The 129,623-nt window shown below is 44.0% G+C and overlaps 1 protein-coding gene across 1 annotated transcript; it reads left to right on the forward strand.

Annotated features, from left to right (window-relative positions):
• The first annotated feature begins 9,249 nt into the window (after positions 1 to 9,249).
• LOC139278344 (calcium-transporting ATPase type 2C member 2-like) lies at positions 9,250 to 120,339 on the forward strand. Its single transcript, XM_070897013.1, has 27 exons — positions 9,250 to 9,348; positions 39,089 to 39,202; positions 41,569 to 41,685; positions 46,264 to 46,353; positions 60,523 to 60,558; positions 60,654 to 60,715; positions 64,131 to 64,239; positions 67,210 to 67,359; positions 68,559 to 68,627; positions 72,865 to 72,940; positions 79,420 to 79,486; positions 86,245 to 86,369; positions 88,020 to 88,117; positions 88,868 to 88,969; positions 89,730 to 89,819; positions 92,678 to 92,779; positions 92,878 to 93,034; positions 94,231 to 94,401; positions 96,637 to 96,734; positions 98,694 to 98,744; positions 98,994 to 99,160; positions 100,517 to 100,585; positions 100,733 to 100,849; positions 111,399 to 111,546; positions 113,354 to 113,449; positions 115,614 to 115,755; positions 120,218 to 120,339. The coding sequence occupies exons 1-27, from the start codon at positions 9,250 to 9,252 to the stop codon at positions 120,337 to 120,339; spliced, it is 2,844 nt and encodes a 947-aa protein (XP_070753114.1).
• Positions 120,340 to 129,623: the final 9,284 nt, after the last annotated feature.

Below are 129,623 nucleotides of genomic sequence, written 5' to 3' on the forward strand. Positions count from 1 at the left end.
CAACGATCGTCACTATTCTGCAGTGTATGTTCACAAAGTGGGGCCTCCCAGAGGTCTAATCATTGACAATGGACCACAGTTTGTGTCCGACCAGTTCGTGGATTTCCTCATTTGTCATACTATCGAGCATCGCCTTACTGCTCAGTACAATCCTCAATGCAATGGAGGTGTTGAGTGTTTAACCACATCATCAAAGAAGGTTTGAAAGCCAACCTCGCAACAGGCCAAACATTCGACGAAGCAGTTCAAACCATTCTCCGCACATACCGTTCGATAAAGCACTCGCTAACGGGGAAGATACCCGTTGAGCTCATGATTGGGCGGAATCTTCGCTGGCTACTAGACAGTCTCAAACCCCCAGCCAAACCTAGCACGAAGATCACCACACTCGCATCCCAGATTTCGGAATGCAACGAAAAGCGAAGTCATACACTGACACAAAATGACGCTCTCAAAAGCCCCAACTGAAGAACGGAGATTGGGTCAGAGTTAAGCACCCAAACTATAGTCATAAGTTCGCATCTTCACTTTCGCCTCCAAAACAGATCGGGCGAAAGTTCAGCCCTTACACCTACGAGCTCGATGATGGAACTTGATGGAATGCTCGTAGACTGATCCCAACTCACAAGCCAACAGGCCAGCAGGATGGAACAGAGGCACCATTCTGTTTCCCAACCGAGAACCTCGATCAACACCTCAAGCTCCACGCCAGTCTCAGCGTATCAGAACACGGCCTGGCTATCTCAAGGACTTTGTCTGTTCATAGATTGTGTTTTCAGAAGGGGGGAAATATGTTGTGTTCATACTCTATTTGTTTGTTACAGGACACTAGACAGGCATTAGTACCCTGCGGGAACTATTCACAGTTGCTGTAAACATTCTGGTTCATGCTGGTTTTGGGACAACATTTTGGGAGTTGCTATAAAGGACAGAGTTAAGTTACTTTACTCTGGTTCAGTTAGTCTGTTTATTTACATACACAACATAAATCATACTGGGTTCATCACTATCGGGGTTGTCCACATGTCGAATTTGCTGCGATGAGCGACAGACACTAGCAAAATGGTTAATTTTGCCACATGCAGAGTAATCCTTCTCACATGCAGGGCAGTTAGGACTCTTTGCTGAATGTGATTTGTCCCCACAGTTAAAGCAGTGGAAGTTAGGCCTGCGATCCGTAGTGGGTGGCTTATTACTAGCCCTGGGTCTCTGCTGTGATTTCCGCTTTGGACGAACGGCTTGCACATGGGCTGTAGCTGAAGTCTGCTGCACAGGGGAAGCAGGGGATCTGATCACTTTTGAATCGGAAAGCGCTGATTCAATTTGGATGACCAAATTAGTTGCTTTGTCCAATTTCAATTTCTCATCCTCCATTAGCAAGCATTCCCGAATGCGGGGGATCGTTGTTTTCTCAATAATTTGATCATATCCTCTGTGAGTGCTCCAAAGTTACACGTAGCAGCCAGTTCAGTTAATGAAATGATATACTATTTGATTGGTTCGCCGTTCTCTTGTCCCCTTTGGCCCAAAATATTTCTTGACGGCGCTTACCGCTTTGTCATAGGACTCCGTGTCTTCGATTTGGCCAAAGATGCATTGGCCTTCGGTGCTGAGGCAGTGGATAAGTATTGCACGGTGGCGAGCTGGTGTTACGTTGTCGCTGTCTAACCCACTCGCCATGATGTACATAGAAAGGCTTTTTATCCATCTCCGCCTCGGGATTGGAGGGTCCCCAGGTGTGGAGAGGAAAGATGGGGGGGGAGGGGGGGAGGTTAATTTGATTCATCCTCGTCGCCAAATGATGTTGTGTACTTAAATAAAGACTAACTGAAACAGGAGTAATGTAACTTACTGTGTCCTTTATAGCACCTTCCCAAAATAGTGTTCCAAAACCAGCATGAACCAGCATGTTTACAGCAGTATATGAATAGCTCCCGCAGGATCCTAATGCCTGTCTAGTGTCCTGTAACAAACAAATAGAGTATGAACACAACAAGGGGGACAGAGGCAGTACATTTGCATTCAATCTTTACTCAAACTCTAAAAATACAGTTTCGCTTACAATTACTTTATACTCTTAATCCTTAACAATCAAGTAGTTAATCATTGGATTCAATCAGAATGTGAGTTGGTTACTTTCTCCAGACTCCTGGTGCATTAATATCTTTATGTCTAAGCTTATTTAATATTTCAGCATAACACGGTCTAGTTTCTTCATTTAATAATCGCTAATCAGTAGTTTCATTGTAATGTTTTAAACAACCTTCGACTTGTAGTTCCTTCAACGACCAGGTCCTTTTGTGCAAAAAGCCATTAACCTTTTAGCCTTATCCCAGCAGGACCTGTTTCAGCTTCCCAGCACCTTTTCGTTCTTCTCTTGATGCGTACTTTCTTTTGTTTTTTCCCATCTATTTGTGTCCAAGTTGTTTACGTCTTCGGAAATGTAGTTGTCTTGATCTGTCTATAGACCTCTCCTCAATCTCTGCTTATTCAGGGAGCCCCTTTGTACATCTGCATATTACTTCCTAAAACCACTGTCTTTTAAGATTGCGTCATTCGGTAAAGAAGCATTTACTTTCCCTCATCATATTTCATAAATCAGGAAGAGTAGATTTTGTACTTCTTGAACAATCTACTGTTTGTAGCAAGTATTGTTCATTTACTTGTTCTATGTTAACTAAATTGTTGGTTTTACCTGCTTGCTACTAGTACCCCTCAATATTAGTTATACTGATGCAGAGTTTTAAATATTATGAAAAACCTCTGAGCTCCGTCCAGAGAAATTAGAATTGGAGTTAGGCAGAGGTCAGGCAGTGTAAATGAACCATTGCTTGGCTGGGAAGTATGCAAGCACCCATAAACTCATGAAGCATAGAATAATACATTTATTTTTACATCTGTTTCTTAGCCACCAGCTTGTGCTCATAAAATACTTCCCTGTCCATCCCTCCCTCCCCTTTATATGCCATCTACTACTTTGATGTGAACTCTACACAACCCTTCTCAAACTCTTCCTTAGGAATATTTCCAAGGTCTCCACTGTATTAAAATATTCATCATATTATTGGGTACAACTCATTCATTTTCAAACCATGGAAACTGCCCTCTGTGCCCTTTGCATATCATCACATCCGCAATCGATGCGAAAATCAGTACCTCTATTATGTGAAAGAGGAGAAAGGTCACTCCGTCCCCAGGTTATAAGTGCCTGCCGCAAACAAGATAACATTTTTTAAATGAGTGCATACAATTATTATCTGTTGTGTAGCACATTCCGTCACAATATATGGATTTTTAAGATAGGTTTCTATTTACCTGGGGAGAGGAAGAGTTGGAGCAGAGGCATCACAAAAATAGCAATACCTGGAAAAAAATTGATCTCAGCAGATCAATTGTGCACAATGCATACCTCATTTGTTTTAAGGCATGGTTTGTTTGTTCAGTATAAATGGAGAACCGTGGCAATGGCACTAAAATACGTTACCGCTCCTACCGACAGGTTAGCTCAGCTTTGGCACACGCGTAGGCTTCTTCAGTCCCCACCACAATCTTAATTCCCTAGCCACTGACACCATCCCTCTCTCTTGCCATTGTCTGAGAATGAAACAGAAACAGAAAATGTTGGAGTCCATTATTAAAGAAGCAGTAGCAGGACATTTGGAAAAGCAAAATTCGGTCAGGCAGAGTCAGCATGAATTTATGAAGGGAAAGTCATGTTTGACAAATTTGCTGGAGTTCAGCAAGGATGTAACGAATAGGGTAGATAAAGGGGAACTAGTGGATGTGATGTATTTGGACTTCCAGAAGGCATTTGACAAGGTGCCACATAAAAGGTTACTGCACAAGATAAAAGTTCACAGAGTTGGGGGGTAATATATTAGCATGGATAGAGGATTGGCTAACTAACAGAGAACTGAGAGTCAGGATAAATGGTTCATTCTCTGGTTGACAACCAGTAACTAGTGGGGTGCTGCAGGGATCAGTGCTGGGACCCCAACTATTTATAATCTATATTAACAACTTGGAAGAAGGTACTGAGTGTAATGTAGCCAAGTTTGCTGATGATACAAAGATGGGAGGAAAAGCAATGTGTGAGGAGGGCACAAAAAATCTGCAAAAAGACACAGACAGGCTAAGTGAGTGTGCAAAAATTTGGCAGATGGAATATAATGTTGGAAAGTGGTCATGCACTTTTGCAGAAAAAAATCAAAGAGCAAGTTATTATTTAAATGGAGAAAGATTGCAAAGTGCCGCAGTACAGTGGGACCTGGGGTATTTGTGCATGAAACACAAAAGGATAGTATGCAAATACAGCAGGTGATCATGAAGGCCAATGGTATCTTGGCCTTTATTGCAAAGGGGATGGAGTATAAAAGCAGGGAAGTCTTGCTACAGCTATATAAGGTATTGGTGAGGTCACACCTGGAATACTGCGTGCAGTTTTGGTTTCCATATTTACAAGAGGATATACTTGCTTTGGAGACAGTTCAGAGAAAGTTCACTAGGTTGATTCCGGGGATGAGGGGGTTGACGTATGAGGAAAGGTTGAGTAGTTTGGGCTTCTACTCATTGGAATTCAGAAGAATAAGAGGTGATCGTATCGAAAAGTATAAGATTATGAGGGGGCTTGACAGGGTGGATGCAGAGAGGATGTTTCCACTGATGGGGGAGAGTAGAACTAGAGGGCATGATCTTAGAATAAGGGGCCGCCCATTTAAAACTGAGATGAGGAGAAATTTCTTCTCTCAGAGGGTTGTAAATCTGTGGAATTCGCTGCCTCAGAGAGCTGTGGAAGCTGGGACATTAAATAAATTTAAGACAGAAATAGAGAGTTTCTTAAATGATAAGGGGATAAGGGGTTATGGGGAGCTGGCGGGGAAGTGGAGCTGAGTCCATGATCAGATCAGCCATGATCTTATTGAATGGTGGAGCAGGCTCGAGGGGCTGTATGGCTTACTCCTGTTCCTATTTCTTGTGTTCTTATGTTCTCAACCTTGGCATCCTATTTGATTCTAAGCTAAGCTTCCGAACCACAAATCCACTCCATCACCAAAGGTGCCTCATTTCACCTCCATAACTTCATCCGTCTCCAACTCTGCCTCAGCTTATCTCCTGCTGAAATCCTCATCCAAGCCTTTGTTAACTCTAAGCTTGACTATTCCAATGCTCTCCTGGCCAGCCTCCCATTTTCCACGTCCATGAACTTGAGCTCATCCAAAACTCTGCTGTCTGTATTCTAATTCGCACCAAATCCTGATCACCCATCACCCCTGTGCTCACCTACATTGGCTCCCGGTCCGGCAAAGCCTCGATTTTAAAATTCTCATCCTTATTTTCAAATCCCTCCATGTCCTCGCCCCTCTCTATCTCTGTAACTTCCTCCAGCCCTTCAATGCTCCCAAGATCTCTGCGCTCCTTCAATTATGGCCTCTAGTGCATCCCGATTTTCATTGCTCAACCATTGGTGACTGCGCTTCAGCTGCCTAGGCCCTAAGCTCCAGAATTCACCCCCTCTCGGCCCCCCAAACCTTTCTGCCTCTATAGTTTTCTCTCTTCCTTTAAAACGCTTCTTAAAACTTACCTCTTTGACTAAGTTTCCTGTCCTAATATCTCCAGTGTCAAATTTTGTTTGATAATGCTCCTGTGAAGCACTTTGGGGCATTTTACTATGTTAATGGCACTCAAATGGAAGTTGTTGTGTTTTGCAAAGGATTGGGAAATCCTGAAAAAGTCTTTTATCTGAGCCCAGATGGATGGGCAAAGAATCCAATAAGAAATTCAGGAGAAACTTCTTTACCCAGAAAGTGGAACATGCTACCATGTATAGTAGTTGAGGCAAATAGCATAGATATATTTAAGGGCTAGCTAAGTACATGAGGGAGAAAGGAATAAAAGGATATGCTAATAGAGTGAGATGAAGTAGGGTGGGAGGAGGTTCGCGTGGAGCATAAACCATGGAGTATAGACCAGTTGTGCAAATGGACAGTTTCTGTTTTGTAAACTCTGTGTAACTCTCTCAATTATTTCAAGTCAAAATTTAATCCAAATTCTCCGACAATCCAATTAGTTCCATCTTTTCTGTCATATTCTCCCAGACAAGCCTCCAACAAAAAGTTTGTCAAAACAATTCTGAAGATTGTCACCATGACACAAATTTCCATGCTCTTAGCCCTGGCATTGATTCTTACCGATCCCCATAGGCGGGAGCCCCCAATAGAAGGCTTTCTATGCAGGACATGCTTCCATGCAGCATTGGAGATCTGGGGTAGAGGCTGTTTCACAGAGCAGTGGTGTCACTTGTGGTGCTGAGCCAATTCACGGACAGCCAGGCCATGTGTAAGTTCTGCGGCCTGGAGGAAAGCGTATACCATTGATAGGTTGAATGCAGCCCCTGTTTTACCATCTAAAGAGGCAGCTCCTCAACTTCTGGCTAAACCTCAGCCCCACTGTCTTTATTCCTGGCCGCCCGGTATGGAGGGGGCTGGGAAAGTTGGAGGAGCTTCTCGTGAATCTGGGCCTGGCAAAAACAGCTATTCACAGGTTCAGGATGAGTGCATCCCTCAACGAAGATCACTCAGGCTGTCTGCCTCTCTTCTGTGGCCATGTCCACGCCCACATGGCCCTGGAGGGGAACATAGCGTGTCCAACGTTACACTCAAGGCCTTCTGTGACTAGTGAGCACCGCAGGCCATACACTGTTTAATCGGCAGATAACAATATGATGATTTTGTTTTAATGCAAGCTTCTTTATTTTTGATTGAAATTCAACAAGAAGAATAACAACTTGCAATTATATAGGATGTTTAATGTAATAAAACATCCCATGGTGCTTCATAGGAGCACAATCAGACAATTATTAACACTGAACCAAAGAAGGAAACATTGGGACAGGTGACCAAAAGCTGGGTTAAAGTAGCAAATTTTAAGGAGTAAAAACATAAAATGCTGGAAATCTCAGCAGGTTAGGCAGCATCTGTGGAGAGAGAAACAGAGTTAATGTTTCGGGTCTGTGACCCTTTCAGCAGAACTGGAAAAGTTTGAGATGTAACAGATCCTTAAGGAAATGCAGGGGCAATGAAAGGGGGAGGGGAGGAAAGAACAAAAGGGAAGATCAGTGATCGGGTGAAAGGCAGGAGTGATTTAAGAGACAAAAGGGATGATGGGTAAAAATGAGATGGTAATGGCACGTTGGGAAACAAAAGATGAGTCTAGAAAGGGTGTGAATGGCGGAATCATCACCAGCTGCCATGGGAACGAGAAGTGGGGCGGGGGGGGGGGGGTTTGTCAAAAAAAAACAGGAGAAAAGGGAAAAAAATACAGGCAGAGGTTATGGTCTGAAATTGTTGAACTTGATGAGGCTGTAAAGATTAGGTGCTGTTTCTTGAGCTTGTGTTGAGCTTCATTGGAACAGTTGTAGGAGGCCGAGGATGGAGAGGTCAGAGTGGAGTGGAGCGGAGAATTAAAGTGACAGGCGACCGGAAGCTCAGGGTCACGCTTATGGACTGACCAGAGGTGTTCTGCAAAGTGGTCACCCAATCTGCATTTGATCTCCGCAATGTAGAGGAGACCACATCGTGAGCAGCGAATACAGTATACTAAATTGAAAGAAGTACAAGTAAATCGTTGTTTCACCTGAAAGGAGTGTTTGGGGTGATGCAGAGTGGGAAAAGAGGAGGTAAAAGGGCAGGTGTTGTATCTCCTGCACTTGCATGGGACGGTGCCGTGGAAAGGGGAGAGGGTGCTGGAGATGATTGCAGAGTGGACCAGAGTGTCACGGAGGGAACGGTCCCTTCGGAATGCTGAGAGGGGAGGGAAGGGGAAGATGTGATTGGCGGTGGGATCACGCTGGAGGTGGCAAAAATGATGGAGGATGATCTGTTGAATGTGGAGGCTGGTGGGTTTAAGGTGAGGATTCTGGAAGGAAGGGGAAGGGGTGAGAGCAGAAGTGCGGGAAATAGAACGGATATGGTCGAGGGCCATGATAACCACAATGGAGGGAAATCCTTGATTGAAGAAAAAGGAAGACACATTAGAGGCACTAGTGTGGAAGGTGGCGTGGTCAGTGCAGATGCAACGGAGACGGAGAAACTGGGTGAATGTTTTAAGGAGTATCTTGTGTCTGCAGTTGCTCACTGGGTAGTACTCTCAGGTCTGAGTCAGAAGGTTGTCGGTTCAAGTCCCACTTCAGAGACTTGAGCACAAGCTCTAGGCTGACACTCCAGTGCAGTACTGAGGGAGTGCTGCACTGTCAGAAGTGCTGTCTTTCAGATGAGATGTTAAACCGAGGCCCCTGTCTGCTCTCTCAGGTGGATGTAAAAGATCCCATGGCACTATTTCACAGAAGAGCAGGGGCGTTATCCCCGGTGTTCTGGCCAATATTTATCCCTCAAGCAACGTAACAAAACAAATTATCTGGTCATTATCACATTGCTTTTCGTGGGAGCTTGCTTGTGAGCAAATTGGCAGCTGCATTTCCTACATTACAACAGTGACTACACTTCAAAAATACTTAATTGGCTGTAAAGCGTTTTGGGACGTCCTGAGGTCGTGAAAGGTGCTAAATAAATGGAGAAGGGGGAGGAGAGAGGGGTAGAGGTTTAGGGAGGGAATTCCAGAGCTTGGGGTTTAGACAGCGGAAGACACGGTTGTTGTTGGAGGGGCAAAGAAAATCGGGGGATGGACACGAGACTAGAATTGGAGGACTGCAGAGTTCTTGGAAGGTTGTAGGGCTGGAAGAGGCTCCAGAGATAGGGAGGGGCGAGCTCAGGGTGGGATTTGGACACAAGGATGAGAATTTTAAACGAGCCGGTGTAGGATGGGCAAAGGCAACTTGGTGCCAGTTGAGAAGTTAAGATTAGATCAGTGGCTCTGACTCAGACTTGCGGAGGCTGCTTTACCAGTTGGTGACACTGGGGTGTAACCCCAGCGATATCTGTATTGGTTCAATCAAAAAGAAGCACAATTCCTAGCTGACTTTTTTTTAAATTTAAAAAGGCGCGGCCTGATTTCTAAATACAGATACGTGGCAATAACTCTAAAATACAATGTTAGCACTTCGCCGAATGGACAGGTGTGTTTACCTGAGTCCCGGGAGGGAGGAGTGGCCACGGCAGCGCAACTCGCTCAATCATTTAGAGATACATTTAACCCAAGTCTCCGTCATGTTGCCTCAGACAAATCCCTGACTAAAACCGCCGTCACAAAAAAACAAATTTAGAGAGAGAGTGAGAGAGAGAAAACAGTGTCACCATGACGCAAACGCGAATTCCCAAGTTCTTCCAGAAAGTTTGCCTCATCTTCTCTGGGAAGAAGTACCAACTGCTTCAGGACTGTGACTCGGACGACAAGGTGAGTGCGCGCTTTTTATTTAATGGGACGTTTACCGGGCTCGCTTGGTCAGAAAGGTCACTCGCTCTCTCGGACTGCCGTGTGTGGCTCGTGAGCCCAGCAACGCCGCTCACAGACCTGCGCAGCCCGGTCAGTGCCAGGGACTGCTGACCAACTCAAACACCGCCTTACAACCTTGTTCTTCCATTGTCAATGCCGAACAGCATTTCTTGTCAAATCCCGCGGCAGGTGACTTAGTTACATTCCTACATATTCTCTCCATATCGTGATTTTCTGCTTTAAAAAAAATTTGCATTGAGTTCCTTTTTTTTTTAAACAATTTTTTTGATTGTGCAAGGTTGTGGGGAAAGAACAGGGGATGTGAGACTAATTGGTTCAATTCTTACACATTCTCAATAATTTTCTGCTATTTTATTTGTATTGAATGCCAAAACATTTACAATTTGCAAGGCTGTGGGGAAAGAGCAGGAGATGTGGGACGAATGGGGAACTATTTCAGCGAACAGGTACAATGGGCTGAATGGCCTCCTCCTGTGCCGTGTCATTCTATAAGTAAATATCGAAAATAGTAATTTTCTGCAGAAAGACTTTGGCAGCTATTTGTCCTGCTTACGCGATGTGCTTTTTTTTTTAGTTAATTTTAACCGAAGTATTGAGAGAGTCTGTTGAAAAAAGTTCCTTTTTTTATTCGTTCAGGGATGTGGGTGTCGCTGGCAAGGTCAGCATTTATTGCCCAACCATAATTTCCCTTAGTGATGTCCAACCTTTTTAAATGTTGGTTACTGTTTCATGTTTTTGGTTCTTTATTGGCCTCAGGCTGTATTTCTAAACTGCTTGACTGCGGCTTTGCTGATTTATCACTTTGCAGCTTTCACAATAACTGGTACTATATGTTTAGAAGGAAGTAAAGACTTTCATTTATCATCGTCATCGTCATCATCATAGGCAGTTCCTCGAAATCGAGGAAGACTTGCTTCCACTTTAAAAGTGAGTTCTTAGATGACTGAACAGTCCAATATGGGAATTACTGTCTCTGTCACAGGAGGGACAGACAGTCGTTGAAGGAAAGGATGGGTGGGGAGTTTGGTTTGCCGCATGGTCCTTCCTCTGCCTGTGTTTGTTTTCTGCATGCTCTCGGCGACAAGACTCTAGGTGCTCAGCGCCCTCCCGGATGCTCTTCCTTCACTTAGGGCGGTCTTTGGCCAGGGACTCCCAGGTGTCGGTGGGGATGCTGCATCTCATCAAGGAGGCTTTGAGGGTGCCCTTGTAACGTTTTCTCTACCCACCTGGGGCTCGCTTGCCGTGTAGGAGTTCTGAGTAGAGCGTTTGCTTTGCGAGTCTTGTGAACAATGCTGGTCGAGTGTGGTCAGTGCCTCGATGCTGGGAATGTTGGCCTGATCGAGGACACTAACATTGGTGTGCCTGTCCTCCCAGGGGATTTGCAGGATCTTGCAGAGACAATGTTGGTGATATTTCTCCAGCAATTTGAGATATCCACTGTATATGATCCACATCTCTGAGCCATACAGGAGGGCAGGCACCACTACAGCCCTATAGACCATAAGCTTGGCGCCAGATTTGAGGGCCCGATCCTCAAACACTCTCTTCCTCAGGCAGCCGAAGGCTGCACTGGCGCACTGGAGGCGGTGTTGAACCTCATCATCAATGTCTGCCCTTGCTGATAATAGGCTCCCGAGGTATGGAAAGTGCTCTACGTTGTCCAGGGCCGCGCCGTGGATCTCGATTTATTTATACAATGCCAATCTCATTTATATAGTGCCGTTCACAACCTCAGGTCATCCCAAAGCACTTTAAAGGGACAGGTAATTGTTAGACCTGTACACTAGAGGCTGTGTTCCAATAACTTGTACCTATGCATGCTGTTATCTCCATAAGCATAGCATTTCACCTGATTTTACAATATTGTTACAGAGATTGGGCTCAATTTTCCCCAGTGATTTGTTCTGTTTTTTTGGTGCGCGCTGCTTTTTTTGGCGTATGTTTACAAAAAATGTAAGTTACCCCCAAGGAATATGCACCAGTATAACTCAGTTAGTCACGATTATTTTAGGTTGTTTTTTTTTGCGCCATTTTATTTCAGACCTGATGTCTGCGCCAGTTTTCGTCAATTATGGAAGTTTGCCCCCAGGAAATTTCTCCTAGGTCAGCGTATGTGACCACACCCGAAAAAACAGCGCACTTTGAAAAATTGGCATAGAAAGATGCCATTGTTTTTAGCCAGCGAAGTTTTGGAGGGAGTCAGCAAGACTTAAACATGCATAATAAAGATTACATTTATTTTTACCTTTTTTTCACACAGTAAATGGAAGTTTGATGGAATTGTGCAAAGTTTTCATATTTTTCAACTGACACGCCACCACCGAATGTCTGCAAACGGGGCTGGAGGGTCGGAGTGTCGGCCGGCAGAATCGGTCCCAAGCCCAGACACGGGCTCGGGGCTCAGCTGCAAAAATAGCCCCGGGGGTGGTGTTTTACACACTACTGTAAATCAACACGAGGCACATACTGGAGACAAGGTCACTCTGTGACCTGTACCTTTATTCACAGGACCAAGAAGTGATGATCCTGCGTGGGACCTCCCTTTATATATCCGGATGACCAGGTGAGGAGTGTCTCCCACAAGTTCACCCCCTGTGGTCAAGGTGTGCATTTCTCAGGTGTATACAGTGTACAGTGTTGTTACACAAAGGTTACAGTTATGTGACGTTACAAACATGACAGGCGGGGAGCTGTGGAAGGCAATCGGAAGGCATCAGCAAACTGCACTACGCATCAAATCAAGCCCGGGTGGGTGGGGGGCTGTGGGAGGTGATCTGAAGGCATCACAAATAGCACTATGCATCAAATGTAACCTGTGGGAGTCAGTGGGGAGGTTCCTAGTCACTGCACCTGCCCAGACCTGGGTGTAGTCCATACAGACCTGTGGGGAGAGAAAACAAAGAACCTTGTCATGCCTGCCTCTGCCTGCCGTTTTGAGCTTCTTACAAAGGAAAATAAAGCATGGGGACAATACTGATAATGCCATACCTTGTGCAACTGTTTTGCATGATGGTACTGTGGAGGAGACAATTGATTCGAGGTTATCGCATGAGAAACCTCAGAGCCAGTAGGGTGATGGCAGGAGCCCTTATCCACATCAGGTATATCGAGACCGGCATTTATACCTGCACCTGAGTGGTGCAGACTGTGTCAGAAGGCTGCGTTTTCGCAAAGAAGTTGTAACTGAGATCTGTGAGTTGGTAAAAGCAGACCTGCAACCTAGAAGTGTCAGGAGGACTGCTTTGTCAATTGAAGTGAAAGTTGCAGCTGTACTTTCATTCTATGCATCCGGATCATTCCAAGCTACAACTGGGGATGTGTGCACCATTTCTCAACTTGCAACACATGTCTGCTAAAGGCAGGTGACTGCTGCACTATATGCCCAGAGGAATGACTACATAAAATTCCCCATGATCGCCCAGGCTGTGGGCTTCTCCAGGATTGTTGGCTTCCCAAAGGTACAGGGCTGCATTGATTGTATCCACATCATCTTGTGAGCATCTTTGGAGGATTCCGAGATATACAGGAACAGAAAATCTTCGATTCCATTAATGTGAAGCTCGTGTGTGACGACATGCATCACATCATGTTAGTTGATGCAAGATACCCTGGGAGCACCCATGATGCGTTCATCCTACGTGAAAGCATTATATCTGCCATGTTTCAGCAGCGGGCAGAGCTGGCTACTGGGAGACAAAGGATATGGCCTCGCCACCTGGCTCATGACGCCCCTATGCGTAACCGGATAGAAGCTGACCGGAAATCCAATATGTCGCACATTGTGACGCGCAGCATAATAGAGCGGCCATTGGCATTTTGAAACAGCTTTTCCGGTGCCTGGACCATTCTGGAGGCTATTTGCTATAATCCTCAGATTGTTGGTCAGTTCACTGTTGTGTGTTGCATGCTGCATAAGTTAGCCATCATGAGACAGCAATAGAAACTGCCTGAGGTGAGAGTGGCTGATGATGATGAGGAAGATGCAGATGATGAGGAAGCCATTCTACTACCTGAACCTGGAGCACGATGGTAGAGGAAAACGGGCCAACGGGCCGTCATGCCCCCTTAACGATTGCTCGAGCCTTGCGCCAGCAGCTCATCCCTGAAAGCTTTGCTGCCAGAAGGCTCAGTGGCAACTAATCCACCTGGACCTGTTCTGTAATGTGTTGTGTTCATGGAACAAATAATGAAAATGATTCAGTTATAATTTAAAATATATTTTATTCAAAAGTTTAACAAATATTTGTTTGTACTTAACTTTAAAGTTTGATACAGGAATATGTTTATTAAAGATTTCACTTACAAACTTTAAGATCACTCACAAACTCCAAAATCACTTACTAACTTTTAAACTTGTAAGTTTACATAACCTCAAGTTTTTTTGTAAAACAATTACAACAGTAATAACAATAATGACAGCAACAAAGAAAGGCTGCACCCATCTCTCCTCACCCTTATTCTAAGACCTCCCGCTGTGCTTGATCTTGGTGACTCCGCCACCTGTGCCCGAAGGCGGTGGCGCAGTGTTTCTCAGGTTGGTACCAAGCTTATAGGCTGATCTGGGAATTGGAGTGGGAGTGACAGTTGATTCTGTCAATGGGCGCGGGGTCTGGGCGTGTTCCCTTATTGCAGTAGCTAACTCCAACATTCTCTCCCTCATGTTCGCCGACAGTGTCTCACCTACCTGTGACATGCCCTCCCTCATGTTCACTGACAGCGCATCAGCTACCTGCGATATTCCCTCCCTCGTGCACAGATATGGTTTCAGCTATCTGAGATATTCTCTCCCTCATGTTCCCGGACAGCGTTCCCATTTCTCGTGAGAGTGTTGTTATTTCTGCCGACGGTCCCGATACTTCATCACCCACCCCACTGATGGTGTCCAGGAGTGTTCGCTTAAGGTCAGTGCTCTCTGCACTCATTACCATCATCTGAACCAAATCTGTTAGAGCCTGCACATCAGGAGAGTGCAGTCGAGCTTTCCTTCCCTCCTCACCCTGGGTGTAGATCGCAGCATCCCAGTGGGACCTGTAGCCTCAGATGGTGGGTCCCTGGGTGTGCCTCGCTGCACCCCACCACCGAGAATGCAGCCTTGGACGGTGAGGCCCTGGGTGTGTCTCGGAGCACCCCACTGGAATCCCCAGCCTCAGACGGTGGGAAACTATGGATTGTCACCACTCGGGGATGAGGCTGGCACCTCAATGGGTGGCATCTGCACCACCTCCAAAGTGAGTGAAACAGTGAGGGCTTCATCTATCCCCTCCCCCTCAACCCCATGCTCTTGGTCTGGAAGGTGGGTTTGGAAGATGTTCTCATCTTCAGGCTCGTCCCCATCTGAATCTTCTTCTGTATCGTCAGGGTTGACCTTCAGTTCTGAAAAATATAATATAACAGAACAGACAAATGAGGAGGGGGTAGGGAAGCGACCCTCTCTTTCACTGGCCGCAGATTTGCCGGACCTCTTCCTGTTCGAGTTTTTTCCCTTTTTGTTGTGGGCCACTTTCCTCTGCAAAGACTTTTTAGAGAGGGTGTCTTTCTGCTGGGTGGGACATATATGGCTGGTCACATTTACATTGCAATTCCATTGAAAAATGAAAATATTACTTACATTAAATATTTGACCAAGGCCCTGCCACTTCTTTTTGCTCTGGCCTCCAGACCTCTGGGTGGTCACTATTGCATAGTAATGTTGTGCAAGTTGGTTCCAGCGTTTCTTCATTTCTTTTGGTAGAACTTTTATGTGACCTCTGCTGGTGTCCAGCTCATGCCATCAGCCCTCAGTCACAGTAACTAGTGCCCCCACTTCATCCTGTAAGAAATTCTTGGTCCTTGCCCACGTTGCATCTTGTATTGCAGTTCCGATTTTTCAAATGATAATTATAGTTCTCACACACCACTCAAAGTTCTCTCACGCACAACTGGCTGTTTAAAAATGGCCGATTGCAGACTGGGAGCTGTACTGCGCATGCACGCCAATATGACTCACGTCAAAAACGTCCTTTTTTTTCCGCGCATGTGTAGAAGGGACAGACAGTAGGCTCCACCCTCCGAGACGATTGGACAAGGCTGCGTGGCGCTAATTTTGAAAAATAGAGCGGGGGAACTTGGCACATTTATTTTTGGAATAGTTCTGGCCTAGAAAAGCAGACGTAACTCTGGCAATGTGCCAAAAAATGGCTTTGGGCAAAATTGAGCCCAATGACTTGAAGGAATTATTGAGCCTATTAAGGGCATTTTATTTTTATCTGGTGTGCAATGAAGAATGTAGCCTTGGGTCTGTCTGCAACGTTCAATGGCCAAAGGAGTTTCAAACTACTCCAGCTGTACGAAGAGTTAAGTTTAATGTGTCAGTTGTGGCTCAGTGGGTGGCGCACTCACCTTTTGAGTCAGAAGGTTGTGGGTTCAAGTCCCACTCCAGGGACTTGAGTACAAAAAGATCTCGGCTGACATTCCAGTGCAGTGATGAGGTGCCGTCTTTCGGGTGAGACGTTAAACCGAGGTCCCATCTGCTCTCTCAATTGGACGTCAAAGAATTATCCCCTGGTGTCCTGGCCAATATTTATCCCTCGATCATAACAAAAAAACAGATTATCTGGTCATCATCACATTGCTATTTGTGAGAGCTTGCTGTGCGCAAATTGGCTGTTGTGTTTCCTACATTACAACAGCAACTGCACTCCAAAAAGTACTTCATTGGCTGTAATGTGCTTTGAGACGTCCAGTGGTCATGAAAGGTGCTATATAAATCCAAGTCTTTCTTTAAAATACTAAATGTGTGTTCCTCTGATGCATTGCATAATTTGAAATATGAGCTCTATGCCGATGTTTCCTACTTGTGCTCAAATAAAGATTCAGCTACCACAGGTCAGTCTGCACTCCCTGCTATCAGAAACTTGTACAATGTGCCGAGGATGTAGCTTACCTGGTGTGAATAGTGTATCTTTTTCTGTTATAGTTACCCCCCAAATAACTCCTAATCTCTTTGAAACTGCCAAAAAGAGCATGTTGGCAGATCATGTGGTTCAGTCTGAAAACTACTCAATAGTCTTTAAGAGGCAAAAAAAAGCTCCAGCAAAATAGTTTGATCAGTACAATGAGAATAATAGAAAACTTTCTCATCAGTACTTTAAAACCATTTCAAAATAACAAAGACACCACACTCCACATTAGCTCTCTGCAATAACTTTCAGAACTTAGACTAGATGTCCTCGATTTTTAAAAAGTACTTTAGAGTCCCAGTAACCACCAGCATATATGGTGAGAAACAAACTGAAGAACCTAGTCGGCCAGCCTGGTTTTATGTCTTATGCCTTTTGAAGTTGAGCTAGTACAAAAAGAACATTTAAAACCAAAAGTACCCTTTTACAATTCTTCATAAATGTCATTCAAAATGTGCTATCAAAGTCTCTTGGGAAATGATAATAGCCTATTAATGGTCCAGTAACTATGTATTTATTATCCTGGGCATGACTCCTAGGTTTAAGACTCCTAACTGATTCAAGTACATGAAAAGAAAATGATTCAAAACAAAATCTTCATTTTGGGGGGGGGGGGGGGGGAGGAAACAAATCTAAATACAATAATGTCCTCCACCCCACACCTAATTTGTTTGCTGTGTGGGATCAAGCTGAAGAAAACATTTTTTTCAATAATTTTTTTATTTGAGAATTTTTCTGTGACTATTCTTTTGGTGGTCCCTGTGCAGGAGGACAAGTTCACACGACACTTGACTGGTCGGCCAGCCATAAAGTTGCTTGTGAGAACTCGGTGTCATTTTAAAGCTATTTGAATGGCATGGCTGAAGAAGGAAGTTTGGTGTGTAGCAGTAATGGGAATCTGGCTATGGGGTAGTATGTGCTCTTTAAATAAATAACTACTTTGTTAATGAATATCTACTTTATCAATCACTAATTTACACTTTAAGAGGAAACATTCTGTTGCTAAATTTATGTGCAGTGTTGAACCATAGAATAAAAAAAATGTGTGGAAGGTTGAAACCCAATGGGACGATCTCCATTTAGAAAATTATTCCACAGAAATGCATTTTGTCTGTGACTCTTAAAGACACTTCCAATAAAAGCTACCACCTCCGACATTATGAAGTCATCTATTGAATATAATGTTCCCCTCAAACATATACTTTTTATAATAATTAACGTCTAATTTCTGTTGGAAATGTAAAGAAGTTATTTGTACCTACGATGATCAAACCAAATATAACAGCATTGGGTTTCATGATTGTCTACTTGCTTAATTCCTTAGCCATGTAGTAGTAGTACTTGTTCCAAGAACCCAAACAACATATACAGTTTTAGCTTGTCAGCAGTTCTATTATTTCATTCATAGAAACATAGAAAATAGATGCAGAGTAGGCCATTCGGCCCTTCGAGCCTGCACTACCATTGATCATGCAACTTCAGTACCCGACTTCTGCTTTCTCAACATACCCCTTGATCCCTTTAGCCATAAGGGCCACATCTAACACCCTTTTGAATATATCTAACGAACTGGCCTCAACAACTTTCTGTGGTAGAGAATTCCACAAGTTCACAATTCTCTGAGTGAAGAAGTTTCTCCTCATCTCGGTCCTAAATGGCTTACCCCTTATCCTTAGACTGTGACCCCTGGTTCTGGACATCCCCAACATCGGGCACATTCTTCCTGCATCTAACCTGTTCAATCCCGTCAGAATTTTATATGTTTCTATGAGATCCCCTCTCATTCTTCTAAATTCCAGTGAGTATAAGCCTAGTTGATCCAGTCTTTCTTCATATGTCAGTCCTGCCATCCCGGGAATCAGTCTGGTGAACCTTCGCTGCACACCCTCAATAGCAAGAATGTCCTTCCTCAGATTAGGAAACCAAAACTGTATACAATATTCAAGGTGTGGCCTCACCAAGGCCCTGTACAACTGCAGTAAGAGCTCCCTGTTCCTATACTCAAATCCTCTCTCTATGAAGGCTAACATGTCATTTGCCTTCTTCACCGCCTGCTGTACCTGCATGCCAACTTTCAATGACTGATGTACCATGACACCCAGGTCTCGTTGCACTTCTCCTTTTCCTAATCTGTCACCATTCAGATAATATTCTCCCTTCCTGTTTTTGTCACCAAAGTGGATAACCTCACATTTATCTGCATTATACTGCATCTGCCATGCATATGCCAACTCACCTAACCTATCCAAGTCACCCTGCAGCCTCTTAGAATCCTCTTCATAGCTCACACTGCCACCCGGTGTAGTATCATCTGCAAACTTTGAGATATTACATTCAATTCCTTCGTCTAAATCATTAATGTATATTGTACATAGCAGGGGTCCTAGCACTGAACCTTGCGGTACCCCACTAGTCACTGCCTGCCATTCTGAAAAGGACCCGTTTATTTCTACTCTTTGCTTCCTGTCTGCCAACCAGTTCTCTATCCACGTCAGTACATTACCACCAATACCATGTGCTTTAATGTTGCAGACTAATCTTTTGTGTGGGACCTTATCAAAAGCCTTTTGAAAGTCCAAATACACCACATCCACTGGTTCTCCCATGTCCACTCTACGAGTTACATCCTCAAAAAATTCTAGAAGATTTGTCTAGCATGATTTCCCTTTCATAAATCCATGCTGACGTGGACTGACCGATCCTGTCACTGCTTTCCAAATGCGCTGCTATTTCATCTTCGATAATTGATTCCAACATTTTCCCCACTACTGGTGTCAGGTATATATAATTCCCTGTTTTCTCTCTCCCTCCTTTTTTTTAAAAGTGGGGTTACATTAGCTACTTCCTATCCATAGGAACTGATCCAGAGTCTATAGAATGTTGGAAAATGACTACCAATGCATCCACTATTTCTAGGGCCACTTCCTTAATACTCTGGGATGTAGACTATCAGACCCTGGGGATTTATCGGCCTTCAATCCCATCAATTTCCCTAATACAATTTCCTGACTAATAAGGATTTCCTTCAGTTCCTCCCTCTCATTAGACCCTCAGTCCCCCTAGTTTCCGGAAGGTTATTGGTGTCTTCCTTAGTGAAGACAGAACCAAAGCATTTGTTCAATTGGTCTGTCATTTCTTTATTCCCCATTATAAATTCACCTGATTCTGACTGCAAGGGATCTACATTTGTCTTCACTAATCTTTTTCTCTTCACATATCTATAGAAGCTTTTAAGGTCAGTTTTTATGTTCCCTGCAAGCTTACTCTTATACTCTCTTTTTCCCCTCCTAATTAAACCCTTTGTCCTCCTGTGCTGAATTTTAAATTTCTCCCAGTCCTCGGGTTTGCTGCTTTTTCTGGCCAATTTGTATGCCTCTTTCTTGGATTTAACACTACCCCTAATTTCCCTTGTTAGCCACGGTTGAGCCACTTTACCTGTTTTATTTTTACGCCAGACAGGGATGTACAATTGTTGAAGTTCATCCATGTGATCTTTAAATGTCTGCCATTGTCTATCCACCGTCAACCCTTTAAGTATCATTCGCCAGTCTATCCTAGCCAATTCACATCTCATACCATCAAATTTACCTTTAAATTCAGGACCCTAGTCTCTGAATTAACTGTGTCACTCTCCATCTTAATGAAGAATTCTATCATATTATGGTCACTCTTCCCCAAGGGGCCTCGCACAACAAGATTGCTAATTAATCCTCTCATTACACAACACCCAGTCTAGGATGGCCAGCTCTCCAGTTGGTTCCTTGACATGTTGGTCTAGAAAACCATCCCTTATACACTCTAGGAAATCCTCCTCCACCGTAGTATTACCAGTTTGGTTAGCCCAATCTATATGTAGATTAAAGTCACCCATGATAACTGCTGTACCTTTATTGCACACATCCCTAATTTCCTGTTTGATGCCATCCCCAATCTCACTACTACCGTTTGGTGGTCTGTACACAACTCCCACTAGCGTTTTCTGCTCTTTGGTATTCCGCAGCTCTACTCATACAGATTCCACATCATCCAAGCTAATGTCCTTCCTTACTATTGCGTTAATCTCTTTAACCAGCAACGCTACCCTACCTCCTTTTCCTTTCTGTCTATCATTCCTGAATATTGAATATCCCTGGGTGTTGAGTTCCCAGCCTTGGTCACCCTGGAGCCATGTCTCCATAATCCCAATTACATTGTATTCGTTAACAGCTATCTGCGCAGTTACTTCATCTACCTTATTACGAATACTCCTCACATTGAGACTCAGAGCCTTCAGACTTGTTTTTTTTTAACACTTTGTACTTTTAAAATTATGTTGTAATGTGGCCCTTTTTGATTTTTGCCTTTGATTTCTCTGCCCTCCACTTTTCCTGATCTCCTTCCTACTTTTTGCTTCTGCCCCCATTTTACTTCCCTCTGTCTCACAACATACTAGGACTTTAAAAGCAAACTGCATTCAATCATGTCTCCAACCTAAGTACGAATGGTATGAAGATTGATATTTTTTCTGCTTTCTTGTGCTCTCCAATAACATTGTTAACATCAGAAAATGTTGATTAGAATAATCATAGATGCAGCCCTAGGTCTTCCCACTTTGTGGAACAGTTTACTGCCTTTGGGATAATGCAAATATTCCAACAATTCTGATAAATCAGTATTATCCTGTACTAATTTCAAGATTGTCCAATATGTAGTTCTGCTTTTTAAAAATAAATATACCATCAGTACCAAACAAAAATCTAAGTGTAGTCTGAAAGATGCATGTTCTACAGCAAATGTTTTCTGTTATATTATCCTGCCTATTTACTTGTGCTATATACCTCTTGTCTGAAATGAAATTAAATCCATTTGTTAATTGAATATAAATCTATTGTATAATACAACAAATGGATAGGGATAATACTAGCACGGTGTGTACAGACATTAAAAAACTAGTTCACCTTTTTAGTTAAAGTAGAAAAGTGCAGAGTGGAAAGCAACAACTGTTTCTTGTTGGATAAACTCAAATCAGGCAGTTTCATTATTTAGATTGAAACTTGATTAATATATACGTCTGTGTCCAGCCAATTCATTTCAGTCCACGTGACATTAAGAAATGGGCCCTTACAACCTTTTGGCTGAATGCTGGAACTAGCCACCTCCCTAGCCAAGTTATTCCAGTACAGCTATGACTCTGGCATCTACCTAATAATAATAATGTGGAAAATTGCCCTGGGAGGTCCTAAGCCCAAAAAGCACGACGAATCTAACGTGGTCAATTACCATCCTATCACTGCTTCTCAATCATGAGCAGCGCGAGTCCGGGGTGTGTGGAGAGGCCTATAAAGGTCCAACGTCGGAGGAGGAGTGGCAGTTCGAGCAGCGCGAGTCCGGGGTGTGTGGCGAGGCCAATAAAGGCCCAACGTCGGAGGAGGAGCGGCAGTTCGAGCAGCGCGAGTCCGGGGTGTGTGGGGAGATCTATAAAGGCCCAACGTCGGAGGAGGAGCGGCAGTTCGAGCAGCGCAATTCCGGGGTGTGTGGAGAGGTCTATAAGAGGCCCAACATCGGAGGAGGAGCGGCAGTTCGAGCAGCGCGAGTCCGGGGTGCGTGGAGAGGCCTATAAAGGCCCAATGTCAGAGGAGGAGTGGCAGTTCGAGCAGCGCGAGTCCGGGGTGCGTGGAGAGGTCTATAAGAGGCCCAACATCGGAGGAGGAGCGGCAGTTCGAACAGCGCGAGTCCGGGGTGTGTGGGGAGACCTATAAAGGCGTGGCTTGTACAGCTCCAGCTGGGAGAAAAAACAAAAAAGAAGTAGAAAGGAATCAAAAGGTGACGTCACAGCCAAAGGGGTAAGTGATTGGCTGGTGATTGGTGAGTAGCTTTTCTTTTTCTTTTTTATATCAGTAAGTAACCTTCAGCATTGTTGTCGCCAAATTAAGTGTATCTAAAGGTTTAATCATGGCAGGAGAGCTCAGTCACGTGATATGCTTCTCCTGTACCATGTGGGAACTCAGGGACACTTCTGGTGTCCCTGAAGATTATGTGTGCGGGAAGTGTATCCGCCTCCAGCTCCTGACGGACCGCGTTGCGGATTTGGAGCTGAGGGTGGATTCACTCTGAAGCATCCACGATGCTGAGAATGACGTGAGTAGCACGTGTAGCGAGTTGGTCTTCCCACAGGTGAAGAGTCCACAGCCAGCTAGGGAATGGAAGACCAGCAGGAAGAGCAGTGCAAGGAAGGTAGTGCAGGGGTCCCCTGCAGTCATCCCCCTGCAAAACAGATACACTGCTTTGAGTACTGTTGAGGTGAATGATCATCAGGGAAGGGCAGCAGCAGCCAAGTTCATGGCACCATGGCTGGCTCTGTTGCACAGGAGGGCAGGAAAAAGAGTGGGAGAGCGATAGTGATAGGGGATTCAATTGTACGGGGAATAGATAGGCGTTTCTGCGGCCGCAGCCGAGACTCCAGGATGGTATGTTGCCTCCCTGGTGCAAGGGTCAAGGATGTCTCGGAGCAGGTGCAGGACATTCTGAAAAGGGAGGGAGAACAGCCAGTTGTGGTGGTGCACATTGGTACCAACGACATAGGTAAAAAAAGGGATGAGGTCCTACGAGACGAATTTAAGGAGCTAGGAGCTAAATTTAAAAAGTAGGACCTCAAAAGTAGTAATCTCAGGATTGATATCAGTGCCACATGCTAGTCAGAGTAGGAATCGCAGGATAGCTCAGATGAATACGTGACTTGAGCAGTGGTGCAGCAGGGAGGGATTCAAATTCCTAGGGCATTGGAACTGGTTCTGGGGGAGGTGGGACCAGTACAAACCGGACCTTCTGCACCTGGGCAGGACTGGAACCAATGTCCTAGGGGGAGTGTTTGCTAGTGCTGTCGGGGAGGAGTTAAACTAATATGGCAGGGGGATGGGAACCAATGCATGGAGACAGAGGGAAACAAAATGGAGACAGAAGCAAAAGACAGAAAAGGGATGAGTAAAAGTGGAGGGCAGAGAAACCCAAGGCAAAAAACAAAAAGGGCCAATGGGCAGCAAAACTCTAAAGGGTCAAAGTGTAATAAAAAGGCAAGCCTGAAAGCTCGGTGCCTCAATGCGAGGAGTATTCGGAACCCAGGAGAGGGCTTTGAGCTAGTTAGAGTGGGTGAGAGCTCAGATGAACAGGACCCCAAGAAAGAATGCAAAAGGCAGGAGGCAACGGAGCAGAGTAGCACTGGGGTAAGTGTAAACCACAAGGTGATAGGAAGGGACAATATGTATGAATATAAAGGGGCTGCAGGAGGGGTCAAAACTAAAAATCATGGTTTAAAAACTAGTCTAAAAACACTTTACCTAAACGCACGCAGCATTTGAAATAAAGTAAATGAGTTGACGGCACAAATCATTACAAATGGGTATGATTTCATGGCCATTACAGAAACGTGGTTACAGGGTAGCCAAGACTGGGAATTAAACATACAGGGGTATCTGACAATTCGGAAAGATAGATAAGAAGGGAAAGGAGGTGGGGTAGCTCTGTTAATAAAGGATGATATCAGGGCAGTTGTGAGAGATGATATTGGCTCTAATGAACAAAATGTTGAATCATTGTGGGTGGAGATTAGAGATAGTAAGGGGAAAAAGTCACTGGTGGGCATAGTTTATAGGCCCCCAAATAATAACTTCATGGTGGGGTGGACAATAATCAAGGGAATAATAGAGGCATGTGAAAAAGGAATAGCAGTAATCATGGGGGATTTTAATCTACATATCGATTGGTCAAATCAAATCGCCCGGGGTAGCCTTGAGGAGGAATTCATAGAATGCATACGGGATTGTTTCTTAGAACAGTATGTTACAAAACCTACAAGGGAGCAAGCTATCTTAGATCTGGTCCTGTGTAATGAGACAGGAATAATAAACGATCTCCTAGTAAAAGATCCTCTCGGAATGAGTGATCACAGTATGGTTGAATTTGTAATAGAGATTGAGGGTGAGGAAGTAGTGTCTCAAACGAGCATACTATGCTTAAACAAAGGGGACTACAGTGGGATGAGGGCAGAGTTGGCTAAAGTAGACTGGGAACACAGACTAAACGGTGGCACAATTGAGGAAAAGTGGAGGACTTTTAAGGAGCTCTTTCAAAGTGCTCAACAAAAATATATTCCAGTGAAAAAGAAGGGCGGTAAGAGAAGGGATAACCAGCCGTGGATAACCAAGGAAATAAAGGAGTGAATCAAATTAAAAACTAATGCGTATAAGGTGGCTAAGGTTAGTGGGAAAATAGAAGAGTGGGAAAATTTTAAACGACAGCAAAGAATGACTAAGAAAGCAATAAAGAAAGGAAAGATAGATTACAAAAGTAAACTTGCGCAAAACATAAAAACAGATAGTAAAAGCTTTTACCAATATATAAAATGGAAGAGGGTGACTAAAGTAAATGTTGGTCCCTTAGAAGATGAGAAGGGGGATTTAATAATGGGAAATGTGGAAATGGCTGAGACCTTAAACAATTATTTTGCTTTGGTCTTCACAGTGGAAGACACAAAAACCATGCCAAAAATTGCTGGTCACGGGAATATGGGAAGTGAGGACCTTGAGACAGTCACTAGGGAGGTAGTGCTGGACAGGCTAATGGGACTCAAGGTAGACAAGTCCCCATGTCCTGATGAAATGCATCCCAGGGTATTAAAAGAGATGGCGGAAGTTATAGCAGATGCATTCGTTATAATCTACCAAAATTCTCTGGACTCTGGGGAGGTACCAGTGGATTGGAAAGCAGCTAATGTAACGCCTCTGTTTAAAAAAGGGGGCAGACAAAAGGCAGGTAACTATAGGCCGGTTAGTTTAAAATCTGTAGTGGGGAAAATGCTTGATGCTATCATTAAGGAAGAAATAGCGGGACATCTAGATAGGAATAGTGCAATCAAGCAGACGCAACATGGATTCATGAAGGGGAAATCATGTTTAATTAATTTACTGGAATTCTTTGAGGATATAACGAGCATGGCGGATAGAGGTGTACCGATGGATGTGGTGTATTTAGATTTCCAAAAGGCACTCGATAAGGTGCCACACAAAAGGTTACTGCAGAAGATAAAGGTACGCGGAGTCAGAGGAAATGTATTAGCATGGATCGAGAATTGGCTGGCTAACAGAAAGCAGAGAGTCGGGATAAATGGGTCCTTTCCGGGTTGGAAATCGGTGGTTAGTGGTGTGCCACAGTGATCGGTGCTTGGACCACAACTGTTTACAATATACATAGATGACCTGGAAGAGGGGACAGAGTGCAGTGTAACAAAATTTGCAGATGACACAAAGATTAGTGGGAAAGCGGGTTGTGTAGAGGACACAGAGAAGCTGCAAAGAGATTTAGATAGGTTAAGTGATTGGGCGAAGGTTTGGCAGATGGAATACAATGTCGGAAAATGTGAGGTCATCCACCTTGGGGGAAAAAAAAACAGTAAAAGGGAATATTATTTGAATGGGGAGAAATTACAACATGCTGCGGTGCAGAGGGACCTGGGGGTCCTTGTGCATGAATCCCAAAAAGTTAGTTTGCAGGTGCAGCAGGTAATCAGGAAGGCGAATGGAATGTTGGCCTTCATTGCGAGAGGGATGGAGTACAAAAGCAGGGAGATCCTGCTGCAACTGTACAGGGTATTGGTGAGGCCGCACCTGGAGTACTGCGTGCAGTTTTGGTCACCTTACTTAAGGAAGGATATACTAGCCTTGGAGTGGGTACAGAGACGATTCACTCGGCTGATTCCGGAGATGAGGGGATTACCTTATGATGATAGATTGAGTAGACTGGGCCTTTACTCGTTGGAGTTCAGAAGGATGAGGGGTGATCTTATAGAAACATTTAAAATAATGAAAGGGATTGACAAGATAGAGGCGGAGAGGTTGTTTTCACTGGTCGGGGAGACTAGAACTAGGGGGCACAGCCTCAAAATACGGGGGAGCCAATTTAAAACCGAGTTGAGAAGGAATTTCTTCTCCCAGAGGGTTGTGAATCTGTGGAATTCTCTGCCCAAGGAAGCAGTTGAGACTAGCTCATTGAATGTATTTAAATCACAGATAGATAGATTTTTAACCAATAAGGGAATTAAGGGTTATGGGGAGTTGGCGGGTAAGTGGATCAGCCATGATCTTTTTGAATGGCGGAGCAGGCTCGAGGGGCTAGATGGCCTACTCCTGTTCCTAATTCTTATGTTCTTATGTTCTCATGAACAAAATGACAGGACTCATCAAGCAATACCTATTCACCAATAGCTTGCTTGCTGGCTCTCTGTTTGGGTTCCACTAGAATCACTTGGCTCTGGACCTTATCAGTTTTGATCCAAGCATGGACATGAGCAGAAAGCCAGAGAAGTGAGAGTAACTCCCTCTTACACCAAGGCATTGTCTGACTTTATATGGCACCAAGGAGCCCTAGCAAAACTGAGATCAATGTGGGTCTATCAAAGATGGCTGTGGTTGTTGGAGGCCCAGGGCAATGTCCTTGGCCCAACCATCTTCAGCTGCTTCATCTTAGGCAGTCCCTCGGAGTCGAGGATGACTTGCTTCCACACTAAAAATGAGTTCTCAGGTGACTGAAGAGTCCAATGCGGGACCCACAGTCTCTGTCACAGCTGGGGCAGACGGTGGCTGAAGGAACTGGTGGGTGGGGTGCCTGGGTTGCCTCACGCTCCTTCCGCTGTCTACGCTTGGCTTTAGCCTGTTCTCGGCGATGAGACTTGAGGTGCTCAGCGCCTTCCCGGATGCTCTTCCTCCACTTTGGGCGGTGTTGGGCCAGGGATTTCCAGGTGTCGTTGGGATGTTGCACTTTTTCAAGGAGGCTTGAGGGTGTCCTTGAAGCGTTTTCTCTGCACAACCCCCCCGCCCCCCCCCCAGGGGCTCGCTTGCCGTATCAAAGCTCTGAGTAGAGCACTTGCTTTGCGAGTTTCGTGTCAGGCATATGGACGATGTGACCCACCCAACGGAGCTGATCGAGCATGGTCAATGCTTCGATGCTGGGAATGTTGGCCTGAGTAAGAAGATTGATGTTGGTGCGCTCTATCCTGCCAAGATTTGCAGGATCTTGTGGAGGCAGCGCTGGTGGTACTTCTCCAGCATTTTGAGGTGTCTACTGTACATAGTCCACGTCTCTGAGCCATATAGGAGGGCGGGTATCACTACTGCCCTGTAGACCATAAGCTTGGTGACGGGTTTGAGGTCCTGGTCTTCAAACACTGTTCCTCAGGCGACCGAAGGTTGCACCGGCACACTGAAGGCGATGTTGGACCTCGTCGTTGATGTCTGTCTGCCCTTGTTGACAGTAGGCTCCCGAGGTATGGAAAATGATCCACGTTGTCCAAGGCCTTGTCGTGGATTTTGATAAACGAGGGGCAGTGCTGTGTGGCGGGGTCAGATTGGTAGAGGACCTTTTGTCTTATAGATGTTTAGTGTAAGGCCCATGCTCTTGTATGCTTCAATGAAGGTGTTGACGATGGCTTGGAATTCAGCCTCCCGAGTGTGCGCACACCCAAGCATCGTCTGCATACTGTATTTCAATGACAGAGGATGGGATGACCTTGCATCTGGCCTGGAGGTGGCGGAGGTTGAACAGATTCCTGTTTGTCCTGTAATTTAGCTCCACACCAGCGGGGAGCTTGCTGAGGGTGAGGTGGAGCATTGCAGCAAGGAAATTTGAGAAGAGTGTTGATGCAGCCTTGCTTGACCCTGGTCCAGACATGAATTGGGTCCGTTGGTCAGGATCATGGCTTGCATTGTCATCGTGGAGCAGGCGGCGGATGGTGACAAACCTTTGAGGGTAGCCGAAACTGAGGAGGACGCTCCATAATCCCTCACGGTTGACAGTGTCAACGGCCTTTGTGAGGTCAAAGAAAGCCATGTACAAGGGCTGGTGCTATTCCCTGCAATTCTCTTGTAATTGCCAAGTGGTGAAGATCATGTCTGTTTTGCCCCTTAGTGGGCAGAATCCACATTGCGACTTTGGGAGGAGCTCTTCAGCCATTGGGAGAAGGCGATTGAGGAGCATTTTTGCAATTACTTTCCTTGTGGCTGACAGCAGGGAAGCTCCTCTGTAGTTACCGCAGTCAGACTTGTCACCTTTGTTGAAGATGGTCACGATTACGGCGTCTCTGAGATCTCCTGACATGCTCTCCTCCTTCCAGATAAGAGAAATGAGGTCAAGGATGTTATGTATGTATGTAGACCTTACCCAAATGTAAGACTTGCTACTAGGGGGCACACCTGTGGGAGACCTAAGGGTCACCTGTGCACCCTGGGGCAAGCAGGTATAAAAGGTGATTCACCATGCTGCTTCCTCACTCAAGTCTGAATAAAGAGACTAAGGTCACAACAGTTTGAGCTTGCGATATAATCCTGTGAGTTTATTCTGAATATAACAAAGTACTCGCGCCAATAGTGCTTCTCCACCATGTTTTAGTGCTTCGGCAGGTATTCCATCTGCTCCTGATGCCTTATTGTTGTTCAGCTGACGGATGGCCTTTTCTACCTTGTGCCGGGCTGGGGTTGTGCTGAGATGGTGGCTTCTCTCTGCTTCATCAATTACCTTCCCTCAGTCACAAGATCAGTCGTGGGGCTGGCAATTCTACATTGTTCAGCTCCTTTCACATGCTCTGATAATGAAGCCATTGCCAGGCTAGAGCAGGACCTGGACAACACCCAGGCTGATGCCAAAAAGTGGCAGGTAACATTTGAGCTACACAAGTGCCAGGCAATGAATCATCTCCAATAAGAAACCACCAAACCACCTCCCTCTGACCTTCAGCAATACCACCAACACTGAGTCCAAGACTGTCCATCTCCTTAAAAAGTCACTATTGACCAGAAGCTTAACTGGATCAGCCATAGTAACACTGGCGACAAGAGCAGGATGGAACCAGAATGCTCTGTGAACCCCTCAAAGCTTACTCACCATTTAGGAATGGAGTATAAAAGTAGTGAAGTCTTGCTACAACTGTACAGTTCTGGTCTCCTTATTTAAGATATACTTGTATTGGAGGCAGTTCAGAGAAGGTTCACGAGATTGATTCCTGGGATGAAGGGGTTGTCTTATGAGGAAAGATTGTGCAGGTTGGGCCTGTCCTCATTGGAATTTAGAAGAATGAGAGGTGGTCTTATTGAAACATGCAAGATTCTGAGAGGGCTTGATAGGGTGGATGCAGAGAGGATGTTTCCTCTTGTCGAGGAATCTAGAACTGGGGGCATAGTTTCAGAATAAGGGTTGGCATGAGGAGGAATTTCTTCTCTCAGATGGTCATGAATCTTTGGAATCCTCTACCCCCACAGAGCTAGGTCATTGAATATATTCAAGGCTGAGGTAGACAGATTCTTGAACTATAGGGGCGTAAAGGGTTATGGGGAATGGGCAGGAAATGGAGTTGAAGCAAAGATGAGATCAGCCATGATCTTACTGAATGGTGGAGCAGGCTCGAGGAGCGGTATGGCCTACGCCTGCTCCTACTTCTTATGTTCTTATGAAGCTTGAGTCAGGAGAGGGATGGAATGCTCGCCACTTGCCCAGATGCGATGCAGCTGGAACAATAATGGAGAAACTTGGCACCATTCAGGAGAGAGCAGCTGCTTGATCGTTGGCCATGCCACTGGACTCCATATCCACACCTTCCAGCACAGGCACAATGCAGCCTCTATGTACAGTATGCATCGCAGCAACTCACCAAGCTTATTTTGACAGCAGTCTTCAGCCCCAAGGCTTCTACCAATGAGCTAATTCATTCATGAGACCACAAGTAACAACTTGCATTTATATAGTTCCTTTTAATGTAGTAAAACTTCCCAAGGTGCTTCACAGGAGTGTTATTAAGCAACATTTGACACTGAGCTACATAAGAAAATATTGGGCAGATGAAAAAGAGGTAGATTTTAAGGAGCTTCTCAAAGGAGGAAATGGAGTCGGAGAGGTTAAGGGAGGGAATTCCAGAGCTTGGGGCTTTGACAGCTAAAGGTATAGATGGAAGCCAGGAAATCTGGGGTGCAGAAGAGGCCAGAATTGGAGAAGAGCAGATATCTGAGGGGTGTAGGGCTGGAGGAGGTTAGAGATGGGGAGAGGCGAAGTCATGTAGGGATTTGAAAAAGAGAGTGAACATTTTAAAATTGAGGCTTTCCTTAACCCAGAGCCAAAGTAGGTCAATGAGCACAAGGGCGATAGGTGAACAGTACTTGTTGCGAGGGACGTGGACAGCAAAGTTTTGGGGACATGGACAGCAAAGGTTTGGATGACCTCAAGTTTACCGAGGGTGGAAGGTAGGAGGCCGGCCAGGAGTGCATTGGAATAGTGGAAATAGATGGTCTTAGTGAAGGCGTGGATATGTGGTCAGAAGCTCATCTCTGGATCAGATATGACACCAAGGTTGCGAACAGTCTGGTTTAGCCTCAGACAGTTGCCAGGGAGAGGGATGGAATCGGAGGCTAGGGAAAGGAGCTTGTGGTGCGGACTGAAGACATGGCTCCAGTCTTCCCAATATTTAGTTGGGGGAAATTTCTGGATGTCAGACAAATAGTTAGACAATTTAGAGACAGTGGAGGGTTCGAGAGAAGTCGTGGTGAGGTAGAGCTGGGTGTCATCCGTGTACATGTGGAAACTGACGCTGTGTTTTTGGATGATGTCATCGAGGGGCAGCATATCGATGAGAAATAGGAGGGGGCCAAGGATAGATCCTTGGGGACACCAGAGGTAATGGTGCGGCAACGGGAAGGAAAGCCATTGCTGGTAATTCTCTAGGTGGAACTGGATAGATAAGAATGGAACCAGGCAAGTTCAGTCCCATCCAGCTGGTCGATGATGGAGAGGCATTAGAGGAAGTTCATGTGGTCAACCATGTCAATGGCTGCAGACAGGTTGAGAAGGGTGAGGAGGGATAGTTTACCACTGTTACAGTCACATAGGATCTTTTGTGTGACTTTGATAAGAACTGTTTTCGGTACTGTGGCCGGGGTGGAAACTTAATTGGAGGGATTCAAACAGAGAGTTCTGGGAAAGATGGGTACGGATTTGGGAGGCCACATCACGTTCAAGGACTTTGGAGAGGAAAGGGAGGTTGGAGATAGGACGGGGTTTTTTTTGAGAGGGGTAATGACCGTAGATTTGAAGGAGAGGGGGATAGTACCTGAGCAGAGAGAAACGTTAACGATATCAGATAACATGGGGACCAGGAAGGGAAGTTGGGTAATCAACAGTTTGGTAGGAAAAGGGCAGAGGGAGCAGGAGGTGTGTCTCATGGATATGATGAGCTCAGATAGGGGAGAAACTAGAGAAAGATGTGAGTTCATGGCTAGGGCAGGGGGCTTCCTTAGATGAAGTTAGGCCCGGTGGGGTTGGGGAAGGCAGGGAAGTGGCAGAGGCAGCTGAATGGATGCTCTCAATTGTAGTGACAAAGAAGTCCATGACTCCAAGTCACATGCCATCCTGAGTTGGACGTATACCACCATTCCTGCATTGTTGCTGGATAGAAATCCTGGAATTCCCTACTGAAGACAATTGTTGGAGCATCATCTGCACAGGGACTACAGCGATTCGAGTAGAAGGCCCAGCACCACTACTACCTTCTTGGGGCCACTAGGGATGTTCAATAAATGCAGCTTTGCCAGCATTGACCACATCCTGAGAACAAATATGTTAAAATTTGATTTTAATCTAAGATTTCAGGCCTGAACTGTTTAGCAGGTGGAGAGGAAAATAAGAAAATTAATCGCAAATATAATATACTAAGTGCTTGAGTTGCTGTTAGATGCTAATAAACTAGTGTTTGTTACAGGTCAGTCATGCACCATTTCTCCATCTTTTTAAAAGCAGGATTGCAGAAGTACAAGAATTTTCAGCTTTTACATTTTTTTTCGTGGGGGCGGAGGTGATTGGATGCACTAACTTTTATATATTTTTAAACATAAATAAAATATGTCAGTTGTGGCTCAGTGGGTAGCAGTTTCACCTCTGAGTCAGAAGGTTGTGGGTTCAGGTCCCACTCCAGAGACTTGAGCACAGAAATCTAGGCTGATACTCCAGTGTAGTACTGAGGGAGTGCTGCACTGTCAGACGGGGCCGTCTTTTGGATAAGACGTTAAACCGAGGCACCTTCTGTTCTCTCAAGTGTACGTAAAAGATCGCTTGGCACTTTCAAAGAAGAGCAGCGGAGTTATCCCGGTGTCCTGGCCAATATTTATCCCTCAATCAACATAACAAAAACAGATTATCTGGTCATTATGACATTGCTATTAGTGGGAGCTTGCTGTGTGAAATTTGCTGTGTTTCCTACATTACAATAGTGACTACACTTCAAAAACTACTTTATTGACTGTTAAGCACTTTGGAATGTCTGGTGGTCATGCAAGACACTATATAAATGCAAGTCTTTATTTTCTTTTAAAGAATATATACGTACAGTTCCTTGTGAGCCTTGATCAGAATTATTTTACAACTGTTCCTCTTTAGAAGCATTGAAACCTGTACTAATGGAGATCATAGAGTATTCTGCTAAATGGCACACAATTCTTCCCAACTGATTTTATCGTCTTATGGTCTTCCAGATTGTATTGGTTTGTGCAGAAGAAACACAGTTTTTTTTTCTAGTGAACAAGGTGTGTTTTTTTTTGCCTGCTGCTGACTCTGGTAGAAAGTGATAATGCTATAAGTGGAGTCATTCAGAAGCTGGGGTTGTTGTCTTTAGAGCAGAGAAAGTTAAGAGGAAATTTGCTAGAGGTGTTCAAAATCATGAATGGTTTTGATAGAGTAAATAAAGAGAAACTGCTTCCTGTTTCAGAAGGGTCGGTGACCACAGATTTAAGGTGATTGGCAAAAGAGACAGGCGACATGAGCAAAAAAATAATTGCGCAGCGAGTTGATGTGATCTGGAATGCACTGCCTGAAAGGGTGGTGGAAGCAGATTCAAATAATAACTTTCAAAGGGGAACTGGATAAATACTTGAAGGAAAAAAGTTACAGGCCTATGGGGAAAGAGCAGGGGAGTGGGACTAATTGGATAGCTCTACCAAAGAGCCAGCACAGGCACCATGGGCCGAATGGCCTCCTTCTGTGATGTATCGTTCTATGATTCTATGATTCTAATGTTTATATGTAAGTTTCAATTTAAATTTACAGGCTGATTATTAAACTGCCTAATTTGTGTTCCAGTCTTGAATATAATAAAACCATTAGCCTAAAAATTGTTGGATTGTTTAGATGCTACGCCCAAAGTCCCCAAAATGGCGGGCAGGAGGCGCGTGCACATATTGGTTAAGGACAAACAAGGTGTCCCATACACATGCCTCAAGCAGGCATTAGGCCCTCAGTATACACAAATAAGGGGCCTAAAGCCTGCTTGAGGTCCCTGCTGCCACATTGGTTTGCCCTTCATTGGCTGCACTCAGGGAAGCCAACCCTCCAGATCACCCGCAGTAAAAGGCTAAGTTACCTGTAAACCACTGTCCAGATCCCCGCCAATCCTGGCTCCAACGTCAGATCTCCATGCCCATGGCACATGACTAATGAGGATGATGGCAGGACCACGGCAAATCGACCCTCCGACCTCATTAGTATTACACTGGTGAGCTGCGGGCCCCACTGGCAGTGCCAGTGGCAGAATGCTGGTCGCTAGTGAGACATGGGGAATGAATTCAGCCAGACAGAATGCCTTGGGTGAGTCCGGGATGGAGGTGAAAGGTGGCCGGAATCGGCCCACAGCTTTAATGTGGAGTTGGGAGAAGCACTCCTGCTCATCCCCGCTCCACTTCCAAGTAAGTATTTTTTTATAAACTTCACTATTTGGTGGTGGCCTCCAGTAGTCACTTTAAGCGGTCCACTGAATGGACTGCATGTCGATCGCATAATTCTAAACTCGGCAGGCCCAAAGCCTGCTGCGTTCAGGATAAACCAATTTCTGGTTTGGGTCCTAAAACAGGCATTAGGGCCCATGAACGTGCCAATAATATCTATTTTTGGTGACTGCCAGGGACATCTCTACAGTGCTCGAACCAATATGGTATCGGATATGTTTCAGGTGGGAGAGGTTGGCCCCCTAAATTGGACCTATTTGCATGTATTTTCTGCCTGGAAAATGGATGCAACAAGGACCATTTCACCCCTCTCTGAAATTACGCCTGTGGTTTTACAGAAAATGGGACCACTGATATTTCACGAAATGTGCTCTGCATTCTTCCAAAACTATTCGTGCACCACCAAAGTGTGTTGGTTGTAGGCACACACAGTTGCCACATTTTTAAAAAGACTTACATTTATATAGCGCCTTTCACGACCACTGGACATCCTAAAGTGCTTTACATCCAATGAAGGTGATCAATTAAAGAGATTATTTTATATAAAGTGGCATAAGCAGAGGAGTGGGGGGAGGAAACGTTGTGGCATTTTAACAGCAGATGGACAGATTAAAAACTCTTGACCTTCTCCTAAATATTGTGGTATTCATATAATTGCTATATCTAAAAGAAAACTCTTGATCACAAGCTTGTATAAACAGACATTTAAATTTCTTCAGAATTTAAGTTCCAAAGATCTTGGCTTTACTCAATTTATTGAAGTAATGAGCACTTACTTTATCTTTAACCATTGATGTTCACAGAATCATCAAATTTACAGAACGGAAGGAAGTAATTTAGCCGTCATGCTGGCGCTAGCAGTTTATTTAGAGTTTTCTGCTTCTAATCCCATTTCCCTGCTCTTCTCTGCATTGGTTTATAATGCTTTCTTTTTGAATACTGATCCAATTCCCTTTTTAGCAATATAGTCTAAGCCTTAATAGCCATTTGTGGTAAATCATTCCATGCTCTAATAAAGCCTCCATGTGGAAAACCCCAATTTTCTTCTTCCCTACCTTTCCTGTTCTAGTTAATTCTTCAAGTAAATTAGTCCAGACTGTTTTGCCATTGAAAGAAAACATTTGCAATTCATTAGCACCTTTCAAGTCCCCGGGACATTGTAAATCACCTCACAACCAATTAATTGTTTTTCACTGTAGTTATGTCAGGAATATTTATGTTAAATCATGCCCATGAATTTCATCCTGTATTGTGAACTCTGAAACTCCATAACTGGAGCAAAATACATGACCTATGATTTCCTGGCAATTCCGTTTCACCTTTCTTGAATGTAAGTGTAACAATGATGCTCTTTAGTCCTTTGACACAGTGGTACTTTCGAAGATTTTTGGAAAGTTTGTCGCTCCATCATATCTTTCCCAACAGCCTTCAGTATTCTGAAATGCATATCATCTGGCCTTTCGTTAACTGGGATTGGAGTGTATAGTGGCCATTGATGACAGAATTGCGAGAATATACATATCAGGAAAGGATGAACAGGCTGGGTCTCTCTTCGCTCAAAAAGAAGGCTGAGGGGTGACCTAATAGAGGTCTTTAAAATTATGAAAGGTTTTGATAGAGTGGACACAGAGAATGTTTCAACTTATGAGGAAGAGCATGACTAGATGCCATCAATATAAGATAGTCACCAAGAAATCCAATAGGGAATTCAGAAGAAACTTCTTTATCCATAGGGGCTGAAATTCGTGGACATACCACCCGCGGATCGCCGACATACTGCCCAAAATCGCAAAATTGATCAAAAAGTACCTACATACCGCCCAGCGGGAAATTCATCAGCGACATACCGCCGGGCAGTATGCATACTGTCCGCCCACACAGAACACCCTACAGACCGCCCAAAGTCTGACATTGGTAGCATACCACCGGAGCTGCACACCGTCTGAAAAAAGGTGGTTTTATGGCGATGGTATGTCGGCGTTGTGTAAATAAAATGTTCCTCCCACTCCACCCCCCTCCCCCCCTCCTCCCAGAGAGATCTATTCCCCCGCCCCCAGAAAAATACAAAGATAGATATATTTGTTTGGTTATTTATTTATTTATCTAAGTATTATAAATAAATCAATAACGCTGCACAAAACAATTAAAAATCTAAATGTACCTGGAGACACTTATCTGCGATCCAACGTCGCCAGTCTCTGGCCTCTGGATTGCTCTTTTCGGGCGGGGGGGGAAGGAATGGAGGTCGATGGAAGAGCACGTGTGGGCGCGCAGAACTCTGGTCCTGAAAAGTCCCGAGTCCCAGACAACTTGCCCTGCACCATTGGAGCAGACCATCCGTTGCACTCCGCTGACGCACTGCTCAGGACCGCCCAGACCAATGTTGCCAGCAGTCCACCCCAGCGGTACCGGGCGGTGAAGATTGACCGAACACTGCAAGACCGCCGAGAATTGGGCGGTCCACCAAAGTCGGGCCCAAAGAGTGGTGAAAATGTGGTACTCGCTACCACAAGGAGTGCCTGAAGTGAATAGTATAGATGCATTTAAGGGGAGACTAGACAAGCATATGAGGGAGAAGGGAATAGAGGGTTATGCTGATAGATTTAGATGAGGAAAGATGGGAGGAGGCTCAAGTGGAGCATAAATGCTGGCATGGACTGGTTTGGCCAAATGGTCTGTTTCTGTGCCGTATATCCTATGTAAATATCATTGTTTAATTTGATATGTTTGCTTTGTTTTTTTATGATTTTGGGCTTCGATTAGTTGTGCCCCTCTAAAATGAGGGCACTTTTATTAGATTTCCTTTTGATTTGATGATACTAGGGCAACCCAGTGCCTCCTTATGTGTTTGTATTAAAAGAGGCATACCATTTGGTTCTGGTGACATTTCTATTTTTAGTTTAATTAATTTTATTTTAGTGCAGAGTCCTTTTGAATACTTGTCTCTAGTGATGGTTCTTCCACATCCTCCTTGGCTACTTTCAACTTTCCTCTGTAAAACTAATTGGAAAATACTTATTAAGCGTTTCCACCATTCCTTCACTGCCCAGTACAAGATGTCCTATCATCTTTTTGATTATCCTTTTACTACGGCATACTTATAAAAGCCCTTGCTATTTCCTTTTATGTTGACCATCTGACTTTCATTATCCCCCAACCTTCCTAATTTCTCCTTTCAGTTCATATTTATACATTTTATAATTCATACTATCATAGAATAGTTACAGCACAGAAGGAGATCATTTGGCCCATTGAGCCCGTGCCGACTCTCTGCAAGAGCACTTCAGCTAATCCCACTCCCCCCTCCCCCACCGTTTCCCCATAGCCCTGCAAATTTGAAATAAAAACCGAAAATGTTGGAATTACTCAGCAGTTTAGGCAGCATATGTGGCGAGAGAAACATAGTTGATGTTTTAGATCGATGACCTTTCATCGAAACGAAGGAGTTAGAGATTTAACATTAAGGCCGAAAAAAACTTCCTATCTAATTAGGATTACCAATTTGTGGGTCCTAGCCAACATTCCCTGTAAGCTGCGCAACTGCGCCGTGCTCCAAGGAACCCGCGCAGCCAGCTTTTCAATGCCAAAACCGCGCATGCCATGTGATTTGAATGGCACATGCAGCCCCTTAAAGGGGCCATGCAGCGCCCCCCAAAATTAGAAAGAACATTGTTCCTAGTCTGACAGTTCAAAAGCATTACTCGTATATTTTAATCAGAAGTTATCCTGTTGCGAATGATAAAGAACAGAGCACAAGCATGTGTTCTCGCAGTTGCATTTGTTTTAAAGAAATGCAATTAAGCAAGTACAAAAGGAAACTTCTTTAGATGATGCAAAATATAACATAAAATACAGTTGTATATCACAACAATCCATTATGCACTACCCTTCTACATTCTATGAATCTAAGACTGTAATAACCAAATGTGCAATGAAGGTTCACCAGACTAATTTCTCGGATGGGGGGATTGTCCTATGAGGAGAGTTTGAGTAGACTAGGCCTATATTCTCTCGAGTTGAGAAGAAGGAGAGGTGATCTCATTGAAACATACAAAATTCTTACAGGGCTTAACCGGGTAGCTGCAGGGATGATGTTTCCTCTGGCTGGATAGTCTAGAACCAGTGGTCATAGTCTCAGAATAAGGGGTCGGTCATTTGGGACTGAGATGAGAAGGAATTTCTTCACGCAGAGGGTTGTGAATCTTTGGAATTCTCTACCCAAGAGAGCTGTGGAGGCTCAGTCTTTGAGTATATTCAAGACAGAGATCAATATATTTTTGGATATTAAGGGAATCTAGGGATATTGGGATAGTGCAGGAAAGTGGAGTCGAGGTAGAAGATCAGCCATGATCTTATTGAATGGCGGAGCAGGCTCAAGAGGCCAAGTAACCTATTCCTGCTCCTAATGCTTATGTTCTAACCAATAAAGTGGCAGATGACAGTGTGAACTATTTTGAAATGGGAAATTGATCTGTATATTGTGCAGAATGGAGTGTTTATCAAGCAGCGTGGGAGAAGATCATATGACTCTACATGGTGCAAGTATCTCGAGTGTCCTTGGATGCGTTATCCCTTTCCTCCATGGGATGCAGCAATATCCTGCTTTTTGAACAGATTGAGTGAATGAGGGAGAATTTGCATTTCAATTCAGTGCAGATAGTTGACTTTTAGTTATTGTATTTTTGTGGTACACATATTCACAGTGAAAGTAAAATGAATGTCGTCTTGGCTCAATCAGATTATTTGCATTTTTGAGCAAATACTAGCGCAGTATGGCAGAGCAACTTCATCCCTATTTTATATATCTAATTCTACCTTTTTATAATTAATGGAAAATTATTTTTTTTGACCTGGTATGAATTGTGTAGAGTACACAGAGGATTATAAATTTTACCTCCAACAATATGATAATCATATGCATTCACAGTGCTCGAAGGAATATTTTATTTTCTCTATCAACAGCAGAATGTGGAGCTCCAGGAACTAAAAGTTAACAGCAAAAATGAGCCAATTGTGCCTGTGTCTTCTAAAGAAGCTTGCACACGGTACTTGGATGAGCTAGTAAGCGATCTTCAGGTGAGAATATATTTTGAAGTAAATATTTTTGAATAAGAATTCACCACATTTTTCTATTGGAATAATTTGGGTGAAGTGTCTGGACAATTTGTTTAAGGTGCTGCTTTTATTATGTAAACTCAGTATTTGTGTGTTCAATCCTTACTTAAAATAGGAAACTTCAGGCTTGAAATGGCTCTTTTACAAGTTTGTTTGTAAACTGGAACTTGTTTGGAAATTCTGTGGAAAGATTGTCTAGCAATCTTGGAAGTCTAAATTGCCTGGATCAAAATGGTCCTCGGGCCTCAATAACATTTAATGTGCACGTTGCTAGTGCCTGTCGAGCATCCACAGACAGCTTGTTCAATTTACAAAGATAAATATCAGGCCACTTGCCTCACAGCCAGCAGCCCAAATGTATATCCCGAGAAGAGAGTTGGAGTGGCAGCAGCGGGGGTGGGTGGGAGGGTTGCTTATCATGAGGACTGTGGAGTTAGAGGAGTACACCCGCTCTTTCTGGCTCCACAGGAGCTTCTTTTTGAAAAAATAAAAATTAATGTCATTTAAACGTTGGTGGAAGCTGCTGCTTAGGCTGTAGCAACTGATAAAGAAACCTGAGCGGAGCAGACTTGGCATCTACCCTGCTCAATCAAAACCAATTTCTGCAAGGGAGCCTAAAACAGGAGATGGGCATATGTTAAGGAGTCTTGCACCTGTTTTGGGCATTCCCCCCACCCACCCTGCAAAGCCGCCTTGAGCAATATGGTGGTCCCTTTAGCAATATGGTGGTCCCTTTAGCAATATGGTGGTCCCTTTAGCAATATGGCGGTGCCTTTCTGCAAGCACAGATCAGGTACAGGATGTTGCGGCATGAAATTGGTCCTTTCCCCACCCCACCCCACTCCTCCCCCAATTCCCAGGCAGAATATGGGTAAAACAAAAAACAATTTCTATCTCAGTTACACATACATTTTTTAAAGTTAAATCCTAAAGATAATTCAAGCAAAAAATTAAAATTCAGGTATGCATTAATCAATTGTATGCACCTAATATTCTAACTGAATAGAATGTATGCCATGAGTGATTTTCATTTTCCTGTTGTGAATGATCACTTGCTGCTTCTTTAGCGATTGCTATTGATTCTGTAATTGGTTGCTTTCAGTCTCTACTGTACTCAGGGTAAGTTGGATTTTCATAATACAGCACATGGGTCTTTTTAATAGATTTTAGTCATTCAAGCGCAAACCCAATTTCCCTACAATGATATCCATTACACTGTGGCAATGGAAGTACCTCATCAAAAGGTGGGTAGAAAACATAAAAATTGGCAAAAAGAACATTCCATTTTGAACTAAAAGCAGAAAATGCTGGAAATACTCGCAGGTCAGGCAGCATCTGTGAAGAGAAAGCCGAGTTAACGTTTCAGGTCATTTCAGGAAAGGTCATCGACCTGAATCATTGGGCTGGAAATCCCGGCCTCCCCAGGTCCATACTGAGAGTCTACAGACCCGGGAAGGCATCGCAAAAGCCAGTTTTTAGCGCACAGTGCACATGCCCTGAAAATCGGCTTTTCCGATCTATCAAGCTGGAGCATATCGAGTGCGAGGACATTTGCAAGGTCAAGATTGCGGTATTTACCCATATCTTGCCCAGCAAATGTCCTCAAAATTCTTGCGCCTGATAAAAGCAGGCACATAGCCTACTTTTACAGGCTTAAGAGTTTAAAAACATACAAAAATATAATAATTTAAAAAACACTTTTAAAAACCCTACGTTACATTTATTTTTAACCATAATTTTAAAAAAATGTTTAAACTCAAAGAAAATTTTTCTGTAAGATATTAATTTTAATTTCAATTAATTTTAGTTATGTGAGGTATGTTTTTTATTTTTTATTATGTGTTCAGTGTGTTTGGGTTTTTCTTATTAATAGCAATGAGAACTCGTAGATACGGAGTTCTCATTGCTATGAATAAGAATGCTGTGGAATACTGTACCTGATTGGCTGAGCAGTCACACGTGACTGCATGGGAACCAGTAGGACGGGAGCATGCTTCGCAACGCGGGAAGAGAAGGCCTCCCCACCGGAATCGCAGGGTCCTCCCAGACCACCAGGTAAATTCGTAGAAAATGTTTCAGCTCGGAGGCAATTACCTCCGACCTCAATTTCAGCCCCATTAACTCTGTTTCTCTCACCACAGATGCTGCCTGACCTGCTGAGTGTTTCCAGCATTCTCTGTTTTTAGTTCAAATTTCCAGCACCTGCAGTATTTAGATATTAATGTGAATTTAGAAAGATGTACTGGTTGCTACATTTTTTTTTAAATCTTGCATTTTTGGAGTTGCTATCAGTGATTTATTAAATGAATCTTTGTTTATGGTGCTAGGCTGACTTACAGAATGGTCTCTCAGAGGTTCATGTGCTTGAACGTCGGCTGCTGTACGGATGGAATGATTTTGAAGTGGATAAGCATGAACCAATTTGGAAGAAATACCTTGGCCAGGTAATGCTTACTGTGTAAATTCTGAAATTATGATGCAGATTTGACAGAAACAAACTTTTATTTTTTTAAACAACTGACGATGATGTGGCCTGCGTTTGCCGTACCCTTGGGGTAATTGTGATTCAACCTCAATGTTGCATGTTACAAGAGGCAGTTTGACATTTGGCAGGAACTTGGGGTTTATTTCAAGTAATTCATGGTTTTATTCATATCCTGTTTTGAAATTTAAAATCTGGATGCTTCTTCATGATGTACTCATTGCACATTTTCTGCTTAATTCCACTCGGAAGGGTGTCTGCACCATTATGGTGATAATCAAAAGGATGAAGTGATGGCATCAGTTGTATGAAATTTAATGTGGCAAAAATATGTAAATTAGGGGCCTAATGTCTGTATTGGGGACACCTTTTTAAAAAAAAAATGGGCCCCACTAATTTGGCAGTGGGACCAAACATTTGTGCAGATTAGGCTCAGGCCGTCCGTCTGCTAACTTGGTGTGTGCTACCACTACAACAAAAACATTTGCATTTATATAGCAGTTTTCAATGTAAAAAAAAAAGTCCCAAGGCACCTCACAGAAGTGTAATCGAGCAAAAATGGACACCAAAGCTAAAGAAACGCAATATTAAGAAGGGTGACTAAAAGCATATCCAAAGAGGTGGGTTTTAAGGAGGATATTAAAAGAAATAGAGAGGCAGAGATGTTCAGACAATTAGAGAGCATAGACAGCTGAAGGGTGGCTGCTAATGTGGGTCAAAGGGACAAGAGGCCAAAGTTGAAGGACTGCAGAGTTTGGGGAAGGTTGCTGTACAGCTGGATAAGGTTACAGACAAAGAGAGTGGTGAGGTCTTGAAGGGACTTGTATGGGAGTCTGGTCAGGAAAGCATTGGAATGGTCAAGCCGAGAGGAAACAAAGGTATGGGTCAGAGTTTCAGCAACTGGTGGGCTGAGGCAGGGGCAGAAGCAGAAGATGTTACAAAGGTCTTTGTTATTGGAGAGGATTTAGGCTCAGGCAAATAGGATACCATAGAAACATAGAATATTGGTGCAGGAGTGAGCCATTCAACATTTTGAGCCTGCACCACCATTCAATAAGATCATGGCTGATCATTCACCTCAGTACCCCTTTCCTGCTTTCTCTCCATACCCCTTGATCCCTTTAGCTGTAAGGGCCACATCTAACTCCCTTTTGAATATATCTAACGAACTGGCATCAACAACTTTCTGTGGTGGAGAATTCCACAGATTAACAACTCTGAGTGAAGAAGTTTCTCTTCATCTCAGTCCTAAATGGCTTACCTCTTATCCTTAGACTGTGACCCCTGGTTTTGGACTTCCCCAACATCGGGAACATTCTTCCTGCATCTAACCTGTCTAGTCCCGTCAGAATTTTACACGTTTCTATGAGATCTACTCTCATTCTTCTAAACTCCAGTGAATACATGCCCAGTCGATCCAGTCTCTCCTCATATGTCAGTCCTGCCATCCCAGGAATCAGTCTGGTGAACCTTCGTTGCACTCCCTCAATAGCAAGAACGTCCTTCCTCAGATTAGGAGACCAAAACTGAACACAATATTCCAAGTGAGGCCTGTACAACTGCAGAAAGGCCTCCCTGCTCCTATACTCAAATCCGTTAGCTATGAAGGCCAACATGCCATTTGCCGCCTTCACTGCCTGCTGTACCTGCATGCCAACTTTCAATGACTGATGTACCATGACACCCAAAGTTGAAACAGTCTGATTCAACCGGAGGTGGTGGTCTATGAAGGGGACGCAATCAATGGTGAGAGTACAGAGTTTGTGGCGGGCCAAAGACAATGGGCCAAAATTCATGCCAGAAAGCTGCCGCACATTCCATTTTTAAAAAGTTTTTACCGTCTGGTCCGATGAGGCGGGCTCTCGATCGATTTTCATCTGTTTATTGTTTTTTTCGGAGCGGACCGGAAGCCGGTCATAATTGGGGCGTAAGTGCGGTGGTAAGTGCTGGTGAGGGGCAGAATTGGGGGTGGGACGGATTCTCCGCCACTGTCACTCAGCGGTCCATTGGTGGTGACATCATTGCGCATCTACGTCACCACGTATCTCCCCTGCTTTAAAAGGGAGATAGTCGACGAATATTTAGGATCGGTCACTAGGCCACCGGGGGAGAGTTTCGGCCAGGCCAATGGCCTGGCACCTAAGAGGGGGTGCCAGGCCGCCAATAGGCGAACCTGGGGGCGTAATAGTCCGGCCGACATGGAAGTCGGCCAGCAAAAAAATAAAATGGCGGCCGCGGCAGCAGGCCCATGTCTTTAATGGCCGCTGCACAGCCAGGACTCGCAGTCAGAATAGAAGGTGCACTGACAGAGAAAGCTGTGGAGGGCATCGCTCGGCGGGTATTCAATTTTTCGGGCTGAATATGGACGGAGGTAGGAGGTCCTGGCAGTGCGCGCACTGATCACGCACTTATGGCCGCTTGGCAGCAGCGGGGCGGAACTGGGGACAGCCAAAAAAAAACGCCTGCGTAATTAGGCTAGCGATGGCCATTCGACCAGAAATCGGCAGCCATTGGATTCCGCCGCATGGCCGCCACAAAACAGCATTAATGGGCCTTATTCGGACCCTTAATTTCAGCCCCATTGGCTTCAGTTTTCAATGTCTAACTGGAGGAAGTTGCAGCTCATTCTGAATGTCGGGCAATTGGTCTAACAATGTAGGCTGTGGAGAGGTTGACAAATGGTGATTGGAGCGTGGGAAGGTACAGCAGGAATGGTGAGGTCGGGGCGCAGGAGCGGCGAGAGATTGCAGTGGGATGTGATCGGGACCCTGGAGAGGTGGAAGTTCGGTGTCCAGCAGAGGTTTGGGCCCAGGGACAGCATGGGCCAGCCCACACTGCGATGTCTGTGCAGCAGAGCTGGTCTCCAGTCGTCTTGGTTAACCCTTGCCACTGGACCAAGACCAAGCTCTGTCAAGCCCGTGTGGTGGCTGATGTGCAACAGCCACCACACGTTAAAAAAAATCCACGCACTGCCATCTTCCACCCTTTAATATGCATTTCGGGACCTGGAATATTAGGTCCTTCATTGAAACACCTGTGAACTCATTGAACACAGCCCTTTTTGGTGTGACAGCAAGTCATCCTCGATTCGAGGAGGAGGAGGATTCCTCTGTCCTCTTTCCTCTGTCCTCTTTCCTCTGTCCTCTTTCCTCTTTCCTCTGTCCTCTTTCCTCTTTCCTCTTTCCTCTTCCTCCTTGTGGAATTCCAGAGGTAACCGTACCATGGCAGAAGCAAAACAAAAGCAATTGCTGATGATGTTCTGGCTACAATCATAAGAACATAAGAAATAGGAGCAGGAGTAGGCCATTGGGCCTTTCGAGCATGCTCTGCAATTCATTAAGATCATGACTGAACTTCTCCCTCAACTCCACTTTCCTGCACTATCCCCATATCCCTTGATTCACTTAATATCCAAAAATCTATCTTTCTCTGTCTTGACTATACTCTTGACTGAGCCTCCACAGCCTCTGGGGTAGAAAAATCTAAAGATTCACCACCCTCTGAGAGAAGAAGTTTCTCCTCATCTCAATCCTAAATGCCAACCCCTTAATCTGGTTCTAGACTCCCCAGCCAGGGGAAACATCCTCCCTGCATCTACTCTGTCAAGCCTTGTGAGAATTTTGGATGTTTCAATGCGATCACCTCTCATGGTGTCAATCCGAGCGAAATCAAATGAGAATTTTAATAGGACTGCAAGGAGTTTGGCAATATTGGCCCCCAGCAGGTTTGCTAGGTGGGAATGCTGACGATAGAGGAGTTTTGGACAGTTGGGGTCGCTGCTCATAAGGAGGCTTTTAACTTATTTAGAAGCTATGCATATTTTAAGTATGTGTCACAAGATAAGGTGAATAGTCTTTTTTTCCTTATTATTAGGCTAATGATATTTACATATATTTAACAATGTTTTACCGTTTTTTAGGAGCAGCCTGGTTTCAAATATTTGCATTTCCATCAGAAATTCAGTAGATTAGCAAATGACCTTCATGGATGAATCAAAATGTTAGGATTGTGTAAGTTTGTTGCTACAAAACTTTAGGAGTTTTATGTTGAGATGAAGATTGATAAGCTATTTGTGAGTTAAAATAATCTCTTAACTGATGGGTTTGTGTACTTGGGCAAGCACAGCCATAAAGATATTGGAAAATATCAGTTATTCATGTTTATTCCAATTTGTACTGTTAGTGTTTGACTGTTTAAGATTTCAATCCTTGGTCCCTTGAGTCAATATTGCACTATGCATTTCCCTTTGCCATTTAAGTTTTGTTTTTCTAGCAACGTAATTGATGCATTGTTCATTAAAGTATGTGTCACAAGATAAGGTGAATAGTCTTTTTTTCCTTATTATTAGGCTAATGATATTTACATATAAGCTTTTACAATCGCATTGATTCCATCCAGATACATGAAATCTTAATTATTTTACTGGAACCTAATGCATACAAAAGGATGGCAGATATAATAAAAACTGAGATTAATATTTTTGGATATAATATAGTCAGTGCTATTTTGTGCACTTACTAATTTTTGGTTTCAATCCCAGTTCAAGGATCCCCTTATTCTGTTGCTTTTGGCTTCAGCTGTTATTAGTCTCATCACTAAAGAGATTGAAGATGCTGTGAGCATAACAGTGGTATGTATAAATGTTCACCCAGTCAACCCTGTCACTAAGTGTAATCTGGTATGTTACTGTGACATTGGGGGGCAGTGTAGGGAGATGGCTGATCATTTTTCCATAGGAAAAAAAAATAGTTAAAAAATGTTGCATTAAAATGTTGGGTTGTGACACGTTTTCGCCCGAGAGCGCAAATTCGGTAGCACCCCCTGAAGCTCCGCTGGTCGATGCCAACGACAACTTCAGGGCGTGTACCGGGATGTAGGCTGATACCATGGCAACCCACTCCCCGGTGGTCCAGTTAGGGACCCATTTCTCCTCCGCAGAATTGGCAGCTTGGCCCTCCCCTTTAATGAAGAGGAGGGTCCTATCAACGTGGCAGCGCTACGGGTCCCGCTGCATAGCGCTGAGCCCCTCACTAATCCCTTCCGGGCCGCCCACGCCCCACAGAGCAAGTGGAGTGTGTTATTTTGCATTCCACTTGCTCTCAGGGCGGTAAACAGAATTTAGGTCGCGGGGCGGGCATCCCGTGCCAGGCGCATGAAATCCCGCCTCGAGGCTGTTACCAAGCAGGGCACTACGCAACCGTAAAAAAAATTAGCTTATACAGTCTTCAGCTCCAGAAGAGGCCAATTGGGCAAGAAAAATCCAAGGAAGAGGCATATAAATTGACCAGAAAAAGCAGCAAACCTGAGGACTGAGAGAAGTTTAGAGTTCAGCAGAGGAGGACAAAGGATTTAATTAGAACATAAGAACATAAGAACATAAGAACATAAGAATTAGGAACAGGAGTAGGCCATCTAGCCTCTCGAGCCTGCTCCGTCATTCAATAAGATCATGGCTGATCTGGCCGTGGACTCAGCTCCACTTACCCGCCCGCTCCCCGTAACCCTTAATTCCCTTATTGGTTAAAAATCTATCGATCTGTGACTTGACTACATTCAATGAGCTAGCCTCAACTGCTTCCTTGGGCAGAGAATTCCACAGATTCACAACCCTCTGGGAGAAGAAATTCCTTCTCAACTCGGTTTTAAATTGGCTCCCCCGTATTTTGAGGCTGTGCCCCCTAGTTCTAGTCTCCCCGCCTCAATCTTGTCTATCCATTTTATTATTTTAAATGTTTCTATAAGATCACCCCTCATCCTTCTGAACTCCAAGTAAAGACCCAGTCTACTCAATCTATCATCATAAGGTAACCCCCTCATCTCCGGAATCAGCCTAGTGAATCGTCTCTGTACCCCCCTCCAAAGCCAGTATATACTTCCTTAAGTAAGGTAACCAAAACTGCACGCAGTATTCCAGGTGCGGCCTTGCCAATACCCTATACGGTTGCAGCAGGACCTCCCTGCTTTTGTACTCCATCCCTCTCGCAATGAAGGCCAACATTCCATTCGCCTTCCTGATTACCTGCTGCACCTGCAAACTAACTTTTTGGGATTCATGCACAAGGACCCCCAGGTCCCTCTGCACCTCAGCATGTTGTAATTTCTCCCCATTCAAATAATATTCCCTTTTACTGTTTTTTTTCCCAAGGTGGATGACCTCACACTTTCCGACATTGTATTCCATCTGCCAAACCTTCGCCCATTCGCTTAACCTATCTAAATCTCTTTGCAGCCTCTCTGTGTCCTCTACACAACCTGCTTTCCCACTAATCTTTGTGTCATCTGCAAATTTTGTTACACTACACTCTGTCCCCTCTTCCAGGTCATCTATGTATATTGTAAACAGTTGTGGTCCCAGCACCGATCCCTGTGGCACACCACTAATCACCGATTTCCAACCCGAAAAGGACCCATTTATCCTGACTCTCTGCTTTCTGTTAGCCAGCCAATTCTCTATCCATGCTAATACATTTCCTCTGACTCCACGTACCTTTATCTTCTGCAGTAACCTTTTGTGTGGCACCTTATCGAATGCCTTTTGGAAAAATACACCACATCCATCGGTACACCTCGATCCACCATGGTCGTTATATCCTCAAAGAAATCCAGTAAATTAGTTAAACATGATTTCCCCTTCATGAATCCATGCTGCATCTGCTTGATTGCACTATTCCTATCTAGATGTCCCGCTATTTCTTTCTTAATAGTTTTAAGCATTTCCCCCACTACAGATGTTAAACTAACCGGCCTATAGTTTCCTGCCTTTTGTCTGCCCCCTTTTTTAAACAGAGGCGTTACATTAGCTGCTTTCCAATCCACTGGTACCTCCCCAGGGTCCAGAGAATTTTGGTAGATTATAACGAATGCATCTGCTATAACTTCCGCCATCTCTTTTAATAGCCTGGGATGCATTTCATCAGGACATGGGGACTTGTCTACCTTGAGTCCCATTAGCCTGTCTAGCACTACCCCCCCTAGTGATAGTGATTGTCTCAAGGTCCTCCCTTCCCACATTCCTGTGACCAGCAATTTTTGGCATGGTTATTGTGTCTTCCACTGTGAAGACCGAAGAAAATAATTGTTTAAGTTCTCAGCCATTTCCACATTTCCCATTATTAAATCCCCCTTCTCATCATCTAAGGGACCAACATTTACTTTCGTCACTCTTTTCCGTTTTATATATCTGTAAAAGCTTTTACTATCTGTTTTTATGTTTTACGCAAGTTTACCTTCGTAATCTATCTTTCCTTTCTTTATTGCTTTTTTAGTCATTCTTTGCTGTTGTTTAAAGTTTTCCCAATCTTCTAGTTTCCCACTAACCTTGGCCACCTTATACACATTGGTCTTTGATTTGATACTCTCCTTTATTTCCTTGGTTATCCACCCTTCTTTTTCACTGGAATATATTTTTGTTGCACACTATGAAAGAGCTCCTTAAAAGTCCTCCACTGTTCCTTAATTGTGCCACCGTTTAGTCTGTGTTTCCAGTCTACTTTAGCCAACTCTTCCCTCATCCCACTGTAGTCCCCTTTGTTTAAGCATAGTACGCTCGTTTCTGATACAACTTCCTCACCCTCAATCTGTAATACAAATTCAACCATACTGTGATCACTCATTCCGAGAGGATCTTTTACTAGGAGATCATTTATTTTTCCTGTCTCATTATACAGGACCAGATCTAAGATCGCTTGCTCCCTTGTAGGTTCTGTTCTAAGAAACAATCCCGTTTGCATTCTATGAATTCCTGCTCCAGGCTACCCCGTGCGATTTGAGTTGACCAATCGATATGAAGGTTAAAATGCCCCATGACTACTGCCGTTCCTTTTTCACATGCCTCCATTATTCCCTAGATTATTGCCCGCCCCACCGTGAAGTTATTATTTGGGGGCCTATAAACTACGCCCACCAGTGACTTTTTCCCCTTACTATCTCTAATCTCCACCCACAAAGATTCAACATTTTGTTCATGAGAGCCAATATCGTCTCTCACAACTGCCCTGATATCATCCTTTATTAACAGAGCTACCCCACCTCCTTTCCCTTCTTGTCTATCTTTCCAAATCGTCAGATACCCCTGTATGTTTAATTCCCAGTCTTGGCCACCCTGCAACCATGTTTCTGTAATGGCCACCAAATCATACTCATTTGTAATGATTTGTGCCGTCAACTCATTTACTTTATTTCGAATGCTGCGTGCGTTTAGGTAGAGTGTTTTAATCCTAGTTTTTAAACCATGATTTCTAGTTTTGACCCCTCCTGCAGCCCCTTTATATTCAGTGGCCCTTTTAGTTTTTTGCCTTGGGTTTCTCTGCCCTCCACTTTTTCTCATCTCCTTTCTGTCTTTTGCTTTTGTCTCCATTTTGTTTCCCTCTGTCTCCCTGCATTGGTTCCCATCCCCCTGCCATATTAGTTTAACTCCTCCCCAACAGCACTAGCAAACACTCCCCCTAGGACATTGGTTCCGGTCCTGCCCAGGTGCAGACCTTCCGGTTTGTACTGGTCCCACCTCCCCCAGAACCTGTTCCAATGCCCCAGGAATTTGAATCCCTCCCTGCTGCACCACTGCTCAAGCCACGTATTCATCTGCTCTATCCTGCAATTCCTACTCTGACTAGCACGTGGCACTGGTAGCAATCCCGAGATTACTACATTTGAGGTCCTACTTTTTAATTTAGCTCCTAGCTCCTTAAATTCATCTCGTAGGACCTCATCCCTTTTTTTACCTATGTCGTTGGTACCAATGTGCACCACCACAATTGGCTGTTCTCCCTCCCTTTTTAGAATGTCCTGCACCCGCTCCGAGACATCCTTGACCCTTGCACCAGGGAGGGGGGGAAATGGAGTATGAGAGGAAGCTTGCTGGCAACATAAAAACTGACTGCAAAAGCTTCTATAGATATATGAAGAGAAAAAGATTAGTGAAGACAAATGTCGGTTCCTTGCAGTCAGAAGCAGGTGAATTTATAATGGGGAACAAAGAAATGGCAGACCAATTGAACAAATACTTTATTTGTGTCTTACTTAGTGAAGACAGAACCAACTTTCCAGAAAAACTAGGGGACCGAGGGTCTAGCGAGAATGAGGAACTGAAGGAAATCCTTATTAGTCAAGAAATTGTGTTAGGGAAATTGATGGGATTGAAGGCCGATAAAACCCCAGGGTCTGATAGTCTGCATCCCAGAGTACTTAAGAAAGTGGCCCTAGAAATAGTGGATGCATTGGTGATCATTTTCCAACAGTCTATCGAATCTGGATCAGTTCCTATGGACTGGAGGGTAGCTAATGTAACACCGCTTTTTAAAAAAGGAGGGAGAGAGAAAACGGGGAATTATTGACCGGTTAGCCTGACATCAGTAGTGGGGAAAATGTTGAAATCAATTATTAAAGATTAAATAGCAGCGCATTTGGAAAGCAGTGACAGGATCAGTCCAAGTCAGCATGAATTTATGAAAGGGAAATCATGCTTGACAAATCTGCTAGAATTTTTTGAGGATGTAACTAGTAGAGTGAACAAGGGAGAACCAGTGGATGTGGTGTATTTGGACTTTCAAAAGGCTTTTGACAAAGTCCTACACGAGAGTAGTGTGCAAAATTAAAGCACATGATATTCGGGGTAATGTATTGACGTGGATAGAAAACTGGTTGGCAGACAGGAAGCAGAGAGTAGGGATAAACAGGTCCTTCTCAGAATGGCAGGCAGTGACTAGTGGGGTGCCGCAGGGCTCAGTGCTGGGATCCCAGCTGGGATCCCAGATACATCAATGATTTAGATGAAGTAATTGAGTGTAATATCTCCAAGTTTGCAGATGACACTAAGCTGGGTGGCGGTGTGAGCTGTGAGGAGGATGCTAAGAGGCTGCAGGGTGACTTGGACAGGTTAGGTGAGTGAGCAAATGCATGGCAAATGCAGTATAATGTGGATAAGTGTGAGGTTATCCACTTTGGTGGCAAAAACAGGAAGACCGAATATCTGAATGGCGGAAGATTAGAAAAAGGGGAGGTGCAACGAGACCTGGGTGTCATGGTACATCAGTCATTGAAAGTTGGCATGCAGGTGCAGCAGGCGGTGAAGAAGGCAAGTGGCATGTTGGCCTTCATAGCTAGGGGATTTGAGTATAGGAGCAGGGAGGTCTTACGGCAGTTGTACAGGGCCTTGTTGAGGCCTCATCTGGAATATTGTGTTCAGTTTTGGTCTCCTAATCTGAGGAACGACATTCTTGCTATTGAGAGAGTATAGCGAAGGTTCACCAGACTGATTTCCGGGATGGCAGGACTGACGTATGAGGAGAGACTGGATCGACTGGGCCTGTATTCACTGGAGTTTAGAAGAATGAGAGGGGATCTCATAGAAAAATATATAATTCTGATGGGACTGGACAGGTTAGATGCAGGAAGAATGTTCCCAATGTTGGGGAAGTGCAGAACCAGGGGTCACAGTCTAAGGATAAGGGGTAACTCATTTAGGACCGAGATGAGGAGAAACTTTTTCACTCAGAGAGTGGTTAACCTGTGGAATTCTCTACCGCAGAGAGTTGTTGATGCCAGTTCATTAGATATATTCAAGAGGGAGTTAGATATGGCCCTGATGGCTGAAGGGATCAAGGTGTATGGAGCAAAAGCAGGAAAGGGGTTCTGAGGTGAATGATCAGCCATGATCTCATTGAATGGTGGTGCAGGCTCGAAGGGCTGAATGGCCTACTTGAGGAAGTGGCCCTAGAAATAGTGGATGCATTGGTGGTCATTTTCCAACATTTCTATAGACTCTGGATCAGTTCCTATCGATGGGAGGGTAGCTAATGTAACTCCACTTTTTTAAAAAAAAGGAGGGAGAGAGAAAACAGGGAATTATAGACCGGATAGCCTGACATCGGTAGTGGGGAAAATGTTGGAATCAATTATCGAAGATGTAATAGCAGCGCATTTGGAAAGTAGTGACAGGATCAGTCCAAGGCAGCATGGATTTATGAAAGGGAAATCTTGCTTGACAAATCTTCTAGAATCTTTTGAGGATGTAACTAGTAGAGTGGACAAGGGAGAACCAGTGGATGTGGTATATTTGGACTTTCAAAAAGCTTTTGACAAGGTCCCACACAAAAGATTAGTCTGCAACATTAAAGCACATGGTATTGGGGGTAATGTATTGATGTGGATAGAGAACTGGTTGGCAGACAGGAAGCAAAGAGTAGGAATAAACGTGTCCTTTTCAGAATGGCAGGCAGTGACTAGTGGGGTACCGCAAGTTTCAGTGCTGGGATCCCAGCTATTTACAATATACATTAATGATTTAGATGAAGGAATTGAATGTAATATCTCCAAGTTTGCAGATGACACTAAGCTGGGTGGCAGTGTGTGCGGTGAGGAGGATGCTAAGAGGCTGCAGGGTGACTTGGACAGGTTCGGTGAGTGGGCAAATGCATGGCAGATGCAGTATAATGTACATAAATGTGAGGTTATCCATCAACATCATCATAGGCAGTCCCTCGGAATCGAGGAGGACTTGCTTCTACTCCCAAAGTGAGTTCTCTGGTGGCTGAACAGTCCGATATGAGAGCCACAGACCCTGTTACAGGTGGGACAGACATTCGTCGAGGGAAGGGGTTGGTGGGGCTGCTTTGCCATGCACTCCTTCCGCTGCCTGTGCTTGGCCTCTTCATGTTCTTTGCGTTGAGACTCGAAGAGCTCAACGCCCTCCTGGATGGACTTTCTCCACCTCGGGCGGTCTGTGGCCAGGGTCTTCCAGGTGTCAGTGGTGGTGTCGCACTTTACCAGCGAGGCTTTGAGGGTGCCCTTATAATGTTTCCGCTGCCCTCCTTTGGCTCGTTTACCATGAAGGAGCTCCGCATAAAGCATTTGCTTCGGGAGTCTCGTATCTGGCATGCGTACTATATGGCCTGCCCAGCGAAGCTGATCAAGTGTGGTCAGTGCTTCAATACTGGGGATGTAGCCTGGCCGACGACACTGATGTTGGTGCGCCTGTCCTCCCAGGGGATTTGCAGGATCTTGCGGAGGCATCATTGCTGATATATCTCCAGCGACTTGAGGTGCCTTCTATACATCGTCCATGCCTCAGATCCATACAGGAGGGCGGGTATTGCTACAGCCCTGTAGATCATGAGTTTGGTGGTAGATTTGATGGCCTGGTCTTCAAACACTCTTTTCCTCAGACGGCTGAAGGCTGCGCTGGCGCACTGGAGGCGATGCTGAATCTCCGCATCAATGTCTGGCTTTGTTGATAAGAAGCTCCCGCAATATGGGAAATGGTCCACGTTGTCCAGGGCCGCGCCGTGGATCTTGATGATTGGAGGGCAGTGTTTTGCGGCGATGACAGGCTGGTGGAGGACCTTTGTCTTATGGATGTTAAGCGTAAGGCCCATGCTTTCATATGCCTCGGTGAATACATTGACTATATCCTGGAGTTCAGCTTCTGAATGTGCACAGACGCAGGCCTCGTCCGCATACTGCAACTCAACGACAGAGGTTGAGGTGATCTTGGACCTGGCCTGGAGGCGGTGTAGGTTAAACAGCTTCCCACTGATTCTGTAGTTTAGTTCCACTCCAGCGGGAAGCTTGTTGATTGTGAGGTGGAGCATGGCGGTGAGGAAGATTGAGAAGAGGATTGGAGCGATAACGCAGCCCTGTTTGACCCCGGTCCGTACGTGGATTGTATCTGTAATAGATCCGTTGGTGAGGATCATGGCCTGCATGTCGTCGTGAAGCAGGCAAAGGATGTTGACAAACCTTTGGGGACATCCGAAACGGAGGAGGACGCTCCATCGACCCTCACGGTTAACCGTGTCAAAGGCCTTTGTAAGATCGAAAAAGGACATGTATTGGGGCCTGCTCCCTGCATTTTTCTTGCAACTGTCGTGCTGCAAAGATCATGTCTGCTGTGCCCCGTAGGGGACGAAATCCGCATTGTGATTCCGGGAGGAGCTCCTCGGCACAAGGAGAAGACGATTGAGGAGAACTCGAGCGACAACTTTCCCAGTGGCTGAAAACAGGGAGATTCCCCTGTAGTTGCCGCAGTCAGACTTGTCCCCCTTTGACCATTTTTAAAATCACTGCATCTCTCAGATCTCCCGGCATGCTCTCCTCCCTCCAGATGAGAGAGATGAGGTCATGTATCCGCGCCAACAGCGCCTCTCCGCCATATTTTAGCGCCTCAGCAGGGATTCCATCCGCACCCGTAGCCTTGTTATTCTTAAGCTGTTTTATGGCTTTGCCTACCTCGTGTAACATTGGAGTTTCACTGAGTTGATGGTGGGTCGCATGATGCGGGATGGAATTGAGACACTCGATTCAAAGGCAGAGTCTCGATTGAGAAAATCTTTAAAGTGTTCCTTCCATCGGGCCCTGACAGCCTCGGCGTCCTTGATGATGAGTGTTTCCCCATTCTTGGCCAGGAGTGGGGTGGGGCCTTGGGAATTTGGACCGTAGGTGGCCTTGACTGCAGCGAAGCATCCTCGCATATCGTGGCTGTCGACCAGTTGTTGTATTTCCTGTGCTTTCTCCATCCACCACCTGTTCTTTAGGTCCCGAGTTTTTTGTTGGATCTGAGCCTTGAGCCGTCTGTAATGTTGTTTTGCAGCTCCCGAGTTGGGCTGTTGCTTGAGGCTCAAATGCTTTGCGCTTGCGATCTATTAGTTCTTCGATCTTCTGATCATTTTCATCAAACCAGTCCTGGTGTTTTCTGGTTGAGTGTCCAAGTGTCTCTTCACAGGCACTGGTTATAGATGCCTGGAGGGCAGACCAAGCGCTATGGGGATTCAGAATCTCAGGGTCATCAAGGCACGCCAGATTGGCTGTGAGGCGCTGGCTGTATAGGGCTCTCTTAGCTGGGTCTCTAAGTACCACGGCCTTAACTTTTTTGTGGAACTGCTTCTGCTGTCCCCTCTGCTTTGGGGCAATGTTAATGTTGATGATGGATTGGATTAGGCGGTGGTCCGTCCAGCAGTTGTCAGCTCATGTCATGGTGCGGGTGATGCGCACATCCTTCCGATCCCTGGCTCGGACGATGACATAATCAAGCAGGTGCCAATATTTGGAGCGAGGGTGTTGCCACGATGCCTGGTATTTGTCCTTCTAGCAGAACAGGGTGTTGGTGATGAGGAGTTCAAGTTCTAGACATTTTGTCAGGAGTAGGGTAGTGCTGGAGTTGGCTTTCCCTGCCCCCTCTCTGCCAATCACGCCTCCCCAGAGGTCTGTGTCTTTGCTGACCCTGGCATTAAAATCACCCAGGAGGATCTATTTGTCGCCCATGGGGACGCAGGACAAGGATGTCTCGAAGTTGGAATAAAATCCCTCGTTAGCCTCATCCGTTGCATCGAGTGTAGGGGTATGCGCACTGATGACTCTGGCACATTGGTTCCAAGATAGAGTGATACGGAGAGTCATGAGGCGTTCGTTAACCCCATAGGGGGAGTCTTTGAGGCGGTTGACCAGCTCATTCTTGACGGCATGAAGGCGGCATTCTGCCTCTGGTTTCCCTTTCCAGAAGACGGTGTAACCTCCACCATGTTCCTTCAACTGGCCTTCCCCTGCCTGCTGGGTCTCGCTTAGGGCGGCGATGTCAATGTCAAAACATCTGAGTTCCCGGGCAACTATGGCGGTGCAGCGTTCTGGCCTGTTGTTGTTGGGTTTGCCCATGAGGGTTCTGACATTCCAGGTCCCGAACTTCATACTGACGAAATGGAAGATGCCTGTGCATGAGTTCTTTTAACGTGGTGTGGCCGCTGCACACCAGCAACTACACGGGCTTAGCTGAGCAAGGTCTTGGTCTAGTGGCAAGGGGGTTCAAGACAACTGGAGACCAGGCACAGCTCCATAAGCCTAATTGCCGACGGCAAAGTGTTGGCTGCATGCTCAGCGCCAGGTAGCCCCATTGATGGTAGATGGCCCGAGACTAGTTTGGGGGGCAGGCATTAAGAAGGTGACTTCCAAAGTTATTTTAAAAGTTAAAAGTTGATAAAGATTCCCAATTTATTTCAAGAGATTCTAAGGGTTGTTAAAATGTTTTTAAAAGTTTCTAAGAGTTGTTAAAAGTCTAAGATGTAAATCAATAATAGATTATAAAAGTTTCCCCAATTTAAAAAGTTTCTAAAAGTTGTTAAGTCAAAGATGTAGATTAATAATATTTAAAAGTATTTCGATTGAGAGTCTAAAATATAAGTTTTAAAAGTTCTCCCAAATTGTTTAATAAGTTTAAAAGTTGGTTAAAAGTTTAAAAATTAATTAAAAGTTGGTTGGGGGTATAAGACGAAGGCCTCAGAGTCCCTTCGGCGGATTGAGCTCCAGCCTCGGAGTCCCTTCAGCCGGTTCCACGTCCTCGGGTCCCTTTGGCAGATCGTCCCAGAGTCCCTTCAGCCGGTTAGACATCCCTCGAATCCGGTGCATAGTCCTTTTGGCCCGGGCTGATGCAGAGTCCTTTCGGCCCGGGATAAAAGCGGCCGGTACGGGACCCCTTCGGCCAGGGGCAGAAGCAGCCGATACGGGGTCCCTTCGGCCAGGGACAGAAGCTGCTGAGTGTACTCCCACAATGTACAAGGCCTCCGGCGGTGTCCAGACCTCTCCCCGGTCGTCATGCTGTACCTGCCCTGGGGATGTTCTCCACTTTGGTGGCAAAAACAGGAAGGCAGAATATTATCTGAATGGCGACAGATTAGGAAAAGGGGAGGTGCAACGAGACCTGGGTGTCATGGTACATCAGTCATTGAAAGTTGGCATGCAGGTACAGCAGGCGGTGAAGGCGGCAAATGGTATGTTGGCCTTCATAGCGAGAGGATTTGAGTATAGGAGTAGGGAGCTCTTACTGCAGTTGTACAGGGCCTTGATGAGGCCTCACCTTGAATATTGTGTACAGGTTTCGTCTCCTAATCTGAGGAAGGACATTCTTGCTATTGAGGGAGTGCAGCGAAGGTTCACCAGACTGATTCCCGGGATGGCAGGACTGACATATGAAGAAAGACTGGATCAACTAGGCTTATATTCACTCGAATTTAGAAAAATGAGAGTGGATCTCATAGAAACATATAACATTCTGACGGGATTGGACAAGAATTAAATGCAGGAAGAATGTTCTCAGTGTTGGGGAAGTCCAGAACCAGGGGTCACAGTCTAAGGATAAAGGATAAGCCATTTAGGACCGAGATGAGGAGAAACTTCTTTACGCAGAGAAGCTGTGGAATTCTGTACCACAGAAAGTTGTTGAGGCCAATTCGTTAGATATATTCAAAAGGGAGTTAGATGTGGCCCTTACGGCTAAAGGGATCAAGGGGTATAGAGAGAAAGCAGGAATGGGGTACTGAAGTTGCATGATCAGCCATGATCATATTGAATGGTGGTGCAGGCCCGAAGGGCTGAATGGCCTACTCCTGCACCTATTTTCTATGTTTCTATGTGATAAACCCCTCTGCGATTGATTACCTTAGTCTAGTAAAGATTACTGGCCTTTGAGGGCCTCCAACGGACTCATGCCAGCTCTCAGCTGACCAGAGTTCTGCTGAGATCTTCCTACAATGTAAAAGACGGAATTTCCAAGGGAAGCCCAGGAACTCACTCAGGCATATGTGGCAGTAGAGTTGCTTAGAGACCCCTCTCCCCAACCATCCCACCGGCATTTTAAAGGCCTGAGCAAGTGGGGCAGCATCCTGACATAACCAATTTCTTCTCTAAATTCTGGACCTCCATTGTGCAAATATTGAACTTTCCACCCACTCCAGTCCCAGGAATTTTGTATGCTAGATCGCGGGCATTTTACAACATAGCTTGTATTATGATACAAATCTAACTAAAAGGAAAAATTCTAATCTCATCACCTTTTTAAAAAGGATTATCACGATTTTGGAGAGGGAATTCTGAAAACAACAACAACTTGTATTTATATAGCGCCTTTAATGTAGTGAAACATCCCAAGGCGCTTCACAGGAGTATTATAAGTAAAAAAAAAATTGACACCGAGCTGCATAAGTAGAAATATAGAAACATAGAAATTTACAGCGCAGAAGGAAGCCATTTCGGCCCATCGTGTCGGCCCCTGCCGACAAAGAGCCACACGGCCCTTCGTCAGCATCCTGACCTAAAGGTTAGATACAAACCCATGAACAATAACTGAAAGGCAAAGAGCACCCAGCCCAACCAGTCTGCCCCACCCCACTGCAACACCCCTTATACTAAAAACATCTACACTTCACCCCAACTGGAGTCATTTGATCTCCTGGGAGAGGCAAAAACCAGATTAAAAACCCAGGCCAATTTAGGGAGAAATGGTCAAAGAGTTAGACTTGAAAAAGCAAAGCATCAAACTTGTGATGCGACTTGGTGCAAGAACTGCGAATACTGTGTTTGTATATTTATAAACCGATTGCAAAAATTGGCTGAACAACTAAATAGAAACGATGACTCCGGTATTTGCGGGGTGAGTGCAGGAGAGCACGATAGCGAAGGGGAAACGCAGCAAGACTAGGGACGCGGAGGTCCTGCCTAATTTAAGGAGAGGGGCTCATTATTATTTTTTTCTCTATTTCCCACCTGGCAGCCGGCCAAATTGACAGGCTGGCCAACTACCGGGCGAGAAAACCAGTGGCAGGGCCGCAGCCGGGGAGGGGATCCTTGGGGACGGTCTCTGACAATTGGAAAGGGAGCCAGCTGCAGATCATTGCTTTGAGAGGGGGCAGGGTGCGCGGTTGGTGGTGAGTGATTGCGGCAGGGATTAAAGAAAGGCTACCATCGGCGGAAGGGGGGCTGAAGGCTTCACAAGGAGTGTTATTAAAAAACTACATCTTTTGGAGCTGGCAGCTTACTCTTCCATTTCACTGCCGGGTTTCACGAACCTTGGTGAATCTGACCGGCTGATCTTAAATTTAAATTAGGCTACCAGTTGCACTGTGGAAACCTGAGTTAAATATGTTAATGAGGTGTTCCACTTCTCCAAGCTGGGACACTCGGCATCATACCCGCCGTGGTAAAAACTACGCAGGCACTTGCACGCCGGGTTGGAGTGGTCGTCTTTTTCTCATCTCTCTCCCTTTTTCTTTCTCTCTCTCTCTCTCTCTTTCTCTCTCTCTCTCTCTCTCTCTCTCTCTTTCTGAACTTGAGGCGGACTGGTTGGGCTGGGTGATCTTTGACTTTCCGTCATTTTTCATACGTTTATATGTAACCTTTAGGGCTGCTGACCGAGGGCCGTGCGGCTCTTTGTCGTCCGGCGCGGACACGATTGGCCGAAATGGCCTCCTTCTGCGCTGTAAATTTCTATGTATCTTCCCAGCTCATTTCAAGCTACTGAACAGGACACCAGCAACATTAATAAACAATGCAAAGATGCATCACGTAAGACACTGATGCTATAGCAAAAATCTTTATTACTTAGTCCATGGAAATCAGTAGCAGAATGAAAGAACACTCTTTTGTTTCTGCATTGTAGGATTTCCAAACTCTGGATTATTTTTGACGGCACCCAGGCTCCTCCGCAGAATCCCTTTCATTTCTGAATCCAAACAATAGCTTGTGTTAGATCATTGTCAAGGTAGTCAGTAATTAGCAACACAGGGTCTTTCTGGCTAAATGCCTGTTTCTTGACAACAGACAATCGGCTACTTGAAGGAGAAGAATGGCTTTTGGGAAACCAAGGCTGCCTTCTCGAGCCTTGGCTCGTGAGGTGACTCGACAAAATGCTAACGATAATGCAGCAATTTCTGACGATAAATCAAGGATAATCCAAACATAATACAGTTCTTTAGTGAAATACTTTGTGAAACAGAAAGTATTTTAGATACAATTCGGTGACCTAATGTCATTCTTTTTATAGGCTATAGTAATTGTGGTCACAGTTGCCTTTGTGCAGGTAAGATATATTCCCCTATTCATTCAGTGGAAATCCTTCTGAAATTAATGATTTAGAATCTTGTTGTGTTGCCTAATAACCATTTATTTTTTCAGGAGTACCGTTCTGAGAAGTCTCTGCAAGAGCTAGGCAAGCTAATCCCTCCAGAATGCAACTGGTACGTGCTACCTCCAAATATTTCATAGAGAAGTGTGGGAGCAATCAGGGATGGATTTAGGATGCCTCGGGCCCCGGGGAGGGACCCCCTACTCCCATTCACATCCTGCAGTAAATGACATTAGTGAGCTAAGTCACAGGGCACTATACTGAGTATGCATCAGGTCAAGATCAGGTCTACATCTCAGGTTATGTTCTCATTGATACTATGATGACACTCATTTAATATTTTATTATGCTTCCAAACAATCAAACCAATACCTTGATGAAACACTGTATAAACAGCAAGCAGCAACACTTTAAATTTTTTTTTGAACTTACATTTTGAAACTAACTCGACAATTACAACAATTTAGAACAAGACAGTGCAATTCTTTTGGAAGACTATCATTTGTCACTTACATTTCTCCACAGAGGTAATTACAAGTATAACATTACATTGGTCTTTTCCTAGATTTTTGTCGGCTAAACAGGTCAATGATTTTCGAGAAGTCAAGTCCTCTCAGCATTTTGCTCACGATGCTCATGATTGAAAGACTATTAAGTCGCTCTTGTCCCATTCGGTTCCTGACCTCATTCTTGATGCGTTTCAGTTTCGAGAAGGACTGTTGACCACTACAATTTGATATCATCATCGACAGATATATTCGAAGAACTATTTCAATGTTAGAAAAGGTTTAGGTGAGGGTGTGTGTATGGAGGAATTGGTACATTCTCAGCTCTGCTGACTTAATTTGTTTGACACAAATTGAGGTTTGAAGCTCTGTTGAGGATGCCACCAAGTTAGAAAACTGGATATATTCAATCATAGGTTCCAGATCTTTGAGAGAGGAGCGGGCAAGATTTTCTGCGGCTTGCTTGATCTCATGAATCGAGAGAGCGGCTAGCTAGGACAAGAATATAAATTTACAGTTGATTTCCTTGTATGCTTCAAGGCGGTGTTTCAAGGTACTGATTAGTTGATCAATGATGACAAGGAACACTTTAATTTTCAATTTCTCCTTCGGTGACAGCGCAGTGTTTTCAATATCTTCATCTTCATAGCGACGGTTGCGTACCCGGACACGCCTCTGAGCTGAATTGTACTCGTTGTGGCCGTACAGTTTAATCCCTAGGTCTTCGAAGTCCTCAAACTCTGTCCGCTGGGTCTTGACAAAACCGTCAAGGGACTCGAGTAAGGACACATGACATTCAGATTCAAGCCAGTCTCTTGAAGTGAGAGATTGGTCAGGTGAAAGCACTTCAAGAGTGTTCCAAATAACAATGAGAATAGCTGAAGCCAGTTCGCCCAGTTTGTCAAGGATCAATGAAGCTTCATTTCGGCATTCAACATCAGTTGCCAGAGATTCCAACACTTCACATGTGGGAGTTGAGCATGGCTGACACTGCTTGCTGACCATTGAGTAACAGAAAGCTGTTTGACAACAGACAGCCCTAAAGACTTTAGTTTTTCATAAAGCAGTCGCCAGCGATATGTCAATGCAGAGAGAAAAGTGTACAACTTTTGTACAATGTCAAAAAATCTGACGATCACTGGGCTGCATTTGGCACTATTTTTCCCCACAAGGTTGAGTGAGTGCGCTGCGCATGGTATAAATGTCACATACGGGCATTGCTCTTTAATAGTTTGGACACCAATGTATTTCCCACTCATATTTGAAGCATTATCATAAAATTGTCTGCGACAATTTTGTATGTCAATCCCGTTCTCATCCAGAAAGGCCAGTATTATTTCTGCTATTTCTTGTCCAGTATGACCAATTATCGGCAAGAACTTTAGGAACCTTTCCTCCGGACTAGTCGATAGAACATAGCGGACGACAAATGTCAGCTGATCTGAGTGTGAGACATCTGGCATTGAATCGACAGAATAGAACTTTGCTGATTTCAATTCCTGGATAATTGTCTCAAGTACTTTGCCACCCATCAGACTAATCAGTTTTTCACAAGTGGTGGAAGCTAAGTATAAAGTATGCCTCTTGCCTTTGTTTGCGAACTGCTTGATGTGTCCAGCAAGAAATGCATCGTAGTTTGCGAGAACCTCCAACACACCCAGTTAATATCATTTGCTTGGAGACCCAACGATGTTGTCTCTGCTTCGCAGTGAAAGACCTTGTTCACAGAGAAACCTTATCACACAGACAGCCCTCTCTAGCACCTTGCACCAGTACTGCCGTTCATTTTCAAACTGGAAGACAATATGACCATCCACACAACCAGTGCCTGCTTCTCTTGTGCACATTAATACCATGGCTTCTCCATACTGGTGACTGAGATGAAACCCTCTCATCTCCATTCTTCTTGCCATTAAACCCATGAGGAGAGTGACTACATGTTCGTGCTGTCACCTTGCAAACAAAGTAGTATACTCTACCGTTTGAAAGTGACTAACAGCCACGTTCGCTCCACACGTTCCCCTGTCAGCAGGTGCACTCATGTGAAGAAGGACTTCAAGCAGTATCAGCAATATCCTTCCTTGGCATGAATCACGTGGAGTTTTGGAAGTCTTTATCACAGTTTTGGCAGTCCTCACTACCTTTTGCTATCCAGTGGCTTTGCATGTCTTCTGAGATATATGTCTCCCCAACAGCCCAATGTCACTCGTAAGTTGCACCTCTTTCAGCTCCGTATGCGCCAGATGGTTTTCATCTTCTTCAACTTGTTGGACTTGGAGCTCCAACTCGGCCAACTCCGGGTCCGGTGCCACTAGTGGTTCCACTGTTGAAGTTGACTGCACAGCGTCGTCTTGGCCTTCACCTTCATGATCTTGAGTTTTTATTTGGAAAAAATTATCTAAAAAGTTAGTTTAAGCAGTTTAGCTACTTCTCGTCTCTTTTGCTCCTCACGTAGCTGGTGCTCTTTCCTTTTTTTGCACTGATTTGTGTGTAGAATGCATCTCTAGAAAAAGGGCATCTAGAGTCTGTTTACAACAAGTTGAGAATAACTTGCGCCTAAGCCCTCATGGCTTCGCTCCGCTCTTGCTACAATACTTATGTCAATACTGTTACCCTTACCCTTGATCCGAACCTGTATGGACCCACTCTAGGCTTGGGCCCCAGGCATCTGCCCCCCCCTCCCCCCCAGCCCTTAATCCTTCCCTAGGAGCAATCCTCCCTGCTCGGATGGGAGAATGATGCAAAGGGCGGGAATTTTCTAGGAACTGCTCGCACTCCGCTGCCGTAATTCCGTTGAAGTGCAGCAGAAACTCCCATTTGTGGATGTAAACAGTGTTTCCGTTGTACTTCTGGCGAGTTGCGACCACGGATCAGGAGCAGCTGCAAGGAAATTCTTGGCCATAATCTTTCAAGGAACAGGATTCAACTTTAAAGATTCAAAAAAAGTTCTTAAGTTGCTAAAGCTTTTGTATTTCAAAAGAATGCACACTAATATTAGTATGTCTGTCTTCTCATTTGCAGCATTCGTGAAGGTAAACTGGAGCACCTGCTAGCAAGGGAACTTGTAATCGGTGACATTGTGTGCATTTCAGTTGGTGATCGAGTCCCTGCAGATGTCCGACTGTTTGAGGTTTGATTTATTTTATGTTCTTACTATTCTAGCAGATTGGCAAATCAGCAGATGACAACAGTTTATTTAGCTGGACTATAATTTGGATTGACGATTAAATACATTTTCTGCACAGTATTGAAGATAATGATAAGATGCAATAATTCTATAAATTTATGGAGAACTCTGGGGAAGTTGTGGTGCAGGTGATGGAATGATGCTTGGTGACCTCGTAATATGAGAGTGCTGCTGTTCCTAGTGTAAATTTTTATTGTGTTAAGATAGCATTGCTTAATTTTTCTGCTTTTCTGGATATGTGTGTTTTAGGAATAGAAGTAGGGCTGTTATAATATTAGCAGTTGCAATAGAAGCAAAGGAGGTGACGTGTGATGAAGTCGATCTTGAGGATGGTATAGAAAGAAAAGTAATGTGTGAAGTTGAATGGTCAGATGCTGTCTCTGAAGCTTTCAATGCAAGTTGTTCTAGGTTCAGGTCTTATGAATACTATTGTGCATACAGTTTAACTTTTATTTTCCAGAGTCGTCATCATCATCATAGGCCAGAGTGCATTCAGAACAAACACCAGTTAATTATGCCTGCTGTAAGGTTACCAGTGCACTGAACTTATCACTGCAAACATCAGCCCTTTTGTTTGCTTTTCACTAATTTGGAGTCCGCTGTTTACAAATCAGCTTTTATTTAAGGGCATAAAGGAAAAGATTGTTCCTCTCCCAGCTACTAGTTCAGCTTAATGGGCCAGTGGAACCATGTTTGTTGTACGAGGTAATGGGCTGAAATCAGAACAGATAGTTCTTTCCCATGTCTCTTCCCTGCCACCCCCAGGGAAATCTGAAACTTAGTCTGCTCTGCAACCCACACACGGAGTTTGCTAAGTTCTTAATATCTTTCACGTTGGCAACCCAAACCTGGTATCGGCTGAGCGCCATATAGCAAAATTTTGACAAGTGTGAGTGTATTCTCCATATAAATGTTCTTGTTAAAAACTAAAGTGGGTAATGGATGTGCTCCTGTGAACCATAAGACACATAACTGAGGTGTTCAGGTGATCAATTTCCTTTGTGCAGCATAGGTAAAGTGGCTTGTGTTTGTCTAAATCACAAGATGGATTTACTGAGAGGTTTTGAGTATTATATTATGGCGGATTTTCCTTGCACTTTTCTGTTGTAGTTAGAAGCATGTTGAATCAATTGTGTTTTTAGTGCTCATAATGCCGCTAATGGGTTGTATGACATTGAATCTCAATTTTGTTTACATATGTAAGATTGCAGTATCAGCAGCTTGATATTTAATGGTACAGAAAAGGTCATTTAAAAGATTTTGAATTTAGCGTATTTCTAAAGTTCGAATATATTCTGATGTATTAACATTTATTTTAAAAAAAATCTTTTCCCAAATTAGAGCATATTATAAAGAATTCCTTCAAAAATTAACATTTTTTAATTGCCAATTATGTCATTTCCCTCATTCCCCTTCCCCCTTGAAGACTGTAAAGTTTGCTAATTGTATTCTTCCTGTAATTCTATTTGGAAATGCATGTTATGACGGCTCTAATGGTACAATATGTTCATGTGGCCCCTTTTCATAGAATCATAAAATAGTACTGCACAGAAGGAGGCCATTCAGCCGATCAAGTTTGCGTCGGCTCTTTCGAAGAGTTATCCAGTTAGTCCCGCTCCCCTGCTCTTTCCCCATATCCCTTTAATTTTTTCTCCTTCATGTCTTTATCCAATTACCTTTTTTTGAAGGCTATTGATTCTGTATATGCCACCCGATTAGGCAGTGCATTCCAATTCCTAACCACTCGTTGCATAAGAAATGCTTTCCTCATGTCTCCATTTTCCTCATACATATCAGGAAAGGATGAACAGGATGGGTCTCATTTCTCTTGGGGGAAAAAAAAGGCTGAGGTTGACCTAATCGAAATCTTTAAAATTCTGAAAGGTTTTGATAGCGTGGATACAGAGAGAATGTTTCCACTTGTGGGGAAGAGTATAACTAGAAGCCATCAATATAAGATAGTCATCACGCTAAGTGGGACAGGCTTGATGGAGCAGATGGTCTTTACCTATCCATCATTTTTTGTATGTTATGTTCGTATATCCAATAGGGAATTCAGAAGAAACTTCTTTACCCAAAGAGTGGTGAAAATGTGGAACTCACGACCACAGGGAGTGTTTGAAGCGAATGGTATAGATTAAAGAGGAGGCTAGACAGGCATATGAGGAAGAAGGTAATAAAGGGTTATGCTGATAGAATTAGATGAGGAATGACGGGAGGAGGCTCGAGTGGAGCATAAATGCCAGCATGGACTGGTTGGGCCGAATGGTGTGTTATATCCTATGTAATCCTCTGGTTCTTTTGCCAGTCACCTTAAATCTGTGCCCTCTGGTTATCGACCTTTCAGCCATTGGAAACAATCTATCTTTATTTACTCTATCTAAACACTTCATGATTTTAAACCCCTCTAATTCTCCACAGTGAATTCTAAGGCTGAGATGATGATGATGGATTAGGATATAATTTAGGGAGGGCAAGGTACTTGAGAGGGGAGAAATGAAAGGTGACATGGCGAAGTGACAGGAAGGGAATGAGACAGGGGAGAAGGCTCTAAGAGAGGTCAAGAAAAGTACAAAAAAATGGAGATAGAAGTAATGCACTTGAGTCTGGAGTGGCAGCCAACATGCACAAACTAATGGACACACAGAAATGGACACAACATAAATGCATAATTAATTAAAGATTTTATTTAATCCCTGGTGGGAAATTTATTTAGAGTAAATCAGTTTTTTAAAACTGCTGTACTGGGTGCATAATTCAGTGTTGCAGGTTTGTGCTTTGACTGATGGTTGCAATTTCTGTTTGTGCGGCAGTATTTTGTGATTGGCAAATAGAAATCTATCAATTGTGAAAATGTCGCATTTTGTTTCCAACTGTATGTTGATACTGATTAGTTTATTGCTTTTAAATTAGGCCATTGATCTGTTGATTGATGAGTCAAGTTTCACAGGGGAGTCAGAAGCTTGTAGCAAAAGTGCTGCAACCTTGTCGGAAGCTGAGGATTTGACTTCTCTTCAAAACATTGCATTCATGGGTACCCTGGTACGATACGGGAATGGAAAGGTATCTGCTTTATTAAATTTCTATTTTATAAAGCTGAAATGCAAATTTTACATACGTGCAGCATTAAAGGGACATGAGATATTGCACTATCAAATAATTTTTAATTTGGTCATCTGTTCCTATAATTTATTTTCCACTTCCATTTTTAGCTTGCAACTTACTTTTCCGCCTTCACTTTTGATCCAAGCGGGTGGGCAGACAGTTGCTCTCGAGGCTCTTTGTTGCTTATGAACTAGCCACTAGGAATGCACAAGTTCCACGCTAATTCATTCAGGTGGGCAGAACACACACCCTGCCCACCCTTTTTATGCTCCATACGGAAATCACCCCTAGACTGAGAGGATCTGTTGTAACATTGCTCATGTGAAACACAGGAATATTATACCATGTAACAATTTAATATTTTGCTATTGCTAATATGGATGTCCCATGGTAAGCTCATGAGTATTTCTAAAATACATAAATAGTATGCCAACCATGCAGGTAGATAAAAAAAAAATACATTTGTTCCCCTTGCATATCTGTGGCATAAATAATTCTGTGCATGTAATGCGTTGTAGGTGGATAAGCGGATAACCTCTTGACTATAATTATTTAAATTACTTTTTGATAAATTTCAAAAACTCATGCTTTACTTCATTTTGATTTTTGATTGCCCACAGATTTACAGTTACTTTCCCAATCCTAATGGCTTCTTGACTCATCTCTGCCAGAGCTCCAGCCTTTTTCATTGCTGGATAGGGGTGTAGGCTTGTAAAACAGCAAGTCTTGTCATGCTGTGTGAATAGTCAGTTTAGCTATCAATTAAAACAAATATATTCTGCTGATTATATGTGCCCACCCCACCAAACTCCCAAATCTAGTGCTGTTCATTGTGCCCAGAAAGAAGGCAGTCTTGAGTGCATTCTGGGAATTGTGTAGAGCTGCTTACATAGGCTGGTGCTGGTGCATTCTTGGAATTGTAGTCTGCTCCCTTTTTGAGCTGCTTCATTCAGTTGGCCAAGTGATCACTCAGTGTAAGCTGTGAAATCAAAGGCCAGAAACGGAAAGGCCTCTAACAGACCATCTGAATGACCAGCAAGCCAATTCCAAAGGTAATCCATCCAGAATCAATTTTACATTTGACCAATTTGGATGCTTTCTGCTGCAAATTTATATATATATTGTGTGCCTGTGTGATGTTTTGTTTTTGTGTCCAGGGCATTGTGATTGGAACTGGTGAAAACTCTGAGTTTGGAGAAATTTTTAAAATGATGCAAGCTGAAGAGGTATACATTCGAATGTTTATTATTCCGTACCATTGCTTACAGATGACTGTTATCTTGACATCTATCCAATGCAGACACATGGTTAGCTAGACCTTGAGGTTCTCCTCTCTCCATGTTTCTTTTTCTGCCCTCGTTGAAGTAAAGGATGACCGTGAGTCACATCCCATTGACCATCCAGTGTTGGCATTGAACACTCCAAAACATTGTCAAAGTATAGTGCTCTCCATTCTTTCCAGCAACATGCCATAGCTATAACTTTCCAACTATACTGGTTTGAATCTTTCCTTTTTGCACACCACCAGCCATACATATGGCTCTTCAGATTGTCAGTTTATACTAAATGCATTGAATTTTGCTGACTTCATTTTCACACTCCAGAGAGGGAGAATGGCCAGATAACCCATCAGGAGTTAAAGGGAGCACTACTTCCCCCACTCTCGAGCTCTTTAAGCAATTAAAAACACATCTGAGATGCTACATTAATACATCCATTACAGAATTCCTTGCAAATATGTTTTTTTTCCTGGTTGAAAGTGGAGCTGACAAGTTTAGACTCATCTTTGGTTCACTGCTAAAGGGAAGAAATGCAATTATTTTCTTCTTCTGGTTTTCAATAGTTACAGTGTGCTAACATCCTGTGCTGTTAAAAATGAGAGGGGCAATGGGGTAGCACAGTATAGTAGTTTCCAGACTGTCTCATTCCAGCTTCTAATGGGCATTGGCCCACAACACAAAACTGTCCCTAATTTTGCACTTATTGGCAAATCTCACTCCAGAGACGATTGGTGGTCACACTGGTGCATCACAGGGTGCCCCTCTGACTTTGGGACTGATGAATACTGTTTGGGGGGAATAAAAGGAGTGTGTTAAAAAGACAAGCCTGAAGGCGCTCTGTGCCTCAATGCGAGGAGTATTCGTAATAAGGTGGACGAATTAACTGAGCAGGCAGCTATTAACGAATATGATATAATTGGGATTACGGAAACATGGCTCCAGGGTGACCAAGGCTGGGAACTCAACATCCAGGGGTATTCAACATTCAGGAAGGATAGACAGAAAGGAAATGGAGGTGGGGTAGCGTTGCTGGTTAAAGAGGAAATTAACGCAATAGTAAGCTTGGATGATGTGGAAACTGTATGGGTAGAGCTGCAGAATACCAAAGGGCAGAAAACACTAGAGGGAGTTGTGTACAGATCACCAAACAGTAGTAGTGAGGTTGGGGACATCTTCAAACAAGAAATTAGGAATGCGTGCAATAAAGGTACAGCAGTTATCATGGGTGACTTTAATCTACATATAGATTGGGCTAACCAAACTGGTAGCAGTGTGATGGAGGAGGATTTCCTGGAGTGTATTGGGATGGTTTTCTAGACCAATGTGTCGAGGAACCAACTGGAGGGCTGGCCATCCTAGACTGGGTGATGTGTAATGAGAAAGGACTAATTAGCAATCTTGCTGTCCGAGGCCCCTTGGGGGAAGAGTGACCATAATATGATAGAATTCTTTATTAAGGTGGAGAGTGACGCAATTAATTCGGAGACTAAGGTTCTGAACTTAAGGAAAGGTAACTTCGATGGTATGAGATGTGAATTGGCTAGAACAGACTGGCGAATGATACTGAAAGGGTTGACGGTGGATAGGCAATGGCAAACATTTAAAGATCACATAGATGAACTTCAACAATTGTACATCCCTGTCTGGAGTAAAAAATAAAACTGGGAAGGTGGCTCAACCGTGGCTAACAAGGGAAATTAGGATCGTGTTAAATCCAAGGAAGAATCATATAAATTGGCCAGAAAAAGCAGCAAACCTGAGGACTGGGAGAAATTTAGAATTCAGCACAGGAGGACAAAGGGTTTAATTAGGAGGGGGAAAACAGTATGAGAGGAAGCTTGCTGGGAACATTAAAACTGACTGCAAAAGCTTCTATAGATATGTGAAGAGAAAAAGATTAGTGAAGATAAAAGTAGGTCTCTTGCAGTCAGAATCAGGTGAATTTATAATGGGGAACAAAGAAATGGCAGACCAATTGAAAAAATACTTTGGTTCTGTCTTCACGAAGGAAGACACAAATAACGTTCCGGAAATACTAGGGGACCGAGGGTCGAGCGAGAAGGAGGAACTGAAGGGAATGTGTGTTAGGGAAATTGATGGGGTTGAAGGCTGATAAATCCCCAGGTCCTGATAGTCTGCATCCCAGAGTACTTAAGAAAGTGGCCCTAGAAATAGTGGATGCATTGGTGATCATTTTCCAACAGTCTATCGAATCTGGATCATTTCCTATGGACTGGAGGGTAGCTAATGTAACACCGCTTTTTAAAAAAGGAGGGAGAGAGTAAACGGGGAATTATAGCCTGACATCAGTAGTGGGGAAAATGTTGAAATCAATTATTAAAGATTAAATAGCAGCGCATTTGGAAAGCAGTGACAGGATCAGTCCAAGTCAGCATGGATTTATGAAAGGGAAATCATGCTTGACAAATCTGCTAGAATTTTTTGAGGATGTAACTAGTAGAGTCAACAAGGGAGAACCAGTGGATGTGGTGTATTTGGACTTTCAAAAGGCTTTTGACAAAGTCCTACACGAGAGTAGTGTGCAAAATTAAAGCACATGATATTCGGGGTAATGTATTGACGTGGATAGAAAACTGGTTGGCAGACAGGAAGCAGAGAGTAGGGATAAACAGGTCCTTCTCAGAATGGCAGGCAGTGACTAGTGGGGTGCCGCAGGGCTCAGTGCTGGGATCCCAGCTATTTACAATATACATCAATGATTTAGATGAAGTAATTGAGTGTAATATCTCCAAGTTTGCAGATGACACTAAGCTGGGTGGCGGTGTGAGCTGTGAGGAGGATGCTAAGAGGCTGCAGGGTGACTTGGACAGGTTAGGTGAGTGAGCAAATGCATGGCAAATGCAGTATAATGTGGATAAGTGTGAGGTTATCCACTTTGGTGGCAAAAACAGGAAGACCGAATATCTGAATGGCGGAAGATTAGAAAAAGGGGAGGTGCAACGAGACCTGGGTGTCATGGTACATCAGTCATTGAAAGTTGGCATGCAGGTGCAGCAGGCGGTGAAGAAGGCAAGTGGCATGTTGGCCTTCATAGCTAGGGGATTTGAGTATAGGAGCAGGGAGGTCTTACTGCAGTTGTACAGGGCCTTGTTGAGGCCTCATCTGGAATATTGTGTTCAGTTTTGGTCTCCTAATCTGAGGAACGACATTCTTGCTATTGAGAGAGTATAGCGAAGGTTCACCAGACTGATTCCCGGGATGGCAGGACTGACGTATGAGGAGAGACTGGATCGACTGGGCCTGTATTCACTGGAGTTTAGAAGAATGAGAGGGGATCTCATAGAAAAATATATTATTCTGATGGGACTAGACAGGTTAGATGCAGGAAGAATGTTCCCAATGTTCACAGTCTAAGGATAAGGGGTAAGTCATTTAGGACCGAGATGAGGAGAAACTTTTTCACTCAGAGAGTGGTTAACCTGTGGAATTCTCTACCGCAGAGAGTTGTTGATGCCAGTTCATTAGATATATTCAAGAGGGAGTTAGATATGGCCCTGATGGCTGAAGGGATCAAGGTGTATGGAGCAAAAGCAGGAAAGGGGTTCTGAGGTGAATGATCAGCCATGATCTTATTGAATGGAGGTGCAGGCTCGAAGGGCTGAATGGCCTACTCCTGCACCTATTTTCTATGTTTACTCAGTCTCTAGCTATGCTATACCAGACTGGTAAATGCCTGATATTGCCACCGGGTGCTTGAAGTGGGAAGTGTTCCATTTTTTTTATTAAGAACACAAGAAGGGAATGGGAGGACTAAATTTTCTTGCTGACTTTTTACTGTTAATCTTGCACAATCATATTCTTTGTGAAATGTTAGTGAATTTGATGTTTTTCCTCCTTTGTTCTCCTAGTATCTGTATTTATGTTACAAAATGTGTGGATTGGTTTTCTCCATATAAGTTTCTCATCGTGCAATCTTGTTTCTAAAATGGCAAACTCGATTCCTAACTTTTTTTCCCTTTTTTATCCATTGATGAATTTGGATGTGTCAGCATTGATAAGAAGTGGGTTGTGCAAATACAGTCTTTTAAAAAAGCAATTACTGTGGTTTATAGTACTTCAATTAAGAACTTAAATCTTGTTGATTAATTTGTAATTGTAAACAATAAAAACATTTAAACCTTTAATCTGTCAAATATTGATTTTTATTTTTCAATTTGTCTAGGCTCCAAAGACTCCCTTACAAAAGAATATGGACAAGCTAGGGAAACAATTATCATTGTTTTCTTTTGCAGTAATTGGTAAGTTGGGCAAAATAAATTAATTTTCCTTTTGTGATCTATAAATAACATAGTGTTATCCACACCGGCACCTGGGAATCCCTGGCCCAAGAGTGCTCAAAATGGAGGAGAAACATTTGGGAAAACGCCGAACACCTCGAGTCTCTTCACTAGGAGCACGCGGAAGCCAAACGCAAACAGTGGAAGGAGCGTACGACAAACCAAGCACCGTCTGCCCCACAGAGACTGCTATAGATCCCACAGTGGACTCATCAGTCACCTGAGAACTCATACTAGTGTGGAAGCAAGTCAGCCTCGACTCCGAGGGACTGCCTAAGAAGAAGAGAAGTTATCGTTTGTATGATCCTTTTCAGTGGGATAACTTCATTATGACTACTACTTTCATAACATTATTCAATCGGGCAGATTTGTGACATTTTGCAGTCTCCTTTCAGTCTTGACTCTGGACAAACTGGGGGAAGAAATTCAACTCCGGGATGTCTGTTTTGCACCTGCAAACAGGAGTGTCACAGTTGAAAATTGGGGGGAGTACCTCGGTCACACTTTTGCCTGATGTAATATTTAGGCGGGCCTGTTAATTGTCGAACAGCTCAGCCGCCTGAAACAGCTGCTTAAATATCTAAATCCGGATCCTATGCAGTTATAGGATGCTGACTCTAAATTTCAAATGCAAATCGTTTGCACTTGATCCGCTTAGTTGTACCAGGCATTGAGTGGCCTAACTAACACTTCTTAAAGGGACTGCTGGAGATTGTACACAAAACTAGCTGGGTCTTTATTTTTTGGAGACCAGGAGAAGCAGAAATGCTCCTGTCAGGCCCACGAAACAGCTCTGGCCCGCTGCCGGTCTGTCTGGGGCTCAACCCCCGGGATCACCTCATTTCCTCTCTTTCCACCTCCCCCCCCACACCCGACCTGCCGGCTGGCTCAGTATAGATGCTGGTTGATCTTCCACCCTCCCACAGCCAAGCGAGCTTCAGCATTTGAAATGGGTTCGGGCCTCACGACAGAGGGTGGAGTGGCCACTGCATTGAAATCGCGACTGTTTTAGGCAGATGTCGAATTTCCCAGCCATTGTGTTTCAATACACAGTAGGCAACACAAAAAGCAAAATACTGCGGGCGCTGGAAATCTGAAATAAAAACCGAAAATGCTGGAAATACTCAGCAGGTCAGGCAGCATCTGTGGAGAGAGAAACCAAGTTAACGTTTCAGGTCGATGACCTTACTTCACTTTTCTCTATCCTATTGCGTTGTCTATATACCAAAAAGTTAATTTGTTACACAGAAAAATGACCCATTTCATGCTTAATTTGACTCCCTAATGACTGCCCATTTTGTCATGCATGAAGCAACAACTAACCTGTGTTCTAGCATTTCAAGGTAGAACTATTCATTATCTTGGCTAATGGGGTAGAAGTTGGCAGACTGACTTCCTCCAAATACAGAGGCATTCACGGATCTGTCCCAACAGAGATCCAATTAGTAAAAAGAAACAAAGAGTTGCATTTTTATAGCATCTTTCACAACCTCAGGAAGTTGCAAAGCACTTTACACCAATTAAGTACTTTTGAAGGTAATCACTGTTGTAATGTAGGAATTGCGGAGGTGTGTTGCATTACAGTAATTAACTTTTAGGGCCCAAGTTTCGGGCCGCGCCTAAAACGGCGCAGCCCGGACCTGGACGCCCGTTTAGCACGCCAGAAAGTGCGCCTAAAAAAAACTTACCTATTAGCCGGCTCCCTGCAGGTCCTCTGGAGCTGGGCGTGCCGGGACCTCTGCATATGCGCGCTACAGTGGGCGCACAAAACTGTGGGAGGGGCCCGAAGCACGCAGCCCCGAGCCCTGGCTGAATGGCCTCACTGGGGCTGCGTGGATAAGGCTCCTCCCACCCGACCAGACCCAACACCCGCTCTCTTTCCCCCCACCCCCGGCGACTCGACCTCTGCTTCCACCCCCCCTCCCCCACCGGCGACCCGACCTCCGCTCCCCCAACCCGACCCGACCTCTCTTTCCCCCCCCCGACCTACGCGACTCTTCCCCTCTTCTCTCCCCCCCCCCGCCCCTGCGACTCTCCCCCCACCCCCGAATCTCCGCGACCCCCCACCGAGACCCGACGCCACCTACCTGTAAATCCAGCCCGAAGTCTTGAGCCCGGCCGTTTAGCCTCCTTCTCTCCCTTCACCCCCCCCCCTCTCCTTCCCTCCCTTCCCCCTCTCTCCTTCCCTCCCTCCCTCCTCTCTCCTTCCATCCCTCCCTCCTCTCTCCTTCTCTCCCCCCTTCTCCCCCTCTCCCCCCCTCTCCCCCTCGCCCCTCTTCCCACCCCCCCACCCCTCCTCCTCGCCCCCACCCCCTCCTCCCCCCCACCTCCTCCCCCCCTCCTCCCCCACCCCACCCCCCTTCTCCTCCCCCCCCCCACCCACCTTCTCCTCCCTCCCCCACCCCCTCCCCCTCCCACCCCCCTTCTCCCCCTCCCCTCACTGTCAGAAACACAGATACTGACAGACAGTGAGTGAGAGACACACAAACAGACAGACAGAGAGATAGAGACACTGACAGAGACACACTGGGGGGGCCGTCCCAGCACGCTGTTGGAGGACTCCCGGTGCTGCAGTCGGTATGCAAAAAATGTTTTATTTATTGATTTTTTTAAATTATTTTTATTTTTATTAATTTTTTTTGATTGATTTATTGGTTGATTTATTAATGTATTTATCATTTATTATTGATGATGGCTCTTTATTTGTAAAACTTAAGTGTTTAATGTTTGTAAACTTCCCTTTAAACCCCCCCCCCCATTCCCTACGCCTAATTTGTAACCTACGCCTGATTTTCTAAAGTGTCGACAAGGTTTTTTCGAACATACAAAAATCTTCACTTACTCCATTCTAAGTTAGTTTGGAGTAAGTTTTCACTGCCTAAACTTTGAAAACAGGCGTAAGTGGCCAGACACGCCCCCTTTTGAAAAAAAATTCTGTTCCAAAGTGAAACTGTTCTAACTGACTAGAACTGGAGCAAACTAAATGCCGAGAATTCAAATATCTAAGATACTCCATTCTAAACCAGTTGCTCCAAAAAAACAAGAGCAACTCGGGCCGAAACTTGGCCCCTTAATATCTACCATAGGTGTGATTCTATGTGATTTTGGTAAAAGTATTGAAGTATGTTAACAAAAGATAGGCCAGACAGCAATAGAGGATTAGTGATGCAATCAAGACGAAATTGGGCTCTCTAAAAACAGCAGATTCCTCTGTTGGGAGTCGTGTATGTGATTTTATATATTCACACAATACAAGTTGATACTGGATATGGGGAGGTGATCAGAAACCCATTAGCACTGTACATGTTTTGGCCTGGCAAAGCCCACATCATGTGCTTACAAATTCCTTTCAGCCTAAACATTGTGAATAATGCTGTTACTCTGTTCAAAAATCCAAGCAGACATTAATATTTCAGTGGTAATCTGGCTGTTGGCAAACTGGCACTGATATTCACGGGGAGTGGTGGAGGGTACAGGGCGCCTGTCAGTGGCCGGGAAATGCCAGGAAGGCCAAATTTAATGGCAGGACGGCAGACAAAAAGCAGGAAACTATAGGCCAGTTAGCCTAACACCTGTGGTTGGGAAAATGTTGGAGTCCATTATTATAGAAGCAGTAGCAGGACATTTAGAAAAGCAAAATTCGGTCATGCAGAGTCAGCATGGATTTATGAAGGGGATGTCATGTTTGACAAATTTGCTGAAGTTCTTTGAGGATGTAACAAACAGGGTGGATAAAGGGGAACCAGTGGATGTGGTGTATTTGGACTTCCAGAAGGCATTTGACAAGGTGGCACAAAAGGTTACTGCACAGGTAAAAGTTCACGGGGTTGGGGGTAATATAATAGCATGGATGGACGATTGGCTAACTAAGCGAGAACAGAGAGTCGGGATAAATGGTTAATTCTCTAGTGGGGTACTGTAGGGATCAGTGCTGGGACCCCAATTATTTACAATCTATATTAACGACTTGGAAGAAGGGACTGTGTGTAATGTAGCCAAGTTTGCTGATGATACAAAGATGGGAGGAAAAGCAATGTGTGAAGAGGACACACAAAATCTGCAAAAGGACATAGACAGGCTAAGTGAGTGGGTAAAAATTTGGCAGATGGAATATAATGTTGGAAAGTGCGAGGTCATGTACTTTGGCAGAAAAAAATCAAAAAGCAAGTTATTATTTAAATGGAGAAAGATTGCAAAGTGCCGCAGTACAGCGGGACCTGGGGTATTTGTGCATGAAACACAAAAGGATAGTATGCAGATACAGCAAGTGATCAGGAAGGCCAATGGTATCTTGGCCTTTATTGCAAAGGGGATGGAGTATAAAAGCAGGGAAGTTTTGCTACAGCTATATAAGGTATTGGTGAGGCCACACCTGGAATACTGCGGGCAGTTTTGGTTTCTATATTTATGAAAGGATATACTTGCTTTGGAGGTAGTTCAGAGAAGGTTCACTAGGTTGATTCCAGGGATGAAGGGATTGACTTATGAGGAAAGGTTGAGTAGGTTGGGCCTGTATTCATTGGAATTCAGAAGAATGAGAGGTGATTTTAGCGAAACGTATAAGATTATGAGGGGGCTTGACAAGGTGGATGCAGAGAGGATGTTTCCACTGATGAGGGAGACTAGAACTAGAGGGCATGATCTTAGAATAAGGGGCCGCCCATTTAAAACAGAGATGAGGAGAAATTTCTTCTCTGAGGGTTGTAAATCTGTGGAATTCACTGCCTCAGAGAGCTGTGGAAGTTGGGACATTGAATAAATTGAAGACAGAAATAGACAGTTTCTTAAACGATAAGGGGTTATGGGGAGCGGGCGGAGAAGTGGAGCTGAGTTCATGATCAAGTCAGCCATGATCTTATTGAATGGCGGAACAGGCTCGAGAGGCCGTATGGTCTACTCCTGTTCCTATTTCTTATGTTCTTCTTAGAATTTTTTTTAAACTCTTATTTCCTGCCTGGCAGCTGGCCAGATTGAAAGGCTGGCTGGCGAAGAGGGAAGTCAGTGGTACAAGACAGCAGTCGGGGAACCACAGAGGACAGTCCCCGGCAATTGAGATGATTGGGAGGAGCAGGGCAGAGGGAAGTGGGGAGAGATCACAGTGTGGGTGGGGGCAGAGAGCGAACACGCGGGGGTCCAAGAGATCGCGGGGGGAGGGGGGGCTGGTGTCGACTGATTGCCTGGAAGGGAGATCGTGGTAGGTTTCATGAGGGACTGCGGGGAAGCAATCCTCCTGGCCAACAAGCCATGCTGAGAAAGCACTTACTTGCTGGATCTGGCAGCTCCCGCCTCCCTTTAACTGACAGGTTTCCTGAGCCCTGAAACGCCCAGTCCGCAGCCGTTAAATTTGAATAGCTCCCAAGATGTGAGGCACGAAGCTTCATTTAGATATTATAATTCCTGACTGTCGCGGTTATACCTGAAGTACACGGGTTTGCGGCGGGTCAGTTTCGGTTTCATGTTTTTTCAAATTTAAGCCCCCATCCCGATCCTCTCCCGTCATGTGGGGTTAAAATTATCCCCACTGTGTATTCACATGGTTCATGGATCCCACACCGATTTTCAATAACTCCTATCTGAGCCAAGATTGGCAAATTTCAACTTCCAACTGCACAGTCCAAAAACTATTTCGGAAACATGCATTTGGCCGTGCAAAGAGACACTGGAGGTGTCTGCTGAGGTCGAGTGATGTTGACATTGTCTTCACAGCATCAGATTTATAGCTTCCTGCCACATGAACAATATTTGTGAAAAACAAGGAAAAATTTGTGAAGTCATGGCCAGATGATGCATATTGATGAAGAGTAGCAGCTGATATACCAAAAAGTGCTAAAACAATGACGGGAACTTGCATGAAATCTGCATGAGACAGCGAACGCATCACAACTGAACCTATAGGGAATCCACCAATAAACAAGTAGCAGCTTAAAAAAGAAAGCCAATCCTTTCTGGTTGTTTTCTTCTGACTTGGAGCCAAGAATTTACAATCTATAAACTCCCCCAGGAGCAGCCTTTATTTTATCTCAGTATGTACCTATTTACAACAATTTGAATCATGCATAAATGGACAGGCTAAGTTATATTAAGCTTAGTATAATATTCCTGTCATGATAAAACAGCATTATCTTCTCACTTGCTGTAAGTATTAGCATGGGATATTAACCAGCACTATTGAAAATTGGTAGAATGCTCTTTTGAATTCGGCCAGGTGAGCTGCCATACCTAAAATTTCCCAAATGAAATATATTTGGTAACTTTTTTTTGTTTCTTTCTGGTTAAATGCAGTTCTGCTAATAATGATCATTGCTTGAAATTGTAAATGGGAGCTCACCATTGCTGAAGTCACGGCGATGGAATGGGAGGAGTCCCCAGGGAATTCACCTCCAATGTCTTAACTAATTCCAACACTTTTTTTATACAGATGTCAACTTTGTTTTCGACAGGTGTAATGATGCTGATTGGCTGGATACAAGGGAAGCACCTGCTTGGGATGTTTACTATAGGAGTTAGGTAAGAACATAAACGTCCCTCTTAGAAATAATGGGCGAGAAATTCAACTCTGGCGGCAGCGTTTCTTGTAAGGTGCGTGGCCACGTGCTGCTCCAGGGAACCAGCGCAGCCGGCTTGCCGACATTTCAAAGTAGTAACCGCACAGATGCGTGGTATTTTGAACCAGTGTAACTATTTATTTGTACTGCACTTTTATTGACAGACATGCGTCTGTCAAGCCCCGCACCTGTCAAGCCCCGCACCTGTCAAGCTCTGCCCCGCCCCCTTCCCGGCCCCAAATCATCCCCTCCACGTGGTGCAGAGAAGCAGCACCTGAGGCCTGAGACGCCGCTGAGGCCCGACTCTCTTTGCCCACTCAGGGCCCCGGCCCCGCACCCGACTCTTCCCACCCCACCCCTTGCTCCGACCCCTCTCAGGGGGCCAAGAGCAGCGGCGGGGGGCTGAGAGCGGCGCCGAGCAGAGATGCAGCGGGGGAGAGAGTGAGAGAGGCTGGGGAGAGAGTGTTTGGAGGGAAGGTGGAGACACACTGGTGGAGGGGGATCGGAGGGGAGAGAGGAAACTCTGGGAAGATGAATCACGTTCTTCCAACTCCCCCCCCCACTCCCCCCCCCCCCCACAAGGGATATCGTGGGAGTGGATGATATCCAGACGTCACGACACTCACTATTCACTTCCTATCCAATAAACCTGTTAACAATCGTACACAATGTCTGCCCCATCTATGGTGGGGGGAAGGGGGGAGGGATGTATTTGGACTGGGGTAAGGCACTTCGGCTGAGGGAGGCATGCACTTGGACTGGGGTAAGGCACTTCGGCTGGGGAAGGCATGCACTTGGACTGGGGTAAGGCACTTTGGCTGGCCCTTGCTGTCTTCTGGGGAGCTCTGTCCTCTGTCACTTCAGGAAGTCAAAGTGGAGCGAGTTACAATTTGTAAAGTCAGTGAGACCTTGGGATGGGTGGTTCCAGTTACACATTCCAGTGAAACTTCAGGGTGTGGTTTATCCTCAAAGAGGACCAATCATAGATGAAAGGTGGAGCATGGTGGCCATTTTTGCAGTACAAATATGAACATCCATTTTGAAGAGCTCACGCAGTCCCATAATGAAGCTGTGAATAGCCAAAAAAAAATTACAGAAAGACTTGCATTTATATAGTGCCTTTCATGACCACTGGATGTCTTAATGAAGTATTTTGGAGTGTAGTCACTGTCATAATGTAGGAAACATGGCAGCCAATTTGTGCACAGCATGCTCCCACAAACAGCAATGTGATAATAACCACATAACCTGTTTTTTGGTGATGCTGATTGAGTGATAAATATTGGCCAGGACACCGAGGATAACTCCCTTGCTCATCTTCGAAATAGTGCCATGGGATGCTTTTCGTTCACCTGGGAGGCCAGACGGGGCCTCGGATTAACATCACATCTGAAAGACAGCATTCCGACAGTGCAGCTGGAGTGTCGGCCTAGATTTATTTGTGTTCAAAAGTCCCTGGAGTGGGATTTGGACTCTCAACCTCCTGACTCAGAAGCGAGTGTGCTACCCACTGAACCACAGCTGACACTCCAGGGAACATAGGCGGGCAGTGACACAAAACGGGTGGTATCTGAATGACTGCAATAGAACTAAATATCAGATGCTAGATACAACGGGCGGCCGATCCAATACCACCCATTCTGCACCACCGTCCGAGGCGAATTTCTAGGCAATACAGTTTAATGTGCTAGGATAACAATAACCATTGTGTTAGACATCTTAAAAATACTGAACTTGCTGAAGTTAGCTTTGAAATAATTTTAGCTGTAAGTTAATAATACATTAGGGAAAATAGTTACCGTTTTATTTTTTTGTTCCAGCAGCACAAGTGAAAAGACAGAGTTCTAATTTGATTGATCTCTACAGACTGTTACCAGGCACGATTAGGCCAAAAGTAGTAAGTGCAGGTTGTGGGTCAGGCTGGTTGGCTACAGGAGGTTCAGTGGGACCAGAGCTAGGTGAAAAATTATTGGTGAAATCCAGATATTAAAAATTCTTTCAAAGAACTTATTTAGTCCTTCATTCTTTTTCCAAAGTAACTTTAAACTGTTCACTCCTGAGTTCATGAAAAGTTTTCATTATTTATAGTTGTAGTTTGATAGATCCTTGGTGTCCCCCAAGGATGTATCCTTGGCCCCCTCCTATTAAATCATCATCATAGGCAGTCCCTCGGATTCAAGGAACATTTGCTTCCATTCTTAACATGAGTTCTTAGGTGACTGAACAGTGCAAATCGAGAACCACGGTCTCTGTCACAGGTGGGACAAATAGTCGTTGGGGTGGGTGGGACTGCTTTTCCGCATGTTCTTTCCACTGCCTGCGCTTGATTTCTGCGTGCTCTCGGCGGCAACCTCGAGGAGCTAAGCGCCCTTCAGATGCACTTCGTCCACTTAGGGAGGTCTTTGGCCAGAGACTCCCAGGTGTCAGTGGGGATGTCGCACCTAATCAGGAAGGCTTTGAGGGTGACCTTGTAACGTTTCCGCTGCCCACCTTTGGCTCGTTTGCCGTGAAGGAGTTCCGAGTAGAGTGCTTGCTTTGGGAGTCTCATGTCTGGCATGCGAGCGATGTGGCCTGCCTAGTGGAGCTGATCCAGTGTGGTCAGTGCTTCAATGCTGGGGATGTTGGCCTGGATGAGGACGCTGACGTTGGTGTGTGTGTCCTTCCAGGGGATTTGTAGGATCTTGCGGAGACATCATTGGTGGTATTTCTCCAGCGACTTGAGATAAGGGAAGTGGTCCACGTTGTCCAGGGCCGCGCCGTGGATCTTGATGACTGGGAGGCAGTGCTATGCGGTGAGGACAGGCTGGTGGAGGACCTTTGTCTTACTGATGTTTAGTGTAAGGCCCATGCTTTCGTACGCCTCAGTAAATGCGTCGACTATGTCCTGGAATTCAGCCTCTGTGCGTGCGCAGACGCAGGCATACTGTAGCTCGACAACAGAGGTTGGGGTGATCTTGGATCTGGCCTGGAGACAGCGAAGGTTGAACAGGTTCCCACTGGTTCAGTAGTTTAGTTCCACTCCAGCGGGGAGCTTGTCGACTGTGAGGTGGAACATGGCAGCGAGGAAGTTGGGGTCATGCTGCCTCTTGGTGACAACATCTGAAAACACAACATCAGTTTCCACATGTACGCTGATGACACCCAGCTCTACCTCGCTCTCACTACCACTACTCTCGACCCCTCCACGATCTCTAAATAGTCCCGACATCCAGTTTGGATTAGCAGAAATGTTCTTCAATTAAATATTGGGAAGAGCGAAGCCATTGTTTTAGGTCCCCGCCACAAACTCCGTTCCTCGTCACTGATTCCATCCCTCTCCCCAACTTCTGTCTGAGGCTGAACCAGACTGTTTGCAAACTTGGTGTCATATTTGACCCTGAAATGAGCTTTCGAACCACATGTCCACAGCATAACTAAGACCGCCTATTTCCATCTCCATAACATCGCCCGTTCCTGCCCTTGCCTCAGCTCATCCGCTGCTGAAGCCCTCTTCCATGTCTCTAGACTTGATTATTCCAAAGCACCCTTGGCTGGCCTCCCACATTCTACTCTACATAAACGTGAGGTAATCCAAAACTCGGCTGCTCGTGTCCTAAATCATACCAAGTCCTGCTGATCTACATTGGCTCTCGCTTAAGCAACGCCTTGATTTCAAAATTCTCATCCCTGTTTTCAAATCCCTCCATGGCCTCACCCTTCCCTATCTCTAATTTCCTTCAGCCCTATAACCCCCAACCCCCGAGATATCTGCGCTCCTCTAATTCTGCCCTCTTGTGCATCCCTGATTATAATCGCCTTCTGTTGCCTCGGCCCTAAGCTCTGGAATTCCCTGCCTAAACGTTCCCCCTGCCCCAATCCCTCTTTCCTTTATGACACTCCTTAAAACCTACCTCTTTGACCAAGCTTTTGGTCACCTGCCCTAATTTCCCCTTGTGTGGCTCGGTGTCAATTTTTGTTGTCTCATAATACTCCTGTGAAGTGGCTTGGGACATTTCATTACATTAAAGGCGCTATATAAATACAAGTTGTTGTAGTTGGATTTTCACAATGTGTGCACAAAAGGGGTTTTTGTTAATTGAGTTTGTTGCACTGATTTTTCTTTATATTATTTGTTGTGTAACCTGTCTTTGTGTATGTGGTGGTGTCTATTATTTCTACCCGTTCCAGCTTAGCTGAATGAATGGTTCCTAAAACTGCAATTTTCTGTCTGCTAAGTTGGCTGATTCCACCCAGGGGTACTTCATTTGGGCTCAATTTCACTAGAAGGAGAAAATTTAGCAAGGGTTCCGACTTTTGATTGCTATCCAACATATACTACCTTCTCCCAAGAATCCTGAAAGTATGCCTCATGGTTCAATTCCCTGCGTTTGCCGTGCGCCCAAAAATTGGCACTCCTGAATTTCTAGGACCTCTGTTTTCTGCAACTTTATCCTAAGCTATTTCAACACCATTTATGAGGTACACATGTTGCCCTAGGTGGATGAGCTCATGGCAGAAATCTGGGTTACAAAGTAGTGCCAAGATCTTCCTGAGTGTTACATGGCTACAAATGGGGCAAAGGTGAGGCCCATCATCACAGGGTCTCTTGAAAGATATGCTGGTGTGAACCTTAGCACTAATTCCATTATTCAATGCCGCCTAGCAACAGAATGCAAAAAAGGCTCAGCTTGAAATCTCTGCTGAAGAAGAGATGGAAACCCATGTGCTCAATTTCCTTGACCATTTGTCAAGAGCATGGGTAGTATATGCATTCCCCTCTTCTCTGCATCAGCTAAAACCCATGACTCATCCATAATTATACAGTAGCACAAGAATTCCTCTTACTTGCCTCTAGAATTTCAACTCCATGGGTGTTAAGAAATCTAAGAGTGATCTTTCCTACACTAGAAGTTTGCCTTACAGGAAACATGTGGAATGGTCAATGGTTATTATTTAAGCTTCCATGGTTACTAAGTCGTTGAAAAGTCTATAGAATCCGAGATGGCTGTGATCATTGACCAGGACCTAAAATAGTGGAAATTAGGATGTGCTGAGCTAACCTTGACCGGGAAAAGATCATTACTTAAGGGATCACGGCCATAGGTTATGGGATCATGTACATTCCTCTGAAGATACTTAATGTTGAGTGTCAGAGGACCAGACTGTAGGCATATTTTTAGATGGCCTTGCAGAACTAATTTTGACTGCCTATTGCTCTTCATGGAATATTGGAATATATCAGTCTTGTGCCCTCTACGGTGTTGCAAATCCTTCCAGCAGCTGTGCTCTCTCCTTTTCAGAAGTTCACCAAAAAGGTGGTATTGGTATTGGATTCAAAAGGATACAAAAATCCATTATATAGTTGTGGGTAGCTTGGGTATGCCCTTTCCTTTCTAAATACAGTGTTCAGTGTCACTAAGAAATTTCAGACCATTGACCAATTACCATCTTCATTAAAAGATTAGCAGTTGGCCATCTTGTAGAAAAGGCTGTATTGATGACGAAGGGTAGCTATTAATTTGCAGTGGCTCATGGCCTCTGTGCTATGGGTGATCAGACTAAAGCGCTCAGCCACAAGAATGATAATTGCTTACCACAAAAGATGAGACTTGAAATGTGTGATTGTCGACGAGGTCACCAGCAAATGATGGGGTCAATGACTTGCGTGGCTCAGTAGCTAGAGATTGCTAGCTACCCATCTGCTAAGCAGCATCCTGTTGAGGCAACTGCAAAGAGGAGAGCTTTTAATGAAAGTAAAGGACCTTTTAAAGCAATACTTGAAGCCTCTTGGGTGCAATCAAGAGCTGATGCAAGGATATATTATGATACAACATGTTGTGATATTAAGAGGACCATTAGGGAGATGCAGCAGGATAAGTGGTTTGTGTTTAGAGGCAAAGGCAGACAGTTATGGAAAAATTATCTGAAATTGTTTTTCTGTTGGCTAAAGTCAGTTATCATTCATAATCAAGAGGATTCATCTGGGCAAGTGCCAGTAACTGATATGTAGGGATGTATCTGCAATGAAGAATGACAAGCCAGTTACTGAGTTGTATTAGCAGAATGATTAAATTGCATATCAAAAGAAGTTGTAATGTTTTTGTATTTCTTGTAGTATTGTATATAGTATTGGCCAGCACATCAGGAGAAGGATATTATTGCTGTTTGAGAGGGTGCATAGTGGAGCAAGAAAGTAAGTCGGGGAAAGATTAAATGAGTTGTGCTTATTCTCTTTTGGAAAGGAGGATTTTTAATAGACCCAATACAAATTTTCAAAATGGTGAAGGAAATTAATAAAGTTACAGATAAATCATTTACACTGATCAAAGCCAATTATATTAAATTGAACTAAATAAATCTGGTAATTTCTGGGTTAGAACCAGGAAAGAAATTAGCATGAAAGCTGCCAGATATATATATTTTTTTAAAAACCCATCCAATTTACTAATCCCTTTGAGGAAAGAAAGCTGCCACCCCTCCAAGGTATGGCCAATATGTGACTCCATTTCCACAAAACATGGCTGTAAAGCTTCCTAGTTGGAGTTGGGCAAATCGTGAGAACAAATAAAAACAATAATGGGTGACTTGTTGGCCAAATTGATTTTCCTTGTTTCCACCATTTCCTATGGTTCCCACTTCTGATTGCTATCCAGTGATCCCCAACCACAAAGTACGCATATGCTCTTTGTCTGAGGATAGGATCAGTCTTCGCTGTAACATGGCTTCTTGTTTTTTTGATAGCCTGGCAGTTGCAGCTATTCCAGAAGGGCTGCCAATTGTGGTCACGGTAACACTAGCGCTAGGTGTGATTAGAATGTCAAAGAAGAGAGTCATAATAAAGAAACTTCATGTTGTGGAAACATTAGGTAAGTCAACAACATTCATTTATTTTATTAATTTTAAACAACTAAACTTAATATTGTGTGGTTATTTTTCTTTGAATAATTTGATTTGTTTTACGTCCATCTAAAATAGAATCACCTAGAGGAAATATCAGGCAAGATGCAGCCGATTTTGTAAACACATCTTTTATTTGTTTGTATCTATCAACCAAAAAAATTGTAAATTCAATTTATACTTTTCATTCATCTTGCCAAAATGCATTTGATAAAGTGCCACATATGCTTGCCAGCAAAGCTGAAGCCCACGGGATAAAAGGGACAGTGACAGCATGGATACAAAATTGGCTGAGTGACAGGAAACCGAGAGTAGTGGTGAACGGTTATTTTTTGGACTGGAGGAAGGTATGCAGTGGTGTTCCCCAGGGGTTGGTACTAGGACCACTGATTTTCTTGATGTATATTAATGACTTGGGACTCGGGTGTACAGGGCACAATTTTAAAATTTGCAGATAAAACTAAACTTAGAATTATAGTCAACAGTGAGGAGGATAGTGATAGTCTTCAAGAGGACATAGACAGGCTGGTGAGATGGGTGAACATGTGGCAGATGAAATTTAATGCAGAAAGCTGCGAAGTGATACATTTTGGTAGGACGAATGAGGAGAGGCAGTATAAACTAAAGGGTACAATTCTAGAGGGGGTGCATGAACCGAGAGACCTGGGGGATATGTGCACAAATTGTTGAAGGTGGCAGGGCGGATTGAGAAAGCAGTTAAAAAACCATACAGGATCCTGGGCTTCATAAATAGAAGCATAGAATACAAAAGCAAGGAAGTTATGATGAACCTGGTTCGGTCTGAACTGAAGAATTGTGTCCAATTCTGGGCACCACACTTTAGGAAGGATGTGAAGGCCTGAAGGAAAAGAAAGTTGCAGGGCTGCGAGAAAAGGGCGGGGGAGTGGGAGTAGCTGAAGTGTTTTTGCAGAGAGCTGGCCGATTGGCCTCCTCCTGTGTTGTAACCATTCTATGATTCTGTTTACAATCCTCCTTGTATGTGAAGGCATCTGAATTGCCTTGATATATTTTATAGCCTTTCTTAATATCTTGGGCCCCGATATTGGTGGCGCTGCCGCTGACTCCCGGCCGCTGAGCTGCCAGATTGGTGCGGGCGGGAGTCGCTGCTTGGAGGCTGTTCTAACACCGACGGTAGGTATGAAGAACGGGGAAAAAAAGGTTAGCGACCATATTTAACTTTTTTTTTTAACAGAAACTTACCTGGATGGGGTCCCCCGAAGGTGTTCCGATGTTTTTCTTTTGTTTGCCATGATTTTTATTTGCAGGTCTTCCACCCTCCCTGGGCCTGATTGCATCCTTGGCGGCACTTGGGCAGCAAGCGCCTTTGCTGTTGAGATTGAGAGCTCCCGCCCGCTGCCGTCCAGATTGACGGTGTAAGCCATTGTTTGGCTGCTGGGTGGTACTGCCGCCTCTTTTAGCGGAATCTTCCAGGCAAAGTACTACCCGGTCTCTCGGCCATCAGCGGTCCTTTGGGCGGGCCTTGACCTTCACCAATTTCAGCCCCTTAGTTTCAGAATCAATTCTTGAATATAGTTTATGGAGAGAATTAAGCATTGTTTCTAATGCAGGTAATTACTAGTCACATTTTTAAATTATAGGTTGCTGCAATGTTATCTGTTCTGATAAGACTGGCACCCTTACGGCCAATGAGATGACTGTAACACGATTGGTAACATCAGATGACATACATGCAGAGGTGGGTATTAAAGTACCTTGCAGACTAATCCTGATAAGGGGTTTACAATTACACTTTGCCACTTTATTGGTGGTAGAATGTTTGGAGGAAATTTACCACAATGTTCCACATATCAAACCTAACCTTTACCCAAGTAGAATGATGAGTCAAAAGAAATAAAGTGAACGTTTGGCATAGACGAGAAGCCAATTTTGGCATAGAGGAGTTGGGGTCGGCCATTTAGGACGGAGATGAGGAGAAATTTCTTCACTCAGAGGGTTGTGAATCTTTGGAATTCTCTACCCCAGAGGGCTGTGCAGGCTCAGTCATTGAGTACATTCAAGACAGAGATTGCTAGATTTTTGAATATTACAGAAATCAAGAGATATGGGGATAGTGCAGGAAAGTGGAGTTGAGGCAGAAGATCAGCCATGATCTCATTGAATGGCGGAGCAGGATCGAGGGGCCAAATGGCCTGCTCCTGCTCCTAATTCTTATGTTCTTATAACATACTTTTCAAAGAAATCCTTTGATGTCAATATCATTCTTATAAACTTGTATAATAAACAAAGTTCTATTCATATTATATTGCGGAGAAACAATTAGCTGCAATGTTTTAAATAAGATCCATAACTTCAAACTACCTGAAAGTATTCAGCACATATTATTGACAGAGCTTTGCCTACAGACCTAAGTGTAAGTATTTCTAGGTGACTGATTAATCCAATGTATTTACATTGTAGGTTGTGATAAATTATTCATTTGTTACAGGTAACTGGTACAGGATACAATGGAAATGGCAATGTGTGTTTATTACCCAGTGGAGAAATAATAAAGGCATTCTCCAATGTGTCTGTGGGAAAACTGATTGAAGTAAGTTTTTAAAAAAATTATTCTCGGGATGTGGGTGTCGCTGGCAAGGCCAACATTTATTGTTCATTCCTAGTTGCCCTGGAGAATGTGATGATGGTGGGCCACTGCCTTGAACTGCAGCAGTCCATGTGATGAAGATATTCCCACAACTGCTGCCTTAATGTCAAGGGTAGTCTCTCTCAACACACCTCTGAAATTCAGCTCTTGTGTCCATGTTTGGATCAAGGCTGCAATAAGATTTCGAGCTAAGTAGTTCTGGCGGAACTCAAATTGAGCAGGTTATTGGTGAGTAATAGCACTGTTGACGACTCCTTTTATCAATTTTCTGATGACTTGCAGTAGTCTGACGGGGCAGTAATTGGCCGGGTTGGACTTGTCCTGCTTTTTGTGGACAGGACATATCTGGGAAATTTTCCACCTTCTCTGGTAGATAGTGTCGTAGCTGCACTGGAAAAGCTTAGCTAAGGGCAAGTTCTGGAACACAGATTTTCAGTACTATGGCTGGGTCCCATAGCCTTTTCTGTGTTCAGGGCATTCAACTGTTTCTTGATGCCACGTGGAGTGAATCAAATTGGCTGAAGGTTGGCATCTGAGAGGGTAGAGGCCTCAGGAGGAGGTCGAGAAGGATCACCTGACCGAAGATGGCTGTGGATAGCAGCACAATTAAAACTGAAAACTAAGCTACATCAATTCAACGTAATATTTTGCTATCATTTATTGTAAAACATGTGACCCATGTTCAAAATGTGTTTGGTCATAGGCTGGATGTTTATGCAATAATGCTGTCATCAGAGAAGACACATTAATGGGACAGCCAACAGAAGGTGCCTTAATTGCACTTGCAATGAAGGTAAATGCTGAAAAAATTTTAATTTTGATATTTGCAACAGTAAGATAGCTGACAGATCAGCTACAACTCTATTATGTATGAATAAAGAGTCTGACCAGATACTGTGAGTTCAAAGTAAAGTGTGACCTTAGTCTTTTATTACAGGTCTCCAGAGTGCCTCTCCAGCCTGTGAGGCCTCCTTAAGTACAGGTGCTCCCAAGGGATTGTGGGATCCCTTGGGACTCCAGGGGATGAGCCCTCTGGTGGTTAAACAAGGTATTTACAGGTTTACATATATAAAAAAACTCCATGTCAGAAAGGACAGCTAGATGATCAGCGTATTTTAAAAGGTTGCCAACTTCATTGGGGGAGGGAATGACTGTTTGGCAAAACTTACTTAGCTCAGTGGGAAGCACTCTCACCTTTGAGTCAGAAGGTTGTGGGTTCAAGTCACACTCCAGGGATTTAAGCACAAAAATCTAGGCTGATGCTCCAGGGCAGAGCTGAGGTGCCGTTTTTTGGATGAGACGTTAAACAGAAGCCACATCTGCTCTCTCAAGTGGATATAAAAGATCTCATGGCACTATTTCGAAGAAGAGCAGGGGAGTTAGTCTAAGGAGCACAGTCTAAGGATAAGGGGTAAGCCATTTAGGACTGAGATGAGGAGAAACTTCTTCACTCAGAGAGTTGTTAACCTGTGGAATTCCCTGCCAGAGAGAGTTGTTGATGCCTGTTCATTGGATATATTCAAGAGGGAGTTAGATATGGCCCTTACGGCTAAAGGGATCAAGGGGTATGGAGAGAAAGCAGGAAAGGGGTACTGAGGTGAATGATCAGCCATGACCTTATTGAATGGTGGTGCAGGCTCGAAGGGCCGAATGGCCTACTCCTGCACCTATTTTCTATGTTTCTATGTTATCCCCAGTGTCCTAGCCAATATTTATTCCTCAATGAACATTATCAAAACAGATTATGTTGTCATTATCACATTACTGTTTGTAGGAGCATGCTATGTGCAAATTGACTGCTGCGTGTCCTACATTAAAACAGTGACTACACTTCAAAAAGTACTTAATTGACTGTAAAGCTTTTTAGGAAGTCCAATGGGTGTGAAAGGCGCTATATAAATGCAAGCCTTTCTTTCAAACACATAGTTGAACGATGTGAGTCCCACTGAAGGGCTGTCAATACAACTTAATTATTCAAGCATAGTTGATGAGATAATAAATAGTTGAGGTAATTTTAACCCCCAACAATGGGTGGGTTTGGGTCAGGTGAGAAATTAAAACGTAAAAAATGTCAAACCCGCCCACTTCCGTTGTTTATGGTGGTGAGAGGGGGATGCGGGCAACCAATCTGCTCTCGGGAGGCGGATCAGTTGGTAACTGTTTTTAAGGAGGCTGCATGCCTCCATTATAACAAGATTTTATTGTTAATCCATTTCAGCCAGGTTTCCCGCACCTCGGGAAACCCAGCAGTTAAAAGGAGGCGAGAAAGGCCAAATCCATAAGTTAAGTGCAGTTACAGCACTGCATGTGGGCCAGGAGGAGCACCATCTTCCCCCATCCCCCGACCACCATAGCTTCGCCCCCCCCCCATCCCCAACAACGCTATTTCCCCCCATCCCCCCATCCTCCTGCCGATCTCTCCCTGCCCCCCTACCTGCTCTCTGTTCATAGACATAGAAACATAGAAAATAGGTGCAGGAGTAGGCCATTCGGCCCTTCGAGCCTGCACCACCATTCAAAATAATCATGGCTGATCATTCACCTCAGCATCCCATTCCTTCTTTCTCTCCATACGCCTTGATCCTTTTAGCCGTGAGAGCCACATCTAACTCCCTTTTGAATATATCTAACGAACTGGCCCCAAGAACTTTCTGTGCTAGAAAATTCCACATGCCCACAACTCTCTGAGTGAAGAAGTTTCTCCTCATCTCGGTCCTAAATGGCTTACCACTTATCCTTAGACTGTGACCCCTGGTTCTGGACTTCCCCAACATCGGGAACATTCTTCCTGCATCTAACCTGTCCAATCCCGTCAGAATTTTATATGTTTCTATGAGATCCCCTCTCATTCTTCTAAATTCAATTGAATACAAGCCTAGTCGATCCAGTCTTTCTTCATATGTCAGTCCTGTCATCCCGAGAATCAGTCTGGTGAAGCTTCGCTGCACTCCCTCAACAGCAAGAATGTCCTTCCTCAGATTAGGAGACCAAACTGTACACAATATTCAAGGTGTGGCCTTACCAAGGCCCTGTACAACTGTAGTAAGACCTCCCTGCTCCTATACTCAAATCCTCTCGCTATGAAGGCCAACATGCCATTTGCCTTCTTCACTGCCTGCTGCACCTGCATGCCAGTCTTCAATGTGCCACAGGATTTCTCACCCAACATGTTGCCAGCTTGTCAGACAGGAAACCTGCAGAAAAAAATGTAGAGATATCCTGCAATTAATATCTGCCGGATGTGCCCAGGAAACCTGTGTTTCCGTGTTTCCACATTTCCCATCGAGAACTCTTTCCCCCCCCCCACTCTGAACGTGTGGTCCTGTAAACATCAGGCTTGTATTCAGTCTTGGAACTATTAACCGTTTCTTCTTGGAGTAAATCTAGCATCCTGGTTTAACAGGTTATAAATGAATACACGTTTAATACCAAGGGCAGCAAGATAAAAGTGATTATTGCAGGTACCCACGGAGGACCAACTGAACAATCTTATCTTGTTACCTTTTTATGTTTTTATATGAATACCATTTTCATTCAAGTATATATCTAATTCAGTACAAATAGATCTGAAGGAAAATTAACAAATCACGTGGTTAAATCATTGAACAACTGTTGCTTTTAAAATCTAATGACTTGTATTCTGCATTGAAGATGGACCTTGATCATGTTAAGCAGAGCTATACAAGGAAGAAGGAATATCCATTTAGCTCTGAACAAAAATGGATGGCTGTTAAATGTGTCCACAAGAATCGGGTAGGAACTATTTTGTTCAGGGACCTTTTAAGATTTTCTTTTAGCTATTCAGCCACATGTCGAAGGCAGCACTAACAGTGTTTATGTGACATTTAAAGGAAACGGAAGAAATTTACTTCATGAAGGGTGCATATGAGGGAGTTATTCACTACTGTAGCAAATATAACAATGGTGGCATGCCTGTACCCCTCACGCCACAGCAAAAGACAATGTACATCCAACAACAAGCAAAACTAGGAACAGAGGGCCTGCGTGGTAGGGTTTTATGTTCTTTGTTAAATTTTAAGTACTGAATTTTCTAATCCAAAATTGTATGTATTTTATATAATGTCATTCTAGTTCTAAAGTAATGTATATCATGATAAAAGGACAAATATTGAATATTTCTTAGAAATACTCAGCAGGTCAGGCAGCATCTGTGGAACAAGAAACAGAGTTAACGTTTCAGTTCAAGGCCCTTTTATCAGAACATTTGTTAACTCTGTTTCTCGTTCCACAGATGCTGCCTGACCTGCTGAGTATTTCCAGCATTTTTCTATTTTTATTTCGGATTTCTGGCGCCTGCAATATTTTGCTTTGGCTTTGAATATTTCTTAATTTGTAAAATAATGCTTTTTTTTATTATAGCATGACATTTTTACTTTGTTACATACATGACCCCTTAGTACAACTAGTAAGACTATACCTTTCTAACAAATGGGTGAACCACAAGTCCGAGATCTTCCTGTAAATCGAGCGCTCCCAGAGCAGCCTGCACATGATCTCAATAGCTACTGGTTCCCAATCCAATGTACATTACATATAATATATGGTAGATTTTGGACTGCTTTCTTCTTTTTCATTTTGTTTCTTTAAAAGTCAGATTACACACATGCTCAGTTGTAGTAACGCAGGACCAGGTCTTTATTGAAATCTCATACTACACAAAATCAGTATGAGAGCTGCTGAGACACCACACTTTCCGATTCCAGTGTGTGCTGCTAAACTGTTTTTTTTTAATTTCTTATACCTTTGATCACTACATTCCATGTATACTACAAATAAATCATGGTACATCAAAGTTACATACAAATGCCAAAAGAATAACAATGTAAACTAAACCAGACACTCCATTCTTCTGAATTGCTTTACTACTGAAATAAACTCTAACCATCCAATGTATTATTATAACACCAGATGATCAAATTGACACATCCCAATATGGCTGAATGACTCTCACATCTTCAAGTATCTTCTTTCTTGTGAGGACATCATTTGCTTTGATCACTTCTTACCCAATTTACAACCCAGGTTCAGCAGAAAGCTGTATGAACTTTTAACCCAACATGTACTGACCTCACAGACTGCGCAGAAAGAATAGCGAGGTATTCGGGTAATATAGACTTTTGCTCTCACATTCATCAAAGACAAAGATTGGTCTTGATGGGTACTTTCCTGTTTGCTTTTCCCAGTGCTCTCACTAGCCGTTGGACATGAATTAGGTACACTTACCTTCTTAGGATTGATTGGTATTATTGATCCACCAAGAACTGAAGTCAAAGGAGCAGTTCAACTGCTTCAAAATTCAGGAGTTGCTGTAAAGATGATCACTGGAGATGCTATGGAAACGGCCATTTCTATAGGTACAGTGAATATTGGTACTTCAAAATTATTTTTGTGCAACAAACTGTTCAGAACATTTTGTTGTCTTTAAGTTTAATACAGTTCTATTTTAGCTCGAATTTTAAATAACAAACAGTTTTCATGTCAAACCTTATTTGCATAATGATTCACAATTCTAGGTGCAAACTCTGCTGATTCTACATTGGTAAGAGATGACAATTGCATTCAAGTTAAATTGAAAGGAAAGTTGAGTTGGTGCTGCATCAGATGCTTGTGAGGAGGGTTCTTCCTCTATTAATTCAAAGCATCATTCCATTGGTCAGCACTGCAGCATGCGTGCAAAAGTCGGTTCAGGACAGCTGCCCATTGCAGTCCCGAGACATTTTCAAGCTTTATGTTGCATGGTAGCCACAGAAAAAAAAAGTGTATTTACTTTTTTTTAAACTAGGAACTGGTGGTACAGTAGGCTAGTTAATGAAGGGAAGATTGATTCTTTTAATATAGTAATGTATGAACACTGCGTCTCTCAAATTATAATGGCAGAAATTTAAATTCACTTTAGCCCCAATTCTATTCTCCACACGCATTCAGCAAGGCTCAATACCAACAATGGAGCCTTGTATCTTGTTTACTAATGCATGAAATGAACCATGTGTTTACTGAATATTCTAGTGTTATGCTGAACATCTTTTGATAAATTAACTTCTTTTAATCTGTTTTAGTAAACATTAGTTAGCAATAAATCATTTAAAACAGACGTTGAGAAGAATTTCTTTAATCATGATCATTGCATAGAATAATTTACCAGACAAGGTAATGAAGTAAGCAATTGGGATATTCAAAATGTAGCTGAATGCTTTAATGGGAAATTTGGAGTTCTAGGGGGAGGAGCTTCAGTGGGCCAAATGGCATTTTCTTATCCTTGACTTTTCTTATGTTAACTTATGAATAGGGTTTGCACATGGTTTACTCTGATCTTAGTCTTTCTCTTGGTTTTTGTAATGGGTGACGTGTTGGAAATTATATTCAGTCGTAGTAAATAACAACTATATTGGGCCATAATTTGCAGCCCCAGCGGGCATGTATGAGGTGCGCAGACGCCTGTAGGGGCCGCACATGTTCCGGGTTTAGGCATTTACTGTGCATGCGCTAAAACCCGGAATTTGTGATCTGTCAAGATCGCACGCTACCCAGGAAAAGGACCGCTGCAGGCCGAGAGTTGGGCTAATTGCCTAACTTCTACCCAGCAAATGCCTGTGAAATTCTTATGCCTGGTAAAAGCAAGCATAAAGTCTGCTTTTACCAGCGTAAGAGTTTTTTTTTAAAAGACAAAAATAAAATTTTATCAATCATTTATACAGTAAAAACCCTGTGCAATAAGGGAAGTTTATTTTTAGCCCCGTTAAAACATGTAAATCTATTTTTCAAAAAATTAAATTTTGTTTTAAATATTTAATGAAATGCCGTTTTAATTAATTTTAAATATGTAATGGATTTAAGAAAAAATGTATTGATGTCCATGGGGTATTTTTTGGGATGTTCGCATTCATACTTGGGGAATTCCATACAAAATCCCCATAAGCATGAATGGGGATTCTCTTCTTTGATTGGGCCGGCCCATTGGATACATGGACCTCAATGCAGGCCTAAGCATAGAGGTCCAGGAGCGCAAGTCTCCGTGGATACCGAGGCAGAAAATAAATGCGTAGATTTTTTGTTGGTCAGAGACATCTGCCTTCAACCGTAAATTCAGCCCCATTGTTTGATTTTATCCCTAGCATTAGCAGCAGTGATGTCTAAGGTGTGGGGCTACTGATCCCCCATTTAGTTTTTGCTCCCCCTTTGTGTCCCAGCTACAATGTTCCCTCAAATTTTGTTCCCTCAAATTTTTTTCCCCCTGCGCGGGCCCTTTAAGTTTGTTGCGGTGGCTGTGCATACGTGGTATCTCTTCCAGGGGCAGCAGCTGGCGAGCAGCCTGCGGGGGACCTCGCAATTGATGCGCGGCCCCACAACCTTAGGGGGAACATTGCTGGTGGAGCAGCTTTACTGGATATGATTTTGGGTTTCATTGGTTTGGGTGGGTGTGTTTGTGTCTTGGTGGTACGATTTCAAGATTATTTCTGGCCAGTAAATTACAAAAAATATATATATTTTGGCAATGATTGACTTTAAAAATAAAATAAAACAGCCCAAGGTATAAAATATAACCCCAAAGTGTGGCAGTAGTTAATATCCAAATGTATCTGCACATTCAGGAAGAAGCATAGGCCTTTATAACAATGATATGGATGTAATGTCAGGGGAGCAGTTGGAGCAACTAGAAGATGAAGATCTTTCCCTCATGGTAATGAAGGTACGATCCCAATCCAGTTATTCAAAATGTGAACTAAATTTCAGTTCTGTAAAATAATTAACAGCACTTTCCAATTGTGTATTTGTAAGTTTCATGTTCCTATTGAGGCCAATTCACTAAATATATTCAAAAGGGAGTTAGATGAAGTCCTTACTACTCGGGGGATCAAGGGGTATGGCGAGAAAGCAGGAAGGGGGTACTGAATTTGCATGTTCAGCCATGAACTCATTGAATGGCGGTGCAGGCTAGAAGGGCCGAATGGCCTACTCCTGCACCTATTTTCTATGTTTCTATGGGCCAATTTTCCACATAGCCAATTTTTGGCACAGTTGTAGAAATACGCCCAATTTTTTTTTTAGTGGCCGACTGCGGCTAAAGAAATGTTGCAAGTTTCTCCATGATAAATTTTGAATTTGGCGTGCCGCAGATTGTCATTAAGCTCTGTGGGTGGAGCTTAAGGTCTGCGCCAAAATGCTGAGATTGCCAGGATAACTAGGGACACACTGAAGGGCTGAGGCTGGAAAGTGAAACATACGCAAGACATGAGCAATTGTAGAGCCTCGGTGCCGATCCTATCCCGGGCCAAAAGGCCCCCCGCCCCCAGTGCCAGTACTGTTCCATTACAGCAAGAATAAACAGACACAACTGCTGTTAGTTTAATTTGAAGGAACTGCTTTCCATCGTCCTTGACTGCCTCTGGGCAGCTCATTGTATAAACTACAACAGCAACTTGCACAAGATCCTTTCTGTTTTTGTCCAAAGCCTCTTCACATTAGGAGGTGCTGCTCCTATCCCGGGCCAAAAGGCCCCCACCCCCAGTGCCACTCCTATCCCTGGTTGAAAGGCCCCTGCCCCCACCCCTGGTGCCACTCCTATCCCAGGCTGAATGTCCGCCCGCCCCCCATCCCCGGTACCGTGCCGCTCCTATCCCAGGTTTCTTTTGAAGCCGAGCACCGAGCTCCTGTGTCCGGCTGAGGGAGTGATCCAGCCGGCCAGCGCTCCGACCCTGTGTACCTCAAGTCCAGTGAGCAGATGTTCGGTGGCGGGATGGAACTTCAAGTCACAATTTCCATTTACAACTTGAATAAATTTAGTTTCCCTCTTCTGTCTGCAAAAAGAAACATGTATCATGCAGTTGTGTAAGAAATTAATATCGTCTTCCCTCTCTCCAAAACCTAACTCTGCTCCACTAAAATCATGGTGTCTTCTCTGCGCCGATTTTCTTAAGTTCCCGTAAGGTTTTTCAGATTGATGCACTGCGCCATTTAAAAAAAAATCATAGTTGGTGAAATGGTGCAGCCAGCAGGTTCCGCCCCCAGTGACGTCAAAAAATTGGGAACTAAAAAAAAATCAGCTGTAAGTGGTGCAGAAACTTTGATGAAACTTGCAGATTTTAGTTTGCGCCAAAAAAACAGTGGAGGCCAAAAAAACGGTGCAAAATGGTAGCGAAAATTGAGCCCATTATAATATATTTTGTCAACCACCTGATATTTGTATGTTTTTAAATAATTAGAATAAAAACATCATAGCTATTTAGCGACCCTGTACTGCGATATGTGTGCATGCTAGGTCCGTGCAGCAGAGCAGGTCTCCAGTCGTCTTGGTTAATCCTTGCCACTGGACCAAGACCTAGCTCTGTTAAGCCCGTGTGGTGGCTGGTGTGCAACGGTCACCACACGTTTTTTAAAAAAAAATCTACGCACAGGCATCTTCCACCCCTGGAATTCAGGACTGGAACATTGGGTCCTTCATCGAAACATCTGTGAACTCGTGGAAGCAAGTCATCCTTGTTCGAAGGACCGCCTATGATGATGATGACGTGTGGTTTTGTTATACATTTTAAAATAGAATTGTAAATGCTCCAGGAAACAGTTTTAATGTGAAAATTATCTATATACTACTTTTTTTGTTGTCTTCTCCCCCCACACCTCCTGCTCTTTCCTCCCCCTCCACTTTCAGGTGGCTGTATTCTATAGAACAACTCCAAAGCACAAACAGAAAATTATAAAGGTATAACTTTTTATTTAAACTTGTACAATGAATGTTAAAAGTATCAATTCCTCCTGCTTTAGCATTATCCATATATTTGCCATCTATAAGAATATCACTTAAACCATTGTAATGGTAAATGGAAGTTGCTGCTAATGAAAATTATTTTAGATGCCTCTCTCCTAATTCAATCAGCAATAGATTTAGTTAAATTTTATTTATATATTGGTAAACCATATAGTTAAATACCTCTTTCATTGTTGCTTATAGGCCCTCCAGAGCAATCATGCAGTGGTAGGGATGACCGGCGATGGTGTGAATGATGCTGTTGCTCTCAAGTCTGCTGATATTGGGATTGCGATGAGAGGGACAGGAAGTGATGTTAGTAAAGAAGCCGCAGGCATGATTCTAGTGGATGATGACTTTTCATCTATTTTGTGAGTAACTTCTGTTGGTGCTGTTTAAGAATTTGTCTGTTTTTAATCATACATCACCTTTGCTTGCTGAATTATTTAACATGAACTCAGAAGTATATAAGCAGTGTTTAATTTTGTATATTTGGACTTACTTATGGGTCTTTATTTAATATATGTATGCAAGGTAAAAACTTTAATTCTAAAACTTTTAATTGTTAAACTTGCAGAAGGACCTGGGTCAGGCTCTGCTGTAACGACTGTGTGATTGAATAGCCTGGGGACGGTTTTACCCCTACTCGCTCAGCAGAAACCTGGCGGGTGGGTAGTTAAAATTGCCCTGGCTCTTACCTGTCCGAAAGCCACCATGATCGTAGACTCTGCAATTTTAACCTGCTCTCTTGAGCCAGCAGCAAGGTCACGCGCCCGGAGCCAACAGGGTCCTTCTCTAATATGCAAGCAAAATACTGCGGATGCTGGAAACTGAAATTAAAGCAGAAAATGCTGGAAATACTCAGCAGGTCAGGCAGCACCTGTGGGGAGAGAAACAGAGTTAACGTTTCAGGTTGATGACCCTTCATCAGAACTGGGAAAAGTTAGAGATCTGACAGGTTTTTAAGCAAGTGTAGAGGAAGGGAAAGGAGGGAGGGAAGTATAGAACAAAAGGGAAGGTCTGTGATGGGATGGAAGGCAAGGGAGATTAAGAGACAAAAGGGGTGATGGTGCAAGGCAAAAGGAGATGGAAATGGGACAAGTTAAGAAACAAAAGATATGTCTAGATAGGGTATAAATGGAGATGGCAGAATCATGAGAAAGAGAAAAAAAAATTAGGGGCAGAGGTTACGGCCTGAAATTGTTGAACTCGATGTTGAGTCCAGCTGTAAAGTGCCTAAACGAAAGATGAGGTGCTGTTCCTTGAGCTTCGTGGAAACAGTGTAAGAGGCCGAGGACGGAGAGATCAGAGTGGGAGTGGAGCGGAGAATTAAAGTGACAGGCTCAGGGTTACGCTTGCAGACTGAATGGAGGTGTTCTGCAAAGTGGTCACCTAATCTGCGTTTGGTCTCCCCAATGTAGTCCTTCTCTACATGTGCATGTTGCGGCCCAATGACATCATTGGGACCTGTCTGTAATTTTATCTCTGGCCTGAGCGGAGAATCCACCAGGAGTTAAAATCGGGATCATAATGAACAATGGCCACATGGATGCAGTTTCAGAGGGCTACTACTATTTTTCATAGAACTGTACCCAGCCATGAGTCACTGCCTTCAAGAGGGATCGGGGAAAAAAATTCAAGCAGGAAAAAAATGTCAATGCTAAGATTTGTAAAAAATTTAATAATTTCCATGATGTCGAATAACCTGCCAAGTCATTGTTTTATAGGTGTGCAATGGAGGAAGGCAAAGGAATCTTTTACAACATTAAAAATTTTGTGCGATTCCAATTGAGTACGTAAGTACAAATTTAGTTATTCATGTAAAGAACTCTTAATTGTCACTACAGATGTCACTGCAGGTTACACAATTGTCATGGGAGTTTAAAAAAAAATACAAATTACATTTTATTTTCTCTGCAATTTTTTTTCTTTTAAACATGCAGGAGTATTTCAGCATTGAGCTTGATTGCTCTATCTACTATATTTAATCTGCCAAATCCACTAAATGCTATGCAGATTCTGTGGATCAACATCATTATGGATGGACCTCCAGCTCAAAGGTATAGCTTGATATTAGTTACTTCAGTTTAATGTCCTTTAATGTCCCAGTCATGCTATGTTCCTATGTGTTTAATTGGAATCTTATTGGTGCACTATTTACATGTGCAGGGTGAATTATGTTCATATATTTACCCATTTTATACCATTAGTTTAATTTTAAATGTGTCCTTGTTTACATTCAAATAGAATGGTGCATCATTTTTATTTATAGCAGCTCTGTATGTATATTTTATACATAATTGGATCAGGTTCATGATCTGTGGTGTTCTATGCTTTTGCCTTACTTTTTCTGTGATTTGTACCTTTATCTTTCATTTTAATGAAGTACTCGAACTCTTGTTTACCTTCAGCCCTAGTATGCAACTTGACGTCTCTCACATCATTTGATATTGGTCTGACTTTTCTCATTCCCAGCATGCAGCGTGGATCTGACGCTGCATTTAAGCTACAACTTTAGCATTGTGCAATACAACAACAACTTGTATTTATATAGTGCCTTTAACACAGTAAAATACCCCAAGGCGCTTCACAGGAGCGTCATAAAACAAAATTTGACACCACGCTGCATAAGGTGCGATTAGGGCAGGTGACCAAAAGCTTGGTCAAAGAGGTAGATTTTAAGGAGCGTCTTAAAGGAGGAAAGAGAGGCAGAGAGATTTAGTGAGGGACTTACAGCATGTTTTCTTCACTTGGCTTCATTCTGCTGCTGCCAGCAAGATCAGCTGATTGGTTGGCTCAAAACTGCCTTGCATCCCATCCCATGATTCCAGCCATGGAACCTGTCATAGCCTGGGAGCTGGGCAAGATGCTTCCCAATGACAACTGCCGGCCTCTAGCTATAGAGGTGAGGATGCACTCCCTTTCAACAAGTTGGTAGTCTCTCAAAGCTGACAACTTTAAGATTAATACAGAGCCTGTTTGCTTAAATGGCCTCTTGTGTTGGTGAGTGGGGAGTGTATCTTGAATGTGGCGGCAGCTGGTTACTGTAGTGGCTGCACAGTCAACGCAGCAATCAGCAGTGCAATTTGAAAACTTTCAACTATCATCATAGGCAGTCCCTCGGAATGAGGATGACTTGCTACCACGCTGAAAAGGGATGAGTTCACAGGTGTTTCAATGAAGGATCTAATATTCCTGATCCAGAACTACATCTTGAAGGGTGGAAGATGCCTGTGCGTAGATTTTTTTAACGTGTGGTAGCCATTGCACTCCAGTCACCACACTGGCTTGACAGAGCTAGGTCTTGGTCCAGTGGCAAGGGTTAACCAAAACAACTGGAGACCAGCTCTGCTGCGCAGACCTAGTGCATGCACATATCGCAGTGTGGGCTGGCCCGTGCTGCCCCTGGGCCCTCGCCTCTTCTGGGCCCCGAACTCGCGCCTCTCCTGGGCCCCGATCACATCCCTCTACGAACTCTTGCCGCTCCTGCTGTACCTGCCCGCACTGCAGTCAGCCGTCTCCCTCCTGCAGCAGCATGCGCTGCTCCCTGCAGTGGTATGCTGCATGTTACTACATCTAATGGCTCTGGCCTGCTGATGTCTTGCAGGCCAGGACCGCGCCGATTTCCAGGCAGGGCCGCCGCACGCTGCTCCCTCTAAACTATCAGTCTATTATTAACAGCCAGTGATTCACCTAAATTTGGGAGGTAATCTAGATTCCACTGGGTTGTAATTTTGGGCTTGGATCAACATTTGAGATAAAAACACTCAAAACTGGTTGGCCCAGGTGCAATATATGCAACTGTGAGTGTGCTCACAGGTTTGTAGAGCTGTTGAGGCGCCGGAGGGACTGGAGTGCATCATCACCCCCGGCAACCAAATTTTAATTTGATGTTTTTTTTGTCTAAAATTTAATTTGTTTATTGTGCCGGTTTTAGGGCCCCCCCCCCCCTTTTAGCCAGGGGGCACTTGTATAATTTGTGTTTTTAGTGCCCTCAAAAAAAAACAAGGGGGCACTTGTTTGAAAATATTTGGAGTGCCCCCACCTTTAATCGGGGGGCACTTGTTTTAATTATTTAATTGTTACCACAACAAAATAGTTGTAGAGCTGTTGAATTGTGAGTGGCTTAGCCAGGCATGTGATGTTCATAAGACTCGATACAACCCCAGCCAGTTGGGTTCAGGGGATCCGCGATGAGGCATTCAGTTGTGAGCCTAGTGGATGAACTGGAAATGTGTAGTGTGATTGTTAAACCTTTGTTAATAAACCAACAAGTTCTTGATAGCAATGCTATGAATGCTTACGCAAAGAACCCATGAAGCAAATACATTACACCACTGAATTGAGCAGATTTGCTAGTAATATATTTAGGCTCCACAATATCAACTTGCAGGATAGCTCAGATGAATACGTGGCTTGAGCAGTGGTGCAGCAGGAAGGGATTCAAATTCCTGGGGCATTGGAACCGGATCTGAGGGAGGTGGGACCAGTACAAACTGGGGCAAGACCGGAACCAATGTCCTAGGGGGAGTGTTTGCTAGTGCTGTTGGGGAGGAGTTAAACTAATATGGCAGGGGGATGGGAACCAATGCAGGGAGACAGAGGGAAACAAAAAGGAGACAAAAGCAAAAGACAGAAAGGAGATGAGTAAAGGTGGAGGGCAGAGAAACCCAAGGCAAAAAACAAAAAGGGTCACTGAATATAAAGGTGCTGCAGGAGGGGTCAAAACTAAAAATCATGGTTTTAAAAACTAGTATTAAAACACTCTACCTAAACGCATGCAGCATTCGAAATAAAGTAAATGAGTTGACGGCACAAATCATTACAAATGGGTATGATTTGGTGGCCATTACAGAAACGTGGTTGCAGGATGGCCAAGACTGGGAATTAAACATACAGGGGTATCCGACGATTCGGAAAGATAGACAAGAAGGGAAAGGATGTGGGGTAGCTCTGTTAATAAAGGATGATATCAGGGCAGTTGTGAGAGACGATATTGGCTCGAATGAACAAAATGTTGAATCATTGTGGGTAGAGATTAGAGATAGTAAGGGGAAAAAGTCACTGGTGGGCGTAGTTTATAGGCCCCCAAATAATAACTTCACGGTGGGGCGGGCAATAATCAAGGGAATAATGGAGGCATGTGAAAAAGGAACGGCAGTAATCATGGGGGATTTTAACCTACATATCGATTGGTCAAATCAAATCGCACAGGGTAGCCTTGAGGAGGAATTCATAGAATGCATACGGGATTGTTTCTTAGAACAGTATGTTACAGAACCTACAAGGGAGCAAGCGGTCTTAGATTTGGTCCTGTGTAATGAGACAGGAATAATAAACGATCTCCTCGTAAAAGATCCTCTCAGAATGAGTGATCACAGTATGGTTGAATTTGTAATACAGATTGAGGGTGAGGAAGTAGTGTCTCAAACGAGCGTACTATGCTTAAACAAAGAGGACTACAGTGCGATGAGGGCAGAGTTGGCTAAAGTAGACTGGAAACACAGACTAAACGGTGGCACAATTAAGGAACAGTGGAGGACTGTTAAGGAGCTCTTTCATAGTGCTCAACAAAAATATATTCCAGTGAAAACGAAGGGCGGTAAGAGAAGGGATAACCAGCCGTGGATAACCAAGGAAATAAAGGAGAGTATCAAATTAAAAACCAATGCGTATAAGGTGGCCAAGGTTAGTGGGAAACTAGAAGATTGGGAAAATTTTAAACGACAGCAAAGAATGACTAAGAAAGCAATAAAGAAAGGAAAGATAGATTACGAAAGTAAACTTGCGCGAAACATAAAAACAGATAGTAAAAGCTTTTACAGATATATAAAACGGAAAAGAGTGACTAAAGTAAATGTTGGTCCCTTAGAAGATGAGAAGGGGGATTTAATAATGGGAAATGTGGAAATGGCTGAGACCTTAAACAATTATTTTGCTTCGGTCTTCACAGTGGAAGACACGAAAACCATGCCAAAAATTGCTGGACACAGGAATGTGGGAAGGGAGGACCTTGAGACAATCACGATCACTAGGGGGGTAGTGCTGGACAGGCTAATGGGACTCAAGGTAGACAAGTCACCTGGTCCTGATGAAATGCATCGCAGAGTATTAAAAGAGATGGCGGAAGTTAGAGCAGATGCATTCGTTATAATCTACCAAAATTCTCTGGACTCTGGGGAGGTACCAGCGGATTGGAAAGCAGCTAATGCAACGCCTCTGTTTAAAAAAAAAAAGGGGGCAGACAAAAGGCAGGTAACTATAGGCCGGTTAGTTTAACATCTGTAGTGGGGAAAATGCTTGAAACTATCATTAAGGAAGAAATAGCGGGACATCTGGATAGGAATAGTGCAATCAAGCAGACGCAGCATGGATTCATGAAGGGGAAATCATGTTTAACTAACTTACTGGAATTCTTTGAGGATATAACGAGCATGGTGGATAGAGGTGTACTGGTGGATGTGGTGTATTTAGATTTCCAAAAGGCATTTGATAAGGTGCCACACAAAAGGTTACTGCAGAAGATAAAGGTACGCGGAATCAGAGGAAATGTATTAGCATGGATAGAGAATTGGCTGGCGAACAGAAAGCAGAGAGTCGGGATAAATGGGTCCTTTTCTGGTTTGAAATCAGTGGTTGGTGGTGTGCCACAGGGATCAGTGCTGGGACCACAACTGTTTACAATATACATAGATGACCTAGAGGAGGGGACAGAGTGTAGTGCAACAAAATTTGCAGATGACACTAAGATTAGTGGGAAAGCGGGTTGTGTAGAGGACTCAGAGAGGCTACAAAGAGATTTAGATAGGTTAAGCGAATGGGCTAAGGTTTGGCAGATGGAATACAATGTCGGAAAGTGTGAGGTCATCCACCTTGGGGGGAAAAAAAACAGTAAAAGGGAATATTATTTGAATGGGGAGAAATTACAACATGCTGCGGTGCAGAGGGACCTGGGGGTCCTTGTGCATGAATCCCAAAAAGTTAGTTTGCAGGTGCAGCAGGTAATCAGGAAGGCGAATGGAATGTTGGCCTTCATTGCGAGAGGGATGGAGTACAAAAGCAGGGAGGTCCTGCTGCAACTGTATAGGGTATTGGTGAGGCCGCACCTGGAGTACTGCGTGCAGTTTTGGTCACCTTACTTAAGGAAGGATATAATAGCTTTGGAGGGGGTACAGAGACGATTCACTAGGCTGATTCCGGAGATGAGGGGGTTACCTTATGATAATAGATTGAGTAGACTGGGTCTTTACTCGTTGGAGTTCAGAAGGATGAGGGGTGATCTTATAGAAACATTTAAAATAATGAAAGGGATAGACAAGATAGAGGCAGAGAGGTTGTTTCCACTGGTCGGGGAGACTACAACTAGAGGGCACAGCCTCAAAATACGGGGGAGCCAATTTAAAACCGAGTTGAGAAGGAATTTCTTCTCCCAGAGGGTTGTGAATCTGTGGAATTCTCTGCCCAAGGAAGCAGTTGAGGCTAGCTCATTGAATGTATTCAAGTCACAGATAGATAGATTTTTAACCAATAATGGAATTAAGGGTTATGGGGAGCGGGCGGGTAAGTGGAGCTGAGTCCACGGCCAGATCAGCCATGATCTTGTTGAATGGCGGAGCAGGCTCGAGGGGCTAGATGGCCTACTCATGTTCCTAATTCTTATGTTCTTATGTTCTTATATCGCTCCTTTAGCATAGTAATACGTCCCAAGACGCTTCACGGGAGCGTTATAAAACAAAATTTGACGCCGAGCCACCAAGATATTAGGGCAGATGAAGGAGATAGGTTTTAAGCAGCATCCTAAAGGAGGAACGAGAGGTAGCAAGGTGGAGAGGTTTAGGGAGGTAATTCCAGAGCTTAAGGCTTTGGCAGCTGAGGGCACGGCCACCAATGGTGCAGCGATTAAAATCGGAGATGCTCGAGCCCAGAATAAGAGGCACACTGAGATCTCGGAGGGTTGTAGGACTGGAGGGAATTACAGAGATAGGGAAGGGCGAGGCTACGGAAGGATTTGTAAACCAGGATGAGAATTTTAAAATCAAGGCATTGTTTAACCAGGAACCAATGTAGGTCAGCGAAGACAGAAGTGATGGGTGAACAGGACTTGGTGCGAGTTAGTATACGGGCAGCAGAGTTTTGGATAAGCACAAGTTTGCAGAGTGCAGAAAGTGGGAGGCCGGCCAGGAGTGCATTGGAATAGTCAAGTCTAGAAATATAAAGTCACGCCTAATAGTTTCAGCAGCAGATGAGCTGTGGCAGGCACTGAATCGAGCGATGTTTTGGAGGTCTTGTTCGTGCAGTCTTGTTAGTGCGGATATGTTGTTGGAAGCTCATCTCGGGATCAAATATGACACCAAAGTTGTGAACAGTCTGGTTGAGCCTTTGACAGTTGCCAGGGAGAGGGATGGAGTTGGTAGCTAGGGAATGGAGTTTGCGGCGGGAACCATAGAAACATAGAAACATAGAAAATAGGTGCAGGAGTAGTCCATTCGGCCCTTCGAGCCTGCACCACCATTCAATAAGATCATAGCTGATCATTCCCTCGAAGACAATGGCTTTGGTCTTCCTAATATTTAGTTGGAGGCAATTTCTGCTTATCCAGAACTGGATGTCTGACAAGCAGTCTGACAATTAGAGACCATAGAAGGGTCGAGTGAGGTGGTGATAAGGTAGAGCTGGGTGCTATCAGCGTACATGTGGAAACTGATGCTGTGTTTTCAGAAAATGTCGAGGGGCAGCATGTAGATGTGAAACAGGAGCGTAGCCAATGATAGATCCTTGGGGGACACCAGAGATAACTGAGCGGGAAGAGAAGCCATTGCAGGTGATTCTCTTTCTGCGATTAGATGGATAAGAATGGAACCAGGTGAACGCTGTTCCACCTAGCTGGACGACGGTGGAAAGGCGTTGGAGGAGAGTGGTGTGGTCAACCATGTCAAAGGCTGCAGCCAGGTCGAAAAGGACGTGGAGAGATAGGTTACCTTTGTCACAGTCATAGTCGCATAGGTGACTTCAACTTCGATAAGAGCCGATTCAGTACTGTGGTCGGGCAGAAACCAGATTGGAGGGATTCGAACATAGAGTTCTGGGAAAAAAGGTATCGGATTTGGGAGGCGACAATACATTCAAGGACTTTGCAGAGGAAAGGGGATTTGGAGATGGGGTGGTAATTTGCAAGGATGGAAAGGTCAAGGATTTTTTTTTTGAGAAGGTTGGTGACAACAGATTTGAAGGAGAGGGGCACAGTACCAGAGGAGAGAAAACTGGTAACATTATCAGCCAACATGGGAACCCGGAAAGGAAGTTGGGTGGTCAGTATAGTGGGAATAGGGTTGAGGGAGCAGGAAGTGGTTCTCATGGACAAGATGAGCTTGGAGAGGCTATGAGGGGAGATAGGAGAGAAGCTAGAGAAAGATGTGAGTTCAGGGATACGGCTAGAGGAGGAGAAAGGGAGGGAAGTGGAAGTGGCAGAGGCAGATGATTGGATGGGCTCAATCTCAGTTCCTCTAAGGTTCCCCCTTCCGTAGCCCTGAGCTCGCATCATTCTCTCGTTTCTCTGCTGTTACTGTCCAAGCATAATATGCACAACAGGGTGAGAAATTAAGTTAAGTCAACATTTGTAAGCTGAAGATGAGTCCCTGTGTGCATCTGCGCTCGAGAGCCTAAGATGGATGGCTGTGTCCATCGGATTCACTGTTGTCTAATTCTGATTTAGGAAGAGGCATTTGCATGGCATTTCCTGTAACTAATTGCAAGCTATTTTTTAAGAAGCAGGAGTGTGTAGCTCCGAATTTGTGGCCAGTGCCCTGCCAAACTTGTGGTAAAAGCTGCAGTTTGTGCAACTGTCTATTAGAAGAGTAAGCTTCAGATACAGGTCGAGAGAATCTGTATTTTGGATCTTGGAAACATTCAAATGACCATCACTTAGTGCAATGTAATTTCTAAATTGAGGCACGACAATGTTCCCTAAATGAATGGTAGCATTCAATGTGCTGCACTGCTTTTCCTTGTTGCAGCAGCCACCGACAGTCTGGTACTTGACTCATTAGACAAGTGACTCTTGCATTAACCAATTCTTGCTCTACCCAAATAAAGGAGGTGTATTTCATTTGAATAGCATTTTTCTAACATTTTAATATTCATATTTTCATAGCTTAGGTGAGGAAAACAGAAGATACTGTTTTAAAATGTAACTAATTGATTGAATTTTGATCAATCTATTTTTAAATCTTTTAATTGTGAGCATGGTAGATTTAAATGAGGCTATAATGTTTTTTAAATTTGATATTCTTATGAAATGATGGCTTTCGTTCTAAGAAACCTGGAGCTACACCTTCTAAAATGATCGAGAATTTGCAGCTATACATTCCACTCTGGCTTAAAGATTTGCTTTAGAATTCAGTTTATCAGGTTCATCTGAATCGTGGCTGTTTCTCCATACCCTAGATACATGGTGGAATTGGATTATCCTGCATTGGTATCAAATAGGATATTTATTTGATTATCCAAAGAAATGTGACTAAACTGCAGTCTTTTAATTTTGATTTAAATTATATTTAATGCTTTTTTTTTCCCTTTGTTTCTCATGCAAGTTATTGTTGCTGCAAAAAGCTGCACTGAGCCAAAAAAATGAGAGATTAGGGGAGATAACCAAAAGTTTGGTCAAAGAAGTAGGTTTTAAGGGGTAAAGGTAGTAAAGAGGCAGAGGGGATTAGGGAGGGAAATCCCAAGAGTGCGATGAATGGCTGCTGAAAGGGAGGAGGAGTGAACAAGAGGTTGGAATCAGAGTTTGGCAAAGGGTTGTAGGGGAAGATGGAGAGATGGGGAAGATTTAAATACAAATTTAAATTTGAGGCACTGAGGGGGTCAGTGTAAGTCAGGACGGAAGTGCAGAGTAGGATAGGATGTCGGCAGCACTGTTTTGGATGAGCTGAAGTTTCTCGAGGATGGTGGATGGGAAACTGGCCAGATGAGCATTGGAGTAATTCAGTCTGGAGGTGACTGTGGCATGAATTAGTGGCAAATCGGCTAAGGTACGAGTGGAGGTAGGGTATGCTGGAGCTGGGAATAGGCGGTCTTTGTGATGGGGCGGATATTGGAGATGGATCGGTAGCTCAGCTTGGAGTTCAACAGGACACTAAGGTTGTGCACTGTTTTAACGTTATTTGTCTTCTCATATCATCTGCCTCTAAAAATGGAAGGCTGAGAGTAGATGATGGGCATCATATCTCAAATATGCAAAACATGAATTATCTACTTGAAAAGCAAATTAGGCTCCAACAATGAGCTAGGTTTTCCTGCTAGTGATAATTGTAAGCACTATTACCAATGATGTCAAAATCTTTCTGATTTTGTCTCTGACTCATAGCTGATTGGAGATGGTGTTGGGTAGACTGTACTGGATATTGGTTTTAGTAATACATTCTTGTATGTTGCCTCCCTAAACTCCCCTTCGCCCCAAAAATGCAGCTATGTGTTATATATAGTACATCACATTTTACACAATGAAGACATATTGAAATTAGGTAATTGTGTGATTACAAAAATATAGCCGGTCATTAAATTGACTCCTAAATATTTTAAATGCTGAATACAAAAAAAAACAACAAAAACATTAGCTATTTAATTTTTCAAAGTAATCTGAATTTAAGAACATTTGGGGTAAGTTTTTGAATCTACTGCCTGAGCGGTAGTCTATGAAATTAATTGAATGGATTGGAAATCGGGGAGGTTGTATAATAGGAATGCAATCACCTCCACCATATTACTGCCCAGGTGATGAAAATGTCCTTTAGGGAAGGAAACCTGCCGTCCTTACCCTGTCTGGCCTATATGTGACTCCAGATCCACAGCAATGTGGTTGATTCTTAACTGCCCTCTGAAATGGCCCAGCAAGCCACTCAATTGTAACAAACTGCTGCGACAAAGTCAGCACTGCGAGAGTACCCTCACCACATGGACTGCAGCGGTTCAAGAAAGCAGCTCCCCACCACCTTCTCAAGGGCAATTAGGGATGGGCAATAAATACCGGCCTTGCCAGCGACACCACATCCTGTAAACGAATAAATTTTTTTTAAATGAAAATTTACTGAATTCTGTTTGCATCACTCAGTATGGAAATTTTACTGTGCATGAATCATTTTTTGAATATTATGTATTTAGTTAATTACGGTGTGAATAGTGCAGTCGCTCTGAAAAATCAAGCTTTGAGACCAGTCATAATCATTGCAGGGTGCTTGTTATAAAAGCTTAAGATTGACTTCTGCTGGGATCAAAGGTAACCTTTCTGATCATGAGTTCCACTGTACAAATGAAATCTTCCATTCAAAACAATAGGAAAGAGTTTTATGAGATCAGGAACATGTTCTTTGCAAAGTAAACTTACTAATCTCTGTGTTAAAGCTCTTGTATCTGAAGATTTTTTGTAGATTTTTGTCCTTTTTCTCTGTAGCTGTAAATCCCTGTTCTAGCTATATTCGGAATGAAATATGATTTCTACAGATGAATTAGTAATTCTAGTAGATTAAAGATCATTCAGATGAGTACATAGTAAAGCTGTTGGATATGTGATTGGAAGATTGTAATTTAATTTTTCTACTTTTCTTTTTGTAGTTTGGGTGTTGAGCCAGTTGATAAGGATGTCATTAAACGGCCTCCAAGAAATGTCGAAGACTCTATCCTAAATAAGGGCCTAATTGTTAAAATATTATTCTCCGCTATTATCATTATCAGTGGTACCCTCTTTGTTTACTGGAAAGAGGTGTGTATAATTTATAAATTTTAATAATTGATTTTTTTAAATCACTGCCTAATACTTCATTAAATAATCTATGTACATACATGCTATGTTCTGCAGACAGTGGCGGTGCGAAATTGCGTTCTGGCCCGGTTGGGAGTGTGGTAACAGCTGCGAGTCAGGACTTCCTGCACCGAGCACAGAAGTCCCACCCCGCAAGCTAAATTGGGCTTACCGCCCCCGAGAGAAAGTAGAGCGCTCCACTTCCTCTCGGGGGGGGGGGGGGGGGGGGTCCAGGGCGCTAATCCATGCAAATTTTGCAGTGCTATGCTGTGAAGCGCATAGTGCTGGCGGGAACACAGGGCCCTCCTGTTCAATTAAAGGTGATGGCCACAGTGCTGACTCTGCATGAGGGAGAAGGGGCAACCACTACAGCACTAGAGAGCAGGGTGCCGTGGCAGCAGCTCGGCATAGAGTGCCGGGCTGCACTGTCGCGGCATGGACTCCATGATCTGAAGTTGAGAAGGCCGTTTAAAACATTTTCAGCGCCGCACCTCCCCTTTAATTTTCGTCCCCTGAACAGCCTAAAGCCTGGTATACGCATGCCTGCAACAACTTCATGGGGCACTACAGAATTTTTGTTCTGAGGTGAAAACGGGTCGCTGCACACAGTGATGATGTCATCTTCGCCGGCGTAGTGGCCTGGGGCACTACCAGTTCATGTCGCCGCTATGCCCAGGCAAAAAGTTGTTTGCATCCTGTTAGCGCCCCCGAGAGGAAGTGGAGCGCTGACGGGAGGTGCAAACAACCCGAATTTTTCCCCGTAGGCTATTTAATTATACGGAATGTAGACAAACTTGAAAATTGAGAAATGAGCAAAACCGGTAGTAATGTTCTTCTCGAAAGAAATGTGTTCCCATTCCCCAATGAATAGTAGGATGCTACTATAATGTGTTCCCACTGGTTTTCCAATTTGGGCTGGTTCTCAGCTGGACTGTTGGATCAGGTGCTCGAAAGAATTGAATCCGTTTCCCACATGGAGTGGGAAAGAAATGGGGGAAAGGGTCCTCATAGCAGCTGGCTCAGTGGTATCACTGGCAGATCTCTTGTCCAAGGAAAATGTATGCGGCAGAGCCACCAGAGCAGAAAACAAAATAATGGGAGGGGCCAACATCATTGTGCAGTTGAAACACAAAAGAGATCAGTCGGTTGTTAATTTCTGATTGATTAAAAAAGAGTTTGCACCTTTGCACAAACTGCCAAATGCTGCACTGTACATTCAAGCTGCTTTATTGTTATCCCAAACTGTTCCGCCCACCCTCGCTGCAGAGCTGGGGAAAGGGGGTGGGTGGTGCAGGAGTGCAAGAACAGTTTGACAGGGGGCTACTGTAGTTTTGTAGGGACTAGGAGGAGCAATCCCACACCCCCGAGACCCTCAAATACCCCCAAGACTATTTAACAGGCTGTTTTGATTTCCAGCGGTCCCTTTAAGTCCCTCACAAGCCTACTTTTTTAACTTTCTGTTGATTTCTTTTGAACCTGTTTTGGGGTAAGTGCAATCCTGCAAGCAGTGCTAAATAGTCCACATATATTTTCTATTTGTATTGCACTGTTTGCACATACCTACCTTTTCACTAAAATTAACAATCAGAGCAATAGGCCATTGTATCTATATTTCCTGTTTCAGATGTATGGAAATTCCTTCCAATATTGTCATCACAACCACTCTGTACTCTGAAAGATTGAGATAAGTGGTTTAAAATGATGATTATCAATAGTTTTAATTTTTTATGCTTCTATAACTTCAAATCCAACACTTTGTTTAAAATAGCTTCCAGAGGGGAAGATTTCCGCAAGGACCACAACCATGACATTTACCTGCTTTGTCTTCTTTGATATGTTCAACGCTTTAAGTTGTCGCTCTCAGGTACAAAATGCTACTTAACTTATTTATTTTTAGAATGCCGCAGTGTAAAAAGACTCTGTTAGTTTTTGAAAATGGAGCAAACTGCGAATTACAGGTGTTAGGGTTACGGTTCCTTCCTCTTGTGTTTCTACCTTGCAGACATTATTCTAGTATTTTTGAGATTTGTACATACAAAGGGAATGATAGCATAGTGGTAATGTTACTGGACTAGTAAACCAGAGGCCTGGACTAATAATCTGGGGGTGTGAGTTTAAATCCCACCACGGCAGCTGGGGGAATTTAGTTAAATAAATCTGGAATAAAAAGCTAGTATCAGTGACGGTGACCATGAAACTACTGATTGTTGTAAAAAACAATCTGGTTCATTAATGTCCCTTAGGGAAGGAAATATGTCGTCCTATATGTGACTCCAGACCCACAGCAATGTGGTTGACTCTTAATTGCCCTCTGAAATAGCCTACCAAACCACTTGATGTGCAATAAATGTGGGCCTTGCCAGCGACACCCACAACCCGTGAATGAATTTTTCTGTTCTATTCTCCAATTCATAAGCACTGACTTCTAATTCAGGGTAACTTGGAACCAAATAATTTCAATACAATGTACTTGATGGAGTAAAGGTAAGCATTTGCTCCAGTTTAGAGAAAACTTTAGAATCTGTTATAATTTACTGGGGGGAAAAAAAAGCTCCTGTATCGCTTTTACAATTTGTATTTTACAATAGTCAATTGTAGCACAACAGTTTTGAAGCTGCTCATTGGTGGTTTTCTTGCATTTCCATGATGGTAGATGCACATTTAAAAAGGGTTTGGTAATATGTGCAAGTTTTACCTTTCGGAATGGGATGGCCTACTGTAGCAAACATATCCAGACTTTTGTGGTCTTGTGTGTATAAATTAGGGCCATTTTTCAAAGGCAGTCTTTTGATGTATTTACGCACAAAGCTGCTATTAACCTTATTCAAGTAAACAAATTTCTTTAGTCTGCTGAACCAAAGCACTATGTGATCTCGTATGATTCAGATGCATAAATCCAACACAGAAGGGTAGAAATTATGATTGGTGTTGTTCTCGTATGAATGCTTAATGTGATCGCACCAAATCCATATTTTTATCCATGTGTTAAAATGGCAGAGAAGGGAATTTGGTATGAGTCTGATAACTGTTTGTCCAAGGACATTGCTGATAAGAGGTTCTACCCTATCGTGTGCTGCTGAATCATACAGACCGGGAAAATCGCAGGGTCAATCTCTGATCTGGCTGCCTTGAATTTCAAGAGAGCAGCAAGAAATTGTTCTTGAGCTCAGGAGGGGAAAATAAAATCAAGATTTCCAAATTCATAGAATCAGACAGCACAGAAGGAGGTCATTCGTCGCATCGTGTCTGTGCCGGCTCTTTGGTAGAGCTATCCAATTAGTCCCACTCCCCTGCTCTTTCCCCATAGCCCTGTATTTTTTTTCCCCCTTCAAGTAGTTGTTCAGTTCCCTTTTGAAAGTTACTATTGAATTTACTTCCACCATCCTTACAGGCAATGCATGCCATATCACAACAACTCACTGCGTAAAAATGAAAAACGTTTCCTCGTCTCGTCTCTTTTTTTGGCAATTACCTTAAACCTGTATTCTCCACTGGAAGCAGTTTCTCCTTATTTACTCTATCAAAACCGTAACATTTTGAACACCTTTATCAAATCTTTTAACCTTCTCTGCTGTAAAGAGAACAAGCCCAGTTTCCCCAGTTACTCCACATAACTAAATTTCTTCATCCCTGATACCATTCTAGTAAATCTCTTCTGCACCCTCGCTAAGGCCTTGACATTTTTCCGAAAGTGTGGTACACAGCGAGTGGATAGGATCTGGAATGCACTGCCTGAAAGAGTGGTTAGCCTGGAAGGGTGGTTGCGGCAGACTCAATCGTGGCTTATAAAAGAGAATTGGATAAGTACCTTAAGGAAAAAAATTTGCAGGGCTACGGAGAAATGGCGGGAAAGTGGGACTAGCTGAAGTGCTCTTGCAGAGAGCCAGCATGGGTTCGATGGGCCGAATGGCGGTCTCCTGTGCTGTAACCATTCTGCTATTCTATGATTCTGTATTCCTGCTGAGGCCTAACCAGTATTTTATAAAAGTTTAGCATAACTTGTACCTATTCTTTTTCTTCTTTTCTAGACTAAATCAGTATTCCAAATAGGCCTTTTTCGTAATCATATGTTCCTTTATACTGTACTTGGCTCACTTCTGGGACAAATGGCTGTCATCTATTTCCCACCTCTGCAGAAGGTTTTCCAAACAGAAAGCCTCAGATTTCTTGGTATGTAATTGGAGATTTTTTAGTGGTGCATTATAACATTTTTGATTTACGTTTCAATGTAGAATTTTCTATGATAACATTTGTTGGCAACCTTTAGCGCACATATCAGTATTCCTAAGTTTATTTTTTTTAGTAATTAATAACGTTTGTGTTCGGATGGTATTGTGTAGTTGTCAGTTTGTAAATCCTGTCCTGTCACATTTGGTTTACGGGTATAGTATCTTACACCAAATATAGAAGCAGTATATATTGAACATGGATGTACTGATCTCTCTTTCTGAATTTTACAATCCATCTATCCTTGAAAACTGATACTTCCTTACTATACAATATAAATGCACACGAGGCCCATGCTTGAGAGAAGGTCAGTCTGTGACCTGTCCTTTATTCCTTAGCACTCAAGCGATGAAGGTGGGTGGAGCTTCCCCTTTTATACCTGAAGGTCCAGGTTAGGAGTGTCTCCCACCTAGTGGTCAGTGTTCTCACGGTATACAACTTAGGTCAGTTTATACATGGGTTACAATGCTGGTTGAATACATGACATCACCTCCCCCCCCCAAAGTCTTATTGGGATCACAGGTTGAGTCTCTCTGGTGGTTTACGCTCCCTTGTAGAGCGCCTGAGTTGGGGCTCCGGCTGTTGGGCGCTGGCCTGAGTGTCTGCTGTTTGCGGTGCCTCAGGCCTGTCCGGACTGCCCACAGTGACTGGGCTCTCCTCCCTTTGGTTCCGGTGTTAGGTCACCTGTGGTGGAGTGAACTCTATATCGTGTTCTTCCTCTGCTTCTTCTATTGGGTTGCTGAACCTCCTTTTTGTTTGATCCACATGTTTGCAGCAGATTTGTCCATTGGTAAGTTTAACTACCAGAATCCTATTTCCCTCTTTGGCAACCACAGTGCCTGCGAGCCATTTGGGCCTTGCAGCGTAGTTGAGGACAAAAACAGGATAATTTACATCAATACATCGCGCCCTCGCATTCCTGTCATGGTAGTCATATTGTGACTGGCGCCTGCTCTCGACAATTTCTTTCATGGTGGGGTGTATAAGGGATAACGGGGTTTTGAGCGTCCTTTTCATTAGTAGCTCTGCGGGTGGAACCCCTGTGAGCGAGTGTGGTCGGGATCTATAGGCCAACAGGAGGCGTGATAAGCGGGTTTGTAGGGAACCCCCTTGGATTCTGAGCATCCCCTGTTTGATTATCTGCACTGCTCGTTCTGCCTGGCCGTTTGAGGCCGGCTTGAACGGTGCCGTTCTAACATGGTTAATTCCATTGCCTGCCATGAAGTCCTGGAATTCAGTGCTTGTGAAGCACGGGCCATTGTCGCTGACCAAGATGTCTGGTAGACCGTGGGCGGCGAACATTGCCTGTAGACTTTCTACCGTGGCAGAGGATGTGCTTGAATTTAAAATGTCACACTCGATCCATTTGGAGTAGGCGTCTACTACAACCAAAAACATTTTCCCCATGAAAGGACCTGCGTAGTCCACATGGATGCATGACCAAGGCTTGGCGGGCCATGGCCAGGGGCTAAGGGGGGCTTCCCTGGGCGCATTGCCCAGCTGGGCACACATGTTGCACCTGCGAACACAAAGTTCCAGATCTGCGTCTATCCCTGGCCACCAAACGTGTGACCTGGCAATTGCTTTCATCGTGACAATGCCCGGGTGCCCATTGTGGAGTTCTCTGATGAACACCTCTCTGCCCATCTGGGGCATGACTACGCGGTTTCCCCACAGTAGGCAATCGGCCTGAATCGAGAGTTCATCCTTGCGCCTGTGAAATGGTTTAAATTTTTCAGGGCATGCCCTGTACGTGGCTGCCCAGTCCCCATTCAGGACACATTTCTTGACTAGAGACAATAGCGGGTCTCTATTTGTCCAGACTTTAATCTGATGGGCTGTCAAGGGTGAGCCTTCACTTCCGAAAGCTTCAACAGCCATGACCATCTCGGCAGCATGCTCGGTAGCCCCCTCAGTGGTGGCTAGTGGGAGCCTGCTGAGTGCATCGGCGCAGTTTTCGGTGCCCGGTCTGTACCGAATTGTGTAGTTAAAGGCGGCTAACGTGAGTGCCCACCTCTGTATGCGGGCCGATGTGTTTGCATTTATGGCCTTGTTGTCGTCCAAAAGGGATGTTAGGGGTTTGTGATCTGTCTCCAGCTCAAATTTTCTGCCAAACAGGTACTGGTGCATTTTCTTTACCGCATATACACATGCGAACGCCTTCTTTTCTACCATCCCGTAGCCCCTTTCTGCCTGGGACAGACTTCTGGAGGCATAAGCTACCGGCTGTAACTGACCCTTGGCATTGACATGCTGCAACACACACCCGACACCATAGGACGACGCATCGCACGTTAACGCAAGTTTCTTACATGGGTCATATAGCGTTAACAGATTGTTGGAACATAACAAATTGCGTGCTCAATTAAAAGCCCTTTCCTGGCTGTCCCCCCAGACCCATTCACGACCTTTGCGTAGGAGCATGTGTAGCGGCTCTAGCAGCGTGCTCAATTTGGGAAGAAAGTTACCAAAATAGTTCAGGAGCCCCAGGAACGAACGCAGCTCCGTCGTGTTATGGAGTATGGGTGCTCTCTGGATCACTTCCGTCTTTGATGCAGTAGGGCTGATCCCGTCTGCTGCTACCCTCATCCCCAGGAATTCTACCTCTGGAGCTAGGAAGACGCACTTCGCCTTTTTCAGTCGCAGACCTACCCGGTCCAGTCTGCGTAGCACCTCCTCCAGGTTGTGGAGGTGTTCTTCAGTATCGTAACCTGTAATGAGGATGTCGTCCTGAAAAACTACCGTCCCTGGAATCGACTTGAGGAGGCTTTCCATATTTCGTTGGAAGATCGCGGCGGCCGAGCGAATCCCGAACGGACATCTGTTGTACTCAAACAACCTTTTGTGTGTCATGATGGTGGTCAGCTTCTTCGACTCACTCGCCAGCTCCTGGGAAATGTAAGCTGAGGTCAGGTCCAATTTTGAAAAAAGTTTGCCACCGGATAGTGTCGCAAAGAGGTCCTCCGCTCTCGGTAGCGGGTACAGGTCTTGGAGTGACACCCGATTGATGGTGGCCTTGTAATCGCCACATATCCTGACCGACCCATCCGCCTTGAGCACCGGCACAATCGGGCTCGCCCAGTCACTGAATTCGACTGGCGAGATGATGCTTTCCCTCAGCAGGCGGTCCAATTCGCCTTCTATCTTTTCCAGCATCACGTACGGCACCGCTATGGCCTTGTGATGTACTGGCCTGGCGTCCGGGTTTATGTGAATCACTACCTTGGCCCCCATGAAAGTGCCAATGCCGGATTGAAATAATGAGTCAAATTTGTCCAGGATCTGTGAGCATGATACTCGCTCCACAGAGGAAATTGCATTGACATCGCTCCATTTCCAGTTCATGACAGCAAGCCAACTCCTCCCCAGTAGTGCGGGACCATCCCCTGGGACAATCCAGAGTGGCAGTCTGTTCTCCGAATCTTTGTGGGTCACGACTACCGTGGCGCTGCCTAGCACCGGACTGATCTGCTTTGTGTAAGTCCGTAGCTGTGCGTCAATCGGCGATAATTTTGGCCTCCTGGCCTTGGATGCCCACAACTTTTCGAATTGTTTGATACCCATCAGGGACTGGCTGGCACCCGTGTCTAACTCCATTGATACTGGGATGCCATTGAGGAGCACTTTCATTATTATCGGTGGCGTCCTGGTGTATGAACTGTATACTTGCTCCACATGAACTTGCTGAACTTCAGCTTCCAGCGATTTCCCCCAGTGTCCATTTCTGCAGGTATTTTGCTCATCTCTGCAAACTCCGGCTGAGTGTGTGCCTCCACACTTCCAGCATGAGTTGCGGTTTGAAACAAAAGGTCCCTTGCCAGTCGATCGTCCCTGACTGCCCCTGTTATTGTCCTTGAGTGCACCATTAACAGGTGTTGATGGCCCCATTACTGGCCGCATTGTCCCTTGCAATGGCGTGAATCGCAGTTCAGCTTGCCATTGTCTCTGTCGAACTCCCCCTCTGGGTTCGACTACATGTTGGGGCATGCCCGACTGCCCTTGTCTGCCTGGAGAACTGTGTGCTGCTTTAACAATGTTGAATCTCTGTCCCAACCATTCCTTAACACAGTACCTCTCGTCTGTTCTGCTAGTGGCCATGCTTGCGTGGTTTAAATCCAAGTTTCTTGTCGCCATTGATACGTCCTTACTATACAGTATAAATGCACACGAGGCCTATGCTTGAGAGAAGGTCAGTCTGTGACCTGTCCTTTATTCCTTAGCACTCAAGTGATGAAGGTGGGTGGAGCTTCCCCTTTTATACCTGAAGGTCCAGGTTAGGAGTGTCTCCCACCTAGTGGTCAGTGTTCTCATGGTGTACAACTTAGGTCAGTTTATACATGGGTTACAATGCTGGTTGAATACATGACAAAAACTAAACACATCTGTATCTTCTATTCCTTTACAGACTTGCTGTTCCTGGTTGGCTTGGCATCTTCAGTTTTCTTTGCATCAGAATTATTGAAATTATTTGAAAGGATATGGTCTTCTGCCACTGAAAGGAAAAATGGTCCCAGTTTAGGAGTATGACCATATTAATTGGAATGTAACTATTGGCTGAGCCATGGTGCATTGCAGGATTGCACAACTACACTTTATCCAGAGCTATCAATGGCTTTGTGAAATTGAATATTGAATGCCATGAAACTTCCTTTTGGTTACACAGTGAAATTTCACTTAAGGGAATTGCTTGCATTCAGAACGTGTTGATGCCCTTGAACAGAAGAATGCTCTCATCCAATTTGAGAAACCTGTAAATTTTCAAATCAAAATGAATGGGAGTGCAAAAGAGTTTTGTGGTTCTAGAAATGCCGATTGATCAATTTGAAGTGCAGTACATTCAAGGTATAATTACTGTAAGTATTATTCTTTGAGCAATGTTTGTTCTTGCTTGTTGCAAACATTGTCTGTTGAGCACAGTACATGCCTACGGCATCATATAAATCTAGGGACAGTAGTTGGTGATATTTATAGTTTGGTTCCCGAAAGCAGAAAAATTAGCATTGTAGCCTGTTGGACTGGATTGGGATTTTCATTCTGATTCCCGTAACCAGTGATCCCCTTCAACTGTCTTCATTGTACTAGCTTGGAATGTCAACAGTGTCAAAGGCCTTTGTCAGGTCAGAGAAGGCCATGTGCAAGGTTGGTGCTGTTCCCTGCATTTCTCTTGTAATTGCCGTGCGGTGAAGATCATGTCCGTTGTACCCCTTAGTGGGTGGAATCAGCATTGTGACTCTGGGAGGAGCTCCTCAGCCATGGGAGAAGACGATTGAGGAGGATTCTTGTAATGACTTTCCCTGTGGACTATAGACAGCAAACACCTCAAAACGCTGGAGAAGTACCACCAGCGCTGCCTCCGCAAGATCCTGCAAATCCATCGGCAGGATAGACGCACCAACGTCAGTGTTCTCGTTCAGGCCAACATCCCCAGCATCAAAGCATTGACCATGCTCGATCAGCTCCGTTGGGTGGGCCACATCGTCCGCATGCCTGACACAAGACTCCCAAAACAAGCGCTCTACTCGGAACTTCGACACGGCCAGCGAGCCCCAGGTGGGCAGAGGAAACACTTCAAGGACACCCTCAAAGCCTCCTTGATAAAGTACAACATCCCCGCTGATACCTGGGAATCCCTGGCCCAAGACTGCCCAAAGTGGAGGAAGAGCATCCGGGAAGGCGCTGAGCACCTAGAGTCTCATCGCCAAGAGCAAGCAGAAACCAAGCGTAGACGACGGAAGGAGCGCGCAGCAATCGAGGCACCCCACTCACCCGTTCCATCAACCACTGTCTGCCCCACTTGTGACAGAGACTGTAGGTCCCGAATTGGACTCTTCAGTTACCTGAGAACTCATTTTTAGTGTGCAAGCAAGTCATCCTTGACTCCGAGGGACTACCTAAGAGAGAGAGCTCTGAATGGTTATGCACTGCTGATAAAATTGATGCCAAACATTTTAGTTTTCAAATGCAGATGGGCATTGTATGTCACATACAATGTGCACATTAAGGGAAGCACTGGAATCCCTTCAAGTTATAAAGCATAGCGGGCCTTCAAGGAAAACCTTCATTGCCACGTGCATCCCATCAATCTTTGAGGATGTAACGAGCAGGGTGGATAAGGGGGAACCAGTGGATATGGTGTAATTGAATTTCCAGAAGGCATTCACTAAGGTGCCACAGAAGAGGTTACTGCACAAGATAAAAGCTCACGGGGTTGGGGGGTAATATATTAGCATGGAGAGAGAATTGGCTAACTAACAGAAAACTGAGTCAGGATAAATGGGTCATTTTCCGGTTGGCAGTGACTAGTGGGGTGCCGCAGGGATCGGTTCTGGGTCCTCAACTATTTAGAATCAATATTAATGACTTGGATGAAGTGTAATGTAGCTAAGTTTGCTGATGATACAAAGATGGGTGGGAAAGCAAATTGTGAGGATACAAAAAAATCTGCAAAGGGATATAGACAGGCTAAGTGAGTGGGTAAAAATTTGGCAGATAGAGTATAATGTGGTAAAATGTGAGGTGATCCATGTTGGCAGAAATAATAGAAAAGTAAATTATAATTTAAATGGAGAAAAATTGCAAAGTGCTGCAGTACAGAGAGAATTGAGGGTCCTTGTGCATGAAACACAACAAGTTAGTTTGCAGGTATATAGAAACATAGAAAATAGGTGCAGGAGTAGGCCATTCGGCCCTTCGAGCCAGTACCCCATTCCTGCTTTCTTTCCATACCCTTTGATCCCTTTAGCCGTAAGGGCCACATCTAACTCCCTTTTGAATATATCTAACGAACTGGCCTCAACAACTTTCTTTGGTAGAGAATTCCACAGGTTCACAATTCTCTGAGTGAGTGAAGAAGTTTCTCCTCATCTCGGTCCTAAATGGCTTACCCCTTATCCATAGACTGTGACCCCTGGTTTTGGACTTCCTCAACATCGGGAACATTCTTCCTGCATCTAACCTGTCCAATCCCGTCAGAATTTTATGTTTCTGTGAGATCATAGAAACATAGAAAAATAGGTGCAGGAGTAGGCCATTCGGCCCTTCGAGCCTGCACCGCCATTCAATAAGATCATGGCTGATCATTCCTTCAGTACCCCTTTCCTGCTTCCTCTCCATACCCCTTGATCCCCTTAACCGTAAGAGCCATATCTAACTCCCTCTTGAATATATCCAGTGAACTGGCATCAACAACTCTCTGCGGCAGGGAATTCCACAGGTTAACAACTCTGAGTGAGTGAAGAAGTTTCTCCTCATCTCAGTCCTAAATGGCCTACCCTTTATCCTAAGACTATGTCCCCCGGTTCTGGACTTCCCCTAAATCGGGAACATTCTTCCCGCATCTAACCTGTCCCGTCCCATCAGAATTTCATTCTTCTAAATTCCAGTGAATATAAGCCTAGTCGATCCAGTCTTCATATGTCAGTCCTGCCATCCCAGGAATCAGTCTGGTGAACCTTTGCTGCACTCCCTCAATAGCAAGAATGTCCTTCCTCAGATTAGGAGACCAAAACTGTACACAATATTCAAGGTGTGGCCTCACCAAGACCCTGTACAACAGCAATAAAACCTCCCTGCTCCTATACTCGAATCCTCTCGCTATGAAGGCCAACATGCCATTTGCCGCCTTCATCGCCTGCTGTACCTGTATGCCAACCTTCAATGACTGATGTACCATGACGCCCAGGTCTCGTTGCACCTCCCCTTTTCCTAATCTGTCACCATTCAGATTTTGCCACGCAAGTAGATAACCTCACATTTATCTACATTATACTGCATCTGCTATGCATTTGCCCTCTCACCTAACCTGTCCAAGTCACCCTGCAGTCTCTTAGAATCATCCTCACAGCTCACACTACCACCCAGCATAGTGCCATCTGCAAACTTGGAGATATTACATTCAATTCCTTCGTCCAAATCATTAATGTATATTGTACATAGCTGGAGTCCCAGCACTGAACCTTGCGGTGCACCACTAGTCACTGCCTGCCATTCTGAAAAGGACCCGTTTATTCCTACTCTTTGCTTCCTGTCTGCCAACCAGTTCTCTATCCACGTCAATACATTATCCCCAATACCATGTGCTTTAATTTTGCACACTAATCTCTCGTGTGGGACCTTGTCAAAAGCCTTTTGAAAGTGCAAATACATCACATTCACTGGTTCTCCCTTGTCCACTCTACTAGTTACATCCTCAAAAAATTCTAGAAGATTTGTCAAACAAGATTTCCCTTTCATAAATCCATGCTGACTTGGACCGATCCTGTCACTGCTTTCCAAATGCGCTGCTATTATGTCTTTAATAATTGATTCCAACATTTTCCCCACTACTGATGTCAGGCTAACCGGTCTATAATTCCGTTTTCTCTCTCCCTCCTTTTTTTTTTTAAAAGTGAGGTTACATTAGCTACCCCCCAATCCATAGGAACTGATCCAGAGTCTATAGCATGTTGGAAAATGACCACCAATGCGTCCACTATTTCTAGGGCCACTTCCTTAAGTACTCTGGGATGCAGACTATCAGGCCCTGGGGTTTCATCAGCCTTCAATCCTATCAATTTCCCTAACACAATTTCCTGACTAATAACGATTTCCTTTGGTTCCTCCTTCTTACTAGACCCTCGGTCCCCTAGTATTTCCGGAAGGTTATTTGTGTCTTCCTTAGTGAAGACTGAACCAAAGTATTTGTTCAATTGGTCTGCCATTTCTTTGTTCCCCATTCTAAATTCACCTGATTCTGACTGCAAGGGACTTACAGCAAGTAATCAGGAAGGCAAATGGAATGTTGGCCTTTATTGCAAGGGAGATAGAGTATAAAAGTAGAGAAGTCCTGCTACAACTGTACAGGGTATTGGTGAGGCCACACCTGGAGTATTGTGTACAGTTCTGGTCTCCGTATTTAAGGAAGGATATACTTGCATTGGAGGCTGTTCAGAGAAGGTTCACTAGGTTGATTCCGGAGATGAGGGGGTTGACTTATTAGGATAGGTTGATTAGGTTGTGCCTATACATATTGGAGTTAAGATGAATGAGAGGTGATCTTACTGAAATTTATAAGATAATGAGGGGGCTCGACAAGGTGGATGGAGAGAGGATATTTCCATTCATAGGGAAAACTAAAACTAGGGGACATAGTCTTAGAAGGGGCCACCCATTTAAAACTAAGATGAGGAATTTCTTCTCTGAGGGTTGTAAATCTATGGAATTCTCTGTCCCAGAGAGCTATAGAGACTGGGTCATTGAATATATTTAAGGCGGAGATAGACAGATTTTTGAGCGATTAAGGGAATAAAGGGTTATGGGGAATGGGCAGGAAAGTGGAACTGAGTCCATGATCAGATCAGCCATGATCTTATTAAATGGTGGAGCAGGATCGAGGGGTCAAATGGCCTACTCCTATTTCTTGTGTTCTTAATCGCTCCAAGTACCTTGGGGAAGCCAGCTACACGTTGAAAAGCAGTACCCGTGTCCTTTGCTCCACCAGTGACATCAATTGAGATGAATTCCGCAGCCCTGCAGCACAGTGAATCAGTCACCTGTCAGATGCTGCCCCTCACTGCCCCTTGACTGATGCGGCACTCGTCCTCCGTGGACACCTCGAATGAGCCGCACCCATAAAAGTTTAGAGCTGTGCTGACCTTCATCTCGACCATGATGGCCCTTTGATTCTTGCCACTGAGCCAATTTTGGATCCAACTTGCCGCTTTCCCTTGGATCCCATGGGTTTTATTTTACTGACCAGTCTGCCATGTGGAACCTTGTTAAAAGTCTTGCTAAAATCCATGTAGATGACACCAAACGCACTATCCTCATCAACCCTCCATGTTACCTCCTCAAAAAATTCCATCAAGTTAGTCAGACACGACCTTTCCTTAACAAACCCATGCTGACTGTCCTTGATTAATCTGTGCCTTTCCCAGCTGTTCATTTTGTAAAATGAAAACCATGATAATTTTATTTATCTATGCATCATTAATTTGGAAGACTTGTTATCAAATTTATTAATTGAAGAGCTCCACTTCCTTGCATATTAATCATGAATTTGTTGCTTTTGTAGCATTTCCAAAGCTTCAGTTTCCTCCAACTGCAGTCAAAGCGATATCTCCAAATATCACACTTCTAAACATCTATACATTCCCACACCTAGAATGGCTGAACCAGTTGCTGAAATTTAATGCAATTGGTGAAGTTGAGCTGACTTCTATTAATGCACTTTATGTAGATGATGCATTGTGAAAAGCATTTTTTTAAATTTCAAAACAAATTATGATTGCCCTTGCAGTAAGTTGCACTCAACAAGCAACTCTGGCTCTCTTAATCAGGAGGCATCTAAGAAATTGTGTCAGCAGCCTATGCTGACTCAATCTCCAACTTTCATACAGCAAATGGGTACACGGATTCACTCCTGTGGTTCCATTTCAGAGCCTAAAATGATTGAGGATGTTTTTTCATCATGGCCAACTATATTCTGATTGAGGTATGTGTTAGTCTGTCAAAATTGCCACTCTATTCATTTTACAAGTGGCCCAAATGATGAGTTAAAGTTTTTGGCTTGCTTTTTTCCATTACTATTTTGATGTTACAAGTGCTTAGCTGCCTAAAAAGATCTGATGCCAATTTACAGTAATGTAATACACTAATCAAATTACAACAGTTTACATTTTACAAATGGTTAGTTGTACTAATTATTTTTAATTAAATATGGCAAGTGAAATCATAATGACTATGTAATGACTTGGCTAATAAGTCCTTTTTTTTTTAAGTTATTGGTCAAAATATAGAACACATTTTCACACTGAATTCAAACTGAAATATTACTTTATTTGAAATTATGACACGGATTTTATTTTTGTGAAGGGAATTTTTTTAAATTTGTGACAATGTATTTGAAATTTTGTAGACTACATGGAGATATTCATATTTGCAGTCAATTTACAGATTTTAAAATTTAAAATAACTCATTTGAGAATATTAATAAAAATATTGTGAATCTGCAAAAAATGTTGGACCAAAGATGTTTGAGATTACTTGTTTATTCAGCTGTTATATGTAAAGTAGCACATACGTTCCATGTTGTGAGAACATAAATATTTTAAAAAGTTTGCACTTATTAATTCACCAACTGGTTGTAAATTTTTATTATGCAGCATGTTTGCATCTAATCCCGGTTACTTATCACTTTCTTTTGCAACTCTACATATGCGTTGTCAAGGGAAAATATCAAAGGCCATTGCCCCAAATTTTATGTCCCGTTGTATCTAGCTGGAGCTAATTCCACCAGGATCTTCAACTGCAAGTAGCATTCAAATATCCTGGATCAAATAATTTAAATAATCCAGGTGGGGAGAGTGAAACATTGTACTTGGGTGCAATTTACAGGGACGAGGACTATTACAAGATTGCTCTATTTTATAGTTCACTATCAGGTCACCCAAATCTTCACTGCTCTAAAAGTAAATAGACCAAGGTTCTTGAACCTGAGTAGCTGAGGTTCTTTGTGCTGGGATTCATTATTGTAGCTCTCCTGGACCTTTTCCAAGGCCACTATATCTCCCACCATGTGGGGGGACCAAAATTGTGTACACTATTCCAGATACAATCTGACCAGCGACCTGTACAGTGTCAAAATGGAGTCATTTCATTTATACCGAAGGGTTCTATTTTTTTTCAGAAGTTGTAATTTGAATTTCTAGTAGTCCCTTCCCTTTCCCGGTGATCATAAAGGGCATCTAGCATGTTCCCAATAATGGCTGTGTAGGATCCATTCCTCTCCCACCTCCCAAACGGTAAAAATTGGACAATTAAATATTAGACCTCAACTACGTTACAGCCTGCAAAAAGCTGGGCAGGAAAGGATTAATTCTTACATTACAGCCAAACCATCAGACATCATGAGGGACAATTTATGCCATCGACCTAAATCACTAAACAATGACAGCAGAAGAGAGACATTCACACTTTCAATGGTTTCCTGTCTGAAAAGATAGAGGGACATTCAGCAGGAAACATTCGCACCTTCGGAAAAGATACAGGAACAGTCATGTATTTACCTTAAGGGATTACATTGTTTCTGGACTGGAGCAGGGTATGCCTAGACAATGAATCGGACCCTGAGCCATTTGGATATGAAGCAACCAGAAAACCAACCATTGTGTCACCTTAGGAAGGTCATCATGAACAATGACTCTAGATGAGGAACAATTAGCCATCAAGAGTTCACAATTGATGCAGCCATCATGTTGTTGGTTTTAGGTATAAAGACGATTCACTTTCGAAGGCACACAATAGCAAAAAGCAGCTGAACACAACAGGACAGAAACAGAAACCAGCCAGTCTTTGGGACACAAGCAGCAACCAAGCATCATCACAGGCAGTCCCTCGGAATCGAGGAAGACTTGCTTCCACTCCTAAAGTGAGTTCGTTGGTGGCTGAACGGTCCAACATGAGAGCCACAGACCCGGTCATAGGTGGGACAGATATTCATCGGGGGAAGTGGTGGGGGGCACTGGTTTACCACATGCTCCCTCCGCTGCCTGCGCCTGACCTTGTCATGCTCGCAGCGTTGAGATTCGAAGAGCTCAGTGCCTTCCTGGATCCACTTTCTCCACCGAGGGCAATCTTTGGCCAGGGTCTCCCAGACGTAGGTGGTGATGTTGCACTTCACTAGGGAGGCTTTGAGGATGTCCTTGTAACGTTTCCGCTGCCCACCTTTGGCTCGTTTGCCATGAAGGAGCTCCGCATGTTGCAGTTGCTTAGGGAGTCTCGTATTTGGCATGCGAAGCTGTTCGAATGTGGTCAGTGCTTCAATGCTGGGGACGTTGGCCTGGGCGAGGACACTGATGTTGGTGCGTCTGACCTCCCAGGGGATTTGCAGGATCTTGCGGAGACATCGTTGGTGACATATCGCCAGCAAAGAGCTTACAGTCAACCTCGGTAGACAGCCGGATTGGGTGATTGTATGTCTCAACCAAGTCTCTAAGGGGTTTTGTCCATGTTGTTGGTTAATAAACTAATAGTTTTGGGTTGAGCCTAAACCTTTGTCATGTATATTTTGTTCCTATAAATCCGAGTCAAAGAACTGTAGTAACGACAAGGAAAGCAAAAACCTTACAGCTGATAGGCCTGTAGTACCTTACCACTGATTAATCACCTTTTTTTGAAAATAGGAACTACATGAGATGGCTTCCAGTCTGAATTGACTATATAGAAGATACAGGTACGGGGCTCATAGAGCATGTGTCCCATCTTTAACTACTGTTCATTTATGGATGCGTCTATTTGTACTAAGTGAATTGCAGCCATTTCTCTGATTGGCTCTCCATTATCACATGACCTATTGCTGATTGGTCCCCTTGGTGTATAAGCCACACCCTGAAGTTTCTCTGGAATGTGAGAATAGAACCTCCTAGCATAACTGTGCACATTGTAACATGATCCAGTTTGACCAGAAGTCAGAAAAGGACACATCCCATCCCCAGCCAAGGTACCTTACCCCAGCACAAGTGCATTCCCATCTCCAGCCAAAGTATCTTATCCCAGCACAAGTCTTCCCCCCCCCCCCCACTCTCTCTCCCCCCACTCTCTCTCTCCCCCCACTCTCTCTCTTCCTCTCTCTCCCCCCCCTCTCTCTCTCTCTCTTCCCCCGCCCCCAATCTCTCTCTCTCTTCCCCCCCCCACTCTCTCTCTCTCTTCTCTCTCTTCCCCCCCCACTCTCTCTCTCCCCCCCCCACTCTCTCTCCCCCCCATTCTCTCTCTTCCCACCCCCACTCTCTCTTCCCACCCCCACTCTCTCTCTTCCCCCCCCCACTCTCTCTCTC

Source organism: Pristiophorus japonicus, chromosome 13, assembly GCF_044704955.1.
Source record: "Pristiophorus japonicus isolate sPriJap1 chromosome 13, sPriJap1.hap1, whole genome shotgun sequence".
In the NCBI taxonomy this organism is placed as follows: Eukaryota; Metazoa; Chordata; class Chondrichthyes; family Pristiophoridae; genus Pristiophorus; species Pristiophorus japonicus.

What these genes read in the sequence shown, in the direction of transcription:
- LOC139278344 (XM_070897013.1), top strand. Translation starts at nt 9,250, where the DNA reads ATGACGCAAACGCGAATTCCCAAGTTCTTCCAGAAAGTTTGCCTCATC. An exon ending in CTGTGGGAAAACTGATTGAA is followed by an intron (nt 88,970 to 89,729) that starts GTAAGTTTTTAA and finishes GTTTGGTCATAG; the next exon opens with GCTGGATGTTTATGCAATAA. An exon ending in AATGTGTCCACAAGAATCGG is followed by an intron (nt 92,780 to 92,877) that starts GTAGGAACTATT and finishes TGACATTTAAAG; the next exon opens with GAAACGGAAGAAATTTACTT.